The sequence below is a fragment of the Pseudochaenichthys georgianus genome, chromosome 17 (assembly GCF_902827115.2).
Source record: "Pseudochaenichthys georgianus chromosome 17, fPseGeo1.2, whole genome shotgun sequence".
Taxonomy (NCBI): Eukaryota; Metazoa; Chordata; class Actinopteri; order Perciformes; family Channichthyidae; genus Pseudochaenichthys; species Pseudochaenichthys georgianus.
In genome coordinates, this window is record NC_047519.1 from 3,473,378 (window position 1) to 3,617,556 (window position 144,179).

Sequence of the window (144,179 nt, forward strand, 5' to 3'; positions counted from 1 at the left end):
CTGCTTCAGGAAGCGCTTCAGATCGGTTGAACCGTTGAACCACAACGCATGGATGTATAATAAGAACCATATTACCCTTCCTGTACCCGGGCCCGGTGACACGATGGAATCAAGAGAGCTCAGACCCTCACTTATATAGAGGTCGGAACATGTCATAAGTATAAATAGATACAAGCATAAATAAATGTAGGAATAAAAACATCAATAAATACAGGAATAAATATGATTCAGTGTTTTCAGTGAGATTCAGCGTGTGTTCTGTGGCTCAGCTGGAAAGCAGTTGACTCATGACCGCAGGGTTCCTGGTTCAACGACTGAACAATACTTATTTTTTGTTGTTTATAAAAGCTACAGCTAAATGAGATAATGTAGTTAATAAATGTATTCTTTGATATGGTTTAGCTTTACTCAGCCCTACGTTTAAGAATATTATTAAGGAATACAAATCCCTCTTTGCAATGTTTACCAGCCTCCTTAGGCTTTTCAATCACAATCATTCAACTGGAATAAATACCATATTGTTAACATGAACATATGATTTAATGTTCGTTGTTTAGAGTTATTCTAAGGCTTTACTCATTGGGAACTCGGTATGAGATAGATAGAGCACACTGTTGAGATGTCCAATCTGCCTGTTTTACACACTTTGACCAACAGGGGAGTTTGTGTTCAAATGAAGCCCATGATGAAGCCTCATGAGATGAACCCTGTTGCGAACCAATTGGCTGGAAAGCTTCAAAGCTTCATAAGGCTTCATCTCGCCATCACTAGTTACTAGTTACTAGTTACCTATTCCCATTCAGTAACGCCGTTATAGTTACTGTGATTTAAATGGGTGCGTTACATTATGTGATCCAACTGAACCGAATCTCCCTGCGGATGTAACTTACAGGCGAATACAGTGATGTCCTCTCACAGTACCATGGAAAAGTGAAAGTGACCAGAGAGCAAGGAGGCCATTGGCCCCCCCACTTTACAGCCCTGCCCCACATTTTCGCAGCGGCAGATGCCGCGGAACACTGTACACATCCCGTTTCAATAATTCCCCTCTACTCTAAAGTCGCATCTAAAACGCGATCTGAACTAGCTGTGTATATTTTGTTATTTTTTGATTGTTATATTCTCTTTAGCTACAGGCCTTTTTGAAGCTTGTAAAGGGAAGATGCAGCTCTCACTCGCCACTCTGCTCTTCCACAGCGCCGCTTCCCCTCCCTCAACCTTGAACCTTAGTGGTGTTTATTTTTCACGGAGTTCAGTTGCTAAGCGATCACACAACGTCACATCCGGTATTTCCACAACAACACAAATGGATTAACATCGTCCCTCCGCTGACATTATGAATGTAAGCGTATAGTAATCATAGATAACACGGCACGGTCCGTTACAGTTTGTTTTCATCTGTTTCCAAATAAACTAAGTCTTGGCTTTCAGAATATTAAACTTGTTTCGGCAAATTCAGATGATAAATACAACTTTGAAGCTTGTGACGGCATAATTACAAGCGGAGAACGGAGTAACTTGACGTCACAGCAGGCATAACAACAGCCGGTGTTTCTCCTGAGGGTTTTCCCCGGGAAACAAACGCAAAAATACACAAACACACACGTATACACACACACACACTCGCGAGCTTCCCCCCAGACCAGTAATCCAAACGAAAATATCTTCCCTCCGCTACTACTACATTTGCTCCGCTAATAATCAATCAGATCGATCCAGAGAAGAGGAAACTTTAAAGGCCTTTTCCTCAAAATGATGACTCGGTGACAGTCATTATATAATGTGACATATTTTGCTTAATATTTGGAGTACAAAAACAATCCTGATATCATTAGAAAGCTGTGAATCTCCTGTTTCCAGCAGTGTATACAACTCAAAATGTGTCTTCGGGTCAATGCGACTGACTTCGATGGAGCAGCAGGTCACTTTGCATTGGGTAAAATAAAGCAGGCAGACATAACAGGAAGAATATGTACATTGTAATCCAATCAAATAGGACATTGTCACACCATTCAAATGTATCCATGTACATTACAACCAATAAAAAAGCTTGGATGTTTTTATTTGTTACGTTGTTTACGTTATTTGTTACGTTGTTCTGTGTGTGTCAGCCGTTAACCTATAGATAAACTTGCAAACATGTCAGAAGAACCGGCGCATAAGAAAACAAAATACTGTCAAAATAAACTGAAATTGAACAACTTGAATGTCACATCCGTGACATCCGCAACTCCGGAGCCTGGTCCTTCAACCATAGAACCAGCGCAGATGAACCCAAAAGCAGCAGCTCTGCGACCGCTGAGACTGTCAAAACCGCCGGCATCGTTGAACCGAAACAGGCTGGTTCCGACTCGGGCCGGCGCCACGAGGGGGCAGTTGTTTTCTTTGCCCCCTCACTTTGAGCATCATTCATCCATCAAAAAGTACAATAAATGTCACAATTATTAAATAACTTTGAATAATTATTTTCCCCAATACACGTTACTATGTGTGGATCAGATACGTGGGCAGGCAGTCAAGCAACGTGTAAAAAAGCCTCAACCCCAAGTGAGCTTGTAGTCTTAATGTTAGCGTGTGTGCTTAGCTGTAAACACAGTCGGATGGGTGACCAAAACGTCCCCGTTTTCCGGGCAGGGTCCCCGTTTTCGGTGGCTGGTATAAACTCCCGAAAATGTTCCCGTTTTTTAACGTGCGTTAAAAATAGAGCAAGGTGAAATCAAATGTTATATGTCAGTAAAAACATAGTAACAGTGTTGTGCCTGTTTGTAGCGTTATCTTATTACTTCTTCTTCTTCTTCTTCTTCTTCTTATTTTTTCTTTAATGGCGAATTGCTTCCACTTGGAGCATATATCGCCACCTACTGTTGATTTATTAAATGTTTATATTAAATCCTTGCCCACACCAGTGTTTTTGAGGAACTTGAAGATCAGCTTGTTTACTTCATTTCTTGATTTCCTTTCGTATATTGACTTGAAATCCATGTCCTTGATGTTATGTTGTTCCAGTGCAGTTTTCAGAATGAGTCTTTGTCTGTTATAATCCGGGCAGCTAAAAAATACATGATGTCATTTTTCTCCCCAATTTTCGGCGCCCCCGATGGGTTGATGGGCCCTTAGCATTCACCTATACTGCCTATGCCAAGGGCCGGCCGTGGTGAAAACAATATGACATCAACAAAAAATAAGACAGACAACTACACAGATAGCACCACACATGATGGTCACTTGTTATTACTTAGGGCTGCCTGTATGGATCAGGTTTTTGCCAAAGCGAGCCCTTTTACTAGAATAATAATATGTTATGTATTATATCAACCGTATTGGTACAATGAGCGACATCTAGTGACGGATTTTGGAACATTGATTTGATTTTTCTCATGGCAGTTGGACTCTAGAGACAAACCAGGGGACTTTATTTTTATTTTTAATCTGTGTCTGTCCATTTGGTGTAGTATTTGATCCAATATTACATTTGGTTTATATATTAGTCACTTTCTTATGAAATGCCAGGTTTTAGGCCTTGGTTTGAACATTCAATCCTGAAAATAAAAAATCAACCATATTAATGTTTCTTTAATCCTGACTAGAGGTAAGTAAATCTGTATAGGAAGACGGGTTAAGGGATAGAGGAGAAAAGGTTATGGTATAATTACAGAGCCTGTCAATTTATAAATTGAGGATATCAATGTTAGTCTGTTAACCAAAGTGCAGCCATCTATCTATCAACTATCTACTATCTGTTATTAAAGATCAGAGGAAAAGAACAGAACGAGAGGGGTAAATCCGGAATAAAAATAAAGAAGCAAAGAGATTGTAGAGCAGTGAGAAGGAAAAAAAGCTTGGTGTGTTAATTCATTACATTGCCAGTATTTTTTGTGAAAAAAAAAAAATCGCCCCCTCTGATTTTTTAACTGCCCCTCAGTAATTTCATCCTGGAGCCAGGCCTGTTCCGACTGCATGGAGGTTTGTTGTCGGGACATTGTGACGGGCAAATAAAAGCTTATTTGGGCAAAGAGAAAGGTACTTCAATGCAGAATGGTACAAAAACAGAGTGGTTAATTATTTGCAAAACCACTAAACGAGCCTTCTGTGAAATATGCAGATGTGCTGCTGTCAAACGGTTTGTAACTTTCTCCAAATGTGGAAATGACAGCTTTGTAAATACCGAGTTAATAACTGGACATTTTCACAGAGCTTACTTCAGCCAAACACCAGTCAACATTCAGCTTGTCAAACAAGAGCATCGCAGGAAAAAAGAAGAGATGGAATGAGCAACTGCGCTGTGGGCTGGACCTGTATAGTTTCATTTACAGGAAAGGAGTGAGCAGAGGGTCGAGTTGTCCATTCTTGTTCTGTTTTCTCTGACTATCTTCCTCCTTAACACCCTCTCAGACTTTCATTTGCTCGCGCTACTAAAGAGACACGTTACCATGGAAACCAAACAATGGTGTAGCTGTAGTCCGAGTGGAAACAGTAACATTTGGTGTGTTATGTTAGAATGAAACAAATCAGATTTAGTCAGAAATCGGGAGAAATGCGGGATAAATATGACCCCGGGAGGAAAACGGGAGTCTCCCGCGAAAATCGGGAGAGTTGGCAGTCACATACACACACACTTTTTGCCCCCCCCCCACTTCTGAAATGAATCCGGGGCCTCTGCCAGAGAGGAGTGATGATTGGTTAACGCGAGTGAACATTTCAGGGTAAGCCAATCAGAGACAGAGTTGGGCGGGTCTTGCCTTATGGGGAAAATACACAGACACACAAACACTTGCTAACACACACACACACGGGCCCCGTCTCAGGTCGACTATTTTCATTTCCTCGCTCCTCGGTCCCATGGCTCTTATTTCTGCCGGAGGATCGAGGAGCGATAATGGAGGAACGATAACCGAGGAACCACCAGACCAGCGCCGCTGCCGCCGCACCAGACCATCCTCCGATGAAATCCTCAGACACTCGCCCCGCCCCCTTACTGTGTATCGCTCACTGATTGAACATGCAGCCATGCACTGATCTGATGCTTCTTGACATGAGAGCAGTTTCCCAGCGGAGTGAAGAAAATACATGAACCTCACGGGAGTCACTCCTCAGTTTATACCGTGTTTTGTTTCAATTAATGTATCATTTAGTTACAAATATGTGATATATCTGAACAACAAAGTGGTCAAAAATCATTTTATTCATTTATTGGAAACATTTTCATGATCGCTTTTTTGTTTTACATTTTCATTTAGGCCTATTGTCATTTCCATTCAGTCAGTCATTAAGTGCTATTTAAAATGTTAATGTGCTACATATCCACACATTCAAACAAAGTGTTCAATCCAATGAATGTTAATCTAACTGGGTTTTGATAGATAAGATATCTCTTTTTCTTCTCTCAATTATTTTATTTCTATTGTGCACTCAATCAATATTAATCAAACTAGTGTTCGTTTATACATTTTAAGAATGGCGTTTATCTTTTTTGAGAATGAGTATTTGATTTGATTTATTGGGGTCTACAACAGATGATACAAATGTTTGTCTCAGTAAATGTGTAGGAGAGGCGGAGATGTTTGTGAAAACAACGGGGACAGAGCTGCTGTCAGACGAACAGCTGTTCGGCGTCATCACAAACGGACGTCGCTTCACGTGACGCTCTGGAGGAAAGGACGTCCCATTGCTCTTAAAACTCATTTCCCTGCTGTCACCATAGATATATATAAACACTAGATGGCTCACACGCGCTGCTGGCCAATGGAGACCGACGTTGCCACTTGGCCGCCATCTCGCTACAGGCAGTGCTCTCATTCATAACATTATGGTTTACTATTTAAATAACCATATGTTATGTGTTTGTGCCCTGATCAGGCGCTCCTAGTGTGATGTGTCATGTCTAGCTGTAGTTTCCTGTTATGGTTTTGTAGTCCTTATCGTTTCTCCTCCAGGTGTACCCATTTGTAATTAACCCAGGTGTGTCTTGTCTCGTCATTACCTCATGTATAAGGATTCTGCTTTCCCCTTTGTCTGTGGCTGATCCTGTCTGTGCAGTACGTGTTCGTGTCTGTCATTACTTTATATTTCCTTTGTCCAACCATGGTGGTAATTATTAATTAAATTCTTCTTTTGACTACTTCGGCTACCGTCTCCTTTATTATGTTGCCTTGACTCGACATTGAGCCTGCTAACAGTCAATGGTAACGTAATACCATAGATTGCTCAATTTTCAACCGATTTTCAAACGGTTTGGTTTTTTATAAACATCAAAGATGTAGTTATGATACTGCATACTTATAATCATGGACTTTCATATGAAAATAACATTAATCAGATAAAGCAATAGCTATACACACACACAAGGTATTTATATTAAATATTTGCCGGTGTATATATTTCCATTTATTTTATTATATTGTCAATATTTAAAATAAATTATAAATAAATTATAAAATTAAAATACATTTATATTTTATATATAAAAATCGGTCTCATGTTACCACTCTGTAAACCAAGAGTTGTTAATTGAGCAATGCCTTAGCTTGAAGAACAGGGACACAACTAATGACAATAGCATATGTTGGTATATTATTTAGATATTCACACCTTTATCAGAAGAACCAAACCAACATAAAATGTGCTCACAGACAGGCCAGTTCTGTCTAATTTATCACAATTATTTTTGACATGAGATCTTCATATCATCCTAGTTTTGTATTTAGTTTCTAGATTTGTAAACAAATCCAGAACCTTTGAAATATGTTATTGAAAAAAGACCAAGAATAATATAAACTGTACCATATGTCCTTCTGTAGTCCATTTGTGGTTTGTCTTGACTCGCTGATATATCACAAAATCCACTGTTTAAATTGTTCCCTATATTGCCCCTATGCCCCTGTAAGGTGTCCTTGGGTGTTATGAAAGGCAGCCCCCCAACATAAATGTATTATTATTATTAAGAAGAACAACTTGGTGTGGTGTGGAGGGGATGTAGGAAGCAGGAGCAGGTGGGGAGAGATGGGGCTTCAAGGTTATTTGTTTTAAATGTGTCTTGCACACAATAAAATAAAATACAGTATACCACAAAACCAATAAGACACACCGTGATACATGGCACACTAACAATCAATCATCGTCCAGCCTCAGCTTTGGTATTATTTCACAACCATGTTATGGGTTTATTAGACTGAGCAAACATAAACATATGTGGTGATCCCACGGGTTCTTGTTTGCAGACAGCGGCGATTGGAGCATCCGTAGGCTGCACAAAAGTCCGGCATAGTCAGGTACTTCTGTAAACACAAAGCCAGCAAATTCCTGTATCATAATGCAAGATGTTTTTAACAAGCCAAACCACTTGGAAGAAATCATGTGTAACTTAAGTTATGTTGAAAAGAAAGAGCAGTTCTGCCTCTCCCACTGGTGTAAAGTTGCTGGGTGAACTTTGTAATACTAGGTCTCACTCACTGCCTCTTGTTATTAGCCAGCTAATAAATACAACCACATACACAAAGAAAAGCTGCAATTTCAACATGTCCAAGCATCCTGTATCATAGCCATGCTAATAATGTTTATAATAAACCAAACCGTTTGTAAATCAGTCAAGATTTCAGCGAGTATTTTTGTGCAGATCACTCACCTTACAACAGCTACCATAACGCGAATCAGAGTAACTGTTGACTGTAGCAAGATGGCGGCCAGTCAGCTACGCTGGAAAATCTCCCATGAGCCATCTCGTGTTTATATATATCTATGGCTGTCACTACCCGATCCGTCACCCTACCCGATCGGTACTGCGCATGTGCGAGATGGTCCGCCATATTGGATAACTCCGGACGGCAACACCAGATGGACACTTGACACAGTGGCTTTTAGCAAAGCTCAAAAAGAAAACTCGAGAGAGATGAGTTATTGTTATTACAACGTGACTTCACTATTATTTAACAACTCTTTGTATTGGGTTCTTTTATTTGGGGTTAAGTACATTGTCAGAATAAGTGAGGAATGAATTTAACTTCTGTTAGACAGCCATATGCCATACATTTTTGCATACATTCACAGTAAATATTTATTCAGTATGATAGCTGTCTAACAGAAGTTAAATCTATTTCTCACTTATTCTAACAATGTACTTAACCCCAAATAAAAGAACCCAATAAAAAGAGTTGTTAAATAATAGTGAAGTCACGTTGTAATAACAATAACTCATCTCTCTCGGTTTTTCTTTTTGAGCTTTGCTAAAAGCCACTGTGTCAAGTGTCCATCTTGGGTTGCCGTCCGGACTTCCGGACCATCTTGCACATGCGCAGTACCAATCGGGTAGGGTGACGGATCGGGTAGTGACACCTGCTTCTCGTGGTTTCCTTGCGTCCCTCCATGCTTCCCTGGTGGGAGGGACTAGAAGCAGGGAAACGACGCAAGTGAGGGAAGCAAGGATTTCATTTAACCGACCTGAGACGGGGCCATGGCAACGCCCACCACCACACGCAATGGCAGATGCAAGTATCAGCGAGAGCAGCAGCGCATAACAACAATATAACCACTATTTTCAATTTGTGGGGATAAAGGACGCAAAAAATATTAGTTTTTTTATATCGTCAACAGCCAGGCGAACAGAGATGAGAACTGTACTTAAGTACAGTACTTGAGTAAATGTATAGGCTACTTCCTGTGTCACATGCGGAGAAACTAAACGAGCTTGTGAGTGAGTGGGTAGTGGGTGGAGCTGTGGGCAGCGTGCAAGCAGGCGACACTTTTTTCATGAATCATAAACTCTAAATATAATTTTATTTCACTTATTTTACACCTTTGAAAAAAAAAACATGCCCAAAATGGAATTTATGTGGTCATCATATCAGTATTTTAGAGAGCTCTCCCCAAATTTCACAAACCATGTTCCCAGGGGAGCTCATGTCACCACTAGGGGAGCTATAGCTCCCCCTGCTCCCCTCCAGTTCGCACCCTGCTGGCGGGTCAAAGAGCCTATACTGCCCAAACCAGTAATTCAAATCTTTTAAAACATCTGCAAAAACAACATGCTGGGACAAAGCTAGTAACTAGGACCGGCACAGACCCAGACTCATCCAACGCCACTCCACCTCCACCTAAGCAACAGTGGCTGGATTTTAACCAAGGGACTGCTATGGAAAAGTCGATAAAGCCATTGCACGGAATGTTATAGAACACATGCAGGCTATTGCTACAGTGGAGTCACCCGCTTTCAGGGCACACGGCATATGGGACGGAAAACTTTTTCCAACTACCTGGAGTAGATTGCATATAATCCATGACAAATTGATCAACAGACTGTATTATTCTCCAATGCAATAACAGTACTGAAATGAAGGCTATAAGGGCATTAATGGGAGCCCTTTTTTTAAGTAACTAAAAAGTTACTTTTCACAGTAACGCATTACTATTTGGTGTAAGTAATCAGTAAAGTAACTGAGTTACTTTTGAAATGAAGTAACTAGTAATGGTAACTAGTTAGTGGTTTTCAGTAACTAGCACAACACTGCACATAAGTGAAGACACCTCAAGAGAACACTCAGAGCGAGGGGACATGCACGTCCCTCTGAGCTGAGTTATTGACAGATTCGAATTTCGCGGATCAATAACTCATGAACATAACGTTGTAAAAATACAAACAACATGACTTTACAATCATAGACAACGAGCTACAGAGTCGTTTTTATCAGAACAGTTCTATACGCGCCGTCATCTTCTCTATCTGCTCTGTACAATTCAAACGGGATCGAAAGATAATCTTTCTCTCTCCATTGACTTCAATACATCATTTTTTAGAAATAAGGTCCCATGGAGGTCCACCGGAAGGGGAGGGACTTCGCAACTCTATAGAAATATGAACAGGAATGTAGTTAATTTATAAACATAATGAGAAGTCCTAAATATATAAACTTATATTTACAGAAATGTGGTAGCTGAAAGTAGGCTGAATGATACTTTACGAATTGACAAAAACATGAATAGAAAAATATTTATGTTTTAAAATCTAATATCATGTTAAATAGCCTCTTGGAGGTGTATAAAAAAACGTACAGGAAGTCGGCCATTTTGAATTTCGCCCTCCATACTTCAGAGATCTTCTAGGGATTTCATCCGATCGACTCCAAATTCGGCGGGTAGCGTCTCGAGGCATGGGGGATGAAAATGTATCAAAATCGTAATTTTTCACTGCACGGTGTAGTCGTTATGCGGCGCCCATTTTCACGTTCGCTCGATGCTAGGCAATCCCTCGCCATGGAACACGATGATGTCATAACTCCAACTGACATACTCAGAAAGCCGCCAAACGTCACATGGTGGTTAACACTGCGGCCCTGAACAGCTCTACGCCAAATCTGAAGTCTCATCATATGCCGTTTCCATGGAAACGCAGACCTCGCCATAAAACATGATGTGGTCGTAACTCTTACGGCCCGTCCACACACAGGCATGAAAAAAATCTTGAAAAATCTTGATGTCAGAGAATATTTTAATCCGATCTTTTTGTGTCTAGAGATTCTCAGCTTTTCTGAGATACTGTTATTACAAAGACATGCTCCTGCCTGTAACTTGAGGAGGACACAGGTCAAGAGGTCCTCTGCCTTCCTGTGGGGGAGAAGGTTGGCCCATGTGAGTTGGTAATACAATCGGGTCTTTGTTCCAATGTCTGGTAATGATTAAGGTAAGGCGGGCCTTTTAGGTCCCGCCCTTTTAGATATACAGATCTATGCTTCACTTTATGTCTTCAGAGTTTGCTTGGTTGCCTCACATGAAAGTGTGATATACTCTGTGATCTCTCCGGCCGTAATAACACTGTTATTTACTCTCAATAAATAACAGTGTTTGACTAAAGCCTCTCCAGCTTCCATCCTTTCCTGAGTTTTGGCTCTGCATTTCTACATAAAAGTTTCCATCACACTGGGCGTGTCTGAAGCTTGGCGATTTCACACGCCCAAGGCGACCAACAACCAATCAGGAATCTCCAAACCAAACCAAATCCCTTTATCACTGTCAATTGCATACAAGGTTTTACATGTCACACTTTATATAATGAACATTTATGAGATTAATGTCTATGGTGCTATTTTATGCTACATTCCATGCTGGCTAAATATACCGTCTATGCTTGCTAGCTGTCCATGTATTATATGTTATACTATATGTTATATATTATGCTTATACTTATTATATTATATATTATATTATTATATATTATTATATTAATATATATATTATATGTTATGCTACATTACTAGCTGTCCATTCAATGTTAAAACGAAGTAAACTGGATATAAACTCCCCAAACAGGTGAAAACCTACCAGTTTCACCAACTGTCTCTGCCACCTCCCTCCATGCCTGGTTCCTCCGGTTTAGGTCCCGGTAGGTGAACAGAGAAAAGGACCGGGATATTTCCTACAGCGATGATTAATTTATCCTCCATTTTATGACATATGGAAAAGACCTGCGGTATCTGCATCTGCATGCTCACGATGCTTGCAAAGCCATGCTCCGCTCCCCACAATGCAGTTCGGCGAAGATTAAAAATCTAGATTTTGTTCATGCCTGTGTGTGGACGGGCCGTTAGGAAAATTGTCCAAATGGTACCAGACTTCAGATGATGGCTAATGGTCTGGCCCTCAACATGTCTATATGACAATTGTGATATTCGTTAAAACGCTGTTGCCATGACAACACATTAATCGCCATGAAACACGATAACGCTGTCACTCCTATATGAAAATTGTCAAAAAGTGCTCAAACTTCACTTTTGTGCTAACGGTCCAGCCCTGAAGACATCTGCATGTCAGTTTTGAGATGTTGTCATATGTTGTTGCCATGGCAACACAATGCTCGCCATGAAACGCGGTTTTCTCATAACTCCAGTGAACACGCTCAAAACGGTCCAACACTTCACATGTTTGATAACGATGCAGCCCTCATGACATCGAAGCTTATTATGGGGTATCATCATATAGCGTTGCCATGGCGACAGATCACTTGTCATTAAACAAGATTTTTATGTTACTGCTGTAACTCCTGTAGACATTGTCTGATCGGCCCTAAACTTCCCACGTTTGCCAACGGGCGAGTCCTCGAGACACCTAGGTGACGTGTCGACGTGCGGACAACAGCCAACCTGCGTGGATCATCGAAGACCCGCTCATCGCTGCTCACAGTTTTAATTTAATTAAATTAAAATTAGTTTTTGTCCTGTCCTTTTGTTGTCCTGTTCCTTCCTGTTTTATTTTTGAAAAGTAATCCTCCCTCTCATTTCAGGTCGCTGTGCCCCCTGCCCCTGGCCCCGTCTCAGGTCGGTTAAATGAAATCCTTGCTTCCCTCACTTGCGTCGTTTCCCTGTGTTTTGTCCCTCCCTCCAGGGAAGCATGGAGGGACGCAAGGAAACCACGAGAAACAGGGAAATTAGTTTTAAGAGCAATGGGACGTCCTTTCCTCCGGAGCGTCACGTGAAGCGACGTCCATTTGTGATGACGCCGCACAGCTATTCGTCTGACAGCAGCTCTGTCCCCGTCATTTTCACAAACACCCCCGCCACACATTTACTGACACAAACATTTGTATCATCTGTTGTAGACCCCAATAAATAAAATAAAATACTCATTCTCAAAAAAGATAAACGCCATTCTTAAAATGTATAAACGAACAATAGTTTGATTAATATTGATTAGAGTGCACAATAGAAATAAAATAATTGAGAGAAGAAAAATAGATATATTATCTATCAAAACCCAGTTAGATTAACATTCATTGGACTGCACACTTTGTGTGTTTGTTTGGATATGTAGCAAATTAACATTTTAATAGCACTTAATGACTGACTGAATGGAAATGACAATAAATGAAAATGTAAAACGAAAAAAGCGATCATGAAAATGTTTCCAATAAATGAATAAAATGATTTTTGACCACTTTGTTGTTCAGATATATCACATATTTGTAACTAAATGATACATTAATTGAAACAAAACACAGTTTAAACTGAGGAGTGACTCTCGTGAGTTTCATTTATTTTCTTCACTCCGCTGGGAAACTGCATCTGTCAAGAAGCATGAGATCAGTGCATGCACTGCATCATCCAATCAGTGAGCGATACACAGTAAGGGGGCGTGGTGAGTATCTGAGGATTTCATCGGAGGATGGACTGGTGGTTCCTCGATTATCGCTACTCCAGTGGTGAGCCGTGACTTTTATACCTAGGCCCTCTGACCCCCCTTCCCTCGAGAAAAAAAAGAAGAGTTACGTCACAGCGTATACTTCAGCGGAATATCAAAACTACGGCCTGGGGTGCAAAACGCATCAATGACAGCGACCCTCTACCACACAAAACAACACCATTTATATAAACACCTATCATGACAGGGCTCCCACAGCCAAGTAACAATTACAAATGAATTAAGTCGGCACGGCGGCCCACATTGAAAATGACTTAGGCCTACCTTTGATGATAAATCACTGAAACACAAAGTCCATCCTCCTGTCCTTTTGGATGAAGCACTTGCGGGCCATTCAGCTGATCCTTTGCCACTCCAGTTTATCATTGTAACTCAATCTTGAAAATGACTCGGTTAATAATTTCGCAACGATGTCATCACTATCACTGAAGTGAGCCATCATGAACGAACTTATGCTAATCATAAATCTATCAATCATAAATCTATCGATCATAAATCTATCGTTTAGATTTATGATTCGAAAATAATAAAAGTAGGGTAGACATGTGGATATTATCCGGCTGAACAAAACGTGCATTTATCTAACAGGTTCGTTTTCCACAGACCTTATTTCGAGCTATTTTCCAAAATCCTATGGAGAAATCCCGTTGCTTTCTGTGGAGGGAATCCGAGCGCAGCTTACTTCCGGGTTTTAGGACGCGTCACTGCACCACTTGCATAGACCTCACAGCGGGCGGAACTTGTCATAAAGTCCGCGAAAATAAAGCCCGCCCATTTAGAGGGAAGATATGATTGGTCAATTGTACTGTCATTTGACATTACTCTCTCGTTGAGTTACTATAGAGAGGCGAAGTCCCTCCCTTTCCGGGAGCCTCCATGGGACCCCGGAAGCGTAAAATTATACATTGAAGTCAATGGAGAGAGAAAGGTTATCTTTTGATCCCGTTTGAATGGTGCCACGAATGACACATATGATGTTTGTCAATTTAAAAGAATATTTTTCAAGTCAAAAAAATTTAAATGTGTCGTAAAACTGTGAAGTTACACTTTTTTTTGTGAAACCGCTGAGTGAACTACAGGTCTCTGGTCTCGCACAATACGCGTCACCATCACAAAGACGGCCGTCACGTTAGCAAATTTCACTTGTTTCTTTCAGAATGAGAATAAAAGTATAAAACGAGGTGAACATCACTACAAGTCTGGACACGTTGAGAGCTGTACATACACGAAAGGGGAGTTAGTCGGTTCTGTAAGAGCAGCGGGACCGGCTTTACAAGATGTTGGTGAGTAATATGAGTGCAATGTGTAACGTTAATGTCAGCTAGCTAACATTAGCTAACAAGGTACACTAACGTGTTTTGTTTCAGGAACTAGTTTTCTCCTTAAGAACTTCGTGGTCTCTGTGTATGCTGTGGATAACATTAGTGTTCACAAGAACAAGGTAAACTCCCGTGTTTTGTTTTAGTTGCTCTTCAGATTGCAGGCATGAGAATCACTCACCTTTCGGCGAAATTCGCCGTTTTGAATCCAAAATAGGTCGTTTGTGTGATTCATGTAGATCTGCAATAAAAATATTTTTGGGGTATGGGGGGGGTCTGGGACCCGGAGTAATCTGCGGCCGCGAGCTGTTATGTGCCATCATGACACGCATGGTGTTCTTTTTTTATATATTATAATGCAGCGCGAGCTGTGTGCTCGAGTCTTCCTGCCTGTCGGCTCTGCTGCTCCGCCATGATGGTCTAGCTTCAGCAGCCAAATTAGCTACGGGTGCGTTCGTTAATATTAACTGTGTGGTCCGGAGTCACTGTGGTACAGACTGGACCGCTGGTGAACAGATGTTAGAACGGGCCGTTCAGGTGTTCAGAGCAGAGCTCCCTGTCGGAGCGCAGAGCGTGATGTGCACTGAAAAGTTTTTCTGTCGCAGTATTATCGTTGAGCTAGCTAGCTAGCATACATTGTCACTATCTGCTAACGTTAGCTTTAGCCTTCGTTTTCTAATAGTTTTATTTTCATAGGCGATAAACGGAGGTGGTATAAGTATAGATCTTGTACTTGAGTAAAAGTAGAAGCTCTCATATATTGTACTAGAGTAAAAGTAGAAGTACTCAGATCTTGTCCTTGATTAAAAGCAGAAATACTCAGATATTGTACTTGAGTAAAAGTAGAAGTACTCAGATCTTGTACTTTATTAAAAGCAGAAATACTCAGATCTTGTACTTGAGTAAAAGTAGAAGTACTCAGGTCTTGTATTTGAGTAAAAGTAGAAGTACCAGAGTGTAGGAATACTCTGTTAGTAAAAGTAATGCATTCCAAATGTTCCTCAAGTAAAAGTAGAAAAGTATTCTCATCAAAATATAGTGAAAGTAGTGACAGTAAAAGTAGTCGTTGTGCAGATTGGTCCATTTCAGAATAATATGATATGTTTTATAATGATTGATCATGAAAGTGTTCTCAAAGCTGGTAAAGGTGCAGCTAGTTTGAATGGCTTTGTATACTGCAGGGTAGCTGGTGGATTTACTCCAGGTGGAACTAAAGTCTGATTCAACACTTGATTAGATTTCACATCATTCATCCAGATATGTGAAGTAACTAAAGGTATTAAATACATGTAGTGGAGTAAAAGTACACCATTTACCTATGAACTGTAGAGGAGAAGAAGAAGAAAGTAGCAAAACATTGAAATACTTAAATAAAGTACAAGTATCTCAAAATTGTACCCAAGTATAGTACTTGAGTTTATGAATTTAGTTACTTAACACCAGATGCCATAAAGTTAGAAAGACTCATCCTTGCACAGAGGCATGACAATAGATTTTCAAAATGCTCAACAGTGCTGCCAAAATTATAAACTGACTGCTACACAATTAAAATAAATGCTTTTATATATTTCTATTAGTTGTGACTCTTTACCATTTCTGTTATTATTACCTGCTGCTTTAGTTGTTTTGACTGCTAAAATCCTCTGTTATTCCTCATTTTAAAGCCGATATTCCGTGGGGTCGGGGGGCTCGGGTCCTTGTCACCTTTTTCATACCTGATGAGTTTGCATCCCTGATAATACTTAGTAAGGAGGTCATAATATGTTTTACTCATGGCTGAAGTGAAGTTTCTCCAGCTCTCCCCAGGTTGGCAAAAAAATGCATCTCAAAATGCATCAGATTGATGCTTTAAAATATGGAATATTCCAAATGTTCTTCCGGGGGAGCATGCCCCCGGACCCCCCTAGAGGGATAATATCCTTCTCACCTTTTTCACCCCTGACCCGTTTTCATGCCTGAGATTGAAGCGGCCAGTTTTATATCGACTATACTGAATGTGTGATCTCCTTTTACATCTCGTTGTGTCATTTGAGTTTATTTGCTGTGTGTAGATTCAAGGGTTTTGGTTATCTTGTCAATTTGTTTGGTTATCCAGGCACAGCTGTGTGTGACTCCCTCTGGTACACCGGTATGTGTTTTCCTAATGTAGAGAGCATTGATTAATTAATTTACACACTGAGTCTAGATCCTGACCAAATACTTTTTTATTGTTGATCTAATGTTTTTCAAAAATGTATTCATACACATTTAGAAAAATACAATGTACAATCACAACCAGTACAACACAAATTACAAAAAATACAGAAAAAACAAACAATAACAGCAATCAGACAAGAGGACAAAACTATGGAAAAATAACCCCTCCCACCCCCAGATCCGGACCATCCTTGTATTATTGCTCATTCAAGCTATATCCATGCTAACAAACATGGTACTTACTTTATTTGTACAGATCTGCATGGGAGACCATGGCGCGATGCAGAGCGCTGTCTGTGATTGTGCACGGGGGATGTACAAATGCAGCCACGCTGCAGCATTGGCAATATGTGCCATGTGGCAGATCAGCTCCACAGATGTTGAGTGCCAGTGGAGGAAGGTGTCTCAACTTTACCAACAGTGAGAGGAGACATACTGGCCAGAGACATCGCCACTCAGGATGTAGACTGGTTCAGGTCTGCACTGAGGGGGGCACAGTGTGGCATGGCATGGCTTTTGTCACCTGAGCCTCAACATCAGACCATTGTCAGACCATTGTCACCGTGCCGGAGCTGGTGAAGGGGCATGGGGGTCGGGGGCTTGATTTATTCTTTATGAAAATGACTGTTGGAGAAATGAATCCAAATGAAACGTTGGACTGAACTACAACTACGCCTAATCTCTACGGACTGTTTTTCAGTGGGATGGCAAGTTCCTATCTTTAAACATTTAATAGTTTTTTCTCAGAACAGATTTCATTTTCTGAAGTTAATTTAACTTAACCATGTAAGGTCATTATTAAAAAGGTACAATCAATTTGTTTAGGGTTGACTAAAATAATGATAAACATTTCATTTGGATAATTTACTGAAACTCAATAATGCTCTACTCACCTGTTCCTTTTTATAAAGTGAAACAGTTGAAACGATAGATTTTAGTAAACTTAAAAACAACCTTCTCCAAAAGCTATCAAGGAATATACCGAATACTTATTTTAGAACTTTATTACATATTATTTGTATATAGTTTGAATGATCCATAATTGACAATTGTGTTTACACTGACCTGTTATTCATATATTAATCAGTATTGGGTCCACTCCTATTCATCATTTACCTCCTCCCACTAGGCACAATCCTCCGTCACCATGGCATCCACTTTCACTGCTATGCTGACGACACGCAAGTCTATATCTCAACCAAACCCAACACCGCCCTCCCGCCCACCTCCCTCACCACCTGCCTCCAGGATATCAGGAGCTGGATGAGCAGTAACTTCCTGAAGCTAAATGGTAGTAAAACTGAGGCCCTGCTCATCGGCTCAAAAAACACCCTCTCCAAAATCCTAACCACCCCACCCCCAAGCATCATGATCGACGGCTTCCCTGTATCCTTCACCAGCCAAGTCAAAAGCCTTGGCGTAATCCTGGACAGCACCCTTTCGTTTGCACACCACATAAAAAACATCACCCAGACTGCCTTCTTCCATATCCGCAACATTTCCAGACTCCGCCCATCCTTTTCACAATCCAGCACCGAAATCCTGGTTAAGGCATTTGTCACATCCCGGATTGACCACTGTAATGCTATCCTCTCTGGCCTACCCACAAAACTACTCAACAGACTCCAAATCATTCAAAACTCGGCTGCCCGGATCATTACCTGTACCAAATCATCTGACCACATCACCCCCATCCTCATCCAACTTCACTGGCTCCCTGTTCAGCACCGGATTGACTACAAAAACCTTCTGCTTACATACAAAGCCCTCAACAACCTCACCCCCACCTATCTCTCAAACCTCCTCCAGTAATACACCCCCTCCCTGCACTCATCCTCAGCCGGACTCCTGATTGTCCCACCTCCCGCCTTAGCACCATGGGAGCCAGGGCTTTTAGCTGCACCGCACCCAGGCTCTGGAACTCTCTGCCTCCACACATCAAACAGTCTGACTCCATCACAACATTCAAATCCCACCTGTTTAAACTGGCCTACTCACTCTAAAACACATTCAACCTGCTATCACAGATCCCCCTCTCACTCCGTCACTCCACACTCTTGTCTTGCCTGTTTTATGCTTTTATGCTGCTGTATTGCCTTGTCGGTTCGATTAAATTGTGTTCCGTTTTTGTTTTAGCTGTTCTAACACTTTTAAATGCACTGTAAGGCGACCTTGGGTGTCCTGAAAGGGGCCTCGAAATCAAATGTATTATTATTATTATATATTAATGTCTTTGTAACTTCTTTAAACCACTACCTCACTCATTTCTTTCATTCATCACGGTTCAGTAAACTAAGTGACACATGAACCAGTTTAATCATTATAATAACGTAGGATTGCAACTCTTTGAAACTGTAGGTGGCTCTTAAAAGAGCCGTTTGGGTGTGCTGGTCTCAGGTCAGTTTAAGCCCTCTCTCCGCGGATGCGGCGGGCCAGCTGGATGTCCTTGGGCATGATGGTGACTCTCTTTGCTTGGTTCATCTTACTGGGGGGCAGCTACATGGATGTCGGTGCAGTCCACAGTCATTGTGCAGTTGAAGCACAACTTCATGTCATACAATACATTGACTTTATTTGTAATTGTGTAAAAAAATATGAGCATTGATTAGCAAGCAGGACCTGCAGGAACAGAGCATGGTGATGGATGGAGCTGGGAAGAGAGAAGAATAAAGAAAACAGTTCAACTTTATTATCGGATATTAAAAATTCAATTTCAAAACAAGTTGCCGCTCCTACAGTTTTCTAGTGTGTAAAGATGATTTCACATGACCTATGCACAATATCACACTCAATACATGTGTGTCTCTGGGGGGTGCATTGTGCCTTTGAAGTATATAAATAATATACCATAACCAAATACTATTACGTACAGCGGAAATCAGGTTGCCAGAGCAGGTCAGTGTGCATGTTTCTCAACGTCTCAGCAGTTACAGGTGAGGGAAAGGAAATAAAAGAGTAACAACACTTTAAAGTAACAACACTTTGAATAATTATCTCTTCTAATAATTTTCTCTCAGTAATCACTCAACTACTGTCTTTCCAACAAACAGATTGACTCACCCTTACTCACAATGAAACACGTCCAGAAGAATCTGTCATGCAAAGCTCCCTGCCTGCCTTCGACTCTCCCTGACTGCTTCCTTAGCACCCGGTGGATGGCGCAGTAGGCTACTCTTGAAATGTTTCACGAAATACTTACCATCATGACTACTCTTACTTCATGTAATAAAATAATAACTTCATGGTAAGGCTACTAAAAATGACAAGGCTAAGTAATGTAATGCTAACTAACGTGCTCGCTACTCGTCGCTACTAGCTAGGTAGCTAACTTGACTATGTTCCATCATGCACAACATGTATATTACCTGATATGTCTGATCCAACGACTCCTGGTCCTTTCATCAGACGGGAATCGATAGAACGAGCAAGTGGTATGATCACTTATGTGATTACAACCTGGTACAAAGCACACATCCATCTTGTAAAAGTGAATTTATTTTTAGAAATCTCTTATTTATTGGAGGGAATAAATCAGTTATGAAATCTTCTTCTTCGCTTTAATTACGAGTCGCAACCACTTGGAGAATTATCGCCTGTGACATCCCTTACGCGACCCAGAATGGGATTTGGGATTTGTAGTCGCGTATTTTTCATAGTCTTATACAGTGGTTCCCAAACTTTTTGTGCCCAAGGCACACCAAAGGACAAGTAAAAATCTCAAAGCACACCTATTGTGCAAAATAGCCCTTATAACACGTGTTATCACTCATATCATGTAAAATATCTGTATTATGTGCATAATTATTTACTAATGCCAAATAAAATGTGACAAAGACAACTATATTACTCATGAAATATTTATTAACGAAATATTTCAGAAATTAATTTGAAACGTTATCAAATTAGGCTTCATCAAAGCAGCAACACACTCATTTAAACCAGACAGGTCACAACATTAAACATGAGACAAAGGAAATTCAGCACAGAGAACTGTCAATGCAAGGAAGCTGCACGGTCCATGGTCCTGAACTACAAATTATAAATGTAACATTTCAGCAGAGATGGGGTCGTTACTAAAAAAAAAGTAATATATTACATATTACTTTAAAAAAAAGTAATATATTACACTACCCTCGTTACTCTCTACATAAAGTAACTCGTTACTTTACTCGTTACTTTACTCGCAGGGCCGGCCCGCCCCTCCCTGCAGGCAGATCACGCAGACTGCTAAAGTTTCAAATGTTCTCTTTAGTTCAGTTTCCATCATAAGACTGATCCAGATCCTGAATGTTTTCCTATCTGACCATGGCTGTCCTCTGTCTCCTGCTATCTGTATATTTTGCGCAGTCTATCTCTGCTCACGCTATTGCGTCGGCGTGTTCTCCTGCGTGTTGGCCATGTGTTGCACTGGAACCAGACACCGCAAAGACTTCAGCCGAGCACGTACAATAACTCTCCTTACCAGCAGGCGGCGGGAGTGTGTATTCGTCATTCAAAACAGGCAACAACCGGAAGACAGAGAAGAAGAACAGACTGTGATATAAACAAACAACAAATAGCGTGTGCGGTAGCTCCACCTTAGCATGTGTTCTTTGCAGGTGCTTGTTGAGGTTTGACGTGGTGTTTACAGCAGTGGATAACAGCTTCTGGCCTGCACACAGTTTGCACCTCACCGTCACATTCCTGTCTATTCTTCGGATGAACTCAAAGTAACGGGCATACCTCCACCCCTCGAGAGTTATCGCTGACTCAGCCATGTGTATGCAGCACTGCACGTGGAGGCGCAAGTCGCGCAGATTACGTACATATAAACCTACAAAGTACTGATATAGTAAATTAAAAAATAATTATTTTTGTGTAGTTGTATATTGCAATAATAACGTATGGTTGTCACAAAATCCCACGGCACACCCGGACTTGCCTCACGGCACACCAGTGTGCCGCGGCACACCGTTTGGGAACCACTGGTCTTATATGTCAACAGTTTTACGACAATGTGACTTTTTTGACATGGAACGTTTCTAGCAGAGAGTGAGAGCATTTGAGCAGGGATGCTAGTAGTGATGGCGCGATGAAGCCTTATGAAGCTTTGAAGCTTTCCAGCCAATTGGTTCGCAAAAGGGTTCATCTCATGAGGCTTCATCATGGGCTTCATTTGAACACAAACCCCCCTGTTGGTCAAAGTGTGTAAAACAGGCAGATTGGACATCTCAACAGTGTGCTCTGTCTCATACCGAGTTCCCAATGAGTAAAGCCTTAGAATAACTCTAAACAACAAACATAAAATCCTATTTTCATGTTAACAATATTGTATTTATTCCAGTTGAATGCTTGTGATTGAAAAGCCTAAGGAGGCTGGTAAACATTGCAAAGAGGGATTTGTATTCCTTAATAATATTCATAAACGTAACCATGTTGTTGCCGGAGAAAGGCTAAACCATATAAAAGAATACATTTATTAACTACATTATCTCATTTAGCTGTAGCTTTTATAAACAACAACAAATACGTATTGGGCAGTCATTGAACCAGGGACCCTGCGGTCATGAGTCAACTGCTTTCCAGCTGAGCCACAGCACACACATTAAATCTTCCTGAAAACATTGACACATATGTATTCCTGTATTTATTCATTTATTTGTTTATGTTTTTATTCCTACATTTATTTATGCTTGCATCCATTTATAGGCTACTTATTGACATGTTCCAACCTATGTAAGTGAAGGTCTATCTTGATTCCATCGTGTCACCGGGCCCGGGACAGGAAGGATAATGTGATTCTTATTATACATCCATGGGTATTATGAGTGTTGTGGTTCAACGGTTCAACCGATCTGAATCGCTTCCTGAAGCAGTCACGTGGTATCGACAGGCAGCGAGGCTTCGTTTGTCATCGATGACGTCACTGGCCCAAAACGATACAAGCCTCGATACAGGCTTCACAAAAAGCTTCGGGGATTACTCGACACACGCTCCGAGGCCTCGGCGCAATACGTAACATCACTAGATGCTAGTACTTACGTGTGTACGATGTCTCAACGACTAACAAAGTCAGGCTTTCAAGAAAGAAAAGAAAGGAGAGAAAGACAAGAGAGAGGGGACTAAAGGCATGTCACCCAATCCCTGGCGGTGCCCCATGTCACCCAGTTTTTCAAAAGAAAAGGTGGGTGTGGTCTATGAGTGGTGGAAATGAGTCTGTTAGCTAAGCGTAGTCCATTGTAAATAATAATTGTAATGTTTTGCTGACATTAAAAGTGGGGTAGGTACGTTTGAGAAACCGGCTCGAGATACACATTTTGTTATATTCCATGGAATGCTCTTAACATCCCTATAGCAATGAATATCTGAAGTGCTTTGACAAAAAATCCATAACAAAATCTAATCTGTGGAAGCCGTGGCGCTGTAAAAAGCACGACCAATCATTTTAGCCGGCCCGGCTAAAATAACTGGATGGCCTACCTGCCTGTCAGCCTTCCATCTGTGCACAAACTTATCTCGTGCCCTCATTGGTCATGTGTGCGTCCGTGTGTGTTGGAGGAGGGGCTCTGTAAGGAAGTGGCAGCTTTGTTCTTGTTGTGTATTTTCAAATTCAAAAATTTCAAAATGACCTACCCCACCTTTAAGTACTGTTAATATCTTCACAGAAAATTCAAAGGTTTTTCATTTCACTCCTCTTTTAGCTGACATTTAATAAATGCAGGTACATTTTTAGCAGCTATTCATACTAAATCAGTAAATCAACAGATCCATCTTTAGGCTCAGCAGCCCTGTCCCCCATAAATGTTCCATTCAAAAATGTTATTAAAAAGGCATGTACACCATAAAAGATGACTATTGAGGTCTATTGTCAGGAATGTTAGTGTTATATCAAATAGTGAATTCTACTGCAGTAGAATGTTGCAGTAGAATTTGCAGTCTGCACAGTGTTATATTTTCACCACTCAGTGTCAGTAAATATTGTGCAGTTAGTATTGGACTACAATCTTGTAGATGCAAGCCTGTACAGGTAGAGATATTTAAAGCATAAATGAGTCGGTTGGGTTCTGGAGGTGTGGTTACAGCATTGTGCTTGGTTGGCGTGGCCTGGGCCTGGTGGTGGGGCCCAATGTGATATATTTTCATGGGGCCCAAAATCCCTGGCGGTGCCCCTGTGTCCGGTGAGTATGCTGGCCATGCAAGAACTGGGATGTTTTCAGCCTCCAGGAATTGTGTACAGATCCTTGCAACATGGGGCCGTGCATTATCATGCTGCAACATGAGGTGATGGTCGTGGATGAATGGCACAACAATGGGCCTCAGGATCTCGTCACGGTATCTCTGTGCATTCACAATGCCATCAATAAAATGCACCTGTGTTCTTCGTCCATAACATACGCCTGCCCATACCATAACCCCACCACCCAACCCTGTCTCCTAAAAATTACGTTCCCACAGAACTAAACTGCATTCTCAATTACGTTTAGCTAGAAACGTATTTACTCCCACGTTACGTTTGTTATGAACGTATCTCAAATACGTGTATTTTCTACATATCTTCTAGAAACATGTTTTCTCCCAGGTTACGTTCCTTATGAACGTATCTGAAATACGTTTATTTTCTACATATCTTTGCCATTTATTGTCTTGCTTATAATGATGATAATAGTCATTTATAAATATCATTTTAGAGCACACCTTTGAAATCGACAATCGGGCTCGATATATGGTTAAATTAAAATCAGAAGGCGAGGCTGTAATTTCGCCAGCTGTTACTCTCATGTGCAAGGCAGAACATAATAGTTTTAACATGCCAAAAAGCTGCTGTGTCATTCATTGCACCTCAAACATTAAAACAAATCCAGAGTTACGTGTTTCTGTACTTCCTCTAAGAAGAAAGGACAGTAACAGAAGAGCTCTGTGGCTTCAGGCTTGATCGCCGTTCAAATGACAGCGTTGGTTTCCCCAAAAGTGGGCGGGGCTGTAAAGTGAAGTAGATTTACTCTCATCTATTATTCAAAACCATTCTATTTATTCTAACGTATTACATGCCAGTGTTTTATCTTTTTATTTATTTGTTTTTATTTTAAATCGTATAATGTCGGACTTTTTTTGTCGTCTTTGAGGAAAATAAATGGGGTTTAGAGATTCAAAATACTGAAATCTGTATTTTTTAAAATCTCTTCCTTCTAATTTGTTATTCTTTTCTAAATAACACACTGTTATTTACTCAACAATAGCACACAATTATCCTTGTTTTTATTTATTCGTTTAATTCTATAATCTTGGGCATTTTAGCATGCTTTTTAGCCGTAAATAAAGTCACCAGAAACAGACGGGACATTTCGAGATTTAGGATGGCCCAAGACACTACACTACCCATAATCCCCAGCTATCGTTTGGGACTACAGTCCCGTTGACAAACCCCGTGATGTTGCGCCAAGGTTACGCCGAGCGTCAAGCTCTTTGAAATGGAACGAAACCACGGCAGACTATTCAAAACTGGACTCGAACGCCCCACCAGAACTACACATGCTGGCTATTGTGTTTCGCAACATGTTCTCTATGGCACGTCTCTACTAGGAATTGTAGTTTTAAAAGACGTTTTTCCCAAATGTAGAAGTTGACAGTATTAAACTGTGTACAGCCCTGGAGGTTTAGGCGATAGGAAACACATTGGTGTGTACACATTTAAAACATGTAATTACTAAATGGGTGAAAATCGCTTGTATCCATAATGGGCAGCATTAATATATACCCACACGACAGCTCATTGTCACTTTGTAATTCTACTCCACTACAATTCAGAGGTTAACCTGGTATTTTTACTCCACTACATTTAGTTTAGTTACTTTGCAGATTCTGATTAATGATGTGGAATATAAACAACCCTTAAAGCAGACTTTAGTTACACCTGAATACAATTCAGGGAAGGTGATTGTCAAGTGCCAACAATCAGGAGAGATATTTGATAGTTGGTGCTTGAGAAGACTAAACATTTATCTGCAGATCTTTATAAAGTATATTCATTACTCGTTATTCTCTACTAATAGTTAATTAAAAACTGTATAATGGCTATTTTGCATATCCCTTTCAAGATTTCAAGGTTTTCTAAGGTGTATTGATCTTATACACAACTTGGGTCGCAGGTTCCTCAACAGACATCTATCAATATGTGTGTACTGTATACCTCCACCATTAAACTGTCATAATCTGCACATTTCTTATTCTATCTACATACATAAGAGTATAATTAATGTGTATAATATCATTTAACATCATTTAACATGTTTCAACATAGTTAACATTGCAGGAAAGCAATATTTTAGACGTTAAGTACTTTGTCAGGCTTAATATTCATCTGTAGATAGATACCCCCAGAGCTTTTTTCTTGTTTAAAAGAAGACCTTAACCTAAAGTATTTTTTAATGTGTTAATAAAGGTTAATTCGTTTTTCTGTTTTGCACATCCTCCTATTAATATCTTTGTACATCCAGCACTAAACTGTTTTATTGTAGAGATCACTTAGTATCTTCTTGACTTTTTATATTCTATATTTCTATCATTGACCTTCTACTTTCCCCCTATGAAAGTATGTACTCTTAATATTGTTTTGATCAAATAAGATTATTCAACAAAAATAATTCAATAACATGCTTTAACCACTAGGCGGTGCACACAAGGTACACACAGCATACTAATAATAACTTTGTATTATTAGTGTAGACACTTATGTATAACATCTGAAGATGTGTAGTTTTATTCATGTTTTTACATAATTGTACAGGATATTGCTATACTATTTCTCTTGTTTTACTTCTACACATTAATATCTGATTTGTAAAACATCACAGACAGAAAGGCATAGGCTATCCGTCATTTAATAGTAAGCTATTGAAATTGTGATTCCATAGATGTGTCTCCCATCACCCAAATCCCCTGACTATTCTCTCAACTCAGTATTTAGATTCTTATATTCAAAGAAAATCAGTAATATCTTTAAAAACTACAAGTCCTTTTCGATCAGCTGTGCACCGTTATGGTGTAAATATAACCTATATACCAATTGGATCAAATATAAAAGTCAGCCGAATTACTATTGATACTGCAAGGAGACGTATTTTGTGAAAAGAAATTGAAGATGTTGTTTAATTGTTGATATATTTATGATCCACGTCAAGTATTCAGTTTTGGCAGCAGTTCTCCTGTTTGTCTCTCTCTATAAATAAAGAATTACGGCAGATGTGTAATATGTAATGCAGCCGAACCGTGTATTACAATGCCGTTATGTGATGACTTCCAAAGAGAAAAGCAAGCACACTCTGAATTAGGTATTATTTTATTTTTCGTTGTCGGATATCATATCTCCATATCATATCAACACCATATCCCAGCGTGCATTGCGGCTAAAACATCCAATCAACAAGCTTCAAGCTGAGGATCTTGGGTAATCAGTTTAGTGGGTTTGTGGTGTGTATCGCTCAAAATGTCCCGTCTGTTTCCGGTGACTTTATTTACGGCTAAAAAGCCCAAGATTATAGAATTAAATGAATAAATAAAAACAAGGATAATTGTGTGTTATTGTTGAGTAAATAACAGTGTGTTATTTAGAAAAGAATAATAAATTAGAAGGAAAAGATTTTAAAAAATACAGATTTCAGTATTTTGAGGCTCTGAGCCCCATTTCTTTTCCTCACAGACGGAAAAAAAGTCCGACATTATACGATTTAAAATAAAAACAAATAAATGAAAGATAAAACACTGGCATGTAATTTACGTTAGAATAAATAGAATGGTTTTGAATAATAGATGAGAGTAAATCTACTTCACTTTACAGCCCCGCCCACTTTTGGGGAAACCAGCGCTGTCATTTGAACGGCGATCAAGCCTGAAGCCACAGAGATCTTCTGTTACTGTCCTTTCTTCTTAGAGGAAGTACAGAAACACGTAACTCTGGATTTGTTTTAATGTTTGAGGTGCAATAAACGACACAGCAGCTTTTTGGCATGTTAAAACTATTATGTTCTGCCTCGCACATGAGAGTAACAGCTGGCGAAATTACAGCCTCGCCTACTGATTTTAATTTAACCATATATCGAGCCCGATTGTCGATTTCAAAGGTGTGCTCTAAAATGATATTTATAAATAACTAATTATCATTATTATAAGCAAGACAATAAATGGCAAATATATGTAGAAAATAAACGTATTTAAGTTACATTCATAACTAACGTAACGTGGAAGAAAATATGCTTCTAGAAGATATGTAGAAAATAAACGTATTTGAGATACGTTCATAACTAACGTAACGTGGGAGAAAATACGTTTCTAGCTAAACGTATTTTGAGAATGCAGTTTAGTTCTGTGGGAACGTAATTTTTAGGAGACAGGGTTGCACCACCACCATGGGCCACTCGATTCACAACATTGACATCAGAAAACCGCTCACCCACACGACGCCACACACGCTGTCTGCCATCTGCTCTGAACAGTGAAATCCGGGATTCATCCGTGAAGAGAACACCTCTCCAACTTGTCAGGTGGAGACCCCGATGAGGACGACGAGCATGCAGATGAGCTTCCCTGAGACGGTTTCTGACAGTTTGTGCAGAAATTCTTTGGTTATGCAAACCGATTGTTGCAGCAGCTGTCCGAGTGGCTGGTCTCAGACGATCTTGGAGGTGAACATGCTGGATGTGGAGGTCCTGGGCTGGTGTGGTTACACGTGGTCTGCGGTTGTGAGGCCGGTTGGATGTACTGCCAAATTCTTTGAAACGCCTTTGGAGACGGCTCATGGTAGAGAAATGAACATTCAATTCACGGGCAACAGCTCTGGTGCACATTCCTGCTGTCAGCATGCCAATTGCACGCTCCCTCAAAACTTGCGACATCTGTGGCATTGTGCTGTGTGATAAAACTGAACATTTCAGAGTGGCCTTTTATTGTGGCAATAATCATGCTGTCTAATCAGCATCTTGATATGCCACACCTGTGAGGTGGGATGGATTATCTCAGCAAAGGAGAAGTGCTCACTATCACAGATTTTTTTCAGATTTGTGAACAATATTTGAGAGAAAAGGTTATTTTGTGTATATAGAAAATGTTTTCGATATTTGAGTTCATCTCATGAAAAATGGGAGCAAAAACAAAAGTGTTGCATTTATATTTTTGTTCAGTGTATCTTGTCTTGCCTAACTGCCAACATTACTAATACACACTAGCACTTTCATCTAAACATACAGTAAAGGAAGGAGCATTAGCAATATTACTTTCGGTGGTGGCAAAGGCAATATTAGTATTAGCAGTTTATACATTTACTTTTCACACACGCACACACACACACACACACACACACACACACACACACACACACACACACACACACACACACACACACACACACACCAACATCAGATCAACACAACAGCTCTTGTTCTGTGTCAAAGCTTATGTTCATTGTTCTGTTTACTGGTGGTCTTCTTTATGTGTCCTGTTTATGTTCTGTCCAACTGGATTTGATTTAGTTAAAAACAGTGTTATTGTTATACCATTTATATGTTTTTCCTTTCATATTTATGCAAAAACAAGCATTTCTCAATACCACTATTCATAAATAGGCTTCTGTTTGTTAAAGTGTCAAAATATCATGTGGTGCGACCAAATATTTATTTAACTGCAATACATTTGAAGAAATATATCTTCTTTCTCTTGATGAAATATGAATCACTGATATATATGCTATAATAATATGTCTTAAGTGAATGGTATTTATTTAAACATATTTCTCAGATTTATGAGATTTAAAGGAAACATTTGAAATTTTAGATCACTTCAACAAAATAGAAATGCACATTTACTTACCTTTTTAACACTAAGATTACTGGCAACTTAATGTTAAAGATATGTTAAAAATATTAAGATGCAGTTTATTTGTATTGAAAATAATGAGCTGAAACATCAATATGGAAAAAACATTAGAAAATGTAAACGCTTTAACATAAATGTATGTGTCCACATCATTCTTTATGTCGGGAAACTCTCAATACATACTAATTTTCTATATTTTCAAATTGGCCTGAGCAAAGATTGAAATCTTCCGAGGAATGCCAGAACGTCAGGAAGGGAGAGCTGCCTTATATTATGGGTTGTTGTGTTTATATAAGACAGATTTTAAACTGTAGGGACCTTCAGGGCACCGCGGCACCTTGCTCTGTGTGAACACCTCTGCTCGCTAGATAAGGCTTATCTGTCTATGTGTTGTAATGCAGCTCTCTGCAAACACTGGAGATGTGTAATCCAGCACAGTAAGAGCAGCAGGAGAGAATGGGAGACACAGAGGAGAGGAGCGACAGAGACACGGAGCAAAGTCCGGAAAGGTCAGTATATGTTCATGAAAAGAGGATACTATCAAATATCTTCTTGAATGCTACGTGTGATTTCATAGGAAGGCGTGTGATCAGTTGTTGTTGTTGTGTTGCTGCAGGACGATGCCGTACCACCAAGCTCTGCCAGCAGAACCACAGAGCAAGCTTTACCTGGGCTGTCTGAACAAACCTCAGCTGATCCTGATCTCTGTGGCTGCTGGACTCGTCCCCCTGATCACAATCATTACTGTCACAGCTGTGCTCGCCACAAAAGTCAGGTACAAACAGCAGTGTGGCCAGGATTCATAAGAGCTGATACTGCCATTTAGTCCGAAAAACATGTCTGAGTCACAAAAGCCCCGACGTGTTGCTTATCAACGTGTACAAGCATTAGACACAATCATTCCTAATGTAGTCATGGAGTCGTGAGAGTAATAATGTGCTGTGTGTCTGACCAACCCAGTCTCACGGCATTTCGTGTTCACCAACACGATTTTTAATCTATTGATTCGTGTTCACCAACACGATTTGCCCCTTTTTTTCGTGTTGCACAGCACGATTTTAAAAGCAATGTATTTCTACTGGTAATGTGTTTCGTGCCTGCAGGCTGAAGCACGTCTTTTTCTCCGGTCGGGTCGAGGAAGACTGGAAGCTGTGTGGTTCATAAAAACATGTTCTTACTCAATATCAAGCCACAGTTATTGCTTTTATTTTAAATCGTATAATTTCGGACTTTTGTTGCCGTCTGTGAGGAAAATAAATGGGGCTCAGAGCCTCAGGATACTGAAATCTGTATTTTTAAATATTTTTTTCCTTCTAATTTGTTATTCTTTTCAAAATAACACACTGTTATTTACTCACCAATAACACACAATTATCCTTGCTTTTATTTATTGGTTTAATTCCATAATCTCGGGCTTTTTTGGTGTCCGTCAGGAACTGAATTTCAAAATAAAAATAACCGGAAACAGACGTAGGCATTTCGAGCGATTACCCAAGATCCTCAGCTATGGTTTTAAGCTCGCTGATTGGATGTGTTAGCCGCAATTCATGCTGGGATTTGGTGTTTATATTATATATGAAATCCAGAAAACATTTTAAAAGAATAAAATAATACTTAATTCCGAGTGCTCTTGCTTTTCTCTTTGAAAGTCATCACATAACGGCATTGTAATACACGGTTCGGCTGCATTACATATTACAGATCTGCCGTAGTTCTTTATGTATAGAGCCCTGATGAGAAGACCTTTGGAAAAACTGGAAGAAATGCCGCCGAAACTGAATACTTGACGTGAATCATAAATATATCAACAATTAAACAACATCTTCAATTTCTCTTCACACAATACGTCTCCTTGCAGTATCAACACTAATTCGGCTGACTTTTACATTTGATCTAATTCATAGATAGGTTATATTTACACCATAACGGTGCACAGCTGATAGAAAAGGACTGTAGTTTTCAAAGATATTACTCATTTTCTTTGAATGTAAGAATGTAAATACTGAGTCTGAAATAGTATAGCAATATGCTGTAAAATGATGTGAAAGCATGCATAAAACTATACATCTTCAGATGTTGTACATACACACTAATAATACAAAGTTATTATGGCTGTGTGCACCTTGTGTGCACCTCCTAGTGGTTAAAGCACGTTATTGAATTATTGTTTTTATGTGTTATATTTGATTACAACAATATTAAGAGTACATACTTTCATAGGGGGAAAGTATAAATATAGAAATATAGAATAGAAAAATCAAGAAGATACTATAAGTGATCTCTACAATAAAACAGTTTAGTGCAGGATGTACACAGATATTAATAGGAGGAGGTGCAAAACAGAAAAACGAATTAACCTTTATTTAAACATTAAATAACAGATTAAGGTCTTTGGGGTAACTAAAGTCTGATTTAAGGGTTGTTTATATTTCACATAATTAATTAGAATCTGCAAAGTAACTCAAATAAATGCAGTGGAGTAAAAATACCAGGTTAACCTCTGAATTGTCGTGGAGTAGAATTACAAAGTATCAATGAGCTGTCATGTGGGTATATATTAATGCTGCGCATTATGGACACAAGCGATTTTCACCCATTTATTAATTATATGTTTTACATTTGATAACACCAATGTGTTTAATACTGGCAACTTCTAATTGTGGGAAAAACGAAAACATTCAGTAGAGACGTCCCATAGAACATTTTGCGAAACACAATAGCCAGCATGTGTAGTTCTAGAGGGGTGTTCGATTCCCGTTTTGGATAGTCTGGCGTGGTTTCGTTCCATTTCACACAGCTGTTTGACGCTCTGCGTAACCTTACGGGGACTGTAGTCCTAAACGATAGCTGGGGATTATGGGTAGTGTAGTGTCTTCGGCCATCCTAAACTCAGAAATGTTGACAATCGCAATGATGCTCGAAATGTCCCTTATAGGCCTACGTCTATTTCCGGTTATTTTTATTTTGAAATTCAGTTCCTGACGGACGTCAAAAAAGCCCGAGATTATGGAATTAAACCAATAAATAAAAGCAAGGATAATTGTGTGTTATTGGTGAGTAAATAACAGTGTGTTATTTTGAAAAGAATAACAAATTAGAAGGAAAAAAAGATTTAAAAATACAGATTTCAGTATCCTGAGGCTCTGAGCCCCATTTATTTTCCTCACAGACGGCAACAAAAGTCCGAAATTATACGATTTAAAATAAAAGCAATAATTGAGTAAGTACTTGATATTGAGTAAGAACATGTTTTTATGAACCACACAGCTTCCGGTCTCCCACGACCCGACCGGAGAAAAAGACGTGCTGCAGGCAGTAGAAATACATTGCTTTTAAAATCGTGCTGTGCAACACGAAAAAAAGGGGCAAATCGTGTTGGTGAACACGAATCAATAGATTAAAAATCGTGTTGGTGAACACGAAATGCCGTGAGACTGGGTTGGTCTGACCCAGTCCTGGTTGTTTGTAAGAAGAGGCTCCATAATATTCCTAATCATCTCACACTTCCTTCAGTACTGATCACATCTTATTTAAATACGTATAGTGAAGTAATGTGTTGTGTGTACTTACAATCACTTATGAGACATGTAATTGTTTCCTTACTGTGGCAGCATAATGCATTCCATTGAGAATATACATATTATTGTTTTTCTGAAATAACAGAATATTTATTTAATAATTCTTATTGTAATTGTTTTATTAGGAAAGATTAAATATTGTCCGTGGTTTTACTGAATGTATATGCCGCAAAGCCCCAAGAGGACTTGTCATTTACTCTATAATGATTTGGTAACTTTCAATGACAAGCAGCTATAAAACAAGATAAAAACACAACATTAACATAGAAGCAAACAAACAGAATAATACATTTTGTGAGAGATAACAAATACTTAAAAGATTTAAGTTTAAGTAAAGATTTAGTGGATAGTCTATAAAGTGTCTAATAATCTTGTCAATTCAGAAAAACATTGTTTTCTCAAGTGAATGCATCACCCTTCCTTAGCTTGAAGGTTTCTCTCACTAACTGTGGAAACAACTGCTGGGAAATGCAACGGTCTATTGTAGCAGTATTAGAATGAGACTGAATGATGACAGCAGAGAGGGGCCAGAATGACTTTATAATGCCATAACGCTTTATTTGATTACGACGGTCAAAGTTCTTTTGATATACAGGCTGTGAACATTAATGACACAATGCACCAAACTTATATGTATAGCCTTATTTATATTAGATTGATATACCAGGAATCAGATTCATTTATTCACATATAAAATTTTACAGCAAATGGACAGTGTAGACAAAAGTTAAAAAGTAACATTAAATGGAGAGGCATTTAATACAGAAACGTTAATACAGAAAATAAAATAAGTACACATCCACGGAACAAAAATAAAAAATGAAGGGAACATATGAGGTAACAACAAGTGATAACATTAATAGTATGTAATAATTAAAAAAGTGTTTATAACGCACAGTCATCTCTACAACAGCAGTGTAATCGAGTGGCAGCCTACTGGCCAACATATATAACGCAGAGGTGGCAGCAAGTTATATCAAAACATAAATAAATTGAGGTGAGGGTCTGACAAAAGATGCTATTGGCTGGTAATCAGAAATGTCGTATAACTTGACCCCTGCTTGGAGCTCAAGGCCAGGACATCTTGGCCTCTGATCTGCAGTTCGGAAGTCATTTTTAATTCAATTGGATGAAATTTGACAAAGGGACAAAAGTAAGAACTGAAGTGCTCTCTGGATAGACAAAGATCAATTACTTAAGACCCTCCCCCACTCACCTAAAACAACATTAAGCAAAAAGAAGGAATACATAACCCCCTTTTATCCTCTTTGTATAAATGATGTTAAGTTTAAGGGCCTGTGTTTGTCTTTATATCCAATCAGATTCCTCTTCTGCTCTTCCCTTGTTTTCTACTGGTGGAGACATGCTGGACTTCCTGGTTCAGTCAGGTGATATCAGCTCACCTGACGGCTTGATGGCTACCTGGTACCACAGAGCTAACAGCAAGGAGGAAATGAACAAAGCCCTCACAAGTAAACTCACACACTCAGTTTTTTCAGTGCATACAGTACCATACACTGGCCCGTCCACACGGCGGCGTGCGTTGAAGCTTCAACGCTTCTGCCCGATCACTTTGAATGGGGTGACGTCACACTTTGCCGAACTGCATTGTGGTCGCGTTGCTCGCTTCAAAAGTTGAGCAATGTTCAACTTTTGAAGCTTCGACAGAAGCGTCAGCCAATCAAATCACATGCCAGTACAAGCTCTAGCCAATCAAACCGCGTGCTTGTGTGTCAGGGACGGGAGATTCATGTGATTGGTTGTTGGTCGAGTTTCAGACACGCCCGCCAGCAAGCTTCAACGCACGCTGCCTTGTGGCCGCTGCGTTAGCCTACAGGACAAGATATGTATTACATTTGTAATCAATTAGTATTGGCTAATCCTGATTGTGCCAGGCAGCAAATGTGACTACCTTGACAGGTGGTTACCAAGGTGATGTATGGTTTGGGTGTGAGTTGGACCGAACACATTGGCCAAAAGAATCCTAGAACCCATGGACTATTGTTTGAAAACAATAAAGCTTTTTATTAGTTCAAAATTAGCTTGTCCATTATTGAAATGTTATCTCTTGTCTCTACACCATTTATGCATTTCAATTTGCTAATCCGTTTCTTATCATTGAAACCCCAACATATTGGCCCTTGCCCCCTGAGGCTAAATCAACTTCAGACAGATAGCCAACGGAAGACTGTTACATAGCAACATAATGCTCAATTTAACACATGATTTGCCTACACTGTCCCCTCCTCTCGTCCTATCAGGTGATGCTATGATCCTGGAGGCTGACATCACTCTGGAGGGTTATGGAACAGCCAATGAGAATCCAATCCCCATCATGGCCCACCCTCCTGACATCTATAGCGACAACACTCTGGACCAATGGATGTATGCAGTGCTGGCCTCTAAAAAAGGTACTCAGAACACATGGGCCTTTACAGTATGTGTCCATCCCACAGGTGTTAATGCTCTGTGTCCCTGCAGGCATGAAGTTGGATTTTAAGACTCTGAGATCAGTGGGTTTGTCATTGGACCTGCTCAGTCAAAAGTCAAAGAACAGTAGCAGAGGAATCAACCGGCCCGTATGGGTGAATGCAGACATCCTCCTGGGTCCCAACGCACCAGCCTTCCTGCCTATAGTCAATGGAACCAGGTGAACAAGCTGATTTGATGTTGTCTGTCCGTCAGTCTTTGCTGTTCAGGGGCCTCATTTATAACGCCGTGCGTAGGATTCACGTGGGAAGGTTGCTTACGTAGTAGAAATCCAAAAAATAGGTACAGAAATTTTCCGAAATTTTTCGATTCACCAAACATTGCGCACCGGCGAGGAAAGTTTTGCGGGCTTCACGTAACGCCCAGATTTGCCTATAAATAGTCAAAGAAACGCCCATTCATTCATTCTGACTGACTGCATGAAGAAGATCGCAGGAAATGACGACGGAACAGCTAAAAAAGACGTTTCAACCTGTGTCAGATTTTGGTTATTTTGGGGAGGTGGAGATAAATCATATTGTTTGGTGGATGCCGTTTGAACCAGAGTAGCAGCATGGAGGTCGGATCGTCACCAAAATAAATAAATAAGTGGTCCGAAAAAGGTTCATGACAAAAACAATACACACAGCCTTCCTCAGGCAGTGTGTTTGTACCGGGGACAGGAGACCCCCCTTGATGAGAGACTTTAAGAAATGATCGGGGAATCCCTCCGGAGTGGAGTCATGACGACTGAATCTGAATTATGTTTTCGTATTTGGTGGTTTGTGTTCCAGCTGTCGATCAGCTGTGCGCAGCGTCTCCACTGCAGCAACCCTATATCCACCAGTTAAAGGAAATACAACTAATGTGTTGTGTTATATTAGCTGTACAATTTACCACATATGGTGTTCTTAGTTTCCATACCTCCTGTGTTTTATGAGCGACTTATCAAGTCTTAGCAAACGGCATAAAACATGATTAAACATGGTAGTATATAAAACCATGCTCGTACAACCTATAGAAATGCAAAACCGCATCATTTATGAGAAAACATTTCATAACATTAACACAACATATTCGAGGTGGTTTTCAATAACATATCCGTATTTATTTATTTCTCCAAGTTATGTTTTTGTGTGCCCTAAGGAGTCTCAAACAGGCGTTTGTTTAATCATTTTAAGATTGGCTTTAATCAATGTTTGAAAATGAATTCTTCATATATGATAAATGAGAGGTAACATTTTATTTATGGTATTATTTCCACCTATTTCTCTCCATTCTTCCTTCTGCCAACGGTATCGCAGTTTCTCGTCTCTCCCGTTGTTGTGCTTAGTGCGTACGCATGGGTTAGAGTTTGCGTGGAGGACCGCACGTTTTCCCGTCAAGTTAGTAGGCTTGTTTGAGACACATTGCGGCTCGCCTCGAAAGTAGACGAGAGTAGCCGATCGCAGCCGGGGGAGGTGTCAAAAAGCTCGTCTGAAGTCGGACAGCTCGGACTCGGAGTCGGCTTGACTGGCTGGGTTTGCAATGGCGGAAATTCCATTTTACCCACTGTAGACAAAGGTGATCTCCATTGCTTTATATAGGTTTGTTAATTCAGTCATGATGATGAACCACACCAGTGACTGCTTTCCATAATTAGAAATGCTCCTCCCTCTTAATGTTTGCAAAACTGATAGGTGGACAGGCTACAAATGATCAGTCCCTTCAGATCCGCACACATGAAGCAGCTTTATGAGCATGAATTGAACAGACCTGCTGCTGTGTTAATTCTTTAGCTGCCACTTTAAGCTTTATGATGTGTACAACATGGATGTAATTTGATTTAATCTTGCCATTTTAAATGATGTATTCAATAAATAAGGTTAAACCAAATCATTACATTAGATTTTATTTTAATGATTTGGTTTAACTTAAAGAGAAACTTTATTGTTATTGCACATATTACAGGTACTGAGACAACGAAATGCAGTTTAGCTTCTAACCAGGTGCAACAAGCAGTGAAGTGGAAAGTAATGTACACAATCTACAGAATAACATATAGAATGAATTGAATGATGAATAAACAGTGGGGTATGAATACACTAGATATCAGCCTGTGAGCAGTATGAACAGTGTGTATGAATATGCTAAGATATATAAAGTATGAAAACGGTAAGCAGTATAGTATAAAATATATAGATATTAATTTCATGATGATAAACATTGTGGAACAATGATGAAAAATGGGAATGGATGTGGCGACGTAAAACTGACACAAAACAACAACAAACTTTTGCCAGCCAATTGGAGAGTTTCATCAGCAGCACGTGGTAAAAACCACCAATGAGCGCTCAGCTCGAGATACCAGCGAGCCGTTTCCCATCAAGCATTTCGCTTCCGCAGCTCGTGGAGAGCAACTGCGCCGCCTCGCCTCGCTCTCAAGGCTGCGGGCGTCTTTGTCCCGCGAGATTTCAAAGTCTCATGTGGGCGAGACTCCAGAGCAAGTCGGACAAAATGACTAACCATCATGCAACACACTAGCAAGACGTTGATCGCAACTGCGCAGGTCTGCGCAGGTCTTGCTTGTCTCAAACAAGCCTAGTATTTTATAAATCGCAAACATTGCGTAGAAACTGGCGTACGCCATTTTTTGAGCAACATTAATGGCAAACATTTTATAAAACTGGGGTAAACAACCTATATTTAGCATCATTGGGCAAATTGTGACGAAAGCAGAATATTGTTATTCAAGTGATCTGAGAGTAAATCAGAGCTCTGCACCTCCCGTTGGCTCGGTTTCAGGCTTTATCCTCTAATTTCAACAATCTTTAGGCTACATTCTGTACTTTGTAATAATGGTGATATTGTCAGGGTTTAGCAAGAATTTGGACCCGGGTGCAGTTAAAAAATGAGATGGCAAAAAAGCTGATAACAATAAAAACAACGCCAGACATAGGACACTAGAAGAAGAAGATTCAACTTATTGTCATCAGGGGAGAGTGGGGTAAGTTGAGCCATTGTTTAGTTATGCTGTCCTCTAAGCAAGGAGAAATGACATATAGTAAAAATGAAAACACACATATAATTCAGGAGGTCTCCTATCAATGGCAATGATAATAATTAATATTTGATAAAGGGCAGATAAAATATTACTTCTTAAAAAAAAAAAGTGGCTCAACTTGCCCCAGTGTAGGGGTAAGTTGATCCAGGTAAGGGGGTAAATTGAACCACGGTTCAAACCTGGGCATACCTGTTCAAACCTGGGCATACCTACAACAAATCTTAAAGGTAACTATAAACAATAAATAACAAACCAAATGCAAGCTTAGTTTTTCAAATATTTTTAACATAAATCTCGATTGATTTTTTTTTAACATGTTAAAAGGAAAAGTAATCATACAAATGGTGATACAATTTCATACATCTTACCAATCAAACACAGGGTGCATTCAACTTTAAATGTAGCCTACAATGAGCTCTTATTATCAACTTGGCCTATTTTCATTCATTTCTCCATTGAAAAACTGGCTCAACTTACCCCAAGGCCCGTGGTTCACTTTACCCCACAGCCACCATTTTAGAAAAAAATAGCCTAGCATTAAAATTCAGAGTCATCTTTAGCTTAAAGGTGGGGTAGGTAAGTTTCAGAAACCGGCTCGAGATACACTTTTTGTTATATTCCATGGAATGCTCTTAACATCCCGATAGCAATGAATATCTGAAGTGCTTTGACAAAAGATCCATTAAAAAATGTCATCTGTGGAAGCCGTAGGCCTAGTACTGTAAAAAGTACAACTTGGATTGCCGCCCTGTCCGTCAGCCTTCTATCTCGTGCACGCACAAATGTATCTCGTGCCGTCATTGGGCGTGCATTGCAGCAGTACTTCAATAGAGGCTTCTCAATTCTTAAATGTCCCCTCCTCGACTCCCCTCCTCGAGACTTAGTCCCGCCCACAGGAGATGCGAGCGGAGGACCGAGGAGGGGAACCGAGGAGAGAGGAGGGGAAGCAGCAGACGTTTAAAGAAATGAGAACTCCTCTCCTCTGAGCGGTCATATTAAAGCGACGTCCGTTCATTATTACGTGGCAACAGCTGCATCAGCTGTCGAGTGTTTTGTCATATGTTATAATCTCTGTTAGATCAGCTGAACATTGTTCCCCCACATATTTACTTTGAATTCATTGAGAGTGCGGTATAATGAGACAATAACAGGCTACAGATGCGGACACACACACACAAATATATTTATATAAATATATGCAATTTAAAGTATGAGAGCACTCTCATAATAACACAATCAGAGACTGGATATATCCCCCCCTCTCTCTGGTCGCTGAAATGGGGAATTGAAATTACGGGCCAAAAGTTGTATTTGCAAGTATTCAAAGTAAGCAGAGGACACCAAACCAACTGAGACCTGTCTGTCCGCCGCATCTGCGCACTGTACAACACACACCTACACACTGTACAACACGCACCGACACTGTACCATACACACCTACAGCTCCTAACGCATAATCAGGCTACAGCCTTTGTGTATTTTATTATGTGAAGCACTAAATGGTTTTAGAAAAATATGGACTCTTTGTTTGTAGATATCTACTAAACTAAAGCAAATAAAGAGAGTAGGTCTGTTATACTGAGTGATATATATTTTACATACTGCTCTGCTTTCTGCACGGGCCTCACAGCTGTTCTCACTGTAAACATCGCGTTGCGATGAGAGCAGTTTCTAAAATAATATCCAGGGGATGCATGCAGAGCTGTCATTGGCTGAGATCAGTCCGGCCGTGGGTCACGCCTCCACCGTTCCCGGAAATGCATCTGCGGAGGAGCCGTGGAGGAACCATCAGTGTATCCTCGGTTATAGCTCCTCCAGAGAGCCTCCTCGACGCTCGATCCTCGGTGTGCATTTAGAGAAATGAGACGTCCTTCAAAATGGCGCGCTGAAATTCATTTCCGGGTCACTACCGGAGGACCGAGGAGTCGAGGAGTTGAGGAGGGGAAATTTGAGTATTGAGAAGCCTCTAATGCAGGGCTGCCCAACCAGTCGATCGCGATCGACCGGTCGATCGCGGGGAGATTCCCAGTCGATCGCGAGATGTGTCTAAAAATAGAACAACAATATTCTGTTTTATCGTTAATGTCCTATAACATAATCTTCCTGTGCCAGAATAATGCACTTGAACGCATCAACGCTTTGTGATTGGCCGGCGTGACCCCATGTGTCGGGGTGTGGCTTTATGGCAGAAGCAAAAAAGCCCAAAATATATAATTTTCACTCCTAGTGGGAGGATGATTATTTTTGTATCTATTCCAATTCAAAGTTCATCTGTCTCATCTGCAATGCGAGCGTGGCTTTATCGAAGAAGGGTAATTTAGGAGCGGCATTTCAAAACAGTGCACAAACGCTACGAGACGGAATTCCCTCCTAATTCTGCCCTACGCTCCCAAAAGGGGAGGGACCTGAAAGGACAGCTAAATGCACAGCAGTCCATTTTCACCAGGCCCAACAACAAGAGCAAGGCTGCTACCATAGCATCTTAACGTGTCAGTCACGTTCTTGCGAAACACATGAAGCCTTTCAAAGATGGCGAAGTTGTGAAAGAAGCTTTCCTGGAGGCTGCTGATGCGCTTTTTGGGGACAGTAAAAATAACAGTAGCATTTCAACAGGTTTTTGATATAATAAAAACTCAAGTTAGATACCGTTATTAATCAGCTGTAAGTTTTAGTTTGTTTGAACTTATTCATTATAATTATTGTACAAAATGGTATAAGAATGCAAACTTAAATTGATTATAGTCTGTTATCAATTCAGGTTAAGAAACTAGTGTTGCTAGCATCCTATTTTAAAGGCATTTCTTTTTATACTCTACTAAAATGCAACAAAAAAAGGGTTTGATTCTATTAATTTTATCTTTTTTATTGCACTTTGGCAGCAGATTCCTGAGTATCTTCAGATCTCAGTTGTCTTATTAGTAAGCCTAATTTATACTTTTGTAGCAACACTATTTGTATATAATGGTAAAGGAAGGGTTCCGTGTCTTTTCTTTTTTTCCTGTGTCATATGTGGCAGCACTGTTCAATGTTTCTTGAAAACATTACCCACTGTAGTGACGTGTGAATAAACTCCAACTCTGTATCAACAACACTGGTGTGTAACTTCAGTTAAATACTTGTATGTGTGTAGATTAGAAAGAGGTAAGATAAAGGATCTGCAGTATTTTATGAAGTATTCATCGTACAAAGGTCAGTTTTATACAAGTAGAAGTGTGTATTTACCTGGTAGGCTGTCAGTAATGGCTACACCTCTCTATTTGGACTGGTAGATCTCGGCAGATTGGCAACTTTAAAAGTAGCTCTCGGTTCAAAAAAGGTTGGGCACCCCTGCTCTAATGACTCGCCAGCAACAGGCGGCCACTTTCACCAGTCTGCTGACGTTATGTGCGCGTTCATGTGTGTTGGAGGAGGTGCTCTGTAAGGAAGTCTGAAGGAAGGGGCGGATTCTTTTCGGCTGCGTACTTTTAAATTTGAGTGCACTTGAGCCGGTTTCTGAAACTTACCTACCCCACCTTTAATGATTCACATGGTTTAATACGCTGCCAACACATCAACATATACAATATATGTGTTTAAACCTGGATGCTTTTGTTTTTACTAGGGCTGTCAAACGATTACAATTTTTAATCAGATTAATCACAGCTTAAAAATTAATTAATCATACATCATTTATTTATGTATATTGTTGTGGGAATGGAAAGATAAATGAAAGAAGGCGGATATATCCATTTAACATACAGTATCTATGTTTATTATAAAAAATGTCTGCGTGTCAAAATGAAAGACAACCCACACACACACCTATCAATCATCAAACCGTGGGGTCTTAATTCATTACGTGTTGATTTCTATCAACGGGGGAGTACTTCAGGAAAGTCGACAGAGGGGGGGGGGCGGCGGCGGCTAGTGGAGTACTTCGTGACCACAGAGTGTGAACGTTGTGATCAGCTGTTTTAGCGCAGTTCTCCAGTGAAGGGGGGACTGGAGTCTCCCTCCGCAGCCGGTTGGCGTAGTTTTGGCACAAATCCGTTGTACAGACCGACGTTAACAGCAGCCCTGTCTGTGCACACGGAGACCGACTCTGTCGTCCGGTGATCTAACCGCCTTCTGGAAAAGCTTCACAAGTACGTCGGTACGCAAATGCGCTTTGTGACACAAGTGACGGTACGCATTTCAGATTAGGCACATACCCTGCGTACCAGTTATGTGCACCCCTGTACTACAGCAAAAGTATTCTCCGTCGGGACTTCCTGCAGCAACACCACGCCGTTATCAAAGATGTTCTATTGAGAAGACGATCAATCTTACTAACTGCTGTCTGTGCAATTTACTCCGCGCGAGTTGGCAGACTTTATTTTGCTTACTTTAACATCATTTTTCATGGTGGGGCTAAGCCATTTCTTGGTATGGGTGTAGCCTACCCCAGCCATACCCTGGCGCTGCCACTAGTGGCACATATGGGGCGGGCCATTCTGCACATGCGTTAAATGCGTTAAATATTTTAACGCAATTAATTCAAAAAATTAATTACCACCGTTAACGCGATAATTTTTACAGCACTAGTTTTTACATGACAGCCGATATAGCTGACATCTAGAAAATGTACTTTGACAAGCAAAAAACGTTTTTTTGTAAAGATGTTTACTTACCAGACCACAATGAGCATCTCTCTTTCACAGGCAATGAGAAATGGGTGGAGCTTGCATAATTTCTGGTCACTTGATTACAACTATAAGGCGTTGCCTGGTTACAGGGGGTGGTTCAATTTACCCACTGGCTCAACTGATCCCCTTCTCCCCTACGGTTTCTCTGCATTTGACCCATCCTAGTGTTAGGAGCTGTGGGCTGCCATTGTGTACGGCGCCCAGGGAGCGGTGCCTTGCTCTTCGGTGGCACTTGGTCCTTCCGGGACTTGAACTGGTGACCTTCCAGTTGCCAAGCCAAGTCCCTATGGACTTTGCCACCACCACCATAGGAAAGACAACACTAAATACACACAAGACTAATCACAAGACAAGACACAGCTGGGGAGGCGTGAGACACAGAGGCAGCAGGTGGACACAGTAGCCTCATCCCAATACCCCTCCTCGACTCCTCTCTTCCCCTCCTCCGGGACTTGACCCGGAAATCGATCAAGACACGCCAGACTATGCGGAAGTGTTTTCACTACTCGCGTATCAGGGTTTCCGCTAGGATTTTTTCTCGACGGTCAAATGTCCGGGCAGATTTTATTTTACCGGACAAATTTGAAACTTACCGGTCATATTTCAATAATAATAATAATAGTTGTGTAGCAGAGTTTCCGTTAGCAGGTAATTACCGGACTATGAGAAGATATGCTGATGTTTAAAACTCAGTTCATGGGGCTCATTTTGATATTGCTTCAGTTTATAATCGTAACAGATCGAAAAAAATTCAGATACATTTTTCAATAAATGATTCCACAAACAACAAACAACATAATTATTACATTCAAATAAACTACTTGTAGTAGATAACGTACATTATTCAGAAGTTTACATCAACTTTGAATAATAACACGGGAGAAACGGAGCCTCTCTTTTCCCCTCTCCCTCCCTCTCTCTCCTGACAGCAGTCAGTTTCTTAAGCAGCTCCTGCAGCGCGCTAAACAGAGGGCGGGGCTTCAGGTGATTCTGCAGAGCTGCGTGTCTCGGTCAGACTCAGCAGCTGATCTGATCTCTCTCTCGCGTCCGGTTACACTTCACTCGCGTTTATGTCCATATCGATCAGATCCAGCTCTCCTGATCGGCCTTTATAGAGAGCACCGATCAAACTATTAAGAGTGAATATCGGCAGATAATGACCGGCGGCCGATCAATCGGAGCCTCCCTAATTATTACCAGACATTTTGACCGTCAGGTTTTGAATTTACCGGTTTTTTATAAATTTTACCAGCTAAAAACCGGTAATTACCGGCTAATTACCTGTCGCGTATAAAAGCCCCGCCCCCACCTTCACAGCTGGTCCATTTCAACAGAGGAAAACCAACAACTGGAAGATGAGTGGAAAAGCGTCACATACATGTATAAGTGCTCACAGCTCCGTAGGAATTATTATGTGCAATTCATTTCTAAAAGGCTTTCACATTACTATAATTATATTTTTATTTAAATGTAGGCTACATTTTACACCAAAACGGAACACAAAAGCAGGACCAACCATCATACATTGAATTCCTTGACTAACAAGAGAAAGATTCATTCATTTAAATAAATATTTAACAACAAATGGGCCGGTTCTAAGGGGTTATTCAGTTAAGCCCGATGAGAGGGGATACAGCTGTGCACATGTCATCATTAACAGACGTCGTTTAAGAGTGACTTTTGAGTGAACGAGGACGTCCCAATTAATACCTGAGGCTAGTGAGACAATCAAACAGGAGGGAAAACATAGGAAGTAAGACAGGACAAGATACAAGGAGAAAATATATGTCAAAATAAAAAAGGAAACTATAAACACAAAAACTAATATCTTGACAGATATATAAAGTTTTTGATTGATCGAATATGCTATATGCTAGGTTATTTATTAAAAGGTTATTAAATAAAGTAATTTTTCTCCTCTCCTTCCATCATTCTTTTCCAGTTTTCTGCAGTTGGTTCAGGAAAAGTTTCCTAATGTGACGTTGTCTCCTGGATGGAAGGTAGGCCTATTACATGTTCTCAGCCTACAGTAAAAATCATTGTTTATGACTTCATAGGCTTTTGAGAGGAGCCATTGATGGCAATCAGCTGGTCAGGTGGACCGTGGATTGGTCAGTTGGTCCAGATAATAAGTAGAGCTATGGTTTAGCACTGTGGTCATGTAAGGCTGTAGTGCATCGACGCTTCAAACACTGCTGTGCTCATCAGCATGCTAACAGGCTAACAATGACGATGCTAACATGCTGATGGTTAAAAGCAGGTAGGCTATCATTTATACAATTATCAATTACCTAAAATGTCATAATCCCAGTGGTACGAGAGAACAATTCAGGAGATGATAAATCAATATGACTCCACAATTCCATCAATTGATTTTTTTCAACGTTATGTACTGGTGCCCCTGGCAGGCAGCTGATGCTTTTTGTTTCTGATGCCCCTGCCCCTCAGACAGCCAAAGTCATTTTACTCATAGTAAGAAGCTGATAAAATAAATGTTTTAAGAAATGTATGGTGCGATGTAGTTAAGTCTTTCCGTTCGGGCCACCCGCGGGCCAAGCGACATTATTTCACCCACCTGTGTAAAGAAGCAAAGGATAGCATGGCTGCCACTCTGTTTGTCAGAAAGCAATATAACAGCTGTTACATCTTCATGGGACGGCAAGCTCTACTTTAGACCCACAGTTGGGTTTTAGTCAGAATGATTGTGATTCGCTAACATTGCATTGTTTCCGACAGGTATTCTATGGACCTCCACTTTTTGTTAAGACCTACACCGAGGCCATGGTGAAGGACATGTACGATATGATCAAAGATGTTCCCCAGAAGGTAAGCTTTAAAAGGCCTGCATCACGTCAGTGGGAGAAAATATACGCCTATATTATTGAGTACCCAACTCTAGTGTGGAGAGGACATTTGTATTAGACCCATGAGATTCATTTATACAGCAAAAGAAAAAACAGTGTCTGCCGGTTACTCGTTATCGTACATGCCTTACAGACCTTCTCTACAATGCATTTCCGGTAATCAGGTAGGCTATAGGTTATTGTTATTGTTAGGGAAATAACTGTCCTAGACTCCTAGATATGACGTACATGACCAACCCTGACGTCTGTTTATCTCCTTTAAGGACATAGGCTGCTTCAGCCATAATGTTATTGTCAGGGTTGGGTTGTAACGGAATACATGTAACGGCGTTACGTAATCAGAATACAAAAATCAAGTAACTGTATTCAGCTCGCGTTACATTAGAATAACGAGTAATCTGATTACAGTTACTTTCGTAAACCTGAAGTGAATACATTTTGGATTACTTATTGTAATTATTGGTGGAAAGATTTCCTCACAACATTTAATATTCATTACTAAAGGTACCGTACAGCCGAATCATCACAGCGCACAAAACCTATTGCCGCCGCAGATGGACCAACAAAGCGTTTGGAAAAAAATCGCAGGTTCGCTCGCTCAGTGAAACAATAACAACGAAACATGGAGGAACAAACCCTCCCGCTGCCTCCTGGTGCTGCAGAGATTTTATGAAGTGAAGGAGGTTTTCCTTCTATAAAACAGCTGCGGGCAGCAAATACTGTGAGTGTCACGGATATGAATACATAGATCAAGGCAGACTGGTGCACACACTCTCCTCTCCTGTTTTGCCAATCCGGTGCTTAAACTATAGCTCTACACCCCTGGCCGAAATGTCCTTAAAATGAAGTCCGAGTTCGACATTTTAATTAATGTCCTGCCAACACTGGCAGGACAGAAGGCGACACGCCCTTTCTAAGCCCTGTCCCTCACTCCTCACATCCCAAGCTGCATCCCCAAAAAGTTTATTATGTTGTTACATCGTTTCAGATGTGATGTTTCAGTTGTGCTCTTGATAAGCCATTAAAACAGTAAAAACACGTTCAGTTTCCTTTTGCTTTTTGTGTCTCCTGTTCACCAAAACATACCCAGGAAAAAGAAAGTAATCCAAAAGTAATCTAAAAGTAATCTGATTACGTTGCGACGCTCATCGGCGGCCCAACATTTATCGACGGCCGAAATCTGCTTGGTGTGTTAAGGCCCTGACACACCAAGCAGTCACCAGAGAACTCGCAGACGCCGACTGTTGCGTCGCCGTGTTCTCAGCCGAGCACGTACGAACTGCGCATGCATGAGTGGCAATAACTCTCCTTACCAGCAGGCGGCGGTAGTGTGTATTCGTCATTCAAAAGAGGCAACCGGAAGACAGAGAAGAAGAACAGACTGTGTGATATAAACAAAAAACAAATAGCGTGTGCGTTCCCTTTTCACTCTCGTCCATCGAAAACATGTTTCGTGCGGTACTGGAGCTATCAGCCATTGGATTGTTGCTTGTGGAAGACATTCTCAAGCAACAGTCTCTCAAGAGGCGGAAGCGATCAGAGTGATTTATTGGCCGACTGCTTGTGGCCGACGCATGGCCATGAAAGGCCAAATAAGGCGTGTCACGGCCGACGGTGCGGGACACACCAAATTGAGTTTGAGCAACAGGGCACGCTTCGTCGTCCGACAAACGAAAACGGCCGATTTCGGCCTGGTGTGCCTTAAGGCTCCTGACACACCAAGACGCGAGGCTAACCCTAACTCAATGTTGGTTCCTTAATCCTATCAATGTTTTCTAACAACTCTATTATGTGGTAGCTAATAAGTCCATGTGAGTTTTAAAATGTACAGTAAAATAATGTGTGTCTTCAGGTGACCTTCCCTGTCCATGCTCTATTGTGTCGCGGCGGCTGGCAGCACATCAGCTGGCTCCTCAGCCAGTCGTCACGGTAACACAGACACCTTCCATCTGTATTATGGCAATGAGGGGAAATCAACCATTTATTAATAAGAATTACTCACTGCTCAGTCTGTCAGTGCAGGCATCGACGTGATAAACACATCATAATCACACAGAATCGTTCACAGTTTGCATTTGCACTATGTACTTGTTTATAACAATCAGTCAGTTCATAACATATTTTAAAGGTTGTGCTGACCACACAGAAAAGATCATCAGCAACCATAACACTTTAAATATCAGTAATGTGACTGTGATTTTGTTCATATTTTCTTGTTCAGTTACAATGGTAACCCACTTGATGACACAGTGTGTTCTGGTGTGTCCAGGTTCAGTCTGACGCTGTGGCAGGGCTCCATCCACCCAAACATCAGTGACCTGCTGTTCATCCGGGAGAACAGCCACCCTGCCAGAGTCTACTACGACATCTATGAACCAACTCTGTCTGCATTCAGACAGGCAGCAAGTAAGAAGGAGCTGTGAGACACCAACAAGTGGTCGTGTTACTAGGAACAGGAGCCTAGGGACCAAGAATGAAACATTGTGTGTGTGTGTGTGTGTGTGTGTGTGTGTGTGTGTGTGTGTGTGTGTGCGTGCGTGCGTGCGTGCGTGCGTGTGTGTGTGTGTGTGTGTGCGTGCGTGCGTGCGTGCGTGCGTGCGTGCGTGCGTGCGTGCGTGCGTGCGTGGTGTGTGGTGTGTGTGTGTGTGTGTGTGTGTGTGTGTGTGTGTGTGTGTGTGTGTGTGTGTGTGTGTGTGTGTGTGTGTGTGTGTGTGTGTGTGTGTGTGTGTGTGTGTGTGACTCTAAGTAACTCTAACTGACATGTCTGCTCATACTACTGAACCTATAGCACTGGAATATCTAACCGTGAAAGCTACCCATTCAAAAGTATGTTGTATTAATTACTCTTTATTAATTTCCTGGAGGTCTTTTTCAGTGTTGGCTTAACTTGAATATTAAGACCTAAAATTAACCAATTGGACCAGTATACAGTTTATCTTTTTATTCACATTTAAAAAAAAAAAATTGCTATTACATACATCAATCATACATTATTTCCGCTTTGTGTGTCAGAAGTGAAAAACTATTTTCTTTAGAAATCACTTTCAGTTCACTTATTGAGATATGACGTGTGGTTCCAGGCCAGCAGGGACTTCTTAGGAGATTCTATCCAGGAGGAGACCTGATGGACTTCCTGTATCCAAATCACAACTGTGACTTCCTGTCCACGGCCCCACGGCGCAGCAGCCTGGACGTCCGCTGGGTTAGAGTCACTGACCGGACCTCCCTGCTGGAGACACTTTCAGGTCGATACAAACATGGTGTTTCCACATTAACACATTCACTTTCATCCTTTTCTGTTTTCACTGGTTGATGCACTGACAGTCAGCTGTCTGGCTTTCAACAAAGCATTTTCTCTGCCATCAGTAACTGTGAACAAACTATAGTTGGTGGTGTGGTTCACTGAACAGCTCAGGTGGAGTTCACATGTAACCACTGGATCCGTAAGCCATTTGACATTTTATTCAAGTCTAGATGATGGACGGTGAATTGTAGATGGCAAAATGTGGATGATTTGTTTCTATACAAAATAATCTAAGCAATGCACACAAGTCTTATATAACACCAACACAATAATGATTCTACATAACGCTGTCAAATGTACTTACATCATTAATGCATTCACAATATTACATGACATGTGACTTGTTAGACGCTTTTATCCAAAGCGACTTACATACTCAACACTGTGGGCAATCCCCACAGGAGCACTTTGGGGTGAAGTGTCCCAGGGACACAACGACATGCTGACTGCAGTGGGGTTTGAACCTGTTCGCACTAGTTCACTGCGCTACACGCCTATTAAACTGCACCCCCCTTCACAATATGGGATAAATCAATAGGAATCTATCGTCACAAATAAGAGACAATCACATCAATTGTTTAAAGTACATACAAGTGTAAAGTCCATGTGGTTTCCTTTGTTGCGCCTGCAGTCTCTGAAAGAAGGGGCACAGGCTGAAGAAAACCTTTTATACACTTCATAGGGCAGTGGTCTATCTTGATTGGCAGTCTGGTAATGCAGGTAAACAGAACACTTGTGAGCACTGCTCAATACAAAAGTTCCCATTAAAGAAATCCCACTACCATCTTATGACATCTTCTGAAGTGGTTTTAAACTCCAGAACCAATCAATACATGTTCCAAGTTTGACTTTGGAGGAAATGAGATTAGTTGAGCTACATGTATGATGTGGAAGAAAGAGAGGCAGAATTGTATTTATCCCTTAAAGGTGGGGTAGGTAATTCACTTCAGAAACACTTTTTGTTATATTCCATGGAATGCTCTTAACGTCCCGATAGCAATGAATAAATTAAATGCTTTGACAATAAATATATACAAATATTTCATCTGTGGAAGTCGTGGCGCTGTAAAAAGCTAGACCGGGCAGAAAACCGGACGGCCTACCTGCCTGTCAGCCTTCCATCTGTGCACACACTTATCTCGTGCCCTCATTGGTCATGTGCGCGTTCGTGTGTGTTGGAGGAGGGGCTCTGTAAGGAACTCTGAAGGAAGGGGCAGATTTGACCCGGTTGTGTACTTTCAAATTCCAGCGCACTCGAGCTGGTTTCTCCATTCTTACCTACCCTACCTTCAATCAGTTATTGTCATATTTCTCTCTTGAGCGGCTGTAACAACATAACATCCCCAGTGAGGGGTCAAACAAGTTTGAATCAGACCCATTTGATCGTATCTAATAATCTGATCATGGTGTGAGAAGTAGGGATTTCAAATATCAGATTCCTTTAAATAAATAAAACACAATTTGTTGTATTACATCTTCATGGTATAATTGTGTCATGTGATTTACACTATCGAGGTTAGTTATTCTAGTTGTAAAGTTTGAACTGACTTCACGTGTTTTCAGTGCGTGGATGAACATGTTAACACGTGGACACAGATGGTGTTTTGAATCAGAGAACTGAATCTAACCCTGTTCATATTTACTGTCCTGTTTATACCATGTGTGTGTTTCAGGTGGTGATGGGGGTATGTTGGTGGTTCAGGTGGTCTCTGACAGTAATCGACCCGGAGTCCCTCTGGTGGAAGGTTCTGGAAAGATCTCAGAAGCCCTGACACTGGAGGTATATTTATATATTTAAAGAAATTCTTAGTTGTGCGGAAATTAGTCCCAAGCTCCAGTAATTAGTTAGCATGTTACCACTTTGAGTTCCCTCATTTCAAAGTGGTTAACAGAAGTTGATATTTTTACATTGTGTTGTATCGGTATATACTAAATACCATCTGGTGATGCCTGAAGCTTCTAGTGTTTGCTAACAAGTGGCTTAATGAGACTGCTCAAAGTTGGCCGCCTTTAGTACATTTGATTTTTAGAGAACACCACTTTGTGCTCCTTTCTACAGTATAAATTGCAAATAAAGAAAAACATGATTGTTTTGGTAATGTCTAATTGCTTGTATCCACCTTGTGTTTCTGAATCTCCCTAGGCGAGGAATGGGCCATACAAGTAGTGGAATGATGAACTTTAAATCTAATGTGTGTGCTTGTGTGTTTGCAGGACCTCCTGGAGCTGCTGGGCCAGAGAGCTGAGGCACCCTGGGGTGTTTACCTGCGAATCCACTCTCAGCAGCTTCTGGAAGCTTCTCTCACACGGCTGCACTCGGCCTACAGCCAGGAGAAGCTGTACAGGCCTGTGTGGGTCAGCAGGGAGGGTCCACTCAGCCCAGATCACAACCAGGTATTCGGCGTCTTGACTTCAGTTGGTATTGATTTATTACATAAGAGTTCTTTTCATTTCATGCTTATATATTTTTTGTTTACATATTTTTTATTCTCTATTGTTTAGAAAAAAGCACTTTGAGCTGCTTTTTGCGAAACTGAAATTGAAACACTATAGAAACGTTGAACATATATAAAGATCATAAGAAAAGGCCAATATATTAAAACGTATGTGTCAGGGGAAGGAAGGGTCCTTAATGTATCGTACTGTAGTTAAAGCAACTACTACATATTTGGCGTCCCTGTGGAAGAAAGTGGTAGTGTTATCCTTGAATTAAGACTGCATTTCCCATGAGCACCACTGTCTAGTCTAGTGTCATTAAGATCTTGATCTGCCTAACTTTTTTTATTTTTTAAACTCCTATATTATAATATATTTGAACAATGGAGGTGTGTGGCTCAGTGGATAGGGCCTTGGTCTGGGGATCAGTTTCACAGGTGCAAACCCCACTGCAGTCAGCATGTCGTTGTGTCCCTGGGCAAGACACTTCACCCCAAATTGCTCCTGTATTGTCCACAGTATTGAGTATGTAAGTCGCTTTGGATAAAAGCGTCTGACATGTAATATATTATAGGGCCATATGTATACAAAACATGTCTCTGAAGTGTTTTTCTCAAAATACCAAACAGATCACCCATTGTAGCATGCCTCATACCCCTCTATTTCAGCCCTGTTACTAAAGTGCTGATTCTGGGTCTGGCACTTTAAATGTAACCGAGCTGCTGCTGGCCACGTCCCTTTGGAGCATCCGCATTAGTGATGGGAATTATGGCTCTTTGAAGGGAGCCGGATCTTATGGCTCCGTTCCTTTCAAAGAGCCATTCAAAAGAGCTGCTTTTTTTAGAGGGGGCGGGGTTACTAGGTTTATCTGCGAAATAATTACCAGGATAATGGCAATTAGGTCTGGCAATGCAGGACTGCATTGCCAGACCTAATGTCAATAATCTGCATTGTAAACATGAAACAAGGTGGCGCCATAACCATGTCATTCATGTCAGTGAATGTACTACTTTGAATTGACCCTCTGTATGTGTTAGGTAAATAAAGTTGCCTTGCCTTGAATGAAATTCACGCAACTCTTAATATTAGATACTGTGTTTTTAAGTGGCGATGGAGATTATTTGTTGACCCTGCTTTAAAGGATATTTTGCCTTTACAAATGGTGCGCTTTATCACTGCCTGGGTTTTGGTTGAATTGCATCCAAATGCCGCTGCGTTTTCGCGTTTGGCTCATTTTCCAATCCGAAAAACACGTCGTCTGTCTGTCCTGTACCACTTGTTATGACTTCTCTCTCTCTCGTATTCCGTTAGGTCCCACCCCACCTCACTGCTCGTGCTGAAACCTACCAATCAGAGTAGGGGCGGGTCTTCACAGAATACGTGTGGGGAACAAAATCAAGCTTTTTAAAAGGCGAGTGGATTTTGGCAGGCAGTGAGTGCGGACCAACGATTGAATGATAACAAGAACGGCTCTCACCAAGTACGACTCGGTTCCCCTCGTTCGTACCAAAGAGCCGTTCAAAAGAATCGGCTCGTTCGCGACCGACACATCACTAATCCGCATGCAAGCAGTGAGCTCTGTGAAGAGAAGGCTGTCTACCAGCAACATGTTGCCGTGATTAAACTCCATATCATGTTCCAAACCACATCAAGCATTATTTCTGAAACCGTTTGGAGCTCAAACACTTTTTCTCTCGCTAATTTACCACAAGGTGAGGACCTTTTATATCCGGCTTTTTTACACATATTCTCTCCAGTACAGCTTTAGCCCTGAGTGTTAGCGATGCTTGCTAACGTAAACATAGACCATATTACTTCCAAAACACCTCACGCATTTCTGATATGACGTCAAGTCTGCAGCAAATCTGGATCAGCTCCGTTGTACCCCCGTTTTTAGAGATGTGGGTTCGGAGGAAAAGAGAGAGGGTTTTGTTTTCTGACACTTTGTGAGTCTCCTGCACCAGGGACACATATTTATGTATAAAAGACATCGAAAAGTGCATTTTGCATAATAGGTGACTTTTAAATAACGCTCCTCTGTTTCTGCCCAGAGCTTCTCTTTTTAGGGGCATTTATTGATTTCAGGTGCAAAACCGCTCACAGGTGACCAAGAGTTGGTAGCTGCTGCTGTTGCTATAGATACTATCCTCCACAGGTGGCCGCTACGCCCGCGGTTGAAATTCCCTATAGTTACCCAAAGCGTTATCTAGCTTTGTAACAGCTTCTTGTTAATGGTCTGATTAGCTGATTAACGTGACAAAGGAGTTAGTATTACATTGAGACTGTTATGAAACAGTCTCAATGTAATACTAACTCCTTTGTGGATATGAATCCAGTAAAAAAACTCCATGCAGGAACATCATGCTGTTGTTCAAGTGTTGTAATCATGTTTGTGTTCCACAAAATTCACAACACTCAGGTTCATCTTTGGTAACGAGGTCCTTTGTCTTCCAGGTGTTGGTGTCCACAGTCGAGAGGCTGTTCCCGTATGTCACGCTGGTCCTGAAGCAGCAGAACCTGCCTGCTGTGTCTCAGAGGGTGGCTCTGCATGTGAACACAGCGTCACTGCAAACAGGGCTTAGAGCTTTCAGTCTCACGCTCCTACGTCTGATGGACATGACGGAGAGATACGACCTTATAGTGGAGGACGACACCCGGGCTTTAGAGGGCTTAAAAGAATTGATGAGTCGGCATACACGGAGAGCAAAAACACATCCGTATCTGACATCTGATCAATCCCAACTGAGGAGGGATATGACCGACCCACCATTTTAGCACTTAAAGAGGTATTTCTGGTATATATATTGATTTCATGTGAATAGACATGAATGTATCTATCATTACATATTGGTATTTAAAAACCACAATGATCTATTGATGATCACATGTTATCAGCTGATACTCCTACTGACTTTAAAAGATATATTTGAGATTTGATGCCAGGTGTTGAGTGATATGAAGAAGTGCATTCACAACAATTACATGACCATCACGCAGGATGAACCCTAAAAGGAGTGATCATTTTTGTCTTTTAGTGAAATTACCTGATTTCTTTTGGATGGATTACCATGACATTTTGGTCCGACTTTCATGACATTTCTACAAACTGATTTTGCACATGGGACAAGATTTCACTATTGGAAAGGTTCTGGTCTCAGACACTTTACTTAAGTAAAAGTACAAATACTATGCAGGGCTAGACATTATAAATGGCCCGCTGGCCCGGAAGCACTGTTATGGCGCATTTCCACTGCAGGGCCTCGCGGGGCCTCGCAGGGCCTCGCACGGCTTAGTACGGTATAGTTAGGCCTTGATAGGCCAGGCTCACTTTTTGCTGCGTTTCCATTACGGCCCGTTTCAAAGCTTCGCCCATTCACTTGAATGGGGTGACGTAGAAGATTTTGAATCTTCGCCGAACTGCATTGTGGGGAGCGGAGCATGGCTTTGCAAGCATCGTGAGCATCAAAAGTTGAGCAATGTTCAACTTTTGATGCTCCCGAAGCTGGCATCAGCCAATCAAATCCCGTTTATGCAAATCCCGCCAGTACAAGCGCTAGCCAATCAAACCGCGTGCAAGCTGGGAGAGCCAGACCGCAGTTCATTTCCTCATTTTCCAAACGAGAAATTACGGTAGCAAATCACCCGGTTCTTTACGACCAGAACTATTTACCGGGATACAAACCGGAGGAACCAGGCATGGAGGGAGGTGGCAGAGACAGTGGGTGAAACTGGTAGGTTTTCACCTGTTTGGGGAGTTACTTCGTTTTAACATTGCTATTGCTTTGTATGTCGGGGGCGGGAGATTCATGTGATTGGTTGTTGGTCACGTTGCTCGCAAAAATCGCCAAGCTTCAGACACGCCCAGCATCAAAAAAAATGTCATGCCTGTGTGTGGACGGGCCGTTACAGTTTAGTAGCTGGGGCAGTAACTATAGTAACGCAGTGTGGGCTGAGCCGTGACGTCATCTTCAATGCGAACCACATAACCAGCCGTTAGCTGTTAGCCCTCAGAGCTCACAGCTCCTCATATCTGTTCAGAAACTAGACAAAAGTTAAACAAGTACAAACCACAGACTGCCTGTGTCATGGCGAATACAGTCACTGGTTTATTTATGTCTGTAGGCCGTTGTTGTGAGTGTGGACAGTCGGAGCATATGCAACGTTAGCTTAGCCAAGCTCCATTCAGAAAACACGCATTATAAAAGGTGTTTCGCCTGCCGTCTGTCTGCAGACTTGTCAAAGTATGAATTCATGGTTTTTACTAACCGGTATCAGTATGTTGTTACTTCGGCATCATTTTGAAACGTGTATTACAATTAAATCACGGTAAAATATGTTCATTTTGTTGTAGTTGTAGCTCCCTTGCTAGCGATTCTCTCACTAGTTTAGCATACTCAGCCAGGTTGTTGGCCCGGAAAGAACCTGGATTTTGGAGAGCCAGAAAAACTGTGAAACAGTACCCGTTAGCCGGTACTACCTCTAGTGGAAACGCAACCAAAAACGGGCCGGGTTTGGCACGGTTTTTCCACGCGCTGCAGTGGAATTGAGCCATTAATGTCTACCCCTGCTATGGTCATAAAATGTTCGACTAAATGTAAAAGTCCTGATTTCAAAATGTTACTTAAAGTCATGCAGAAAAAACTACATAACACACAAGGGGACGGGTAATAACCGGAAAAGCGTGACATGGGACCTTTAAGTAAAAGTACAAAAGTAGTACAATCAAAATGTAAACAAAGTTAGTACTCGTTATGCAGAGTATATGTCAAAGTATATTTGTTATTATGTTTTTAATTGTATTCTGTTTTCATACTTGTGAGAGCAATTTAGTGGTGTAGTTTGTCAAAATGGACCAAATTTAGATACTTAAAATACTGTGTAGAATAGTAGTACAGTACTACATTATAACATATATGCTGTGTCATATATTTGTATATGTACAAAGTATCTACTAATTTAATAGGAATGTCGTGTAGTAAAAAGTACAATATTCACCTCTGAAATGTAGTGGAGTAGAAGTAAAAAGTAAAACATGTCAAAAAAGTTCTTAAAGGTCCCATGTCATGCTTTTCCGGTTATCACCCGTCCCCTTGTGTTATGAAGGTTGTTCTGCATGTAAACGGTCTGCAGAGTCACAAACCCTCAAAGTACACCCTGTAGCGAGTAACACTCTAACACAGAGAAGACCTGTCTATGCTGCCCCAGAACGCTTCCTTGGAGATTTCTCTTTCTCTTCCTGGGTACAGTGACATGACCATACCCAATGGTCCACACACACACACGAAACTGTGACACGCTGAGGGTGTTAGTGGAGCCTCGCAGCGGAGGCGCAACGTCCCCCCAACACGGCACCCAGACCCCACGCAGCATTCTCATCTGTTTGTCATTACTGGTGTCATTTTCTGGTTGCTAACAAACGCCATGGTAACACATAATCACTGATGTTCCGCTGTAACGGTGGTGGACTCATCAGAACAGAGTGGGCGAGCTGACCAATCAGAGCACACTGGGCTCATAGGGGGGGGGCGTGTAGGACAGAGAGTGAATACACAGACTATACAGAGATGCTGTGAGAAACCAATGTGAGTTTGGAACATTGAACAATGTGAATCTATTCTAGTCGACCTCAACAATGGAATTATGATCAGTAGAAAAGGCCATGACATGGGACCTTTAAGTACAGTACTTAATAATAATAATGCATTTTATTTATGGGCGCCTTTCAAAACTCTCAAGGACACCTTACAGAGCATAATTAAAGAAGAGCACACAGTAATACAAGACTTAAAAAATTAAAAACAACAATCAGTTTAGCAGAGATTAAGAAATGGAATATGCCAGTTTAAAAAGGTGTGTTTTCAGGCTGGATTTGAAGGTTGGGAGTGAGTCCATATTGCGGATGTCTTGTGGGAGAGAGTTCCAGAGACGGGGGGCAGAGTGGCTGAAGGCTCGTGACCCCATGGTGATCAGGCGGGCAGAAGGTACAATGAGTTGAGTAAACGTACTTAGTTACTGTCCATCATTGGTTCAGGGTTAGCCTGTTGTTTGTTTAATAATAATAATAATAATAATTCCTTACATTTATTATAGCGCTTTTCCAGATGCTCAAAGCGCTTCACAAATACACATTACACATATCATACGCGAATGGTTATGACTTTCTTCTCTCTCCACTCCAAATCCAGTCCCGTTTCTCAAGTTGACTGTCAACAACAGGCAGCACACAGAGGAGGAAGTCGTGGAAACCGGCTGGCAACACTGGAGCCCCAGAACTGCAGCCCCTTCACCTCAGAGTCTTTCGGAGTCAGATTGACAGCCGAAGAGTTCACACATGTTCATGAGGATGTGATTACTTTGATGACTTCCTGCCTTTTCCTTAAACATCATCATAACACTTTGACTTTTGACCAAATACCTGCTAAACGAATTGTGATTCCATTGAAGCTTTGATGGTTGGATACCTGTTGCTAATCAGTGCACACATGTCTGTGTTTACGTTCAAATGGATGAGTTTGGCTTCAGTTCAGTCTCACAGGGCCATGCTACTTCAAAGACTAAGGTGATGTTACCATCATACTGACTCCAAGACTAAGCAGTATTGTTACGTTCCCTCTTTGCTAGGGGTAAGGAAGGGAAACGACACGACCAGTTAGTAATTGGTATTGGTTACCGGTGGTTTTATTTGTAACGGCAAACTGAGCAAAACGTTGCACACAAACAGCTTGGCCCAACAACGGGTCAAGCTGTCACTAGTTCACAAAAGGGTCTCCAAAAGAGAGTAGCCCAGTACTATACAAAGAAAGAAAATACCTCACTTCTAAAGTGGAAACAAACAATAACAAAACGGGACTGTGAGCAAACACAGCTGGTGCGGGTCTACAGGTGCTAATCACCTGGCTCTACGCACTATACACACAGGAATGCTGATCTACAGGTGCTAATCACCTGGGTCTAAGCTGTTTCACAAGGTAACTATCCTAAGTGCGGTTCTACAGGAGCTAAGCAACCTGGATCTACGCAACACACACACCCTACACTAAACACAGAATACCACGACACACTGCTAACCAGTGTGCTCGCACAGAACCCTACATAATACACACTGCTAGTCAGTCTACAGAAGCACAGGAGGAAGGCTTTGTCACAATGAGAGGGTTGAGGCGTCTGTCACACAATACAGAGCCTCCAGAGTGTTGTCCGTGCTCAGCCTTTATACTCCTCCCCAGCAGGTGTGCGCCGGCTGTGCGCTGCGATTGGACGCCGTCAATCCAATCCCCATCTTCAGAGGCGGACCAGGAGATGGGCAGCCAATGATGTTGGCGCAACCACACAGCTCATTTACATGAACACACACACAGCTGAAAACACTCACAGGCAGATCAATGAGCAGACAAACAGCATCCGTAACAAGTATAATGCAGTGTTGTAATTATATGTTGTGTTTATTTTACAGTTTAATTATGAGTGGAAGGGCACAGTTAAAATCATTTTATTAAAATGTCTATAAAAAATAAAACATCAATTTATTATAAAGAAGACAGAAGTACTCATGCTCATTGCAGTCAGAACGTGTTGATATTTCTCTCACCATTAACTGCTACATTTAGTGTTTCTTTAAAAAAATTACCCGCATCTCATAAAAAGCGTGCAGTTGGTTAGTTTTACAAAAATATAAACCGTAGATTGACAAACAAAACATATTTGGATCTGACAATAGCTAGACACAGACTCCAATGTTTCCATCGTGTGAAGGCACAATCATTAATATTGAATGAGTCTTTATTTTGAAATCAGGTCTATGTTTTATATCAGAGTCTGGTTGAATATTAGAGCATTATTTTTTCTCGGCTCACTTTTTTGTGATATTTAGATTGAATCTAAATATCACCTTTTGATCACTGTGACCACTTAATGCCATGTTAATAGTACCATGCATCTTAACCTCACCCAACACTGTACACGTGATGTGAACTGGCCTGGAAATAACCCTGACTCTACAGCTTGGTGCTGTGGGGGGGCGCTGACAGACCGTCTGCAGCAGCATCCCAGGTGGGACTGTCTGTGTTTCTGGTCTGGTCTGGGCCAGTTGGCTCCTCAGAGGCCGACTGCAGTCTGTTTTTGGCGAGGTACTGGCTGCAGGAAGAGAAGGTGTGGTAGAATGTGGAGGAGAGGCCGGCGATGTCCGTGGAGATGTAGGGAATAACCTCTGGAGACGCCTGGTTATAGTAACTGACCTGGAGAAAGATACACATACATGGTTAGGTGTTCCGTTATATCTACACTGAACACAAATATAAAGGCAACTCTTTTGTTTTTGCTCCCATTTTTCATGAGCTGAAATCTATGTACACAAAGGGCCTCTTTCTCTCAAATATTGTTTACATATTTTACTAAATCTGTGTTAATGAGCACTCTTCCTTTGCCGAGATAATCCATCCACCTCACAGGTGTGGCATATCAAGATGCTGATCAGACAGCAGGATTATTGCATTATCCAGGTGTGCAATAATGTGACCAATTTGCCACCCTAGGCGAGATTTTAGATAGCGCTCGGGTTCTGCTGAAGCAACCTAGCCTGAACACCTTTATTCTTAAACTTCATGTTGGCACCGTTGTCATACGACTGTCCTCTGCAGTCCTCAAAGGGGATGTTAAGTTCCTCCAGCCTTTTGAGAATGAGCAATGTCAAACTTTCCCCTGTTGACTGCTCTGCCACAAGAAAGCCCAGGAAATGTTCTTTAACCTGTGGTTTGTCTTCTAGCGATACTATCGGGTGGCGCAGTGGTCTGTGCGTTTGATCATCAGATCAAGGGGGCGTTGGGGAACTCCAGTTCGAAACCCGCTACCGCCCCACTGCGTCAGGCCGTTGTGTCCTTGGGCAAGACACTTCACCCGAATTTGCTACTGTGGGTATTGTCCACAGTAGATGACCATTACATGTATGTATGATCTGTATGTGTAATGTGTATTTGTAAAGCGCTTTGAGAGTCATTGATAAAGCGCTATAATAAATATAAGGAATATTATTATTAATAACAGAGAGTTGTTCTTTATGACTCAAAATGATTGAGAAATACTTACACGTTTTTATCTCTTCCACAATTGTGTCCAGTATTTTAGAGCTGATTGAGTCAATCAGTTCATTTAGAATTATTTTGCCCATATAATGTGTGTGACTGCCAGCTCCACTTTCCACTCTACCAACATGCTGCTTCCTGACTGAATCGAATGTGGCCATAAGCTCCAAGGGTGAACTATATACCGTGTCATGGCTATAACCGCGGTATGCGTATGCGCGGTATTCACACCGCAGGGACGTGCGGTTTTATTTATTTAAAAAAAAAAAATGCTAACGCACTTTAGCACAGAATTCAAAATAAAGATACCCTTATTACTTATCGAAACTGCACATACAATATATCCGATTAAAGCTGAGACTCCACAGATTATTTAAGTATAGTATCTAAGCGATCCGATCTCGCGACAGGGGAAGCAAACACAGACATCACAACACGTACCTTTTACGGAGCTTTTACGGGAGATCGTCTCACCGTAACTGTCAATGTGATCAAAAGACGTGTTCAATGGCATTAAAACAAGAAAGAAAAAACGCCTTTGAATCGGTTGATCTATAGGTTGATAATGTATCTGTGGCTTTGAAGCAATTGTTTATAATCCATAATTCCATTTTTATGTAAAAATCGGAGCACAACAGTTAGCTGCTAATGGTAGCCACCAGAGTGGCTGCAGCTTCCGGTTTTGGCTACGCGTCACTCTCACTCCTTATTTGGTAATGTGTGTGTGTTAGACTGCGCTGGACTGCCGTATAGCCAAGACCGGAAGCAGCAGCCACTCTGGTGGCTACCATTAGCAGCTAACTTTTGCTCTGCGATATTTACATAAAAATGGAATTATGGATTATAAATTAAATCATTTTTTATACAGAGTTTTTTTCTTTCTCGTTTTAATGCCATTGAACACGTCTTTTGATCAGATTGACAGCTACGGTGAGACATCTCCCCGAGAAGCTACGTAAAGGTACGTGTTGTGATGTCTGTGTTTGCTTCCCCTGTCCGAGTTCAGATCACTCAGTGATGATACTATATACCTAAATAATCTGTGGAACCTCAGCTTTAATCGGATATCTTGTAAGTGCAGCTACGATATGTAATAATAAGGGTACTTTTATCTTGAGTTCTGTGCCAAAGGCCGTTAGCATTTGTCGCTCAGGGGTCATTTAGATGCTTCTTATGAGACTTGTGTTTTGTTTTGGTAAAAATGGTTTGTATCGTCAGTTAGCTGAGATTATTTCCGTTAATCTGGTATAACACATTAATAGGTTCTTAAATATTACGATCCCCTGAGACACTGTCGTGAAAAAAAAAGAGTAAAGTACCCGCCGGGACTTTGGGGTTTAACAGGTTAAAAAAACGCAATATATACCGCAGGGGTGGGGGGGGGGGGGGAAATCGCGATGTCAGTTTTTTTCAATACCGTGCAGCCCTAATAAGCTCCACTTCTTTTTAAAAAGTTGCCATTCTCTGGTTGGTTTAATGTGTCTGTGGACCCCCTCAGAGCCAGGTTTCTCTCTGCTAAGGACTGAATTATTGCCACGAATCGGGTGAGAACGTCGCGCCACCTATTTCTCTCAGCCTGAGCAAGGGCCATCTCTTGCATATCTATTGTAAGCCCCCTGGCAAGACGGACGTCTTACTCCTTCCATGTTGCCATGTTTGTGTTGTGCTCCTTGCTTTCTTCATGTACCTTGAGCAAGTGACTTGCATTTGTCCAGTCCTTTAGTCCTTCCCTATTGAGTTTGTAACTTCTCTGTGAAAACATTTTGCCGCAGAAGCAGTGCAAGCTATCATTCTTTTTTGAATACATCAACCAGCTTCTTTTGATTTTTTTCTCCGTTGATTAAGACTGTTAAAATAGTCCTGCTGACACCTTCTCCCGTCTTTTTGTTTGGGAAAGGTAAACCTATGTTTCACTTGATATGGTCCACTCTGAACAAACTCTGTCCTGTCATTATCTGTAAGAACAGATGGTCGGCAGGGTCTATTGGTGAAGCCTTTATCCCTGATGCTGTATCACTTGGCTCTGCTGAGGTGGAGGGGACAGGAGCGCTTGATGCTGTATCACTGGGCTCTACTGAGGTGGAGGGGAGAGGAGCGCTTGATGCTGTATCACTGGGCTCTGCTGAGGTGGAGGGGACAGGAGCTCTTGATGCTGTATCACTGGGCTCTGCTGAGGTGGAGGGGACAGGAGCGCTTGATGCTGTATCACTGGGCTCTGCTGAGGTGGAGGGGACAGGAGCGCTTGATGCTGTATAACTTGGCTCTGCTGAGGTGGAGGGGACAGGAGCGCTTGATGCTGTATCACTGGGCTCTGCTGAGGTGGAGGGGACAGGAGCGCTTGATGCTGTATCACTGGGCTCTGCTGAGGTGGAGGGGACAGGAGCGCTTGATGCTGTATCACTGGGCTCTGCTGAGGTGGAAGGGACAGGAGCGCTTGATGCTGTATCACTGGGCTCTGCTGAGGTGGAGGGGACAGGAGCGCTTGATGCTGTATAACTTGGCTCTGCTGAGGTGGAGGGGACAGGAGCGCTTGATGCTGTATAACAGGGGTACTCAAATACAAATCTTAAAGGTCCGAAATAAATGTTTCAATAAGACAAAGGTCCGTTTATTACGGTCATTCAAACTTTTAAACAACTGCAACAAGATTCTTAACACGAGGTTGCAAAAACAAAAATAATCTGTATGCAGCAGTTTTCATTGTTATTGTGTCTGTGCTTGATCCCTCAGCGTCGCAGTGTAAGAGCTGCAGAGTTATGAATAAAGGCAGCTGCACTCTTTTTCGTTCAGCATTCCCATTATTGCTTTATAAATGTCTTGCCCCCTCGTGTGTCCACTGAGGTTCCTCAGGCCCAACACATCTTCAACAAACTCCCCCTTTGCCTCATCATAACAACTCACAAACACCAGCAACTGAGCATTGTCAGTGGTGTCAGTGGACTCATCCACAGCTAAGGAAATGCACTGTGCATTTTTTATTCCATCACAAAGCTGATTAATCAAATCACCAGCCAGTATTTATGTTCTTCTGGTTGCTGTGGAATCTGAGAGGGGGATTTGCTTGATTTGACCTGTTATTTCCTCTTTGTGTTTGCCTTCAACATGGTCTCCATCACTTCAGTCATGCATTCTTTATACTTCAGTTATTATCCAGTGGAAAGCCCTTACCTACTGGCCTAGTTCAATCAAAGTGGTTACTTTTTCTTGGCTGGGCAGTGTAATTTTACACACCGTCTTATTTGACTTTCTCAGGACTTAAAACAGTTTTTTGGGGCAGACCACCTCAAAGAAAAAATATATTTACACACGTAAGGTCATCATCTTAATAGTTTTGTATGCTCATCCGTGAGCAGAGCATCAAGTTAATAATAATAATAATATATTGGATTTATATAGCGCTTTTATAGTACCCAAAGACGCTTGACGTGTATTGCAGCTGAATGCGGCGATTACCATTTTGTTCAGCAAAACGCCTCACAAACGTATTAAGATCAACAGCTTTAGTGCGTTTTGATTCAATGCTGAGTGCAGCCACACTGACAGTCTCTTCTCTGTCAGTGTGGACCGCAAATACCTCATTCCTTCAGTGCTTGGGTCCGAATGCTTCTCGTTTTGCGCCGTCCCGTTCAAATGAAATCGCCGCCAATCATATGTCCACGCTCGCGCCAGGACCGGGGGAGGGGTTACATGACGTCCATCTTGTGCTGCATTCACTTGCACTCGGACATTAGAGACTTTCTCTCATAAATGTCCGATGAGCGCTGTTTGCAGTCTATGGACATAGCGGATAATTTTGACTCGTTGCGTTGTGGCGATGTCTCGCAGATAACACAGATAATACATATGAAAAGTATAATTCGCTCAGAGTCCAGCGACAGTTGTGGTTCGGTCCGGATCCGGACCGGAGTCCGTACTTTGAGGATGCCTGCTGTATAACTTGGCTCTGCTGAGGTGGAGGGGACAGGAGCACTTGATGCTGTATCACTGGGCTCTGCTGAGGTGGAAGGGACAGGAGCGCTTGATGCTGTATCACTGGGCTCTGCTGAGGTGGAGGGGACAGGAGCGCTTGATGCTGTATCACTGGGCTCTGCTGAGGTGGAGGGGACAGGAGCGCTTGATGCTGTATCACTGGGCTCTGCTGTGGTGGTTGCATTCTCCAGCCACCTTCCTTGTGTGTGTGTTTTCCCTTTCCCTGTCTGTGTGGGCGTGGTGCCTGTCACTCCTGGCTCCCGGCTCAAATCTCCACCAGCTGCAAACAGTTGAGCACTCTCCTCTGCGACACACCTGATTCCCATCAGCCATTATGGATGGTATATCAGCGGAGGCTCCACAACCTGTCAGCGCCAGATCGTTGTTAAACCCCAGTGGTAAAGCTCTTAGCCTTCTCAGCCTTCTTAAAGTATAGTGACTATTTTCGCTACACCTGAATATATTCTTACCTGTTCTTCTTGTGCTCCAGGATTACTCTTCAATGGATTACGCTCCAGTGGATACTCTCCAGACGGATTATCTCCTTCAAATAAAACCTTTGTAACACACTGCCGTGTCCTGCGTTTGGGTTCTCTCAGATAACCGTAACAGAACGATCTGGCCAGTATGGACCCAGCGGACACCGGCTACCAGGCCAAAACTACGGACGAACTCTGCCAAGCCCTGGCCAGTCAAGGCGCTCTCGTGGGGCATCATGATACAGTTCTCCGTGAGGCATTGGAGACTCTCCGGAACCTCTCCGTTAATGTGCAAAGAATCGGCACGCAGGTAGAACTGCTCACTTCACAGGCTTTTCCTCCGCAGCACGCTGCACAGCCGACAGCCCCTCCCCCCCCTCCTGCCGCACTCCTCCATCAGCTACGAGAGGCTGTCATTCCCACACCTGAACGATACGCTGGAGATTTGGGTAATTGTAGAGCCTTTTTGTTCCAGTGTACGTTAGTTTTTGAGCAGCAGCCTAGTACTTATCACACAGATGGGGCTAGGGTAGCATATGTAATGAGCCTGTTGAGGGGGAGGGCTTTAGATTGGGCTACAGCTGTTAGGGAGAGCCAGCCACACATTTGCTGGTCATATGATACTTTCATTTCCGAAATGAGAAAAGTTTTTGATCACCCGGTACGGGGGAGGGATGCTGCTAGGCGCCTTCTTTCTCTCCGGCAGGGCTCCCGTAGTGTAGCCGAATTTTCAGTGGAGTTTAGAACAGTGGCTTCCGACTCACGCTGGAATAACGAGTCACTACAGGATGCTTTTCTTCAGGGGCTGAATGAAGCAATTAAAGACGAGCTAGCGGCTAGGGATGATCCAGGTAGCTTGGATAATTTAATTGCCACAGCCATTAAGATTGACAATCGCCTCAGAGAGACGTAGGGATAGGACTAGCCGTCACTCCAATCCCAGCGACTTCTCACTTGATCCCCAAATTGGAACTGCCACTACCCCTATTCCCCGATCTTTCCCGACTCCTTACTCAGCCTCATCCCATGGAGATGAGCCCATGCAAGTGGGAAGGGCCCGCCTCTCACCATCTGAGCGTGCTAGAAGGATCCATGCTGGGGAATGTGTTTATTGCAGCCAAACCAGTCATCTCGTTTCCTCCTGTCCTAGTCTGCCAAAAGGTCAGGCTCGTCAGTAGCTGTGGGGATTCTGGCGAGCCCTTCCTCCTCTCTCAACCCCCGACCCAGAACGCAGCTAGAAGCCATGCTTTGCTGCAACCAACAGTCCCTACCCCTGCTCGCCTTAGTGGACTCGGGGGCGGATGAGAATTTTTTGGACATTGACATTGCAGCTCAGGCAGGAATTTCCTGCGAAGTGTTAGATTCACCTCTTAGTGCTAATGCTCTAAATGGAAAATTCCTGGCCCAAGTCACTCACCGCATCAAGCCAGTAAACCTCATTCTGTCTGGAAACCATTGTGAGTTTATTCAGTTTCACCTAATTTCCTCACCCCAGGCCCCCATAGTGTTGGGCCATCCCTGGTTAAGAACTCACAACCCCCAGATTGATTGGGTAACTGGCAAGATCATTAGTTGGAGTTCTTTTTGCTTATCCTCATGCCTGAAGTCTGCCCTACCGCCAGCAGAGGCCCCTCTCCACCACTCAAGATCGAGCCGTCTGACCTGTCATCTGTTCCCACTGAATATCATAACCTAGGAGAGGTGTTCAGTAAACAGCGAGCTCTTTCTCTTCCTCCTCATCGACCCTACGACTGTCCCATTGACCTCCTTCCTGGGGCCCCTCTGCCTTCCTCACGTCTGTTCAACCTATCTCGCCCTGAGAGAAAATCCATGGAAAATTACATCCATGGCTGCTGGTGTCATTCGGCCATCCTCCTCCCTGGTCGGTGCTGGGTTTTTCTTCGTCTCCAAGAAGGACCGCTCACTGCGCCCCTGCATTGATTACAGGGGTCTCAATGCCATTACTGTAAAAAACAAATACCCACTACCCCTCATTAACTCCGCCTTTGAACCCCTCCAGGAAGCCACCATTTTTTCCAAACTGGACCTCCGCAATGCCTACCACCTCGTCAGAATCCGAGAAGGGGACGAGTGGAAGACGGCCTTTAACACACCACTCGGTCACTTCGAGTATCTGGTGATGCCTTTTGGACTGACGAATGCCCCTGCAGTCTTTCAGTCAATGGTGAACGATGTGCTCCGTGACCTCCTCAACCGGTCAGTCTTTGTCTACCTGGATGACATCCTCATATTCTCTCGTAACAAGGAGGAGCACATTATCCATGTCAGGCAGGTGCTGCAGAGACTCCTGGAGAACAGACTCTTTGTAAAGGCGCAGAAATGCGAATTCCATGTCAACACAGTCTCATTCCTGGGCTACATCCTTGAGGAAAGAAATCTTAGGTCCGACCCTGAGAAGATCCAAGCGGTGGTGGGGTGGCCCAAACCAACCTCAGTCAAACTGCTTCAACAGTTTCTTGGTTTCGCCAATTTCTATCGGCGCTTCATCAGGGACTACAGCAGAGTGGCGGGTCCTTTAACCAGACTCACTTCCCCCACAACTGGCTTTTCCTGGACCCCAGAGTGCGATGCAGCCTTTTCAGAACTAAAGAGACTCTTCACTACTGCCCCTGTGCTCATCCACCCTGATTCCTCTCGCCAGTTCGTTGTGGAGGTCGATGCCTCCAACACCGGGGTAGGAGCAGTTCTTTCCCAGCGCTCGGAACGAGACCAAAAATTGCATCCTTGTGCATTTTTCTCTCGCCGCCTCACCCCAGCTGAGAAGAACTATGACGTGGGTAACAGAGAGCTGCTGGCTGTCAAACTTGCCCTAGAGGAGTGGAGGCACTGGCTGGAGGGAGCTGAACTCCCTTTTATTGTATGGACGGACCACAAGAACCTGGCGTACATCCAATCTGCCAAGCGCCTTAACTCCCGTCAGGCTCGATGGGCCCTGTATTTCGGCCGCTTCTCATTCACCCTCACCTACCGTCCAGGGTCACGGAACCTCAAGCCTGATGCCCTCTCTCGCCAGTTCGCTTCCGATGGACCAGCTGCCAGTCCAGACACTATCCTGCCTGCCTCCTGCGTGGTGGGGGCTGTTACCTTGGAGATTGAGTCAGTGGTCAGGGAGGCCCAGCGAGCGCAGCCTAGCCCAGGTAACTGCCCAGCTAATTGTCTTTTTGTGCCTACCCCTGTTCGCTCCAAGGCCCTGCAGTGGGCACACACACCTCTCGTTTCTCATGTCATCCTGGTGTCCATCGCACACTGTTCATTCTCAAACAACGCTTCTGGTGGCCTTCCATGGCTCAAGACACCAGGGCCTTTGTTGCTGCCTGTACAGTGTGTGCCCGCGCCAAGTCCTCCCACCAGCCTCCCGCTGGCCTGCTTCGCCCACTGCCAGTACCTAGTCGCCCTTGGTCGCATGTGGCATTGGATTTTGTTCCTGGACTTCCACTTTCACAAGGAAATACTATCATCCTAACTATTGTGGACAGATTCTCAAAGATGGTACACTTTGTGGCTCTTTCCAAACTTCCCACTGCCCGAGAGACTGCAGATCTTCTGGTCAACCATGTAGTTCGACTTCATGGGACCCCCACCGACATCGTCTTTGACCGGGGCCCCCAGTTCATTTCCCACGTTTGGAAGGCCTTCTGTCAGGCTCTGGGAGCATCGGTGAGCCTGTCATCTGGCTATCATCCTCAGATGAACGGGCAAACAGAACGGGCCAACCAGGATCTGGGGTCGGTCCTTCGTTGTGTGGCTTTCAAGAACCCTTCGTCATGGGTCCCACATCTGCCATGGATCGAGTATGCCCACAACTCCCTGCCAAGTGCAGCCACAGGTATTTCACCTTTTCATTGTGCCATGGGTTTCCAACCACCTCTGTTTCCAGCCCAGGAAGAGGAAGTTGCTGTTCCCTCCGTTCAGGCCCACCTTCGTCGCTGTTGTAAGGTGTGGAGGGACACCCGAGCAGCCCTGCTCCGCTCCGCTGCCCGCAACCGCCTCATCGCAGACCGCCACAGGACCCAGGCCCCCAACTACTTACCAGGTCAGAGTGTTTGGCTTTCGTCCAAAGATCTCCCACTCAAGACAGAGTCAAAGAAACTTACCCCACGGTATGTCGGCCCCTTCATCATCGACTCCATTATTAATCCATCTGCAGTCAAACTCAAACTTCCCTCACACATGAAGGTTCATCCAACATTTCATGTATCTCTGTTGAAACCTGTTGCCAGCAGTCCTTTGTCTCCTCCAGTGAGTGTTCCCCCACCCCCCCCAACCTACACCGCCAGGCGATTGTTGGACGTTCGTCGCCGTGGAAGGGGATTCCAATATCTGGTGGATTGGGAGGGCTATGGTCTAGAGGAGAGGTGTTGGGTTCCCCGGCGAGACATCGTGGGCGCATCTCTGATACGGGACTTCCACCAGGATAACCCTGGAAGACCTGGTAGACCTGGTAGACCGCCTGGAGACGTCCCTTAAGGGGGGGGGTACTGTGGTGGTTGCATTCTCCAGCCACCTCCCTGGTGTGTGTTTTCCCTTTCCCTGTCTGTGTGGGCGTGGTGCCTGTCACTCCTGGCTCCCGGCTCAAATCTCCACCAGCTGCAAACAGTTGAGCACTCTCCTCTGCGACACACCTGATTCCCATCAGCCATTACGGATGGTATATCAGCGGAGGCTCCACAACCTGTCAGCGCCAGATCGTTGTTAAACCCCAGTGGTAAAGCTCTTAGCCTTCTCAGCCTTCTTAAAGTATAGTGACTATTTTCGCTACACCTGAATATATTCTTACCTGTTCTTCTTGTGCTCCAGGATTACGCTTCAGTGGATTACGTTCCAGTGGATTAAAATTTTGGAGGATACTCTTCAGTGGATTACGCTCCAGTGGATACTCTCCAGACGGATTATCTCCTTCAAATAAAACCTTTGTAACACACTGCCGTGTCCTGCGTTTGGGTTCTCTCAGATAACCGTAACATCTGCTGAGGTGGAGGGGACAGGATCGCTTGATGCTATATCACTGGGCTCTGCTGAGGTGGAGGGGACAGGAGCGCTTGATGCTGTATCACTGGGCTCTGCTGAGGCGGAAGGGACAGGAGCGCTTGATGCTGTATCACTGGGCTCTGCTGAGGTGGAAGGGACAGGAGCGCTTGATGCTGTATCACTGGGCTCTGCTGAGGTGGAGGGGACAGGAGCGCTTGATGCTGTATCACTGGGCTCTGCTGAGGTGGAGGGGACAGGAGCGCTTGATGCTGTATCACTGGGCTCTGCTGAGGTGGAGGGGACAGGAGCGCTTGATGCTGTATCACTGGGCTCTGCTGAGGTGGAAGGGACAGGAGCGCTTGATGCTGCAGGGCTGGGCTCTGCTGAGGTGGAGGGGACAGGAGCGCTTGATGCTGTATCACTGGGCTCTGCTGAGGTGGAAGGGACAGGAGTGCTTGATGCTGCAGGGCTGGGCTCTGCTGAGGTGGAGGGGACAGGAGCGCTTGATGCTGTAGGGCTGGGATCTGCTGAGGTGGAGGGGACAGGAGCGCTTGATGCTGTATAACTGGGCTCTGCTGAGGTGGAAGGGACAGGAGCGCTTGATGCTGCATCTGGAGAGAGAAAAGAAGTATATGTGACCATCAAGAGATGCATTATATTTGCTAGACCTAAGACATATTATAGAAATCAGAAAACAGGAGCAGCTCACAAAATCATTAGAATATCATGGAATATATTGCCTCCATGTAGAATTGATGCATTTATCTCTGCAAAAGGAGCCCCGACCAAGTATTGAGTACATATTTGAATAAACTTTTCAGAAGATCGAAATATCTGTATTAGAAATCCTTATCTAATATTATACTAGATACAGGATTATTGATTTTCATGATCTGTAAACTGTAAGAATCACAATTAAAACAAAAAAGGTTTGAAATATTTCACTTCATGCATAATGAATCTAGAATATATGATTTATTAAATTAAAGAAAAACAGTTCTATGATAGTTATCATTTTAGATGCACCTGCAGATTCTGCGACTTACCAGATGGCACAGAAGCAGCTACATACATTGTAATATAGCATATTAAAGATAAAGGCTAAGGTATGCAGTATTTACAGTAGTGACAAGCATTTTAACACTGATGTAAACGTTACACTATTGATTATTGAACATACTTTAGACAGCATATACGGTAAGGCAATACAATTAAAGGCCTACAACTATAAATTATTGAGGGGATGTAAAAGGAATAGCATTTTAATGACTATCATTATTACTACTAGCCTATTACTACAAGCAGGGCAAACATTGGCTCACCTCAACAGATATAGTAGATGATATATAGCAGGTGATGTAACTCTTTCCAAATGTCCCTGAATGTAAGGTGGGAGTAACGGTAATAATTGACATTAACTCTAAATGTAACTATTGATTAGCAAACAAACGACCTTGCTATCGTGTAAGCTAGCAAGTTAAAACTGTTCCATCAACGGTAACTACAATCCATTTTTTTACTTTGTTTAATCATCATCACATTAACGTTACTGTACCTTTGTCTTTCTCCCGTTTGTCCTCCTCCTCTTTTCTTTTCTTTCTTCCAGATAACTTTGTTCTTTTCGACATGCTAATTACCGTCTTTGTTTTCTTCTCCCGAGTCACAGCAGGTCAAAGGTGGCGGGTCAAGTGTCAGTCAGTGACACTTGACCCGCCCCCCTCGCTCCTTGAGGATATAAACAGCCTGCGGGGCTGGGGCAGTTCAACTTACCTGATTTAGGGTTAAGTTAAGTTGATTTAGGTGGGGCGCCATAGTGTTTGGGCGCTGTACGCGATATAGGCGTAGTTCTGTTAATCACAATAAAAAAAAAAAAATGGAATAATAAAAAAAAAATCCCCCAATTGTCGGTGCCCCCCTGGCTTGATGCGCCCTTAGCATTCGCCTATACTGCCTATGCCAAGGGCCGACCCTGGGTGTGCCTCAGGCTGCTCACAGTAAAAGGCCACTGGATGGATTAACTCAGCAAAGGAGAAATGCTCAGATTTAGACACATTTGTGAACAATATTTGAGAGAAAGAGGCCTTTTGTGTAAGAAAAAGTCTTAGATAGAAAATTGGAAGCCAAACATTTTATATTTCTATCAGTTTAGTTACCCATGATTAACCATATTAAACCAGTATTTGTCTCACCAGGGACATGTTGTCTTTAATCTCCAGGATGGTAAAGCCAGCACACAGAACCTCTCCTCTGTTATACCCTTCAGTGGGGGGGTGAGTGGGCAGGGACACTGAGCGCAGTGCGATGACGTATGGGTCTCTGAGGGGGGAAACACAAGAAACTGTTGGAGTGATCTTAGCCAGGACCTCCTTCTTAACACTTAACTGTTTAGGCTCCTTGTTTCTCTTTGGTTGACCTAGGTGAAGGAAGATGAACCACCTGCACTATTCTTTGTTGAAACCCTTTTTCGCATACCTCTCCTTACAGGTGTCCATGGTCGCGTTCCCTGCAATACTTTGACCTAAACTTGTCAATTTTCCTATCGTTACTTCTTACCCCAATAACAGAGAATGTTGTTACCGTACGTCCACACAGCAGCTTCAGAAGAATCTTCCACCGCTTCCTACGCTTCTCTGCCCATTGACTTTGAATGGGGATGACGTCACTTTGCCTCGCTTTTCGCCGAACTGCATTGTGGGTGAGCGAAGCGAAGATTTCCAGGATGTCCAGGATCTCCAGGATTCAAAAGTTGAGCAATGTTCAACTTTTGAAGCTGAGCTGGAAGCGTCAGCCAATCAAACACGTTTATGCAAATCTGACAGTAGAAGTGCGAGCCAATCAAACCGCGTGTAAGCAGGGAGAACCATTTCCTCATATTCCAAACGAGAAATTACGGTAGCAAATCACCCGGTTCTTTACGACCAGAACTATTAACGGGATACAAACCGGAGGAGCCAGGCATGGAGGGAGGTGGCAGAGACAGTGGGTGAAACTGGTAGGGTTTCGCCTGTTTGGGGAGTTTATATATATATATATATTGCTCGCATAAAATCCCCGGGGTTTTTTGCTTTGTATGTCGGGGGCGGGAGATTCATGTGATTGGTTGTTGGTCGCATTGCTCGCAAAAAATCCCCAAGCTGTCAGACACGCCCAGCTCCAAGGTTTTCAAGATTTTTGAAAAGCTGCTGTGTGGACGTACCGTTAAGCTGAACCTTTTCGTTTAACCTTGACATTCTTAATTCCGGTTTGTGAAGCCTTGTTTTTTTAACCTAGTGCACACACAATATGCTCTTAACATTAAATACCATAATGATCCTATTCTGATTACTTTATTACTACATTATATAACAATATATTTCGTGCAACATATCCTACAACAACAAAGTGACAGTAAATTCTGAAAGATAAGGGGTATGTGACCTTTGACCTGTCATTTAGCCATTCAGTGTACTGACCCGCTGCCACACGGCTTCCTCTTGGAAGCCAACAAGATGAAGTCTTGAATCCCTTCTCCTGGTTGGGCTGAAGTCGGGGAACCCACCCCCCCCTGACACACTGAGGGGGTCACCACTCGATACAGGAAGTCATCATCATCCACCCGGTATATCAGCTCACAATTCCTGATGTAGGGAAGGACAGAGAGGGGGATGGGAAATAATAATGACTATATTGTTAAAGTCATTGTAATAACATTTTCTATGTATTCATTATTTTGCCAAGAGTTACATTTCAAGATGAATATCATGTCTCTACGATAAACTTGAAGCTTTAGCAGAGCATAGCATAATGACTGGAGTTGGGTGCAAACAGCTAGCCTGACTTTATACCAGGGTACAAAACTAACCCTGTGATGGCCACAGCCATACAGGGTCTGCTTGGTCCCTGACACAGCCCCTGAAAAAGTTCAATGATTACCAATCCATGCAAAAAGGGTTTTTGTATGCCACACAGCATAAAAAACAAAAATAATTAAGATTAATTTAAAGTAAAATGTTGTTTTGTTTGAGAGTATAACCTTGACCTGGTCCCTGAACCTTTTTAAAGATGACATCTATTGCTCATTTTCAGGTTCATATTAGTATGTAGTGTATCTACTTTAAAGAGTCCTCTCCTGCTGATGTTCAGGTGTATATCAGTATGTAGTGTCTCTACTTTAAAGAGTCCTCTCCTGCTGATGTTCAGGTGTATATCAGTATGTAGTGTGTGTCTCTACTTTAAAGAGTCCTCTCCTGCTGATGTTCAGGTGTATATCAGTATGTAGTGTCTCTACTTTAAAAAGTCCTCTCCTGCTGATGTTGAGGTGTATATCAGTATGTAGTGTCTCTACTTTAAAGAGTCCTCTCCTGCTGATGTTCAGGTGTATATCAGTATGTAGTGTCTCTACTTTAAAGAGTCCTCTCCTGCTGATGTTCAGGTGTATATCAGTATGTAGTGTCTCTACTTTAAAGAGTCCTCTCCTGCTCATGTTCAGGTGTATATCAGTATGTAGTGTCTCTACTTTAAAGAGTCCTCTCCTGCTGATGTTCAGGTGTATGTCAGTATGTAGTGTCTCTACTTTAAAGAGTCCTCTCCTGCTGATGTGCAGGTGTATATCAGTATGTAGTGTGTGTCTCTACTTTAAAGAGTCCTCTCCTGCTGATGTTGAGGTGTATATCAGTATGTAGTGTCTCTACTTTAAAGAGTCCTCTCCTGCTCATGTTCAGGTGTATATCAGTATGTAGTGTCTCTACTTTAAAGAGTCCTCTCCTGCTGATGTTCAGGTGTATATCAGTATGTAGTGTCTCTACTTTAAAGAGTCCTCTCCTGCTGATGTTCAGGTGTATATCAGTATGTAGTGTCACTACTTTAAAGAGTCCTCTCCTGCTGATGTTCAGGTGTATATCAGTATGTAGTGTCTCTACTTTAAAGAGTCCTCTCCTGCTGATGTTCAGGTGTATATCAGTATGTGTCTCTACTTTAAAGAGTCCTCTCCTGCTGATGTTCAGGTGTATATCAGTATGTATTGTCTGATGTTCATGTGTATATCAGTATGTACTGTAGTGTCTCTACTTTAAAGAGTCCTCTCCTGCTGATGTTCAGGTGTATATCAGTATGTAGTGTCTCTTCTTTAAAGAGTCCTCTCCTGCTGATGTTCAGGTGTATATCAGTAGTATGTGTCTCTACTTTAAAGAGTCCTCTCCTGCTGAGAGGTGTATATCAGTATGTGTCTCTACTTTAAAGAGTCCTCTCCTGCTGATGTTCAGGTGTATATCAGTATGTATTGTCTCTACTTTAAAGAGTCCTCTCCTGCTGATGTTCAGGTGTATATCAGTATGTAGTGTCTCTACTTTAAAGAGTCGTCTCCTGCTGATGTTCAGGTGTATATCAGTATGTACTGTAGTGTCTCTACTTTAAAGAGTCGTCTCCTGCTGATGTTCAGGTGTATATCAGTATGTACTGTAGTGTCTCTTCTTTAAAGAGTCCTCTCCTGCTGATGTTGAGGTGTATATCAGTATGTAGTGTCTCTACTTTAAAGAGTCCTCTCCTGCTGATGTTCAGGTGTATATCAGTATGTAGTGTCTCTACTTTAAAGAGTCCTCTCCTGCTGATGTTCAGGTGTATATCAGTATGTAGTGTCTCTACTTTAAAGAGTCCTCTCCTGCTGATGTTAAGGTGTATATCAGTATGTAGTATCTCTACTTTAAAGAGTCCTCTCCTGCTGATGTTCAGGTGTATATCAGTATGTAGTGTCTCTACTTTAAAGAGTCCTCTCCTGCTGATGTTCAGGTGTATATCAGTATGTACTGTAGTGTCTCTACTTTAAAGAGTCGTCTCCTGCTGATGTTCAGGTGTATATCAGTATGTACTGTAGTGTCTCTTCTTTAAAGAGTCCTCTCCTGCTGATGTTCAGGTGTATATCAGTAGTATGTGTCTCTACTTTAAAGAGTCCTCTCCTGCTGAGAGGTGTATATCAGTATGTGTCTCTACTTTAAAGAGTCCTCTCCTGCTGATGTTCAGGTGTATATCAGTATGTAGTGTCTCTACTTTAAAGAGTCCTCTCCTGCTGATGTTCAGGTGTATATCAGTATGTAGTGTCTCTACTTTAAAGAGTCTCTCCTGCTGATGTTCAGGTGTATATCAGTATGTAGTGTCTCTACTTTAAAGAGTCCTCTCCTGCTGATGTTCAGGTGTATATCAGTATGTAGTGTCTCTACTTTAAAGAGTCCTCTCCTGCTGATGCTCAGGTGTATATCACTATGTAGTGTCTCTACTTTAAAGAGTCCTCTCCTGCTGATGTTCAGGTGTATATCAGTATGTAGAGTCTCTACTTTAAAGAGTCCTCTCCTGCTGATGTGCAGGTGTATATCAGTATGTAGAGTCTCTACTTTAAAGAGTCCTCTCCTGCTGATGTTCAGGTGTATATCAGTATGTAGTGTCTCTACTTTAAAGAGTCCTCTCCTGCTGATGTTCAGGTGTATATCAGTATGTAGTGTCTCTACTGGGACATGTATCCATGCTTTAATGTTCAAAAAGCTCTTTATTTTTCTCATACATGCTGCAGCACCTCTTTTCACCCTCTGTCTGAAACCAGAGCCCATTCTGCTCTGATTGGTTAGCTGGCCGGCTCTGTTGTGATTGGTCAACCACTTAGAGATGTCCCGACCCTTAGCCTATATCACGTACAATGTGTTGGAGCCCTAGCCAGTCGAAGGTCAAATGTTACACAGTGATGTCACTATGTTACAGAAGTAAACAAAGGGGTCCAATGGAGGCGTTTCAGGCAGGGGGGGAGTGTATGGGAGAGAAACCCCCCCTGGAGGGAACACAGGCACACTACAGGGTGGAATAGGACCTTTTCAAAGTTAGTAAAGGAAAACACACCTCCTCCCTTAACATGTACAGATTACATTTGACTCTGCTTTATTATCTGGCAGGCGGCACCGCAGCCTCCGGACTAAAACCACCAGACTCAGGGACAGCTTCATCCCAGAGGCCATTAGACTGTTAAACACCTGAACTTTGAAACAACATCCATAACATTCATCTGGCTGCTACTTAGAAATGATGTATCTAATATATCATATTCCAATCACTTGTATATAGACTCTTATTGCACTATTGTTTCTGTTTTTCTGTGTTATTGTGCTGCACTGTTGATTTTATTATTGGACTGTCCACATGAAGTGTGACCTGTCTTTCTATTTGGAAACACTTATAGCTGCTTGCCAGAAATGAAAGTCCAGACTAATACAACAAACATGGCTCAATACATGTATGATGTTATGTCCATCCGTTCTGCACTGATTATACAATCAAACCAAGTACACTCTGAGGATTCCTCACATTAAATGTCTGAGGATCTTTTTGTGCAAAAAGCCATATGTACACTACTTATAAGCCCAGACCTTTATATAGATAGTGGTGCGGTGATGACAGATGATGTAGGCAGATCCAGAAGTTAGCATCACAAAGGCTCCCTCAACTAAAAGCAACGGGAATGTTCTATTACATTTTGGAATACTGCAGAACACTTTTTAGAAATGTGGAAGCTTGTGTGTGTGTGTGTGTGTGTGTGTGTGTGTGTGTGTGTGTGTGTGTGTGTGTGTGTGTGTGTGTGTGTGTGTGTGTGTGTGTGTGTGTGTGTGTGTGTGTGTGTGTGTGTGTGTGTGTGTGTGTGTGGTGTGTGTGTGTGTGTGTGTGTGTGTGTGTGTGTGTGTGTGTGTGTGTGTGTGTGTGTGCGTGCGTGCGTGTGTGCGTGCGTGTGTGCGTACTGATAATGTAGGTCCCAGCTGGGCCGGTCGCTCAGCTCTGCCAGCAGCCTGAAGGCTCTGTGAGCAGGCACATCCACCTCTGACTCCACCCTGAAACTCAGCATGGACTTGTGCTCCAGGGTGAACAGACGCACCTGGACACAGATCAACCTGTGGTCAGACAAACAGCTCCTCATTGGGCGACAGCAACAGATCATTCTCGTAAATGAAACGGAACAACTCGGGTACCTTGTCTTTCTCAGAGCTGAGGCGCCAGTTCTTTCTAGCAGCCAACATCTTCAGAGCGGAAACATTGTTATAGCTCAGATACACCTGGACACACACACACACACACACACACACACACACCACACACACACACACACACACACACACACCACACACACACCACACACACACACACACACACACACACACACACACACACACACACACACACACACACACACACACACACACACACACACACACACACACACACACACACACACACACACACACACACACACACACACACACACACACACACACACACACACACACACACATTTACAGAATGTTTTCCCTATCTTCCAACAGCTCTTAATAGTAATTGATATAGAACAGTACAGTATGATATTCAACCTGCAGGTCATTTCTCACAGTCAACATAACGTCTGTTCGTTAAGGCAGAATGCAGATGATGAAGTCCAGAAGTGTCCATTTTAATGTAGTATTTTAACATCCAATGAAACAATACAATTCCTAATGAAAGCATAACATATTATCTGAATAAATGTGCCTTGTGCTTGATCGGTAGACTGTCAGTCAAAAGCAAGGTACGTGAATGTAAACGCGCACATGCTTTTAACGTGTTCAGTAGGCCTAGTAATAAAAGGCTACATTTTATAAATGGAAAACGTGTGGCCCTTGGATCATGAATCATTAATACCGCTCTCTCAAAGCTCCAAGACCTTTGATCCTGATGTGCGTTGTTTTCAGCGTGTTCCGTCTCCTCTGAATGCAGACGAAGCAGCTGTTGCTAACACTGATCTCTATAGTACACCATGTGCATATGCTTCAGAGTATTCTAATTGATTTTGTATAATTTAAAGTGTGTATTCTTAGATACTCTTCTGAATATATGTATTTTCTATTGTGAATATGTATATATTTGTTTTTAATGTTTATTTAATTGAATTTGTATTCTATTTTAACAAATGTTGTAATCCTTGTACAATAACTGTCATGATCTATCTATGTATTTATCTAACAACCACGAAGAGGATACTGAATAGTACACGACAGCTGGACGGAAGATTTGAAAGGTCTTATTAACGGTCCATTTGATCTTATGAAAAACATCACACATGTGAAATGCATTCCCATTGAATTCAAATTGAAAGATTTTTGTCTTTAACAACTGAATTGTTTTTCATTATAAAAGAAATATTCTATGCCAGAATATATTCGACAGAGAAGTGTGCACTGACAGTGTTTGTTTAACCTCATGCTGCCCAGCCCTAGAAACACTCATCAGTCTTCACTGTGTGTAGGTGTACTTCATGAGCAGGCTTCACCATAGAAAGCTGTTTCAATAAAAGGCCGTCCGGCTTTGTGATTGGACAGTTGATTATTGTTCCCATTACTATCAATGATACATGTGGCTTATTGAAAGAACAAATCCTCATGATTACATTTAAATGTGGTATGTAACAATACTTAACAGCTCATTCAGTTATACAAACAACTAAACAACTTTATCATATGTCACATCACATGTATATCAGTTCACTTTATCTTGTTTGTATTTGTTTTTCTTACGGCACTTCTTGTCCATACAGCTACATGCATGCAAACTCCTTTGAAAGACGTGATCATGATCCGTCTGTTCTGGGTCCGAATATCTCTAAATGCAGGTTGAATGTTCAGAAGCTAGGGTTAGGGTTAGGCTAGCCCTAGCCCTCTTGGTCGCGTTCTGCTGACTCACGGTTATGTTGTGGGGGAATAAAACGTTCCCAGAGAAAGACCATGCTGGTGATCCAGCAGTGACGTTGTTGACCAGTTAGTGGAGGTCAATAAACAATAAGCCGTGCCGTCTCAAAGTACAGCCAGCAAGCTGGTGCTGCCTTCTGGCCCTCTCTCTGTCTGAGCACCCATTCATCTCCAGCTGTGCACATGTGTGTTGATCTGCATTGCACGTGTAACTGATCACAGCACATGTCTGTGTTGCTGATTCTCCAGGTGGTTCTGATCACTCACCTGGTTTCTGGGGTCCCAGGGCACAGACAGAGGGACCTCGCCCTGCTTCTGGGAAATGATGTACTTTCTGAAACAACAAGAAGGGAGAAATAAGAACAAGACATTTCTACACACACTGTCAGAGTACGTGCTCTTAACAGGAACACAAATATTTGACCTGTCCAGTCTGATCTTCTTCCTGGCTATGGCCTCCTGAAACCTCCTCTCCCCTTCCTGTGAGGGAAAGACACATTCTCTTTCATTCAACAGCTACATTCCTCTATCCATCTTCTCGTGGACATCCTCCTTTCACATTTAGGCTCACATGAGCCTATTGTTTTTTATGAAGAGGCTTCGTGTATTCTTTTAGACATATTATCGTCAAAAGGGGAACTTTACTTTAGAGGCTTCTATCCCTATTATGGGTCAAACTCAACATTTACTACGTTTCCAAAGACATCGTTCGATGACGATGGCATCATCAAGCTTTTGTCTTCTAAGTTGCTTCGTACTTGATTGTTTTTTGTAGTTATGATGTGCATTAAATGATCCCAAAATAGATAGATACGTCAAAATAAGTGCACAAAGTTAACCTTCTTGTCTGGACCTTGAATATTGTCCTGTGCTTACTGTTGCCCCAGAAGCAATTTATTTTGAGTTCAATTTCCTGTTTTATTTCTTAATGATTTAGACGATTCAAATGGGATGATGTTTTTTGTCATGTTATTAGTCAAACCTTATAATGCAGTTCACTCACCAGGGGTTCGGGTCGTATCCGTGGTAACGTACAGAGCTTCCTGTGGTCGTCGAGCACCTCGAAGGTCATGAAGGCAGAGTTAATGTGTCGGTTGGGCCCCGCCTCATGGTAGGCTTCTGCTCGCACCCCCACCTCCATGCTGCAGCACCAGAGACACACATCTTTAGAGTCTACATCTTAATTAATTAATTAATACATCTTTCTCTACATAAATCAGTCTAGATTCATCTCATCTGTATGTTGCAGTAGGATTGTGATACCTGTTTTTGAAGGCGTTGTTGACAATGGCCCTCAGGAGCAGCCTGTCTCCCACCTGAGAGGGTCCTCTGAAGGTGAACATGTCGATGGAGCGCAGAGTCGGGTGAGCCCGACACAGACGGCTGCACCACAGAGAGAGGGGAGGAGAAACCTATAACCCTGGTGCAATCATGTGTGTGTGTGTGTGTGTGTGTGTGTGTGTGTGTGTGTGTGTGTGTGTGTGTGTGTGTGTGTGTGTGTGTGTGTGTGTGTGTGTGTGTGTGTGTGTGTGTGTGTGTGTGTGTGTGTGTGTGTGTGTGTGTGTGTGTGTGTGTGTGTGTGTGTGTGTGTGTGTGTGTGTGTGTGTGTGTGTGTGTGTGTGTGTGTGTGTGTGTGTGTGTGTGTGTGTGTGTGTGTGTGTGTGTGTGTGTACCTGGCAGCAATTGTAGCTACATTCACCATCCAGGCCATGATCTGTCCTCCAAATGTATTCACCTGGTAGTTAGATAAACAGACATTTTGATTTGATTTATTTCAAACGTGTAAAACAATAATACAAAAAATTATAATAATAATTAAATGAAACAAGAGAATTATGATACTCTACAAACTTAAGCAGTATCAAATTGACTTACAAATGATATATAAACAAATGATCTACCTAATTACACATCCGAAAATGAAATGTTGATGCAGTCAACTTGTGCCTACAGACTATAATGGCAAAGCACTGAGGAAATATAGAGGAAGGGGCAATCCTTTGGACAACATTTAGTAGACACTTTTATCCAAAGTGTCTTACAATACTGCAAATAAAATGAAGATACAAACTCAGAACAATAAACCTGTGTTGTATTAGATTTGTGCGCAATTGCACCAAACCAAAATGTTATATTGAAGCTAAAAAGACAAAAACACATAACAAATGTCGGATTATAGTAGCATCAACAATAGTATACATTTCCAGAAAACAGACGGTAAAAGATGAGAGGCACACAGAAAGATACACAAACAAACAGACAGACAATAAATACAAAAATAACCTGATGGTTAGCATGGGGGGGTAGGACCAGCTCGACACTCTCCACTTTGGTCTTCTCTGCTGCCACCGCATGACCTACTGCAGTGTTGTCAGCTAACACACACACACACACACACACACACACACACACACACACACACACACACACACACACACACACACACACACACACACACACACACACACACACACACACACACACACACACACACACACACACACACACACACACACACACACACACACACACACACACACGTTAAATAAAATGCAATATTTAAAAGGATATGGTTTGTCTTATTATTTATTTGTTCCAAAGATCGTCAGTTTGCTGTGTTCATCATGATTCTTCCTACCTTCCCTCCTCTGTCTGTAGCACTGAACTCCTCCGCTAACAACGTAGCTCTTTAAAATCCGCCCTGATATCCATATCTGCAGCTGACCACTCTGTAGTGCGTTGTGTTGAGGAAGTGAGTATTTGTGGCAGCGGGCGGGGTGTGTCTAAACAGATTTGCATGCTTATTGCAAGCCCAGTGTTTCCAGAATGTGATCAAATCTAAATTATTTGAAACATATTTCCTCCCTTCTTCAGGGTTTTTAAATCCTGTTCTCTGTATTTAGTCTCGTATTCTCCTTCAAAGTCTAAACCCACTGCAGTATCTCTATCAGGGGAACAGCTACCCTTAATGTGTTCTTCTGTATGCTGTGGTGTTTTTCAAGCCTACCCTGCAGGACAGACCCGTGGGAGAGCAGATCTTTGATGATGTCATCGTGTAGCATCCTGACCCTGCGTCTCTCAGCCGCCACACTGTACTCCACCTGCTCCTTCTCAGTGTGAGGCACCACGGGCTTCAGGATCACCTGGGAGGAAATGATGGTGAGGGTGTCTGCTTAGTGTTTGGAAAGTCTTTCAAAGTTTAAAAAAATGACGTGAAAATCTGTGAATGAATTTTGCTTTTCAATAATGATTTTGAACAGTGTAGTCAGTGTTGTAGCAAATTTCCACTGACGACATCACACACAATCCTGAAAGCCAAGAGGGTCATTAAAAAGGAATTTAGTAAAGAGTGGTTCGGGAATGAGTCCTTTAACCCAGAAAGGAGTCAGCTTTTTACCACTTCTGTTGATATAAAGGTATGTGGTTAACACAATATATTTGTATGTGTTGTGTGTCAGTAAATACACCCCTGGTGAATTTCTGGAGCTTCTATGTGTCCTAAAAATGGCAGTTGGAAACAAGTGACTAAATGATAATACTTAACGTCATTAGACCCTTTAGCTTAGAGGTGGTGCTGCACAGCCATGAGGCCGTCGTTGACTTTGATTATAGGCTGACGGTATAGCCTTACCTTTTTCCCTGTGTTTGAGCGCTGGGTAACAAAGGTGGCGAAGGCGTGACAGACCCTCCAGTGCCGATCAGAGAACAGATCCTCACAGCTGACCTGCACGTCGACCTGGCAAGACACGGAAACAGAATAATTCTACTTCTACAGCTTAAATCAGTTACCTTTGAGCTAGACAAGACCTTTCAGTTCAAGTTTATATATAAATCCGAGCCGTCAGGGCCCTCTGAGAGCCTAAGATGCTCTACAAAATAATATTTAAAAACATAAAAAAAAATATTTTGTTGTTGATATATTTTTACAAAAATAACTTGATTTAATTGTATTTAAAATAACATTTCCAAAGAAATAAATCCTTCGAATCTGCCTATTCAGTTTCTGTTTGAATGTGAAGGGTTATTACATGCAAAGACCTGTGGCTGCAACCCGGAGCAAAGCAACAAACCATTGCGTAGCTAATAGTAGCGCTAGCTTTAGCTAACGTTAGCTAACGAAACGAACTGCCGAGTCAAATTGGAAAACACTGGTAATTAATTATTCTATAATTTGTAAAACTACGGTGTTAAAAACGACAATTTCAAAAATACAGATTCTAATGGTCAGATATAGATATACAGATACTAAAGAATAATACTAAAGATAGGCAGGTACTTGCTTTCAAGCAGAACACAGGGGAAAACAAATTTAGCGGGAGTGTTTACATAATAGACTGTATATATAAATGGACGTAGTGTCCGTGGCGTCAGCCATAGGATTCTGCAGAGTTGCCGTGAAGCCCTTAGTAGGCGGAATCGGCCACTAACGGCTCGACTGTGACGTCAGAGTCTAATCCCGCCTGCTCCAAATAAGGGCAAAGAGGCGGGACCTGCTGCCTCCGAACTGGAAGTAAACAGAGCTAGCTCAGGCTAAGAAGCTAAGCTAACATGAAATACATGCATACCAAGTAACTGCTAACAGTGTAGTTCCCCTATATAAACGTTACATTCATAATCAAATGAGACAATCTGCAAGAAAATTAGCTATGTTTTGTTATTCTTAATGCTTGTCATTCACACGTTGAGAAAAGACGGACTCCACCGCCCGGACCTAACGGAGCCGCAGTGGGCTAGCTCCGGGACGCTGGCTGGAGCTAGCCCCCTGCGGCTCCGTTAGCTCCGGCGGCCACCACTGGGATAATTGGGTCCCCTATTAACATTTGCTCCCGTTTAGCATTATGGGCGTCAAAGCCATAGACTATAAAAGTCTTACCCAAGGCTGAATCATAAAATAAAAATGTATATGTATGCATAAAGGGTTACGTCCTTAGCTGGTTAATAAGTAACAAGCTAAGCTACCAAGCACACAAACACCTGCGAACGGGGTTAACATGTATAATATTATCATTTTAGACTTCTTGTAAGTTCTGTTAGTACATTCAAGCGCACAGCACGACATTTTAATTGTCTGGTATGTGTTACAATATTCCCTAAAAGGCACAATCACCACGAACACGGCTAAAGCTAAAGGGTCAAGTACAGTACTATGACTAACTAACGTTGTAGCCTCTATGGTTGTAGCCTAGCAGAGTGGACAAGTTGCTGTTAGCTGACAGTGAGGCATATACGTGTCCATCAACGTGTCCACGACCTAATTAATGCAACAACTTTAAGACCTAATATAAATAAAATGGTCGTGTTAGAAAACAATTCAGTGGGGTCACTGCTGATGTATTTAATGTCGTAGAACAAAACGTGATTTATCTCTTAAATGTGTGCCAACCACAGACCTTATTTCGAGCTATTTTCCAAACCCCTATGGAGAAAATGCATTGCTTTTTGACGAAGGAACCGGAAGTGCTAAAAATGCTAACTTACTTCCGGGTTTTACGACGCGTCACTGCGGTTCTCTATAGAGAGGCAAAGTCCCGCCCATCTACTTCCGCCCCATGGGACCTTATTTCGGAAAAATTATGTATTGAAGTCAATGGAGAGAGAAAACGTATATTTCGATCCCGTTTGAATTGTGCCATGAATTACACACATGATGTTTGTCAATCTTAACAAATAATTTCCATGTAAAAAAAGTCACAGTTTGTCATAAAACTGTTGAAATATAAGACTATGAAAAATACGCAACTGAAAAGACTACAAAACCCAGAATCCCGGTCCCGCATGCTGGCTCTTACGGAACCGACTAACCCCCCTTGTGTGTATGTACAACTCTCAACATGCCCAGACTTGGAGTGATTTTCACCTCTTTTAATTAGTGCTGTCAAAATTATCGCGTTAACGGCGGTAATAAATTTTTTGAATTAATTGCGTTAAAATATTTAACGCATTTAACGCATGTGAAGAATGGCCCGCCCCATACGTGCCACCAGTGGCAGCGCCAGGGTATGGCTGGGGTAGTCTACACCCATACCAAGAAATGGCTTAGCCCCACCATGAAAAATGATGTTAAAGTAAGCAAAATAAAGTCTGCCAACTCGCGGAGTAAATTGCACAGACAGCAGTTAGTAAGATTGATTTCAGTAGCCACGGTTTTGAAAACTTTTGTCACGTAGTGATCGTCTTCTCAATAGAACATCTTTGATAACGGCGTGGTGTTGTTGCAGGAAGTCCCGACGGAGAATACTTTTGCTGTAGTTCAGGGCAGAGCCATATAATAGTAATAATATGGCTCTGGTACAGGGGTGCACATAACTGGTACGCAGGTTATGTGCGTAATCTGAAATGCGTACCGTCACTTGTGTCACAAAGCGCATTTGCGTACCGACGTATACTTGTGAAGCTTTTCCAAAAGGCGGTTAGATCACCGGACGACAGAGTCGGTCTCCGTGTGCACAGACAGGGCTGCTGTTAACGTCGATCTGTACAACGGAACTGTGCCAAAACTACGCCAACCGGCTGCGGAAGGAGACTCCCCCCTTCACTGGAGAACTGCGCTAAAACAGCTGATCACAACGTTCACACTCTGTGGTCACGAAGTACTCCACTAGCCCCCCCCCCCCCTCTGTCGACTTTCCTGAAGTACTCCCCCGTTGATAGAAATCAACACGTAATGAATTAAGACCCCACGGTTTGATGATTGATAGGTGTGTGGGTTGTCTTTCATTTTGACATGCAGAAAAATGTTATAATAAACATAGATACTGTATGTTAAATGGATATATCCGCCTTCTTTCATTTATCTTTCCATTACCACAACAATATACATAAATAAATGGCATATTTCGGACATAGTTCGAATGGTGATTAATCATGATTAATTAATTTTTAAGCTGTGATTAATCTGATTAAAAATTGTAATCGTTTGACAGCCCTACTTTTAATACTTTTCGCCTCATTCTGAAAGAAAGAAGTGAAATGTGCCAACGTGGCGGCCGTCTTGGTGTGTGGTGCGAGACGGGAGATTTACTTCATTGAGACGTTACACACAAAAAAACTGTTACTTCACAGTTTTAAGAACATTTTATTTTGTTGACTTGCAAAATTATGTTTTAAATTGACAACATGTGTAATTCGTGGCACAATTCAAACGGGATCGAAAGATAATCTTTCTCTCGCCATTGACTTCAATACATACTTTTTCCGAAATAAGTACAGTACAATTGACCAATCATATCTTCCCTCTAAATGGGTGGGTTTTATTATCGCGGACTTTGTTCCGCCCGCTGTGAAGCTTTTCTTGTTACCATAGCAACAACAACTTCCTGTCAACAGTGTGCTCTTTGAAGGGAGCCGGATATTATGGCTCCGTTCCTTTCAAAGAGCCGTTCAAAAGAGCCGTTTTCTTAGAGGGGGCGGGGTTACTAGGTTTATCTGCAAAATAATCACCAGGATAATGATTGACTGCATTGCCAGACCTAATGTCAATAATCTGCATTGTAAACATGAAACAAGGTGGCGCCATATCCATGTCAGAGCCATATAATAGAAGAGTTACGACATCTCCGTTCACTCCAATGGACCACTTTTTTACAGCAATGGCAGATCGTGGAGCCTCTCAATCGTTCCCCGGAAGTTAGCGCCAAGGCTGGCAGAGCTGTGGAGTTGCAGCATAATAGACCGTTCGTGACGGACTTTTAAAGGTAAGAAGAAATATAAAGATTTATATTGCGGATATTATCAGTACATCTGATTCAAATGAACATGTGTATTAAAGGATGTCAGTGGATTATCCCTAAATTAGTAGATTTAGGGAACGTTTACAGACAACAGATTAAGCTAGGATACCGAAGCAAGTTAGGAACACACGTTGAACAGCCTTTTAATTGTAAATTCCGTTCTCTTAATGTCATTTCGTCCAACATGTTGAATTAGAGAAGAGGGGCTTCTAAACGGGATTGTATGAGGGGGTGGAGGGAGTTAAATATTAGATAAATATAACTTTGGTGCGTGTAAGAGTGAGTGTTTTTAGCAGAGCCATATTGTGTCCTTGTGATTATGTAGATTATTACCGGTCTGTATAATGTTGCAGCTCAGCTGATTTTGGATTGATGGCAAAGGGAGAGGGACTTAAGTGAGAGTGAAAACACAAGGTAAGTTTAATACTACTGTTTTATATAAGTAAGCATACTAAACATGTATTCTATCACTGTATTATATAAGTCATCTTGTTAGTAACCTACTGTATGGCAGGTGGAGGGGCAGTGATGTTACAGGTGGAGGAGCAAAACTGCAAGACTGCAAACTCACAAGACAGAGAAATCAAAGTTTGTTCTCCAGAGAAGAGGTTGATTTCACTTCAATTTTTTATTTCATATTTTGTAAAGATGTGGAAATGGCACAAAAAAAAACTTGAGAGCTGTAACCAAGACAACTGTAACAACATGAGTAGAGAGCCACCAAGGTTTTTCAAGTCCCTCTCTTACATTTTTACCAGATGTGGGACAACGGGCATGAAATAAAGCTGCCTGTCTGGTGTTGCTGGATGTGGCACCGATGTTTTATTTTGGTCCACCCCAAAGGATTTCCACATGGCTCGGTTAGGGCTACCCATGTCGGTGGTGACATCAAGCACATGTAGCCCTATGGATGCTGCCCTCTGTATTATATCAATAATGATTGGCCTGTACTCTGCTCCATTGGTAGAATTGCCAGTGTAATGATATGCCACTACTTGCTTCCACCGTGTTGTGTTTCCAGCCAACATAAACACACAAGCATGTGTTGCCACCCCTGTGTGGCCTGGTAAAGTCACATCACCGTACAGTTTGCCTGTAATCATGTCTAACTCCACACTTGGTGTGATTGCCATTTCATCCAAGGTCAACACACACTCCCTTTCAAGGTCTGTCAATCAATCTGCCTTCAATTTTAGGAAATCAAAGACCTCTGTCAACACACCAGGCTCAAACTTAACACATTGCATCCTTCTTTGCAGTGTCCTTATTCCTGGAAGGGGAATCTTCAATTCCTGCAGAGTTTTGTAACCCGTTGGTCCGCACCCAAAGTGAATTGTTAAAGCCTTCTTAATTGTCTCATTGCTCCATTTCATCCCCTTTGTGGTGAGTCTGCCTAATGCCTTAAGTTGGTCTTTTGAAAACGTTTTCTTATATTTCTTGTCCCTAATTTTCATTATTGTCTTGAGAGCTGCATTTTCCTTCCTGATTTTTCTTAGTGCAGCCTTTGCTTTTTTGGTGATTCCTTCTTGGCTCTTTAATTTTCTCTTTAACTGTTTTAATAGATCTGTTTGACTGGCTGCTGGTTCCCTCATATGCTGACTGGCTGCTGGTTCCCTCGTATGCTGACTGGCTGCTGGTTCCCTTGTATGCTGACTGGCTGCTGGTTCCCTTGTATGCTGACTGGCTGCTGGTTCCCTCGTATGCTGACTGGCTGCTGGTTCCCTCGTATGCTGACTGGCTGCTGGTTCCCTCGTGTGCTGACTGGCTGCTGGTTCCCTCGTATGCTGACTGGCTGCTGGTTCCATTGTATGCTGACTGGCTGCTGGTTCCCTCGTATGCTGACTGGCTGCTGGTTCCCTCGTATGCTGACTGGCTGCTGGTTCCCTCGTATGCTGACTGGCTGCTGGCTGAGTGGGTGGTGTCCACCCTCCCTGTCTCTCCTCACTAGCCATGTCCTCTCTTTCTTCACCCTCACTTTCCTTTCTCTCAGTCTCCTCATCCCTTCTTCCCTCAATCTTTGAGACTAATGTAAGTAGAAGACATGGCACTGTAAATGTTCCAACATGTTAAATATTATACCACTTAAAAATAAGAAATATTACTTTTGTTACTAAGAGTTCATACTTATTATACCTGTGTCACCTTTCACACTATAGCTGTGATCATGAGCTATGGGCTTTGGAGATACAGGTCCCGGGGTGAATCGTGGTGCAGGGGCCCTTCTCTTTTTGACCACAGGGCGATACACGAAGATGGTGGGTATAGCCTCTGCTCTCAGTCTTGCCCTTTTTTGTCTTTACAAACTGGTCTGCATCAAAATGTGCCTGCGGAGTGACTTGAGGTTACTTCACACACAGAACAACTCAGTTTTGTCTGCCCACATACATATTCCATAGTGGTTGAATACACAGTATTAAGAAACACTTTATAATTACTGGACATGTTATACTCATTACATACTGTATATAAAATATGACCAAGAATGTGAGACAACTTTATAGAAATTCATATCACATCTGTTACTGATGCCATTTGTCATACTTTGTTAAACTCACAAATAATAAAGTTCCATAACTTCAGTTGGGAACAGAGACCACACCTTATCTCCCCAAGGCAATTTCCCATCCAATAGGTGTGCTATATAGGTGTGTATAACCCTTTCTCCTGTCTGTTACTCCCTCTTTCAGCACAAGAACCAGAGGGGGATTCAATGGAGCCTGAATACCTGCACTGAGACCCTCACCCTGCACCCTGAGTCTCAACTCTCAGTGTTTTTCAAGCCTTTCCCTGTTTTTTTGTATTAAACAAAACATTAAGCTTTCCCAATGGTGTGGTTTTCGTTTTGTGAAAAAGTGCAAATGCAGTGTTTGTATATAATTACATCACATATTTTTTTGCTGTTGGTCGTGAAATTGCTCCTGCTGACTTGAGCCAGCCATTTTTTCCTCCGCTCTGTGTCAGTGGGGAAGCCGTACATTCGTATTCCTTTCTCTGAGCGATTGGAGCATCCCCAGGCAGCACAGCAAACCATGGTGGCGACTAGGAGGCAGCACAGCAAACCAGGACAACACGGAGGGAAATGCACCGACAAACTGCATGATATGCTATTCAATGTTTATTGAATTCCATGTATTTGCAATGGATGTTCCTAAAACAACACATTTAACATCATCATCATGCTGCTGCTGCTGCTGCTGCTGCTAGTCCTTTGATAGTCACCTGTCGGTCTCCTGACTTTCTGAAAGCCATAAAGATGACATTAGTCATTTAGATAACTTGTGTCCTCAATTACCATGGGATTACTGAAACTACCATGAATTTAAGAAAATGGTAGAAATTAATCTAATCTGAATTTTAAAGCATTACTTTAGATCCCCTCCCTCTAAATATATCAATAAACATTAGAAAGTGATGCTCCTGACTACCATACAAGTTTAAGAAGATAATATTGGTTTTAAAGAATTCAAAGCTATAAATAAACAGCAACAGGCTCTTTAACCAAGGCACTGTTAACCTCACACTAATCCTAATATTATCACTTAATATTAGCAATTCTATTTTATTTTTTAAAACATATTGATGTAAATACATACACATATCGATTTGTTGTATAAATATTGCAAATCAAAACCTTTATTCACTAATAATTACCAAAAATCATAGTTCTATCTCCTGTTATCAATGCATTCACATTGCCCTCCATGAACTTCCGGGGAACGATCCTCGTCTACATGAACCACGTGACGATAACCGTTTTTGGACTTCCGTTGTCGTAACTCTTCTATTATATGGCTCTGATCCATGTCATTCATGTCAGTGAATGTACTACTTTGAATTGACCCTCTGTATGTGTTCAGTAAATAAAGTTGCCTTGCCTTGAATGAAATTCATGCAACTCTTAATATTAGATACTGTGTTTTTAAGTGGCGATGGAGATTATTTGTTGACTCTGCTTTAAAGGCTATTTTGCCTTTACAAATGGTGCGCTTTATCACTGCCTGGGTTTTGGTTGAAGTGCATCCAAATGCTGCTGCGTTTTCGCGTTTGGCTCATTTTCCATCCGAAAAACACGTCGTCTACCTGTCCTGTACCACTTGTTATGACTAGTGATGTGTCGGTCGCGAACGAGCCGATTCTTTTGAACGGCGGCTCTTTAGTATGAACGAGGGGAACCGAGTCGTACTTGGTGAGAGCCGTTCTTTTTATTGTTCAATCGTCACAGAGCTAATGACATTAGTTACCATCAGCTAGCTTTGGACTTTTACTGTCATTCTACAACATAGGGTTGCACAACTAACTGCTGTTTTAATATCCTGATGCTACACAGGAACATAGCACTGACAGCCTGAGTCAGGTGGAATGACAGTACATACTTCTGAATTGCTTGCCAAATGTCAGCCTCTCAACAGGCTGGGGTGGGTATTGTAGAGGACAGTAGTGATGTGTCGGTCGCGAACGAGCCAATTCTTTTGAACGGCTCTTTGGTACGAACGAGGGGAACCGAGTCGTACTTGGTGAGAGCCGTTCTTGTTATCATTCAATCGTTGGTCCGCACTCACTGCCTGCCAAAATCCACTCGACTTTTAAAAAGCTTGATTTTGTTCCCCACACGTATTCTGTGAAGACCCCCCCCTACTCTGATTGGTAGGTTTCAGCACGAGGAGTGAGATGGGGTGGATCTTAACGGAATACGCGAGAGAGACGAATAAAGGTATTCTGATTCTGTTTCTATACTACAATTGTTGTTCATGTTTGTTTACAAAGCGTGATGCGTTTTCTGACCTCCATGCTGGTGTTGAAGGCTCTGTTGACCTTCGCCTTGATGTTCACCACCTGACCCACACTGCACAGAGATAAAGGGGGAATGTATTTACAATATACACACAAACACACAAGCAATCTGAACACACACTTCCTGTTACCAGTGGTGGAATGTAACTGAGTACATTTACTCAAGTATTGTAACTTAGTTTAAATTAGAGGTACTTGTACTTTACTTGAGTGTTTCCTTCACCACTGAAAGGGAAATATTGTACCTTTTACAACATTACATCCATCTAACAGCTTTAATTATCTTACAAATTCAGATGTTTGCATGTAAACCTGTTTAATAATTGTGTTGAGTTTACATAATATTATATATTGATAGTTTATCAAATAGGAGTTTAAGTTATAAATTAAACTAGCCAATAGTTTACAAAATATTAGCTTTTTGAGAGAGTCAGACAAAATGTGTAATTATTATGTAAAAAATGATAAATATTAGTTTTGAGTGTTTTTGTAATTTATGTTAGATTGTTCTGCATTGGATACTCTTACATGTAATCCTTACAAACATTTTTTAATTCATTGCTTACTTTTATGAAATTGAATACTATACTTAATTCAGGACTTTTACTGGTAACCTAGTTTTCTTTACAGTGAGATTTTAGTACTTTTACTTAAGTAAAGCATCGTAATACTTCTTCCACCTCCGCCTGTTACCTGATGGTATGTTCAAAGTGGATGTCGTCCATGGATGCAGTGATGCAGGGACACCCAGCATGCCTTTCAGCTGCACATATCAAACACACACATGTGATCATGTTCTAAATGTCTAGTCAGTTCTTACGCAGACTGTGGACACAAAAAAAAGAAATAATTTCAACACAAACCACTTGACTAATATTTACTGAATCTATCTCTCTCAATTCAATTCAATTCAATTCAAAGGGGCTTTATTGGCATGAAAGTTAAATGAAACAATGATTAACAACATTAACATACATTTCAAATGTTTACATATTATTGAGATATATATATATATATACATACAGTGGGGCAAAAAAAGTATGTAGTCAGCCACCAATTGTGCAAGTTCTCCCACTTAAAAATATGAGAGTGGCCTGTAATGTTCATCCTAGGTATACCTCAAATATGAGACAAAATGAGAAGAAAAAAAAAAAATCCAGAAAATCACATTGTCTGATTTTTAAAGAATTTATTTGCAAATTATGGTGGAAAATAAGTATTTGGTCAATAACAAAAGTTCATCTCAATACTTTGTTATATTGTTATACCCTTTGTTGGCAATGACAGAGGTCAAACGTTTTCTGTAAGTCTTCACAAGGTTTTCACACACTGTTGCTGGTATTTTGGCCCATTCCTCCATGCAGATCTCCTCTAGAGCAGTGATGTGTTGGGGCTGTCGCTGGGCAACACAGACTTCCAACTCCCTCCAAAGATTTTCTATGGGGTTGAGATCTGGAGACTGGCTAGGCCACTCCAGGACCTTGAAATGCTTCTTACGAAGCCACTCCTTCGTTGCCCGGGCGGTGTGTTTGGGATCATTGTCATGCTGAAAGACCCAGCCACGTTTCATCTTCCTTGCAGATGGAAGGAGGTTGTCACTCAAAATCTCACGATACATGGCCCCATTCATTCTTTCCTTTACACGGATCAGTCGTCCTGGTCACTTTGCAGAAAAACAGCCCCAAAGCATGATGTTTCCACCCCCATGTTTCACAGTAGGTGTGGTGTTCTTTGGATGCAACTCAGCATTCTTTCTTCTCCAAACACGTCTAGTTGAGTTTTTACCAAAAAGTTCTATTTTGGTTTCATCTGACCATATGACATTCTCCCTATCCTCTTCTGGATCATCAAAATGCTCTCTAGCAAACTTCAGACGGGCCTGGACATGTACTGGCTTAAGCAGGGGGACACGTCTGGCACTGCAGGATTTGAGTCCCTGGCGGCGTAGTGTGTTACTGATCAAATCAAATCAACTCAAGTTTTATTTATATAGCACATTTATAAACGATTTTTGGTCGAGCCAAAGTGCTGTACATATAATAAAAGTAGCCTACAGTAGAGACACTTTACAGCAAATACAACAGCACAGATTGTTCAGAATATCAGTATGAGAAAAACGACACCCTCTGTCCTTAGACCCTCTGTCCTTAGACCCTCTGTCCTTAGACCCTCACATCGTACAAGGAAAATCTTCCAGAGAAACCCCACAGTTTAAAGGGAAAAATGGGAGAAACCTCAGGGAGAGCAACAGAGGAGGGATCCCTCTCCCAGGACGGACAGACGTGCAATAGATGCCGTGTGTAAATCGAAGAGATAATACATTTTACAGCATATAGACCGAATGTTAGGAAATGCATGTGTCTGTAATAAGAAGATGAATCCACGAGGATGATGGTAGCCTTTGTTACTCTGGTCCCAGCTCTCTGCAGGTCATTGACTAGGTACCCCGTGTGGTTCTGGGATTTTTGCTCACCGTTCTTGTGATCATTTTGACCCCACGGGGTGAGATCTTGCGTGGAGCCCCAGATCGAGGGAGATTATCAGTTTTCTTGTATGTCTTCCATTTTCTAATAATTGCTCCCAGTTGATTTCTTCACACCAAGCTGCTTACCTATTGCAGATTCAGTCTTCCCAGCCTGGTGCAGGTCTACAATTTTGTTTATGGTGTCCTTTGACAGCTCTTTGGTCTTGGCCATAGTGGAGTCTGGAGTGTGACTGTTTGAGGTTGTGGACAGGTGTCTTTTATACTGATAACGAGTTCAAACAGGTGCCATTAATACAGTTAACGAGTGGAGGACAGAGGAGGCTCTTAAAGAAGAAGTTACAGGTCTGTGAGAGCCAGACATCTTGTTTGTTTGTAGGTGACCAAATACTTATTTTCCCGAGGAATGTACCAATTAATTCATTAAAAATCCTACAATGTGATTTCCTGGATTCTTTCCCCCCATTCTGTCTCTCATAGTTGAAGTTGTTTGCCCCACTGTATATATACAGTGATACAATTACACTTCAACACACACGTGTGTGTGTGTTTCTTTGGGTGTGTGTGCATGTGTGTTTCTTTGGGTGTGTCAGTGGCGTAGCCACCATAGGGCCAGGGTGGGCCCAGGCCCACCCAGTTTACTCATTGGCCCACCCTGAGAAAGCTTCGGTGTCATTTTAAAAATCTAAAAATTATTTTTATTATTATTATAAAAAAATGTATTCACCCATTGAGAATATCCAAGAATTCAAAGTGAAATTCAAGTGAACAAATATCGAGTTTAATTCATGTTGTATGTGCTTTATCCTCTGAACCAAACTCATTTACGGTAAAAACTGATTGTTGGTTCCGGCGTGCGCCATAATAACGTGAGAGAGGCAGAGAGCTGCCTGCAAAATAAATGATGGCTCAAAGTTCACTAATGAACATTGTTTTTTTTTAAAAAGCCAGACTCCAAGAAATGCCCCCACTGCCCTCATCTAGCAGCGATCTCTACGATCATTTTCTGATAACGATGAAATAGCCCCGCCTCCCTCTCCCCACGTCTCCCTCGCCCCACCTCTCCTGCTGCTGGGCTGCCAGAAGAAAAACAATGTTAACGGAAACTCTGCCGCACGGTTCCCTCGTCCCTTGGAAGGTGTTTTTCATCTGCTGGTGGACAGTCTGGAGAGATATACACAGGGTTGGGTTGTAACGGAATACATGTAACGGCGTTACGTAATCAGAATACAAAAATCAAGTGTATTCAGCTGGCGTTACATTTGAAAAACGAGTAATCTGATTACAGTTACTTTCGTAAACCTGAAGTGAATACATTTTGGAATACTTATTGGAATTATTGGTGGAAAAGTTTCCTCACAAAATGTAATATTCATTACCGGCAGAACTGTGCACACTGCACAGCGCTGCAGCATGTCTGTGAGCGAGAGAGAGATGCAGCATGTCTGTAAGCGAGAGAGAGATGCAGCGTGTCTGTGAGGCCCCGCCCCCGCACGCAGATGAGAGAGAGAGATCTCTTTTAAAATATATCGAAAGTTAGAAACGGAGATGATTTGCAAGATAACGTTTATGTAGCATTTCTTTATTGTCGAAATGATGACATTTATAACGGGATAAATCAAAGAGAATGACCTGCTGCTGCTGAATGCATGGGGCAAGTGACTGGAAAAAGTTTTAAAAGTTATTACATCGTTTCAGATAATAATAATAAATAATAATGATGATTCATTCTATTTAGGGGCGCCTTTCAAAGCACCCAAGGACACCTTACAATTCATAACATATTCTAAGTAGGGCTGTCAGTCGATTAAAATATTTAATCGCGATTAATCGCATGATTGTCCATAGTTAATCGCACATTTTTGATCTGTTCTAAATGTACCTTAGAGGAATATTTTTCAAGTTTGTAATCAACATATGAGTGGACAAATATGCTTTATGCTAATGTTCATTATCATTTGAACAATGACAAATATATTCTCATGAATATTAAACACAACAACCTCTGAACATTACAAATATGCGCCTCAATTCAACCTGGAACCTCTCATACAATACAAATCGTGTGTGTGTGTGTGTGTGTGTGTGTGTGTGTGTGTGTGTGTGTGTGTGTGTGTGTGTGTGTGTGTGTGTGTGTGTGTGTGTGTGTGTGTGTGTGTGTGTGTGTGTGTGTGTGTGTGTGTGTGTGTGTGTGTGTGTGTGTGTGTGTGTGTGTGTGTGTGTGTGTGTGTGTGTGTGTGTGTGTGTGTGTGTGTGTGTGTGTGTGTGTGTGTGTGTGTGTGTGTGTGTGTGTGTGTGTGTGTGTGTGTGTGTGTGATGGATCATTGGAGCTATGTGCAACTCAAGGCATATGCTCGAACCGGAGCTGCAATCATGTTGCACTATCCGTGCTGAGTGTGAGGACTTCTCCTACAATGTCCCGCTGTCTGGCTTCCTGCATAAAGTCAAGTGCTCGGCGCAGTTGTGGCGAAATGTCGCTCCTCTGTTTTCATTTAAACAGCTCCTTATATCCGTTAGCGCAGCTAGCTAGCACCAGATGCTAACAACAACAATGCACGTAAGGTCTCTCTCTCGCTCGTTCGGGCCACACATACACACACCCTCCCGGTCCTCCCAATAGCCAGTCGGTGCCTGCCGGTGAGCGTGGAAGTGTGGTCTGCCACAAGCGGGCAGCAGGAGCACGGCTGTCAGCATCAGCTTGTAGATGGTATTTTAAACTCGATGCGCTCTGAAACTACGGGGCGGCAGAGGAAAAAAAAATACACATGCGTTAATCGCCTTCAAATAATTAGTGGCGTTAATTTTTGTTTGCATTAACGCGTTATTAACGCAATTAGAGCTCTTCTGGCTTTTTCTTTTAGTGCATTCACTGCCATGTATAAACTTCCTGATGCTGTTATGGTTATGGTATACTGGTATTTGTTCTCCTGATCTCTCACTCCCAGGCGCTCGCTCACTCACTCACTCACTCACTCACTCACTCACCAGAGAGGCAGGCGCTGGAGTCGATCCATTTGAGCAGCTGTCCCACACTCAGCTCCTGGCGGTGGTTGCTGTGACCGGGCATCACTATCTGACTCATTTTCACCTCTGTCGGGTTGACACTTCCTTCTTCCTCTTCCTCCTCCTCCTCATCATCTTCCTCCTCCTCCTCTTCTTCTTTCTCTTTCTCCGGATCACCTGACACTCTGGAACTCATCTTAAAGGCTGTGGAGGAGAAGAGTTTCTTAGGTTGAGATGGGTTTCAGAAACAGAATCAGAATTCCAAATATCTGTCCCGCAATGGGGAAGTGTACATTATAACAACAGCAAAAGTATGGTGCCGATAAAGTAAAGAGAATAGACTTACATATTTAAAAAAATTAAATAATAAATTACAAAGTAAAAAAAGAAAAGGAAGAAAAACACAATAAGTAAAAAACAAATAGCAGATAAGTACATCATGGTAAAAAGTGACTAAATAAAAGTTAGCTGGTACTGTTTGTGTTTACTGATTGAGCATACACTAAAAATCAAGTTTTCAAATGTAAGGTCATAAGAGTAGCACCAAAATCGTCAATACCAATATGTTATATCACTGCATCAATTGTTACACATTTTGATAACTCATGTCCTGTTTTTTTACAAACTCAGCATGAATCTAAAGCTGCCACAAAAGGATATTAAGAAATTAACATTGTGTTTTTAAAAGTCATCATGTTTGAATGTCATAGCACACAGCACTGTCTGTATATAATCTCTCATTGAATCTTTAGCTGCTAAATATGGCAAGGAATGTCCTACAAGTTTTAACCTTAACACATTTATTTGTAAATCTGAATATTTTACCAGCTGTTCTGACAATATGTCAGCCTGGACACATAATACAATGCAGCCCTGACAAAGACGTTAAAGAAAGCCTTCATCAGTCTGAGAGGGCAACATTTTCATGTCATCTTTATCATATTGTATATGTTGTCAGTTTGTATGGCTGCTACCCTGGCCAGACAGATGGGACCTTGGTGTAAAATGGATGTTTTGACATTCAGATGAAGTTGCCTCTCAAATCAGGTGAGCCAGCCACCTTAGTTAGCCTTTACAGTGCACGCTGTGCAGATATAAGGCCGGGTCCGGCTGCAGAGTATCTGCCCTTTGCTTGGGTGAGGGAAATAGTAAGAGCTTCCATAGGAATGGTAACCAAACATTTGGCATATTTTACTGTGTGTTGATAACTAACTTTACTGTGCAGTTGTATACAATATAGGAATAATTATAAGACTAAGTATCTACAGATACTTGAATAAGAAAGTATTGTGTGTCTCTGGCTGCTGTGACATGTCTCCATGCTTTAATGTTCAAAAAAGTGTGTGTAAGAGAAACTCCCTCTGTAGACCATTAACATGCACACAAATCTATAGAACACACTACAGGAAAAGGAAACATTATTAAAACAAAATCAGGGCCCAGTAGAGCTGACGTCACAGATGACCACAGATGGAAATTAGCTATTAGCTATAATCTGGCATATTGCATCTCTTCTCTTTGCTGAGATTAATGTTTTTGTATGCATGGTCCTTCTATAAATAAATAAATAATCCATCATGAGGGACAAATACCTAACTGCCAGCTCTGCGTCTGTAGAACAACTGTTTCCTGTCTGTCTGTAAGGGCGAGAGGGAAAACCACAGAGAAGCTCCTACAACTGACTTGTTCTTACTTGTTTGCTGAAAAGATTGCATAGTTTATTGTCTATCAGTACTGTGGGAAACATTATCTGAGTTAAGGTCAGTTCCCAACACTTTGACAGATGAATAGATCCACTGAGGTGTCATGACAGAACTTATGCAGTGATACAGCTAAATATTGTTAGATGTAGGATACTTTTGAAACCAATGAACTTACAGTAATTTACACAAAGTAGCATTCTCTAAACTTTGTATATCTGTGGAAATACCACACCACAATCTATACATTACATGTGACCGAAGCTTTAAAAGACAATGTCCTCAATCCATGACATATCAGGTCACATGAGTTGAGTGAATACATGAGGGTTGCACACTCATAGTCAACAATGTCGACATAAAGAGGTTTACAGCAACAGCTTCCTGTAAAATGATTCATTTAAAACGGAATGCTTCAACTAGTTTCTACTAGAACCCACAGAAAGCCTAAATATTTAGAGACTTTTTGTGTTGACATGTTACCAGAGGTGGAAGAAGTAAAGTAAGTAAGTAAAGTAAAAGTATAAGCATGAAAAAATACTTTAAGTACCAAAAGTAAAAGTATGCATCATGCAAATTGGCCAAATATTGTATTCATTTGCTTATATAATATATTATTGGTGCATTCGGGTGTTGCACTTGGTTAAAGTGGGATTAATTTAAATTACTGTATACACTGCTGGGTAGCTTAACCTATAATAATGTACAATAATGTGTATCAATTTATATTTAGGATTGATAAAAGGCAAAAGGTACATCATTTGCCTACAAGATGTATTGAAGTAAAAGTATAAAGTAGCATAATGTAAAAATACTCAAGTAAAGTACAAGTATCTCCGTTATGCATGTTACTGTAATGTGGCATCGATCACAAATGTGCCTTGTTCCGTAACGTCAGTCATCATGGCAGCAGCTCCTAGTTAGTGCTCCCGGTTAGTGTTGTTAATATATCCTTTCTGAAAAGTTTGCGCTTCTATCTTTATACACGCATTCTGTCTCCAACTGTTGATGTGACTAGACCACACACAACTACTGCTGTTATTTGCATGAATAACAGCAGCACCTGAGACCTGCTACTCTCATAACGACAAAGTAACGTGACTCCGCTCTGCAACAGCGAACTTCCAAACATAACACCGTTTAAGTTATCTGATAAGTAAAACTAGTGCTAGCTACTCGAGTGAATACGGATTAAAATGACATTCAAGCAGTTTGAATTTGACATAATAAACCCACTTCACAAGACTGTAAACAAATATGTTTTACTAACCTGCCAGCGAGCTGTGGAAGAATCAAGCTGAACGTTGACAACATGATGTCCGGCGATAAACAAGTGCTGTTCCGGTAATACCTTTCAAGATAAAATGACTTCACTAAACGACACATTTTCAAATGTAGTGTTTGATTGGTATACATGAAATACATGCTATTTGTAACCGTTTAATACCCAGAACTAGAGCTAGAGAACTAATATGCTTCGAGAAGAAGAAGCCATTTCAAAGTTAAATACTTATGATGTGGGTCCTGAGTTATCCAAACTTTATGCTGATGCTTAATGTAATTTAATTAACGTTATATCAGTGCTTTACTACAAATGAGAACACACCAACTAAAACATATACATTAACATGCATATCAGTAGGCTACTACAAAACAACAACAAAACACAGCGACGGACTTCCGGTAGTTTGGTGCGTACCAGGGCCCTTTCTCATTTCTCGAACTCCCCTCCTCGACCCCCTCCTCGACTCCTATCCTCGATACTTAGTCCCGCCCACAGGAGATGCGAGCGGAGGAGCCGAGGAGGGGAAGCAGCAGGCGGTTAGAGAAATGAGAACTCCTCTCCTCTGAGTGGTCATTTTAAAGAGACGTCCATTAATGATGACAGGAGGCACAGCAGCCCTCTGTCTGATGGACAGATGTGTTCATGATGACTTATATTTAAGCAATAGCTCACGACACTTCGCGTCGGGCCGAACCACGCCCCTTAGCTGTGATATAATGAGCCTATACCACGGCCTGAAGTGAGCTATTGCTTTTATAAAACTGTTACCAAGTGTGGCAATATGAAAAAAAAATACACTCTTGTTTAGAGTATGAGGTGAGGCCCCGATTAATTTATTCCGGTAAATTACTCTGACCTCACTAATTGACCCGACCGAAGTTACTGAGTCTATGTAAGTTTACTGCTTGGCTCAGATCCACCAAACGTCAGCAAGATCTCACCTCTATTAACTCCCCGAAGAACCAGGTTCAATTAACTGCTGTTTCAATTCAGACAACTCTTTTTAATCTGTTTAAGCGATCCCGAAGGATTTTGGTATCAGTAAATGGGGTGTGTTCCTACCTAAACATGTGTGTGTGGCAGGGTGCAATCTTACCTTTGAAGCAGGAGAGGAGAGCACAGGTGTCCTTTAAGTTGTCCCAGTCCAAAAGGTGGGATCAGTTTATTTGAAGAAAAATAGGTCCAAACTAATACAGGGTTTTTACCTTCTCTCTTTACAACATTATAATTATACTAAACAACACACAAAAATGATGCTGTGATCATGTCCAAATATGAAACTTTAATTCACAGTCTTACATGTATTACCAAAATGTTTCCCTTTACCTGCCCATTTCAGTTGTGACATTCTCTCATACAAAGACTGGTGATAATAAAAGCCCATTCAAAATCCCGCAATGATTCGGAGGGATTTCCTCACGTGGGCGGGTTTCACTAAACACTCAAAATCCCGCAATGATTCGGAGGGATTTCCTCACGTGGGCAGGTGTCACTAAACCATCAAAATCCCGCAATGATTCGGAGGGATTTCCTCACGTGGGCAGGTGTCACTAAACCATCAAAATCCCGCAATGATTCGGAGGGATTTCCTCACGTGGGCAGGTGTCACTAAACCATCAAAATCCCGCAATGATTCGGAGGGATTTCCTCACGTGGGCAGGTGTCACTAAACCATCAAAATCCCGCAATGATTCGGAGGGATTTCCTCACGTGGGCAGGTGTCACTAAACCATCAAAATCCCGCAATGATTCGGAGGGATTTCCTCACGTGGGCAGGTGTCACTAAACCATCAAAATCCCGCAATGATTCGGAGGGATTTCCTCACGTGGGCAGGTTTCACTAAACTCTCAAAAAACCTCTTCCATAAAATCATTCCATGCAGCATTCAAATCAATTCACTCAGCATTCAAAGCAATTCACTCAGCATTCAAAGCAATTCCCTCATTCAAAGCAATTCCCTCATCATTCCAACCAAGAAATGCAAGAGATATTCACCCAGTTTGAGAGAACCTTACCGAGAGCTATTAACCCAGCTCTGAAGCTCTCACTCTTACCCCGTAGCTTTATGCTCTGCAACCGGACAGAAATTTCTCAAAAACACCTCCTTTATGCCCATATTTGTAAAACTAGGCCTGACCTCTAATGTAAAGGGTTTTGCAAAATAATCTTAGGCTATGACATCACCATTTATTAAAGGCCTCAGTGTTTCTCCTTAGGGCAAGAACCCCCCCCCCCCCTTCCCTGTGTATTCCTGTGAGAAAATAAAAAGGAGAAGAAACTGCCCTCTTCCTTATCAGTGACCCCCATAAATCATAGACCTTACACACTCAATTTAAACAAACCACTTTGTTTTTTACTTCAAATATAGAAAACATAACAGATGAAACCTTTTTCATTCTGAGTTTATACAAGAATATGATTGTTATATTTGATTATAACTAACTTTCGTTTTAAGTTTTCAACCTGTTATGGAAATCACAACACCCACTTTTCAAAACGCAAAGTTATAAAAATAGCAACATATAAAATCGTAAAAGTATATTTGATTATAACTAACTTTCGTTTTAAGTATTCAACCTGTTATGGAAATCACAACACCCACTTTTCAAAACGCAAAGTTATAAAAATAGCAACATATAAAATCGTAAAAGTATATTTGATTATAACTAACTTTCGTTTTAAGTATTCAACCTGTTATGGAAATCACAACACTCTCTAATTTAAATAATTTTTATTAGTAAATAATGATGTTCAAAATAAAATAGTCCCTCTGTTGCCTTCTGCGCGAAACATAGTGCGAGGTGGTTGCTATGCAGTAACACTAACAGCTAGCGAACCAGCACATCCTCACTCCCAGGTCGGCCTATGTTGACGTTATGTCAAGTCCCCTGTGTCGGCTTTTTCCAACGCAAGGGGGGGGGCCTTAGCGTCCATTTTCAACGCAAGGGGGGGGGGGGGGGGGGCTTAGCGTCCATTTTCAGCTTTCCGGGATGTCCATATGCTTCTATGGACGCTCATGGAAGCACGGCATTCGTTTGTGTCAGCTGCCCTTAAAGGCAATGTGAGTGTCCATTCTCATCGGATAACGGAGAATTGTACACCCGGAAGTAAGTATTCCCCTTACTGTTAATTGATTTTACAGTGATATCTGCACTACTCATCGACTAAAAAACACCAGATTATCCTTGTTAATTACACAACATTGATTGGTTTAAATTGTGTGCAATGCTTTTGTATTTTTCCCCTTCGATTCGGAGAAACAAATATTTTTTCGGAGTAAAGGATGGCAGAAGACACTACACTACCCAGAATCCCCAGCTATCGTTTGGACTACACCATGTGCTCTTTTTGACGTCACGTGATCTTCAAATTTCTCGCGATTCGGAGAAACAAATATTTTTTCGGAGTAAAGGATGGCAGAAGACACTACACTACCCAGAATCCCCAGCTATCGTTTGGACTACACCATGTGCTCTTTTTGACATCACGTGATCTTCAAATTTCTCGCGAAAAATTTACATTGAATTCAATGGAGAGAGAAAACGTATCTTTTGATCCCGTTTGAATTGTGCCACGAACTACGCATATGATGTTTGTCAATCTTAAACAATAAGTTCCATGTCAAAAAAGTCACATTTTGTCGTAAAACTGTTGAAATATAAGACTATGAAAAATACGCGACTACAAAGACTACAAATCCCATTCTGGGTCGCGTAAGTGATGTCACAGGCGATAATGCTCCAAGTGGTTGCGACTCGTAATTAAAGCGAAGAAGAAGAAGAAGATCTCATAACTGATTTATTCCCTCCAATAAATAAGAGATTGCTAAAAATAAATTCACTTTTACAAGATGCATGTGTGCTTTGTACCAGGTTGTAATCACAAAAGTGATCATACCACTGGCTCGTTCTATCGATTCCCATCTGATGAAAGGACCAGGAGTCGCTGGATCAGACATATCAATCAATCAATCAATGTTTATTTATATAGCCCAATATCACAAATGTTACATTTGTCTCAGTGGTCTTCACAGTGTGTACAGAATATCAGTATGACAATACGACACCCTCTGTCCTTAGACCCTCACATCGTACAAGGAAAAACTTCCGAAGAAAACCCACAGTTTAAAGGGGAAAATGGGAGAAACCTCAGGGAGAGCAACAGAGGAGGGATCCCTCTCCCAGGACGGACAGACGTGCAATAGATGCCGTGTGTAAATTGAAAAGATAATACATTTGCAACATATTACCTATGATATCAGGTAATATCATAGGTAATATACATGTTGTGCATGGAACATAGTCAAGTTAGCTACCTAGCTAGTAGCGACGAGTAGCGAGCACGTTAGTTAGCATTACATTACTTAGCCATGTCATTTTTAGTAGCCTTACCATGAAGTTATTATTTTATTACATGAAGTAAACCAACATTTTAAACAGTAAGAGTAGTCATGATGGTAAGTATTTCGTGAAACATTTGAAGAGTAGCCTACTGCGCCATCCACCGGGTGCTAAGGAAGCAGTTCAGGGAGAGTCGAAGGCAGGCAGGGAGCTTTGCATGACATTCTTCTGGATGTGTTTCATTGTGATGATAGTAAGGGTGAGTCAATCTGTTTGTTGGAAAGACAGTAGTTGTGTGCGTTCTGAGAGAAAATTATTAGAAGAGATAATTATTCAAAGTGTTGTTACTTTAAAGTGTTGTTACTGACCTTTTTCTCTTTTATTTCCTTTCCCTCACCTGTAACTGCTGAGACCCTGAGGAACATGCACACTGGACTGACCTGGCAACCTGATTTCCACTGTACGTAATAGTATTTGGTTATGGTATATTATTTATATACATCAAAGGCACATTGCACCCCCCAGAGACACACATGTATTGAGTGTGATATTTTGCATAGGTCAAGGGAAATCATCTTTACACACTAGAAAACTGTAGGAGCGGCAACTTGTTTTGAAAATTTAATTTTTAATATCCGATAATGAAGTTGATCTGTTTTCTTTATTCTTCTCTCTTCCCAGCTCCATCCATCACCATGCTCTGTTCCTGCAGGTCCTGCTTGCTAATCAATGCGTTATTTTTTTACACAATTACAAATAAAGTCAATGACATGAAGTTGTGCTTCATTCTGAGTCAATAATAAATTAATTCTGCCTTCAACTGCAAAATGATTGTGGACTGCACCGGCATCCATGTAGCTGCCCCCCAGTAAGATGAACCAAGCAAAGTTGACATAGTCAACATACAGCTGTGCTCTTGAGTTGACATGAAGAATTTGTGAAATATTGGTAATTATTTGGAAAAAATGACTGACGATGCAGAAAACCTTTTTTATTTAGTAACAGTGGTCAGGTGAAGCATTTATCCCTACATATGTGTCACACTTAAAAGGCCAAACACACTGTTTGGCCTTAAGAGCTCTGTCTTACTTCCTCACTCTTGGTCCTCTTCTACCTGGAAATAAAGACAACTAAAACACATACATACAAGCTGAATGTTACAAGTGCTTCACAAGATAAATACAGTGCAGACTGTTTAAACTATGGGTAGGGGGGCTATTTGGCAGGTTTAAATGATTGTTATTAATGAATTATATAATTTTCTCATTGTAGATGAGCAGACAGGGAGATGAGAAAAGCAGAATATGCAGCTGCCATTTTACTCATGGAAAAGAGAAAGGGCCAACAGTATTTGAGTGGACCAAAGAGAAAGGGAGCTCAGCGGTTAATCAGTCCAGCGACCACAGCTACAGCAAAGGGCCAGAGTCTGCAGAAACTGACCCCAAATTCTCCAGCGTGCAGTGATGCTCCCAAAACACCCGACTCACTCACAAAGAGACCAGCGTCGATCACTGTCACCCGATAGGCCTGCACAAAAGCCTTCACCCCTTCGGCCTCATTTACAACTCGCTAAATTGTAACCCCCAAGTACCCTCTTCATGAGGGACGCGCATGGAGTGCGACCTTCTGTTAAAGGACACTGAATGTCCTGAATGTGGCACCACACACAGGACTTGAGTCTGAACACAGCAGACAACAGGAGTATTTACAACAGCATATACAAACATAAATACTGCATGTGGGTGCACACTCACATTCTCTGTTACATAAATCCCATGAATGTATGAGATTAAATTAGCTTCATTATATCTCAGTGATTAAGTGAATAATAAAGTTTATATCGGGTCACTATCAGCATGTCACTCATTATTTTCAGGGAGGGGGCGGGGCTTGGAGGAACGGAGAGGAGACGGTGATCGCGGAAGCTTTTTTCCTCCTGCCTTCACAAACTTTACACACGTAAATATCGTCTGAAAATTGCTAGAGGACATTCATACTCTGCAATCCAAGACTTAATTAAATCCACCAAAAACCTGACATGATTGTAACTTTTACAACTTTTGAAAAACATAAATCCCTGTCACACTCCATGTCGCTGCAGCTCAGAGACACATGGACCCTGTGTCTCTGAGCCGCAGCGACACGGAGTGATTCAGAGCGGGTCATTCTGCTGTTGGTTCTGGACTGGTGTTCTTGTGTTGGTGGATAAAGCAGACTGCTCCGTGTTGCTGTGCCGCTGTCACGTCTGTTCCCTGATCTCTGCGTCACTGACCGATTTGATATTAAAGTGACAGAAAAAACGTTATAGTAAAGCCGCGGCCGGGGAAATCAGGAAGCAATGTTACTACTCTATAACCGATTATCTTCCGTCACTGCATCGAGACCGAATCGTCCACGTCCGCATCGCAATGCATCGTAGAAACGATTATTTTCAACACCCCTAGCGCCCCTCAGTGCAGACCTGAACCAGTCTACATCCTCAGTGGAGATGTCTCTGGCCAGTGGGTTGTATGTCTCCTCTCGCTGTTGGTAAAGTTGAGACACCGGCTGGACTACTTTGGAAGTGCCAGGCTTCCTCCACTGGCACTCAACATCTGTGGAGCTGATCTACCACATGGCAAATATTGCCAATGCTGCAGCGTGGCTGCATTTGTACATCCCCCGTGCACAATCACAGACAGCGCTCTGCATCGCGCCATCGTCTCATGTAGATCTGTACAAATAAAGTAAGTACCATTTGTTAGCATGCTATAATAGATTGAATGAGCAATACAAGGATGGTCAGGATCTGGGGGTGGGAGGGTTTATTTTTCCATAGTTTTGTCTGATTGTTGTTATTGTTTGATTTTTCTGTATTACCTATGAGGTTGTTGTGTTTAATATTCATGAGAATATTTGTCATTGTTCAAATGATAATAAACATTTGCATAAAGCATATTTGTCCACTCATATGTTGATAAGAGTATTAAAAACGTGAAAAATATTCCTCTAAGGTACATTTAGAACAGATAAAAAATGTGCCATTAATTTCCGATTAATCGCGATTAACTATGGACAATCATGCGATTAATCGCGATTAAATATTTTAATCGACTGACAGCCCTAATTTTTTTAAATGTGTATGAATACATTTTTGAAAAACATTTGATCAACAATAAAAAAGGATTTGGTCAGGATCTAGACTCAGTGTGTAGTTTATTAATTAATCAACGCTCTCTACATTAGGAAAACACATACCAGTGTACCAGAGGGAGTCACACACAGCTGTGCCTGGATAACCAAACAAATTGACAAGATAACCAAAATCCTTGAATCTACACACAGCAAATAAACTCAAATGACACAACGAGATGTAAAAGGAGATCACACATACAGTATAGTCGATATAAAACTGGCCGCTTCAATCTGAAGAGCAACTAAAACAAAACACGGGAGTGTACCTTGTTCTTGTGAACACTAATGTTATCCACAGCATACACAGAGACCACGAAGTTCTTAAGGAGAAAACTAGTTGCTAAAACAAAACATGTTAGTGTACCTTGTTAGCTAATGTTAGCTAGCTGACATTAACGTTACACATTGCACTCATATTACTCACCGAAACCATATAAAGCCGGTCCCGCATGCTGGCTCTTAGAGAACCGAGTAACTCCCCTTTCATATATGTACAGCTCTCAACGTGCCCAGACTTGTAGTGATTTTCACCTCGTTTTATACTTTTATTCTCATTCTGAAAGAATGAGGTGAAATGTGCCAACGTGACGGCCATCTTTATGTTGGTGACGCGTATTGTGCGAGACCAGAGACCTGTAGTTCACTCAGCGGTTTCACACAAAAAAATGTGTAACTTCACAGTTTTACGACACATTTTTATTTTTTTGACTTGCAAAATGTTCTTTTAAATTGACAAACATCATATGTGTCATTCGTGGCACAATTCAAACGGGATCAAAAGATAACCTTTCTCTCTCCATTGACTTCAATGTATAATTTTCCGCTTCCGGGGTCCCATGGAGGCTCCCGGAAGGGGAGGGACTTTGCCTCTCTATACCTAGGCCCTCTGACCCCCCTTCCCTCGGAAAAAAAGAAGAGATATTACGTCATAGCGTATACTTCAGCGGAATATAAAAACAGAGGCCCGGGGTGCAAAACGCATCAATGACAGCGACCTACCTTTGATTATAAATCACTGAAACACAAAGTCCATCCTCCTGTCCTTTTGGATGAAGCACTTGCGGGTCATTCAGCTGATCCTTTGCTACTCCAGTTTATCATTGTAACTCAATCTTGAAAATGACTCGATTAATAATTTCGCAACGATGTCATCACTATTACTGAAGTGAGCCATCATGAACGAATTTATGCTATTGCTAATTATAAATATATCGATCATAAATCTATCGTTTAGATTTATGATTCGAAAATAATAAAAGTAGGGTAGACATGTGGATATTATCCGTCTGAACAAAACGTGCATTTATCTAACTGGTTCGTTTTCCACAGACCTTATTTCCAGCTTTTTTCCAAAATCCTCTGGAGAAATCCCATTGCTTTCTGTCGAGGGAATCCGAGCGCAGCTTACTTCCGGGTTTTAGGACGCGTCACTGCACCACTTGCATAGACCTCACAGCGGGCGGAACTTGTCATAAAGTCCGCGAAAATAAAGCCCGCCCATTTAGAGGGAAGATATGATTGGTCAATTGTACTGTCATTTCCACAGTAAACTTCTTCCGGTTCCTTCGTCAAAAACACAATGCAAATTTTCCATAGGATTTGGGAAAATAGCTCGAAATAAGGTCTGTGGTTGACACACATTTAAGAGAGGGAACACGTTTTGTTCAGCCGGATAATCTCCACATGTCTACCCTACTTTTATAATTTTTGAATCATAAATCTAGTCGCCAAAAGCTAAATGCTAACGTTATGCTATAAACGAACTACAAGCCAGTACAGCAGCAGGGTCGCACGACTTCAACATCACGCCAACTTAAGATCGTTTCAACTGACTTGCACTGAAACTGCACTTTGAACACTTTAAATATATTATTAACATTTTAAACTGTATACCCCGGTTATCTAGGCCTTTTTTGTTTTGTTTAATGTATACCACGTTTATCTAGGCCCTTTTAGTTTTGTTTTATGTATACATGTCACACTGTGGGAAACGATATTTCTGGATGTGTAACACATGTAGAATTTTTGACAATAAAGCTGACTTTGACTTTCGCGTGCTTGCATATTTTAACAAAGCTTTTCATTTTAGCCACACTGAATTTAACTAGAAGTCATGGCTGTGTCAATTACCAGTCTGATATCGTTTTACAAAGATGACAAGAAGAGTGTAGATAAAGGAGAGCACCACTACAAGTTAGGACACGTAAAACAGTGCAGCCTAGATGAAGGTGTGCTTACCGGTGTTGTCAGGGCTAGCATGAGGGACAAGGTTTATAGTGTCGGTGAGTAGTGATAGCAAGAGTACCGTTAACCTAGAGTTAATTTATTCACATTAATTCCCATCAACAAATCCATTTTATGTGTCACATGAAATCTTTATTAGGCAAGGCAAGTTTATTTATATAGCACTTTTCAACACAAGGCAATTCAAAGTGCTTTACAAAAAATGAAAGACATTAAGAAAATGGCATTTAAAATCAGTCATTAAAGGAATGGTCCACTCATTAGATAATTAATCAAAATTTCAGTATTTAGTGAAACGTTATGTTTAAACCATACCCTGAAGAAATCAGCGATATTCCCCGGTAAATAATGATTTTATAGCTCTTTTTCATCAAAACCTGTATATTCCGTCTGGCCGCTGCCATTTTTGCCATTTTCAGTAGTCACGTGATGGTCGTGACGTCATCCATGCGTTCACTTTGTCAACACATGGAAACATGGCGGAGTATTTGAGTTCGGACTCGTCAGCAGAGGAAGAAGTTTTGACCAATGTGAAGAGATTGGATGGGGGAATTCAGCCATACATATCAGTATGACAATACGACACCCTCTGTCCTTAGACCCTTCCGAAGAAAACCCACAGTTTAAAGGGAACATGGGAGAAACCTCAGGGAGAGCAGCAGAGGAGGGATCCCTCTCCCAGGACGGACAGACGTGCAATAGATGCCGTGTGTAAATTTAAAAGATAATACATTTGCAACATAGGTAGTCCAGATGTTTGGAAATGCATGTGTGTATAATAGGAAGATGATATAAGATACGATATGTATGCATGTAGTACCACCCTTGCTAGCGATTCCCTCTCTAGTTTAGCATACTCAGCTTCGTTGTCCCTGGCCATAGAATCACGATTTTTATGGGGCCGGAAAAACTGGGGGAAAATACACACTAGCCGGTACTACGCTATATGGAAAGGCCACCAAAAACTGTCCTGGCCTGGACGCTAAAGGACGTTAAAACGGGGCTAGCCGCTGCAATGGAAATGCGCTATAACATACCTTATTCTTACTCCGAGCACTACTTCTGCTCCTCCGTCGCTTCACACTTGCAGAGGGCGATTTCTCAACTGGCCGAACTGGTGTCCTGGTCGGTGATGACACCAGAAAGATCGATGGTACTTGTTAGGAGATTTGTGTGGACCACTTGTCCGCTTTCTTAAACCTCCTCGCGTTCCTAGAACATAGCCGTTATCTTACAGGAAGGAAACCCATAGCAAACAAGTAACCGTTTAACAATAATCCACTTTAATGGTAATATACAATGCAATACAATCAAGGTACAGTACAAATTAAATACAGTTTATCTGTGGGATCCCATAATTACCTGTGCCAGCGAGAGGGGAGAGAGAGAGAGAGCCTGCTGGGAGTCCTGTCTAAATACTTCGCTGACCAGAAGGAGGAGTTATCTGTGCCCCCCCTTCCAGACCAGTGATTGGCTGCCCAAATTAGTATCAACAGCTCACATCCCCAATCCCAGTGGCTCAACTTTCCTTATCACAGGGATCTGAGATGACTGTATGTTAACTCCACACCTTCCCCCTCTTCCTTTTGTCTTCACAAAACCAAATGTTCACAGGCCCCAACCACAGTTCACTCACCCAAATCATTTTCCCTTTTTAAGCATCTTGATAGTTCACTAACATGCATACATACAAATATTTCCTCACAATTCCCCCTTTTGGTCTACCCTTAAGAGACCAACTATTCCAAGACATTCACATTATAACCTGGGATTCAGACTATTTAAACATTCAGGAATGGCTCCACATATCAACTCCATATGACCGTGTAGAAATACCAAAATATGTAAATAACTCCATACATCAATTCCATTACTTAGTAATAACAAAGGTAATAAAAACCTTCCATCAGAATGATTGAGTACCGCTAATCGTAATAGAAAATCATCTCTCCTCAGTGTTTAGACAAATCATTTATCAATAGTACAAAAATAAACATACCAAAAATATAGAAGAAAACAGTAAAATAACATCTTTTATCATCTTTCATCATTTATCCTTCAGTCCCCCTTAATCATCAAATTACAAACTTTAAAAATAGCTTGCATCTCAAAGATTTGCTTCAAGACCCTTATAGTAAAAACACATTTAAAATTTTAGGATTATTAGAAATCCACCTGAGGTATAAAATCTGGATTGTAAAGGTCCAGTTGAAATTCACAGTTTAAAGTATAACCTTCACAGTGGTGATTGAATTAATCTGTAATCTGCAAAATTGCAGTGTCTTCAAGCTTTAACATTACTCCACGTACACTTCATTACGCTTTAGTCCAAAGTAAGGCACTTATCAATACATTTATTTTAGTCCAATACATAGTTCAAAAATCTGAAAAGAAGAATCAGACCTTTATTGCATAGTGTGAAAACCCGAAAAGATATATACATCTTCTACATTCTGAGTGTCAATTTTCATCAACTTGTCATTCATTTCGTGGGGGTCCCCATGGCGCCGATGCCGTGATTGAGCCCCACGGATCTGAAACCTGGGCGTCGTACATCAACACGGAGTCATTTACTGTGGAATATCCTACTAGTGTCTGGGGAGCCTGGAGGGCGGTTTTGGTCATCTTTCGTATGGCTAGTTTAACTACAGTTACCAAGCAGATTATCACAATTAACACAACTAGGATAAACATTGAAACGGTCACTGCAAATTTAACCAACCCCGCACCCCACGATCCAAAAGTTCCAGTTAAATCCCCAAGGGTAAACCCATGAGTTTCATGCAACTCTGTTATCCCCCTGGCGGTATCATGAGCCATGTCCATTATTTCAGGAGTAGCGTCAGAGATGAAAGAACAACACTCAGAACCAATCACCTTGCATGTGCCCCCCTGGGCGGCTAATAGAAGATCCAGTGCCATACGATTCTGTAATGCTACCGTCCTAACCTCCTGTAATTCTTTATGTTCGGCTAACATGGCGGTGTTAGATGCATTTAAGTGATTTTCCACTACTTTGGACAATGCTACAATTTCCTGCTGAGAAACATAAATACCGTACCATGGTAACAATAGACTAGCCATCCGCTGTCCTTTTGTAATTGACCTGCTGTTCCTATGTGGAGAGGGAAGTATAGCTGCAATCTCATCAGCCTTTACTTCACGGATTAAAGGGATTAGATAGGCCAGGTAACAGGTGCCATAGAAAATGTCATAAGGCATACAGCCATAGGCTCGGTCCCCACAAACTAAGTAAACTCTCTGTGGGAGGGGCGTTCTGGCTAACTGCACCGTTATTACAGTATTACAGTCGCTGTGTCCCACATCTGGAGAGGTAAGAGATCCTCTTTCATTTTGGAAACAGATGGACACATTCTTCCACTCATGTACCACCACTGGGGGCACATAGACAGAGCAGTCACGGGTAGGGGACTTACCTAAGGGTAATGGCTGTGAACAGTCATGTATTTTAACCACAACTGAGTCCACTGTTCTGGAGCCAAACCAGGGCACTACTGTTACCAAAGCCTCAACTAATAAAGATGGAGTGTGTGGTTGCAGTGTACATATTGGACTGGCAAAGTTAACCGAGCAATTAGTCTGGGCTAGAGCTAATTGGAATCTGTATTCAAAAGCTAGGTTAATATATTTCTTCACATATATTAGTCTCAGGACCGTCAACTGTTTGAAGCCCTCTGGCAGGTAATCTTTATTTACTGTCTCAACAATGAGCGAGATTAAACCCTTGTATTTTAGAGGTTTCTCAGAGTTTATTGGGTACGATGGAGTGTAACAATCCTCGGCATCATCTCCAATGCGGGATGATATATCGTTCCAGCTAACTAAACTGTAGTCAGTTTTTGAGAATGGGATTGGGCTAAACATGGGAGAATGTACGGATTCTGGCAGGTTTTGGCACAGCCAACAGTTACTAACATTACGTTCGTGTGCATAGTCTAACATTAAACTTATTGCCGAATTGGTCTTAGTTAGTTTAGGTGGAGCGATTAAAGCCTTCTTTGGAAAACGTGTTTCATGCTCTGGTTCAATAAATGCACATCCGGTGACCCCCGAATCGGGAGCTTTGTAATCTGGTTTTCTTGTCGTACACTGGGACTCGTATTTTAACTGTTCTGCCGTGGTACACCACAGTTCTGGGGGCATATTGGCAATGGTGTTGAGTATTATTCTTACCATCCGTGGCGAGACCCGGAACTCCTGATACTGTGTCCTTGGATACGCTTTCCACACCGTTGAAAGCGTACAATGACATCAAAACGCATTTTAATGGCCAAATGAACCTTAAAATAGGCATTTTCACCGAGAATAACACGAAGGTCGGCCAGCGTTGTTAAAAAACACAGGGTACTTAATAACACAGTTTGGTGAGTCACATATTGCCGTTGGGCAGTTAAAAGAAATGTTCTGTGGCTCGTGAGCAGAGAGAGGGGCATTCCTCCTTCTTCTCACTCTGTGTCTCTCTCTTTGTCTTTCTCTCATCGTACTGTATGTTCGTGTGGTGCTTGGAAACAACCTGTCTTTGTCGCTAGGCACTGATTGGCCCGTTGGTGTGATTTTGCCCTCAGGGTCTGGGCTCTTGGATAAGAGCACCTTACTTTCTCCCCCCGAGGGGCGAGAGCCCTCGCCACCTGTCGTTGGAATGGCCCCAGCTTCATCAAGCAGGGCTACCTTGGACAGGTACAGCAGGCCCAGGATGAGGGGGATGATGACAGCTTTCACACGCCAGCCTCCGGTCGAGAAGACAGACGCCATCTGGAAGCGTTGATCCACCCCGCTCTGCCTCGTTCCCTCAGTGCCGTTCCTCCTCTGGGTCGGTGATAGGAGTGTTGTCATCTGGGTCGGTGATAGGAGTGTTGTCATCTGGGTCGGTGATAGGAGTGTTGTCATCTGGGTCGGTGATAGGAGTGTTGTCATCTGGGTCCTCCTCTGCGCCGACCACGTCCGTGATGAGGTCGTCTAGGGTCCTTCCCGGAGGTTTCCCCACGGCGCACTGATTCCAGTGGTACCAGATGTCTCCTTTCCCTTCCAAGCGGACAGCGTGAGATGTCCTCTGCATCACCCGATGGGGTCCAGAGAACCTGGGTCTCAGCCACTTGGGTCTGATCGCTTTCAGCCAGACGAACTCCGCAGTGTTCGCTTCGTGTTTCTCGGGTCCCCCTTTTGCCTCTGCAACCTGGGTGGAAAAATCTACCACTAATCCCTTAAGTTGCTGGAAGTATGGTTTCGAACTTAGAACCTCTATTTCCTATCCTACACTTAGGGCCCCTGGGCCTGGGAACTGGTGACCATGAGTGAGCTCAAATGGAGAGAAACCTGTCCCCTTGTTAATGGAGCTCCTGACTGACATAAGAGCTAGAGGCAATGCGTCTAACCATTTCATGCCTGTCTCCTCGCATGCTTTGGTGAGTTTTTGTTTTAAGTTCTGGTTCATCCTTTCCACTTTTCCCTGAGACTGTGGATGATAAACTGCTCCAAAACTGTGTCTTAGTCCTAAGGACTGTTCTACTGCGCGTAGGTCATGGTTCTTGAAATGGCTGCCATTGTCTGACCTCACTTTCCTAGGAAATCCATGTAATGGAATGTAATGCGTGACTAGGAATTTGATCACTGAGTCTGCATCCTCTCTCCTGCAAGGGATAGCTTCTGGCCAACCTGTGTATGCATCTACTACAACTAACAAATATCTGAATCCTCTTACTTTGTCAATCATGTCAGTGTAGTCAATGATGATTTCTTCTCCTGCCATCTTAGGTAAAGGAAACTTTCCCTGGTGTGGTTTCACTGTGGCTCTGATGTTATGGGTTAAACAAATTACACACTCTTCTAGGTGATTAGCTATCATGTCAGGTAGGTAAGGGTGCCACCAGTGAGTCAGGTGTCTGCTCATCTGAGTTTTACCACAATGCGTTGGGCCGTGTGCTTCTTTAAGCATTGATCTTATCCACTCTGGGGGTATCACTGGTCTCCCATCTGGGGAGTACCATATCCCATCTTTGTTGGTAGCCCCCCTGTTTGACCATAGTTCTTTGTCTTGAGGAGACCCCGCTTCTTGAGCTTCTTTAAGCGTCTCGTCTGTTATTGCGGGCAGCAAGTCAGCAGATTTTAAGACAAGCATTTGATACCATGGTGTATACCCTGCCTTGTCTTTAGCTGCTTTGTCTGCTGCATTGTTACCCCAAGCCAAGTAGTTATTTTCTGTGTTGTGACCTCTACATTTAAGTAAAGCTAACTTGTTAGGTAACATTACTGCTTCTGCAAGCCTTTTGATCTCTTTCTCATGTTTGATGGGGGTATTTGTGGACGTTACAAATCCTGCTCTCATCCACTGGCGCATTTCCACATGTATGACACCATGAACATATGCTGAGTCAGTATAGATGTTTACGTCTTTTCCTTTTGATAGCTCTAATGCTGCAATGACTCCCATTACTTCTGCCAACTGTGCTGAGACTTTCCCTGTTACTTTTCCTGCTGCTCTTTCCTCAAACTGTCCCTCCGCTGTCTGAGCCACCACTGCATAGGCTGCCTGGAGCCCGTCGGTGGGGTGTCTGAAACAACAGCCATCTGTGAACAGGTTTTCTGCATGTGGCATAGGCTCATCTCTGAGATCTATTCTTAGCTTCACATCCTGGATGATTCTCTCCTCACACCTATGGGGTTCTCCGCTGCCTATGGTGTCTGCGCTGTTAACTCCGTCATGTGTGTAGGTGATGTGTGCTTGTGTCAGAGTTTTCTCCAGCCTGGTCTGTCTTGTGGAAGTCATTGTGAATGCACTTGAGTTCACAAAAGAGACAATGCTGTGTGTTGTCAGTACTGTCAAAGGATGGCTCATCACAATGTGTGAAATCTTGTTTAAGATACGTGCTGTACCTGCCGCATGTCTCATGCAGGGAGGTTCTCTGTTTTCCACTCTGTCTAGTGTAACACTGACATACATCAATATTGTCCTACAACCCCCCTTTTTCTGAAAAAGAATCCCATTTACTGTGTTTTCATTTTCAGAAACATCAAGAAAGAATGGTAATGCATAAGATGCAGAGGCGAGAGCCGTGACTTGGGACATGGACTGTTTGAGAGAAATGAACGCAGCTTCTGCAGCTTGTGTCCAGTTCAGTGTGGCAGTGAGATTGCGCATGCCTTTCTCATTGATCAGTGTTCTGAGTCCAGCTGTTCTTGGGTTATACTCTGGGATGTAGTGTCTGCTGTAGCCCGTGAGACCCAAAAAAGACAACATGTCTTTTACTGTTTTGGGTTTCGGGTGGTTCAAAATGTGTTCCTGATGCGCTGCCGACATGCCCGTGCCTGCTGGGGAAATCACTCTGCCCAAAAATGTCACCTCTTTACGGGCGCATTGTAGCTTTTTCTTGGAGACTTTGAACCCTGATGCGTGGAGCCGCACCAGTAGGTTTCTGGTGGCCTCCAAACAAGAGGCTGCAGAAGGTGCTGCGATGAGAAGGTCGTCTACATACTGTATCAATACTACCCCCACTGGCAATGTAACGCCCTCTAGCTGTTCCCTGAGTACTTTGTTAAATATCCCCGGAGACAAACTGAAGCCCTGTGGCAGTCTTGTGTATTGTAGTTTCTCCCCACCTATTGTAAAAGCAAAAATAGGTCTCATACTCTCTGCCAGAGGTATGCAGAAGAAAGCGTTGGCTAGGTCAATACAGGTGAACCATGTATGTTCAGGTGAGATATTACAGATAGCCGTGTAGGGGTTAGGAACGGGTATCAGAGCTGTAGTTGTAATAGCATTAACGGTTCTCAAATCATGAGCCATTCTGTACTCCCCGCTAGATTTTGATACAGGAAGTATGGGAGTATTCCAAACGCTTTGTGAGGGTTCTAACACCCCTGCTCTCTTCAGTCCCTCCACTGCCTTGTCAACACCCCCTTTTGCCTGTGGTTTGATCGGGTATTGTGACCGGTTCACAGGCACAGAGCTGCTCACCTCAAATGTTACTGGTGTGGCTTTTAAGCAGAAACCTACATCATGAGAGTGCGACGCCCACAGGTCAGACGGGAGATCACGCAACATGTCAACTGTATATGCATGGTCAGTTTTCTCCCTACCATGATGTCTATCTACTTCGTGTCTCTCCATGTGGATGCATTCTTGTGTGCAGATTTTAAGACGATAAGCTCTGTGTGTGGGAGAGTATGTCAGTGCCGCGATCTGCGTAGGTTCCCAATCTTCGACTTCTAGCAGCGTCTTTACCATGGGACCAAGTTCTTTAGCTACATAACCCTTCCTGATAGCCAATGAAATGTGTGGTGTGGACTCAGCAGACAAACGGTACCAATACAGCTGTTCATCAGAGAGCTCAACCGACGCAGCCACCCCCGCCTGTCCCACAAATAGATTTGTCGTGGTAACATCCCAAACGGCCATAGACACCTCATTATCATACTCATATTCATAATTTTGGTCGTCTCTTCTATCATAGTTTAGCGTCAGGTGGGGGGGGTCTGGAGGGGGGCCATAAGGCCTGAGGAGGTTAATCCATGGCTTCCATTGTTGAAAAATGGAGTATAGTCCAGGTGTGTTGTCCCGAGGTCGGTCCAACCGTCCCCAGAATATAGTGGCATGTTGAGTTGCTTCTGCCTCAGTGGACTGGGCCAACATCATCTGAGAACCCGATTTTATGGTAGATACCGAACAGTTGATTGTCGTGCCATTTGGGAATGATATTATCAGTCCATCCGGGGAACAGAGGATGGAAGCATTCACTTTGATCAGAATATCCCTCCCCATGAGGTTAGCCGGGCTTTTAGGTGCAAGAATATACTGGTGCAAGAATGTCTGTCCTGCTATCTTGGTGGATAACAGCGTGGAAAGCGGTATTTTTTCTACTTTTCCCGAAAACCCTATGACTGAAACTGTTGTAGATGAAAGGGACGCCTTGAAGGCGGGAGAATTGATGGTGGAGTATCTCGCTCCTGAATCAACCAGGAATGGTAGCTTTGAGTCTTTAACAGTCATAGTAATGTATGGATCCGCCAGGCCCGTACATCCAGAGTTCCCTGGGCGTCGTCATTGTTCGTAGAGCTGCCCCTCATACAGGACAAACTGGCCATAGGGGGCGGCCATAGCATTAGGAGCAATGTGACCCTGGTTTGGTTGTTGCGGCCATGGGACAGCCTCCTGAGGTGTCTGGACATATGGTTTCTCTGATCCATTCCCCTTTCCGTACCCTCTCTGTCCCCCTTTGGCCCGCTTGTTTCCTGGTGAGTCTTTATTTGGGCACTGCTTGTACCAGTGATCTGGCTGTCCGCAAATGAAACACACCTTCTGATAGACCAATCTAGGAGCCATTCCAAAACCACCCTGACCTCCGAACCCGCCTCTGGACCCACCCCTCTGTTGCCAAGAACCATTATCATAGCCAAATTGGGGCTGACTATAAGGCGGACCCTGGTTGGAAAAGCCCCCTTGTGGGTTTTGTTGCCCCTGTGGCTGCACGGCCGGCGCTTCTGGGTGAACAATTAACTGTTTGGCATTCTTTTTGTCATTCTGAACTGTTTTCCGGGCTATATCCAGCTGCGTTCGCAGTAACTGCACCCTCAAGTCCTCTTCCTCAGTTCTACTTTCTGCATGTTGTTTGTTAATTTTACACATATGATGGGCTAAATGACGTTCCCACGTCTGTGTGTTTAACTGATCTATCTCTGGATTGTCCTCCATCAGACTTTTAATTTCTTTCGGTACCGCTGCAAGCACTGCCCTACGAAACATTTGTATATGTTGGTCATTACTATCTGGACTGCAGTCAGTTGCCACTGTGTATTGTTGGCGTGACCTGAGCAACATGGTTGCCGCAGCCTCTCCAGGTGCAAATGTAAATGACAGCGCCCCGTACCCCCCCCCTGTCTGTGGGAAATGCTCTCTCATTGCTTTGCCCAGCAGGCTGTGAACATTGTTAAAGGAAATAGGCACGTCATCTTTCATTGTTGATGTTCCTGATCTATCCTCAACTCTTTCCACCTCATAATAGGAAGTCTGTTGTGCCAGTATTCTCCTGAAATCTCCCAGACAGATAGTCTGTCCTACAGCCATGTCTGCAAACCTTCGCATCCAATGTCTCCCTCCCTCAGTAGGCAACGGCATTTTATCGATCAGCGCATGTATGTCCCCTAGTGTGAAAGGATGATAAGCCGTTTTCCCGCTTTGCACGGCCACTAAAGGCGCTTGTAATACTGGAGCAATAAAAGCATGTTCGGTGGGGTCTTCTGGGGTGTGTTGAGACCTCAATCTGTTACGGGGCATTGAAAGGACCTGACCTACTCCCAGTCGTTCACTGATTGTTCCTGTCAGAGATATCAGCTTAACTTTGCATCTCGCCCCCCTGCTGTCTTCCTCCCTTTCATGTCCTGTTTGTTCCTGCTGAAAGGTGTCCTGACAGCTGTCTTTATGACCCTGGCCTCCTGCTCCATTGTAAAACCCCTCAGTTTTATGACCTGCTGTTTCCCTATCTCTTTTATGGCCAGCTGACCTTCCCCCACTTCTGTGGTCTGCTGTCTCTTCCTCACTTTCATGTCCCGACGCCCCCCCCCCCAGCGCCTGGGTAATAAGACGTCGATGTTTGGCGTGATCTGTTCTGAAAAGGATCACCTTTCTCCCCCTCCTCAACGCGCCTGAGTACTCCTGTGTGCTGGTCTCTCCTTTCCCTAATTTCCTCTCTATCTTCTCCCGAACCCTCATATACGCTTCGTTCCTGTCCCCTGACTTCCTCCTTACGTCTATCTTGAATCTGTTGTTCATAGCACCGTTTTTCTCGTATTTCCCTCTCATCTAGGAGGTCAGTTACGTATTTTATTTCTCCCTGTGTAGCGCCTGAGTGGCTCTTTGTAAGATCTGTTAGAAGGGAAGTCAATTGTTCTGAGGTGAGCTCCCTATCAGGTTGACTGTCCCCTCTCGGGGGAACCACCCCCTGTCCTGTGTTAAAACTAGGCCTCCGCGTGGTGTGTGCGCTGTGTAGTCCGTCTAACGGGGAGGAAACTTGTGTTTCTGTAACATGTACTCTTTTCTTTGGAGTAGGGACGCCCCTTAACGGACTCAACGCTACCGTGCCCACCATCCTATAATTCCCCCCGCTTATGGCAGTCTCCTCTCCTTCCGTGTCCGATACATCTGTTACTGTCATTTGCAATTTATTTGCGCTTTCGTCGGGTAGAGAATAAGGGGGAGGGGGCTGTGTAATCAGAGTACCTAAATTCAGGTAAAGGAGAGAGGAGCGGGTGGGAATTGCTGGGTTTTGTATGGGCCCCGTTTGAGATTTGTGTTCTGAGTTAGAGACACCCTTATTTTGCATTGTTGTATAATATTCGACCCGTTCCGCTATATAGGCAAAAATGTCACCATCTGTAGGCACCTTCGTGTCTTTATCTTCATGTGTTTCTATGGGGCTTTGGATTGCCATTGCACCCGGGAGATTTTCGTCTGTGACGGGAGGAACATAAATCCCAATCATTGCCAGGGCAGCATTGTGACAAATCCTCCTCAATCTATCTAGTTCTTGTATTTGTTTGTTCCATTTGCTACGGGCAAACCATCTGGGCTTCTGTTCGTTTAGGTGTGCAAGTTGCTTTACAATCTGTCTTTCATATAGATTCAATGCTGTGCCCAAATTACCGACGGTGTCATCTTCCTCCACTCTATTCTCTGTTATCATCTTATCGTGTAGGAAACGGAGATCATTACAAGCCTTTTCCTTAGCTCCCTGTTTGACTCCACTCAAAATCAATCTCTTAATCTGTTCCCATTGCTCCCTGTAACTCCCTGGAATTTCAGAATTGTCTATACTTTTCTGATGTTCCATTTTGACTTCGTTTTTTTATCTGACTTAATTAAATATGTGTTCACTTGTATTAATATACTAGGCTATTGTCGTCGCTACTATTAACGTGGTTCCCTTCTTCAATACCGAGCAGCAATGTACTTTGGTGAACTTGTAAGGGTGTTACCCCCTTTCAGCCACTAGATGGCAGCAGCCGACCACAAATGAGCTTCACTCTTCTGAGTGCTTTGGTCGCAGAAGTATTTCAGGTAAAAAAAAATCACACAGATTTATTCCCCGTACATTTTGTCCGGCTTTGTAATGTGGTGTTTATTTCAACAGGCAGACCAAAACCACGGACGGTGCTTCAACACGCATAAGGAATGTGACTGCCCCATGGAGCTTAAACGCCCAGGTTTCAGCGAGCCCTTTACCACACGTTTGCTTTTCAAATCAATGTTTACAGACAAGGGGAAACGAGAGCCGATCTCGTCACAATGTCGGTGACGTTAGCGTTCTCTCCCCAGGAATTAACAGAATAGCAGTCCAACTGACACTTTCGCTTATTTGGTCTCAGACTGCTATTTTACCCCCAGTTATAAACGGCGAATCGATCTTAAATATCGACCATCCAGGTTCCGTCGTCTGGGACTTACACCCAAAACTCACGAACTGCACCGCTCCTACGTCACTTCAGGACTAAAATACCTGAGATCCACGCAAACTGCCTTTATTTATCGTCACGCAGGACTCTCTATACCTTGCGATCAACGTTCACGTGTTATATATAACTTTCCTAACATGGTACAATATGCATCGTATATTCCATTTAAACCTTTTGTTTTTAAAAAATCAAAAAAACACCGTAAAACGCCTACAGACAATTCTAATGTTTTAGATATAGCCAATCACAGACATTTGATTTTCATAACAGGTGTCCGTGGTACCTTTCGTGTTGTCGTTGCAGGGCCCTGCCGATTGTCTGAGGTGTTTGAAAGCGTTTGTTCCCGACCCAGTCTGGCCGTCAGAATCCTTCCACAGCCCTGTCTACTTGGAAACGTCGGAGATCACCATTTGTTAGGAGATTTGTGTGGACCACTTGTCCGCTTTCTTAAACCTCCTCGCGTTCCTAGAACATAGCCGTTATCTTACAGGAAGGAAACCCATAGCAAACAAGTAACCGTTTAACAATAATCCACTTTAATGGTAATATACAATGCAATACAATCAAGGTACAGTACAAATTAAATACAGTTTATCTGTGGGATCCCATAATTACCTGTGCCAGCGAGAGGGGAGAGAGAGAGAGAGCCTGCTGGGAGTCCTGTCTAAATACTTCGCTGACCAGAAGGAGGAGTTATCTGTGCCCCCCCTTCCAGACCAGTGATTGGCTGCCCAAATTAGTATCAACAGCTCACATCCCCAATCCCAGTGGCTCAACTTTCCTTATCACAGGGATCTGAGATGACTGTATGTTAACTCCACACCTTCCCCCTCTTCCTTTTGTCTTCACAAAACCAAATGTTCACAGGCCCCAACCACAGTTCACTCACCCAAATCATTTTCCCTTTTTAAGCATCTTGATAGTTCACTAACATGCATACATACAAATATTTCCTCACATACTGCATCTCCATTAAGTAATGGTTGTTCCATAAATCCCATGTTATGTTTTATCATACTCTCAGAGTAGTCGTCCGGAAATTTGAAATGTTCGCTGCATACATGAGCCTGTGAATCTTTCGGTTCGGGCCGGCCACATTTCGCTAGCCACTGCCTCCGAATGTACTTCTTACGCTTACCTTTTGGCAACAGATGGAACCGAGCATTCCGTGGATTGTTCTTATCAGAATTGTGGCAATATTTCGCGATACAGTGAGGCATATTTGAAGAGAGAAACTACAGTAAATAACATGGAGATCAACGTGTCTTCGAAAACCAAACGCATGGTTTACGTCACGTCCGGAAAATGGCGGCGCCCACAGTGTTGATGTTATTTCGGTATATAATCAGTTTAAAATCACTGATAATGTCATCGGATTAAAAAAAAAAAAAAAAAGACTGGCAGAGACTGGTCTGTTTTATCGGATGATAATTATTTAAAAATGAGTGTCATGAGCATACCATTCCTTTAAAAAGAAAAGCTAATAAAATAAACATTAAAAGAAAAAATACATGGATAAAAGTTACAGTGCAGTTTAAGATATGAATAGTTCAATTAAAAGCAGCGACAAAAAGAAAAGTCTTCAGCCTGGATTTAAAAGTAGTAAGAGTTGCAGCGGACCTGCAGGTTTCTGGGAGTTTGTTCCAGATATTTGGAGCATAATAACTGAACTTCTCCATGTTTAGTTCTGACTCTGGGGACAGAAAGCTGACCAGTCCCTGAAGACCTGAGAGATCTGGATGGTTCATCATTTAGCAGGCGGTCAGAAATGTATTTTGGGCCTAAACCATTCAGTGCTTTATAAACCAGCAGCAGTATTTTGAAATCTATTCTTTGACACACAGGAAGCCAGTGTAAAGACTTCAGAACAGGAGTGATGTGATCCACTTTCTTAGTGTCAGTGAGGACTCGAGCAGCGGCGTTCTGAATCAGCTGCAGCTTTATAATAGATTTTTTAGTGAGACCTGTGAAGACACCATTACAGTAGTCGAGTCTACTGAAGATAAAAGCATGGACAAGTGTTTCCAAATCCTGCTGTGACATTAGTCTTTTAATCCTAGATATGTTCTTTAGGTGATAGTAGGCTGATTTAGTAACTGTTTTAATGTGACTGTTGAAGCTCAGGTCAGAGTCCATGACTACACCTAGATTTCTGGCTTTATCTGTTGTTTTGAACATTGCAGGCTGAAGCTCAGCGCTAACTTTTATACGTTCTGCCTTGGCTGCAAAAACCATTACCTCAGTTTTATCTTTGTTTAATTGGAGAAAGTTCTGACAGTCATTGATTTGTTCAATGCACTTACTCAGTGTTTGAATTGGAGCATCGTCTCCTGGTGAAATGGTTACGTAAATGTGTGTGTCATCTGCATAGCTATTAGGGCTGTGCAATTAATCGTATGTTAATCGGGATTACGATTATGGCTTGCAACGATTATAAAAACAGCATAATTGACAAAATACGATTATTTTGCTGGGTGCGCTTTCGCCCCTCCCTAAAAGCCCACTCGGCCACGTGGGAGTGACATGTGTTGTGAGTGTTCAGCGCGAGCGAATATGTCAGAACAAGAGCAGCAACTCGTTAAGAAGAAAACTATTTCCACTATTTGCAAGTACTTTGTCATTACATTTCACATCGCTAAAGATATGTGCCCAGTTAGCACTGTTAGCAACCAGGGCTTCAAGCAACTTGTCAACACGTTGGACAAGCGTTACGCGATGCCGTCTCGGTATTATTTCAGCAGGTCTGCGCTGCCTGCACTATATGACAAATGCCGTGGGGAAGTTGAGAGAGATGTGGCGTCAGCTGACTACTTTGCTACCACAGCAGACCTATGGTCTAGCCCAGGGGTGCCCAACCAGTCGATCGCGAGATGTGTCTAAAAATAGAACAACAATATTCTGTTTTATCGTTAATGTCCTGTAACATAATCTTCCTGTGCCAGAATAATGCACATTAACGCATCAAAGCTTTGTGATTGGCCGGCGTCACCCCATGTGTCGGGGCGTGGCTGAGGGTCTTCAGTACAGGTGGCAATATTAGGCTTGTTTGAGACAAGCAAGACCTGCGCAGACCTGCGCAGTTGCGATCAACGTCTTGCTAGTGCGTTGCATGATGGTTAGTCATTTTGTCCGACTTGCTCTGGAGGCTCGCCCACATGAGACTTTGAAATCTCGCGGGACAAAGACGCCCGCAGCCTTGAGAGCGAGGCGAGGCGAGTTGGCGCAGTTGCTCTCCACGAGCTGCGGAAGCGAAATGCTTGATGGGAAACGGCTCGCTGGTATCTCGAGCTGAGCGCTCATTGGTGGTTTTTACCACGTGCTGCTGATGAAACTCTCCAATTGGCTGGCAAAAGTTTGTTGTTGTTTTGTGTCAGTTTTACGTCGCCACATCCATTCCCATTTTTCATCATTGTTCCACAATGTTTATCATCTTGAAATTAATATCTATATATTTTATACTATTCATACACACTGTTCATACTGCTCACAGGCTGATATCTGTATTCATACCCCACTGTTCATACTGCTCACAGGCTGATATCTAGTGTATTCATACCCCACTGTTCATACTGCTCACAGGCTGATATCTAGTGTATTCATTCATACCCCACTGTTTATTCATCATTCAATTCATTCTATATGTTATTCTGTAGATTGTGTACATTACTTTCCACTTCACTGCTTGTTGCACCTGGTTAGAAGCTAAACTGCATTTCGTTGTCTCAGTACCTGTAATCTGTGCAATAACAATAAAGTTGAATCTAATCTTGAGCAGGAACAAATGTATTTACTTAGTACATATCTGACATTAACAGGGCTCTCAAGTCTCACGCATTTGGTGTGAGACACACGCATTCCACTCCATTCACACGCTCACACGCCACACCTTGTATTTCTCACGCAGAGATTTCTTTCCAGGGTACCGCCCACCAAGTTGCGCCGCAATTTTGTAAACAAACTAGTACAGAATCACTGTAGCCACGCATCAACCAATCAAAAGAATGTAAGCTATCGAACAGCCAATTAGAAAATAACATGGCTGTATCCGGGTAGGATTTAGACATTCTGCCCTATACTTTATAGACAGTAGTGCTGTAGCGTCGACTTCAAAATATCGTCGACGACATATTTCCGCGTCGACGCGTCGTTACACACACGTGGGAGTGTAAACAAAGCAACAAGCAGTTCGCAATCGCACTTCAAACACAATGGAGACTGAAACGGCTACCACCTGCTCCTCACAGGATTGTGCACGAAGCCCAAACGAAAACATCTCGCCCTAGGTCTTCAAAAGCATGGGAATATTTTAAAGTTAGTCCAAAACGCAAAGATATTGTCATTTGCAGTCTTTGCCAAATGGAGTTGGCATATCACACACGCACAACGGCTACGTTGGAACATTTAAAGCGGTAGCTAGCTGTGGTGGCTACCATTAGCAGCTAGCATTTGCTCTCCGATTTTTACATAAAAATGGAATTATGGATTATAAATTCAATATTTTTTTTATACATAGACGTTAAAAACCTATGGATTAACCGATTCAGCCGCGTTATTTCTCATTTTAATGCCATTGAACACGTCTTTTGATCAGATTGACAGCTACGGTGGTGAAACGATCTCCCTAGAAGCTCTGTAAAGGTACGTGTTGTGATGACTGTATTTGCTTCCCCTGTCGCGAGTCCGGATCACTCAGTGATGATACTATATACCTACATAATCTGTGGAGTCTCAGCTTTAATCGGATATTTTATATATGCAGCTACGATGAGTAATAAGGGTACTTTTATCTTGAGTTCTGTGCCAATGTCCGTTAGCATTTTTCGCTAAGGGGTCATTTAGATGCTTCTTATGAGACTTGTGTTTTGTTTTGGTAAACATGCTTTGTATCGTCAGTTAGCTGAGATTATTTCCGTTAATCTGGTATAACACATTAATAGTTTGTTAAATATTAAGATCCCCTGAGACACAGTATCGTGGAAAAAAATGTTTTACATTACTTTTTTTACATTACGTTTTTTATGAATTGAACAACAGAAAAATAATCGTTAGATTAGTCGACTAATCGATCAAATAATCGCCCGATTAATCGTTTTCGAAATAATCGTTTCCCCCCCAGCACTAATAGACAGGTAAGGGTTTCAACATTTTCCAGGATTTCAATACTTTGATTGAATACATTAATCAGTTCTTTACACATGGTGCTCTTTTTAGATTTCAGGAACTACTACCTTTCCATGGGCCGGAGGAACAGGACAAGGTGTGTGAGGAGTTCCTGGAATATCAGCTGATGGATATCCCCATGCCCCAAGATCCCACCACCTTTAATGTTGAGGAGTTTTGGGGGAGTATGTCCTCAATCAAGTGCAAGGAAAGAAATATTTGGCACCACATGACATACACATAATCAATTGAAATCAAAAGCAAAGCATTTGAGTAATAGAGTCTCTTGGTTCCTTTTTTTTTTTAAAGGTGACCGGTTTGAGCCAGTTTGGGAGGCTCACTAAAATAGCTCAACTTGTTCTAGTGCTCCCTCACTCTAATGCCGACGCGGAGAGGGTTGCCACCAACACCTACAACAAAACACACACACACACACACACACACACACACACACACACACACACACACACACACACACACACACACACACACGTCCCTTCACTAAGAATGAAATAATTTCATTTGTATGAATTTATGTGTCATTTATCAGATAAGACCACCGTCCCCACCCAAAGCCCCGCCGCTGCCAAAATCTCACTCTGAACTCTGTTCAAAACTTGAGAGCCCTGCATTAACGATTAAACACATGTGTGCATTCTTTATAAATGCAAACCGAGTCAAGCCGACTCCGGAGGTGGCGGTATGCACCTTCAAGCTGTTTGCAATCCGCCAAAAAACCGAGAGAAGAAGAAAAAGATGAAGAAGCCGACTCCGAGCTGTCCGACTTCAGGCGAGCTTTTTGAGACCTCCCCCGGCTGCGATCGGCTATTCTCGTCTACTTTCGAGGCGAGCCGCAACGCGTCTCAAACAAGCCTATTGTCACCTGCCTGCGCTCATCTCTGAAACCAGACTATGTAAACAGGCTGGTGTTTCTTGCAAAAAATCTTTAAGAGATGACATGAGCAGCCTTACCAGCATTTGCCATGGTGGCCTAAACATTTTTATTTGGTCTTAAATTGTAGTTCAACATTTATTTCCTGTTACTTCTGGACCATGACGGTTGGCCAGCCTTCAACGTTTAACTGAGTGGAATAATGAATATGTTTTACCAAAATGTTGGCTATATGTTAAGGAGTTTTCAGTAGGTTGTGACAGTGCACTGCATCATATTTGATTTAATTTATTTTGGTCTAATTTATTTTTATTTATCATATTAATAATATATGTTTAGTATGGTTTTGGAAGTGCGCTCCAACATATGTGTTGATCTTGTTTATTGGTAAAATATTATTTGTTTTAAAGTTCAATAAATGGTCAATGAATAATCGTCAAAATAATCGTGATATCAATTATTGACCCAAATAATCGTGATTATGATTTTTGCCATAATCGCACAGCCCTAATAGCTATGGTAACTTATTTTGTTGTTCTTCATTATCTGAGCCAGTGGTAGCATGTAGATGTTAAAGAGAAGAGGCCCCAAGATTACAAATATTACACACCAGAAAACACAGAAATATCCATGAAATAAACATACAGTAGGCTATAAACAATTAAAGGGATAATTGGGAAGGCATTACAAATGTAAATATATTTTAAATAATAAAACAATCCCACCACCACAGGTATCTACAGGAGAAGAGGGAATTCTCTCCACAAAATGTGAATGCCCACGCGGAGAATGGAAATGCAGTCATGCGGCTGCATTAGCCATCTTTGCCATCCACAGTTTCAGCTGCACTGACGTGACACCCCCTGTCAGTGGAAGAAGCCAAAGGCAGCTAAACGTACGCATTCAGTGGAGGAGCTATTTCCTCCAACCAATAACTAATTCAACCCGCTGACAAGAGAGCCCACCTCCGAAGATCGTGACTGGCTGAGGGACAGACTCGGGGGCAGGTTCTCAGGAATGTCTTGGCTTCTCTCCCCCGAGCCAGAAGAGGAACACTACAGCTTGGAAACACTTACTGTTCCTGAAATTCTCAAATCTGTTGGGCATCAGGGACCTGAGGCAACTGTGGCAAGCATGGCATTGTCTGAGGAGCAACAGAGGGCAATTCAGGTGGCTACCACTGGTCAGCGAACCAACCCAAACTGGCATTTGTTCAGGAAAGGAAGGTTGACTGCCAGCAACTTTGGAGCTGTCCTGAGGTCAAAGCGTGTGACTGCTTCCCTTATTGCCAGGGTGCTAGGGCAACAGCAGGCCCTTGATGGTGTTTTGTCTGTACAGTGGGGGACTATGAATGAACATGAGGGCGTCAGGGCATTCACCACTACAATCCATGAGTCAGGTTTGTGGCTCTCCCAATCAGGATTGTTGGGGGCATCTCCAGATGGTCTGGTAGGGTCTTCTGCTGTGCTGGAGGTAAAGTGTCCCTACGGAGCCAGGGAAATGACAATTAGTGAAGCATTGCAAATCAAGGGCTTCTGTGTCAGTAAGGAGGGAGAAACATTCAGCCTGCGTGAGGAACATCCTTACTGGCACCAAGTGCAAGGTCAGCTTCACCTCACTGCAAGAAAGAAGAAGAAATAAAAAAATTGTGAATAGTTTTTAATTTACATTTACTCGCCTTTGCAATGTTGTGGTTGTTAGAGTGTTAGGCTTCCTGTCAGCTTGTCTGTTGGGAAGATATACAATATTAGTTTCATGGAAGTCACACCATCACATATAAGAGCACTAAGACATACAGTACATAAGCTAAAACAAAACATCTAAAGATATAACCTTGCACTTTGTCTCGTGTACATTTTCACATTTTTATAGATGAAAATTGAACTAAATAAATAAATGGTACATTAATCCATATTGAAAATAGGTGTCAGCTGCTACACTAATTATAATAGTTATATTTCTTAATTAAGATAAGATATTACTGTATTGATCCCAATTTGGGAAATGTTTGTGTTGCAGCAACATAACAAGAAAAACAAAATACAAGTTATTATATATACAAAAAGTATGTGAGGGATGGAATATTAAATTGAATATAAATGTAAAATGTACATGTGATGTTACGTCCAAGAGAAGCTATGGAGCAGAGAGTTCTCTGCCAGGCAGAGGTGATTTGTTATTAGTTCAATATGTCAAACTGATTTCCCTGACTACAATCTTTAGTTACATGGTGAAACGTTATGCTGCTTGTACTAATTAGACTTATCATATAAGCGACACAGGTTTTAATAGGATGTATTCATTATCTTTACTTATGTTGCGGTCTTTTCAGCAGTGCCATCTCTATAACGGCGATACAGTCACTACCCATCATTTACATTTCACCGTGACATGGACAAAAATGTAACATCAGCTTACCTCATGGCACGAATCCAGACTCTCCTTTGGAAAACATTGGCCGGGAAACGATAGAACGAGCACGTTTCATGCGAAGACCTGTGGCTGCAACCCGGAGCAAAGCAACAAACCATTGCGTAGCTAACTAGTAGCGCTAGCTTTAGCTAACGTTAGCTAACGTTAGCTAACAAAACGAACTGCCGAGTAAAATTGGAAAACACCGGTAATTAATTATTCTATAATTTGTAAAACTACGGTGTTACAAATGACAATTTCAAAAATACATATTCTAATGGTCAGATATAGATATACAGATACTAAAGATACTACAGATAGGCTACTAAAGATAGGCAGGTACTTGCTTTCAAGCAGAACACAGGGGAAAACAAACTTAGTGGGAGTGTTTACGTGTTAGGCGTAATGACGTACAACGGTCTCGACAATTTCTGTAGTCCTATTCAGCCACTCGGTAACAACCATCGTTTTTCAGACACGTAAACTCTTCAAAAATCACCAGTGGGGTCACTGCTGATATATTTAATGTCGTAGAACAAAACGTGATTTATCTCTTAAATTTGTGTTAACCACAGACCTTATTTCGAGCTATTTTCCAAAACCCTATGGAGAAAATGCATTGCTTTTTGACGAAGGAACTGGAAGTGCTAAAAATGCTAACTTACTTCCGGGTTTTACGACGCGTCACTGTGGTTCTCTATGGAGAGGCGAAGTCACGCCCATCTACTTCCGGCCCATGGGACCCCGGAAGCGAAAAATTTACATTGAATTCAATGGAGAGAGAAAACGTATCTTTTGATCCCGTTTGAATTGTGCCACAAACTACACATATGATGTTTGTCAATCTTAAACAATAAGTTCCATGTCATAAAAGTCACATTTTGTCGTAAAACTGTTGAAATATAAGACTATGAAAAATACGCGACTACAAAGACTACAAATCCCAAATCCCATTCTGGGTCGCGTAAGGGATGTCACAGGCGATAATTCTCCAAGTGGTTGCGACTCGTAATTAAAGCGAAGAAGAAGAAGAAGAAGAAGAAGAAGAAGAAGAAGAAGAAGAAGAAGAAGAAGAAGAAGAAGAAGAAGAAGAAGAAGAAGAAGAAGATCTCATAACTGATTTATTCCCTCCAATAAATAAGAGATTGCTAAAAATAAATTCACTTTTACAAGATGCATGTGTGCTTTGTACCAGGTTGTAATCACATAAGTGATCATACCACTTGCTCATTCTATCGATTCCCGTCTGATGAAAGGACCAGGAGTCGTTGGATCAGACATATCAGGTAATATCATAGGTAATATACATGTTGTGCATGATGGAACATATATAGTCAAGTTAGCTACCTAGCTAGTAGCGACGAGTAGCGAGCACGTTAGTTAGCATTACATTACTTAGCCTTGTCACTTTTAGTAGCCTTACCATGAAGTTATTATTTTATTACATGAAGTAAACTAAAGCAAACAGATATTGTTCTAAACTGTATTAAAGTAAACAGGTATTATCTTGAACTGTATTGAAGTGAACATGTATTATTTGGGACTGTTTTAAAGTAATCCTATATATATAAACCTTCTTACATACACTTTCCCAGACACTAGTGTTAATTTCGTCAGCTATTTTTTAATTTAGTCTTAGTCCTGTGTTAAATTTTCTTTTTGGTTTTAGTCATATTTAGTCACCTTCATCCTGTTTTTATTTAGTCAAGTTTTAGTCGACTAAAAGTCTGAGCATTTTAGTCTTATTTTAGTCGACTACAACAGTAAATATTTTAGCCAAGATTTAGTCGACTAAAAGTCTGAGCATTTTAGTCTTATTTTAGTCAAAGAAAACTAATTATTTTAGTCTACTTTTTGTCAATGAAAACGGTCGAGTCTTTTTTAGTCATCAGATTATATAGAACATTTCAGTCAAACTAGTCTAGCCAAAACCAATAATTTGTCATTTTAGTATATAAATAAATAAGATTATCTTGTCCTTATTTGATGAAAAACACAGGTTGTATGATTTAAGAATGCAGCTTTGCAGAGAGTATCTGGTCAGGTTTGTGGTGTTTTTACCTGTGTTTTGGCCACATTGCTTCCCTTCTGATGAAACAATGCATTCGCTTTTTTTCTCCACCTCATTGTGGCGAAAATGGGCCCAAATATCACATCGTTTCTTTCTCCCAAGCAGTGGTGGCTTTAGACTTTTTCGTTGTCAGTCATTTTGACGGACAGGATCGTAACATTTCTGTCATAATCCATTATTACCCGTCGAGTGCACAATTTATCACTCACTCGCGCTGACGGGGGGTATTCGGTTAACGCGAGTGCGACCACTGCTCCTAAGCCCTGTTGTTGCCATTTTATTTTCTGTTAAATAAGGTTAGTTAGACCATGAGTTAGACCCGAGTCTCCCTGACAGTTCATATTGTGCCGCTGCCCGGTGTAATTCAAATGTACCGCCGCGCGCAGCACAGAAACAGCTGTTGCTCTGCCGCAGCACCGGAAATGGAACTGCTGGGAGAAAAACTGACTATCAGAGATGTAACGTTATCTTTGATAATATTTCGTCTCCTCATTTTTCGTCAACGAAAGTAAAGAGAGATTTTGTCATAGTTTTTATTTAGTAAACTACATTTTCGTCTCGTCACTTTTCGTCAACGATATTGCATGATGATTTCGTTACAGTTATTGTTTACTGCCGTCGGTGCCGTCTCGTCATCGTCTCGTTTTCGTCATGGAAAAAAAGGTCGTTGACGAACATATTTCGTCATAGTTTTAGTCAACGAAATTAACACTACCAGACACCCTGACACACAAACACAATACACTCCCTGGCCAAGATATCAACACACACACACACTTTCCCAGACACCCTGACACACACAATACACTCCCTGACCAAGATATCAACACACACACACACACACACACACACACACACACACACACACACACACACACACACACACACACACACTTCATCTTACCAAACACACACACATGTCCTTTTCAAGGTTCTTTTTGGGGCCAATATAATCTCAAGTACTGATATATCTGTGTACAATGTTTGATACTAATATATCTGTGTACAATGTTTGATTGTTTGAGAAAGAATAGTTTGTGTGAAACCTTCCCTGGGAAATTAAAGGAGTAGAATCCAGTGGAAGATAAGCAGTGACTCTCCGCCCCAAAAATGTCCGTATATACTGTTGTTTATTCATGCACGGTGCCCCCTGTTCTGGCTGGTCCCGATACCTGTATCGCACGGCAGTGGAGCGGGGAGCCCGGAGTGCTCTGTTACAGGGCACTCTGTATTTTCGTATTGTGTCTTTTTACCATTAAAATCAGATTATTGTTATAACTTTTATGCCGGTGTTTTGAACTCCTTCTCTTATTAATCTGACCAGGCTCATCTAACGGACGGCGCTGAGCAGAGCTTTAAGCCACCACTACTGTGTCTGCTCCTACAAAACCAACATTTTAAACAGTAAGAGTAGTCATGATGGTAAGTATTTCGTGAAACATTTGAAGAGTAGCCTACTGCGCCATCCACCGGGTGCTAAGGAAGCAGTCAGGGAGAGTCGAAGGCAGGCAGGGAGCTTTGCATGACATTCTTCTGGACGTGTTTCATTGTGATGACAGTAAGGGTGAGTCAATCTGTTTGTTGGAAAGACAGTAGTTGAGTGATTACTGAGAGAAAATTATTAGAAGAGATAATTATTCAAAGTGTTGTTACTTTAAAGTGTTGTCACTGACCTTTTTCTCTTTTATTTCCTTTCCCTCACCTGTAACTGCTGAGACCCTGAGGAACATGCACACTGACCTGCCCTGGCAACCTGATTTCCACTGTACGTAATAGTATTTGGTTATGGTATATTATTTATATACATCAAAGGCACAATGCACCCCCCAGAGACACACATGTATTGAGTGTGATAATTTGCATAGGTCAAGTGAAATCATCTTTACACACTAGAAAACTGTAGGAGCGGCAACTTGTTTTGAAATTGAATTTTTAATATCCGATAATAAAGTTGATCTGTTTTCTTTATTCTTCTCTCTTCCCAGCTCCATCCATCACCGTTCTCTGTTCCTGCTTGCTAATCAATGCTTTATTTTTTTACACAATTACAAATAAAGTCAATGTATTGTATGACATGAAGTTGTGCTTCATTCGGAGTCAATAATAAATTCATTCTGCCTTCAACTGCACAATGACTGTGGACTGCACCGACATCCATGTAGCTGCCCCCCAGTAAGATGAACCAAGCAAAGAGGGTCACCATCATGCACAAGGACAGCCAGCTGGCCCGCCGCATCCGCGAGAGAGGGCTTAGACTGTTATGGAATTATGTAATATGTAATTGTAATATGTAATTATGGATCATTCAAACTATATACAAATAATATGTAATAAAGTTCTAAAATGAGTATTCGGTATATTCCTTGATAGCTTTTGGAGAAGGTTGTTTTTAAGTTTACTAAAATCTATCGTTTCAACTGTTTCACTTTATAAAAAGGAACAGGTGAGTAGAGCATTATTGAGTTTCTTATTCTGTCAGTAAATTATCCAAATGAAATGTTTATCATTATTTTAGTCAACCCTAAACAAATTGATTGTACCTTTTTAATAATGACCTGATCTGTTAAGTTAAATTAACTTCAGAAAATCAAATCTGTTCTGAGAAAAAACTAATAAATGTTTAAAGATAGGAACTTGCCATCCCACTGAAGAACAGTCCGTAGAGATTTAAAGGCGTAGTTGTAGTTCAGTCCAACGTTTCATTTGGATTCATTTCTCCAAAAGTCAACTATTTTCATAAAGAATATATATATATTTTTCAAAGTCACCTTTATTGTCAATCTTACTCAGTTTGTGTTCATAGACAGAGAGATCAAAAATACTTTTAAATCAAATAAAATTATACAATTTACAGATATGTATACAAATATATATATATATATATATATATCCTATATACACCATCATGTATAATGATGGTGGACACTTCACCTCCAGCAGGGCAGATGGCTGCACAAGTCCATCGGGGGATGCTCCCAAAACACCGACTCACTCACAAAGAGACCAGACTCGAACACTGTCACCTGATAGGCCTGCACAAAAGCCTTCACCCCTTCGGCCTCGTTTACAACCCCCCAGTTGACAGCCATGACTTCGTCCAAGTTGTACCCCCCGAGCACCCTCTTCATGAGGGACGCGCATGGAGTGGATGAAAGTCCCGACCGCAGCACAGCACCAAACTTGCTGGCTGTCAACCTGCCCCGCCTGTGTAACTGCCACTGAGGATTTGTCCGCTGTCCTCCGGTGGCTGTCTGGATGGCAGCTTGCTGGTCTCTGCTCAGTCGCATTGAGGCAAGCATTGCCTCAAGCCCCCGACCCCCATGCCCCTTCACCAGCTCCGGCACGGTGACAATGGCCTGATGTTGAGGCCGCGGCATGGCATGACAAAAGCCATGCCATGCCACACTGTGCGCCCCTCAGTGCAGACCTGAACCAGTCTACATCCTGAGTGGCGATGTCTCTGGCCAGTGGGTTTTATGTCTCCTCTCACTGTTGGTAAAGTTGAGACACCGGCTGGACTACTTTGGAAGTGCCAGGCTTCCTTCACTGGCACTCAACATCTGTGGAGCTGATCTGCCACATGGCACATATTGCCAATGCTGCAGCGTGGCTGCATTTGTACATCCCCCGTGCACAATCACAGACAGCGCTCTGCATCGCGCCATCGTCTCCCATGCAGATCTGTACAAATAAAGTAAGTACCATGTTTGTTAGCATGCTATAATAGATTGAATGAGCAATAATACAAGGATGGTCCGGATCTGGGGGTGGGAGGGGTTATTTTTCCATAGTTTTGTCCTCTTGTCTGATTGTTGTTATTGTTTGTTTTTTCTGTATTTTTTGTAATTTGTGTTGTACTGGTTGTGATTGTACATTGTATTTTTCTAAATGTGTATGAATACATTTTTGAAAAACATTTGATCAACAATAAAAAAGGATTTGGTCAGGACTCAGTATGTAGTTTATTAATTAATCAATGCTCTCTACATTAGGAAAACACATACCAGTGTACCAGAGGGAGTCACACACAGCTGTGCCTAGATAACCAAACAAATTGACAAGATAACCAAAACCCTTGAATCTACACACAGCAAATAAACTCAAATGACACAACGAGATGTAAAAGGAGATCACACATACAGTATAGTCGATATACAACTGGCCGCACGTTAGTGTACCTTGTTAGCTAATGTTAGCTAGCTGACATTAACGTTACACATTGCACTCATATTACTCACCAACATCTTGTAAAGCCGGTCCCGCATGCTGGCTCTTACAGAACCAACCTGATCTCACCAGAATGTGTGACTCCACCACGACTCCTTAACACCGCATTGCGTGGTGGAGTCACGAACTTTGTTACAATTACGTGTCTGCACCACGCAAACAACCCCAATGTAAAGAGAATGAGTCTCATTTGTCGTGGTGCACACACGCATTTCTACCACATCCTGCAGTGAGCTTTTATTCTATAAAACGTTTTTAAAATCTGCTTTATAGCTAGTGTTAATTTTGTTGACTAAAACTATGACGAAATATGTTCGTCAACGACCTTTTTTTCCATGACGAAAACGAGACGATGACGAGACGGCACCGACGGCAGTAACTGTAACGAAATCATCATGCAATATCGTTGACGAAAAGTGACGAGACGAAAATGTAGTTTACTAAATAAAAACTATAACAAAATCTCTCTTTACTTTCGTTGACGAAAAATGAGGAGACGAAATATTATCAAAGATAACGTTACATCTCTGATAGTCAGTTTTTCTCCCAGCAGTTCCATTTCCGGTGCTGCCGCAGAGCAGCAGCTGTTTCTGTGCTGCGCGCGGCGGTACATTTGAATTACACCGGGCAGCGGCACAATATGAACAGTCCGGAAGACTCAGGTCTAACTAACTCATGGTCTAACTAACCTTATTTAACAGAAAATAAAATGGCAACAACAGGGTTTAGGAGCAGTGGTCGCGTTAACCGAATACCCCCCCGTCAGCGTGAGTGAGTGATACATTGTGCACTCGACGGGTAATAATGGATTATGACGGAAATGTTACAATCCTGTCCGTCAAAATGACTGACAACGAAAAAGTCTAAAGCCACCACTGCTTGGGAGAAAGAAACGATGTGATATTTGGGCCCATTTTCGCTACAATGAGGCGGAGAAAAAAAGCGAATGCATTGTTTCATCAGAAGGGAAGCAATGTGGCCATAACACAGCTGGTAAAAACACCACAAACCTGACCAGATACTCTCTGCAAAGCTGCATTCTTAATCATTCAACCTGTGTTTTTCATCAAATAAGGACAAGATAATCTTATTTATTTATATACTAAAATGACAAATTATTGGTTTTGGCTAGACTAGTTTGACTGAAATGTTCTATATAATCTGATGACTAAAAAAGACTCAACCGTTTTCATTGACAAAAAGTAGACTAAAATAATTAGTTTTCTTTGACTAAAATAAGACTAAAATGCTCAGACTTTTAGTCGACTAAATCTTGACTAAAATGTTTACTGTTTTAGTCGACTAAAATAAGACTAAAATGCTCAGACTTTTAGTCGACTAAAACTTGACTAAATAAAAACAGGATGAAGGTGACTAAATATGACTAAAACTAAAAAGGAAATTTAACACAGGACTAAGACTAAAACTAAATTAAAAAATAGCTGACGAAATTAACACTATTTATAGCTTGTAGTAACTCACGGGAGGCTTCTTTTATTTTATTTGTATTCATAATAATTTTTATTTTTCGTCAGAATGTATTATGGTGCATTAGTTACGAATTTTTGTTCTCAAAAAACAGTGCATTGTGTGTAATACAACTGTGATTTTTATTACATTAGTTTGTTTTTAAGGAAGGCCAGAGCTTCAGCTGTGTCAAATAGATTGTTCCCTTTAGTTAACGTTTTTTAAAAGAACATTATATTCCGATTTGATCATGTCCCCTTTATTGTATTACGGAGAGCAATGTGAGCATCCATTCCCATTGGATAATGCAGAATTTTACACCCGGAAGTAAGTATACTCTTTACTGTCGATTGATTTTACAGTGATATCTGCACTACTCATCAACTCAAAAACACCAGATTATCCTTGTTGATTACACAACATTGGTTGGTTTAAATTGTGCACAATGCTTTTGTAATTTTCCCCTTCGATTCGGAGAAACAAACATTTGTTCAGTTTAGGATGGCTGAAGACACTACACTACCCAGAATCCTCAGCTATTGTTCTGCGTTGCCTCTAGCTCTGTGATTGGTTGACTGCATTCCATATGAAAAAAACGTTTCGTAAAAGATAAATCATACTTTATTCAGCAGTGCTTGCTTTACTCTTTGAAAGTCTTCACATGAATGCATTGTAATAAATGGTTTGGCTGCATTAAATATTACACATATGTCGTAGTTCTGTATTTGTATTTATCTACAGAGATCGGGCTCAGAATAGACCGGAAACTATTCTTTTACCGTTCTGTTTTAATTTCACAATAAAGTTAGTAGTAATAATTTGTTTTGATATTATTGTTTTTTATTAACTACTAGACCGCTGGATCATGTTAAGACCATCTTTTCTGTGTTGCTGTGGGTTTTTTCCATCGCTTTTGTGTTACAAATATCAAAACAATAACTAAATATATCCGTCGTAAACTAAACCAGAAACAGCAGTATATTTTATTTTGTTAACACGGTAAACTTGACAGCTTTTTAACCCAAACCACCTACTGGTTAAAGCACGTTATTACACGTTTAGAGTAATATTGAAATCTTGAAAAGGGATGTCCAAAATAGCAATTATATACAGTTTTTAATTTGTAAAGAATAACGAGTAATATATATACTTTATAGGGATCTGCAGATACATATTTAGTCTTCTCAAGCACCAACAATCATTACATTACATTACATTGCATTTAGCTGACACTTTTATCCAAAGCGACTTACAATAAGTGCGTTCGACCAACAAAAACAACCTTGAAGAAAACAGAATCATAAAGTACATCAGGTTTCAGAGCCAAAACATTTCAAGTGCTACTCAACTGGCTTTAGATAAGCCAGTCCTCCAATCAAATATCTCTCCTGATTGTTGGCACTTGACAATCACCTTCCCTGAATTTTACTCAGGTGTAACTAAAGTCTGCTTTAAGGGTAGTGGTTATACAAATGCCACTTTCATCATATTAGTATGCATGGAATGTGACAGGTCGCCCCGCCCCTTTTTTGACATTTTGACCGGAAGTCCCGCCCTTGTTGACTGGAAGTCCCGCCCCCTTTGGCCGGAAGGCCGTCCATTTCGACCGGAAGTCCCGCCCCTTTCGACCGGATGTCCCGCCCCCACTTCCGGCGGATGTCCCGCCCCCGCTTCCGGTTTACAAAATAAAATGAAAATTAAAAAAATTAAAATGCCGTTGTTTCAACCAATTAGTATGCATAGGATATATGTCCCGCCTCCTAACCACTTCCTGGGCCCCTAATCCTGTATACAGTATTGAATGTAACTTACAAATACTTGCAAATAACATGAAATTAATCAAAGTAAAGCATCTAAAAAAAACATATATTTAAAAAAAGTCAGCCTCTCTGTTTTTGCGAACATTCTGAGACAAGTCAGGACATGAAGGGAGAGAGTATATGGTGGCCGAGGGGAGGAACACACACACACACACACACACACACACACACACACACACACACACTTTTCCCCGCCCCTCACCCCTCTCCCGTTAGAGGTTTTCTAAATAAAAGCCATCGTCTTTTTGGTCAATCTTCAATATTTTTCAAGTCGAGAGAAAATGGCCAAGAGACGTCTTGATATGAGTTTAATCAGCGAGACACCGGTGACAACTTACAGCCATCCGTTGGGTGCTCCAATCAAGAAACGAATGCAGTTTGTATGCCGGGTTCAGACAAGACGGGGATGAGGAACGACATATTACTCTAACTCTACCTGAAGACACGGGGGTGATAAAAAGAGAAGAAAAGGATGCCACGTCCATTGATAAAATAAAACACGAGGTACTTCAAAACCTCCCTACGCGTTACCGTAAGAATGCCGATTACGTTATGAGCAAATTAACCACGAGTACAGATGGATGGACACCGGCGGGGGAATTTGTAGAAAAGGGTACAGCTGTAAAAGGTTCACACATGTTAGATTTATTTAAACATTTGTCCTACGCGTATAAAACAAATGTCCGGGAGCCTAAAGGCTGGCGGGTTTTTTTAAATAGTCTGAATGAGCTCAACATTCCTTTATCAGCTTTTCAAAACCTGCACGCTCGTGAACAATATCGCATAATCAGAGAGGGCGAACTAAACGGAGAGAATATTCCCCTAAAAAGAAGAAGAAGAAGAGGAAATAATAAATCTTCTCCTACGACCCCTCACTGGGAGATGGCAGGAATCTCGGACCCCGCAGAGGAGGAAGAACCTCAGAGTGCCCCTCTTAAGAAGAAGAAAAGAATAAGGAAAGATAGAATATGAAGTCCTAGCTGGTTACATTTTACCTCCTAAAGTTGTATTATATTTTTTGTATTCCTAATAAAAAAAACAGAGCCACCAGAATTAATTTTGTCTCCAGACCTTTTTTATTTTCTACATTTTGTAACAATCTTTAAACATTTGTAGAGTCACTGAGTTTTAAAAGCAACAAGTCCTCCAACTCATACGACCAAATGGGTCGATTGTTTAAGCACCAGATTACGACCCATAGCCACGTTTTAAAGTGTAGCACCTCTAGTGGTCGTGTAAGAAACAACATGCTCCCGTTTATTTACAAATAACCCTCTCTGGAAAATCCTAAATTGTAGGATAGTTTGGCCATTAAAACGCTTTATGATTAGATTTCTAGCGAGAAGTATATATTGTACTTTTAGAATCCACGTCCAGTCGATATGTAGGATCTATAGTTTGATAGATATTACGAAGATGATTTGAGATTTCGTCAGGAGAACGTGTATATGCGGCAAGCTTCCATGTAAAGTTACGGGTTGAAAACAGTATTTCCGGTCTCGCCGTTTTCATAATAAAACCAATGATCAAATGATTTAACAGTGATATCTGCACTACTCATCCACTAAAAAAACATCAGTTTATCCTAGTTAATTATACGACATTAATTGGTTTAAATTGTGTACAATGCTTTTGTGTTTTTCCCATAGGTTTTTCTCTTTCGATTCTGAGAGACACATTTATTTTTTCAGAGGTTTTGATAGGCTAAAATCACGCCGCAATGCACGTCGGAATATGGTGTTTATGTGATATGAAATCGGAAAACATTAAAAATAATAATAATAATACTTTATTCCGAGTGTTCTTGCTTTTCTCTTTGAAGGTCATCACATAACGGCATTGTAATACACGGTTCGGCTGCATTACATATTACATACCTGCCCTAGATATGTATTTATAGAGCCCTGATCAGAAGACCTTTTGACAAACTGGAAGAGATGCCGCCAAAACTGAATACGTGACGTGAACCATAAATATATCAACAATTAAACAACATCTTCCATTTCTTTTCACACAATACGTCTCCTTGCAGTATCAACACTAATTCGGCTGACTTTTATATTTGATCCAATTAGTAGATAGTCTGTATTTACACCATAACGGTGCACAGCTTTTTAAAGATATTACTGATTTTCTGAACTACCTTTCCAACTCCTCATGCAGTTGACTGTTACAGGTCTATACAGGTTCATGGTACAATGCATAAGCTTCACATCGAGAGACTGAAACTGTATTTTCCTTTACCGTTCTGTTTTAAACTCACAATAAAGTGAATAATCATATTATGTACGATATTATTATGTTTTATTAACTAGACCACTGGTCTAAACCGCACCTCCTAGTGGTTAAAGCACGTTATTGAATGTAGTTGTTGAATAAGTTATATTTATTTAGTTATTGATGAAAACATTTAAATATTAAGAGTAGCCTACATACAAAATAGGGGTCAATGATAGAAATATAGAATGGAAAATATCTAGAAGATACTGTAGTGATCTCTACAGTAAAACCGTTTAGTGCAGGACATCCAAAGATATTAACAGGAGGATGTGCAAAACAGACAAACTGATAAGGCTGAATTTTACTCAGGTGTAACTAAAGTCTGATTTAAGGGTTGTTTATATTTCACATCATTAATCAGAATCTGCAAAGTAACAAAAATAAATGTAGTAGAGTAAAAATACCAGGTTAACCTCTGAATTGTAGTGGAGTAGAACAAAGTAGTACATGCTGCTGTAACAAAAACATTTCCCAACTTGGGATCGATAAAGTATATCTTATCTTATC

General features: G+C 41.8%; 3 protein-coding genes across 5 annotated transcripts in view; 2 read left to right on the forward strand and 1 right to left on the reverse strand.

Annotated features, from left to right (window-relative positions):
* The window catches only part of atg10 (ATG10 autophagy related 10 homolog (S. cerevisiae)), a 17,322-nt gene extending 15,263 nt beyond the window's left edge, over nt 1-2,059 (forward strand). Inside the window, exon 8 of the mRNA XM_071206318.1 lies at nt 1-2,059. This exon is cut by the window's left edge and continues 1,606 nt beyond it. The gene's annotated coding sequence lies outside the window, so the exon portion shown is untranslated.
* A 32,380-nt stretch (nt 2,060-34,439) lies between these two features.
* On the forward strand, nt 34,440-54,850 carry LOC117462845 (protein FAM151A-like). Its single transcript, XM_034105193.2, has 11 exons — nt 34,440-34,587; nt 35,377-35,526; nt 35,597-35,765; nt 45,234-45,291; nt 46,028-46,117; nt 48,008-48,084; nt 48,425-48,561; nt 49,236-49,400; nt 51,133-51,239; nt 51,674-51,853; nt 54,350-54,850. The coding sequence occupies exons 1-11, from the start codon at nt 34,479-34,481 to the stop codon at nt 54,668-54,670; spliced, it is 1,563 nt and encodes a 520-aa protein (XP_033961084.1). The 5' UTR covers nt 34,440-34,478; the 3' UTR covers nt 54,671-54,850.
* A 3,694-nt stretch (nt 54,851-58,544) lies between these two features.
* On the reverse strand, nt 58,545-101,161 carry LOC117462844 (acyl-coenzyme A thioesterase 11-like). Of its 3 annotated transcripts, none has more exons than XM_034105191.2 (17): nt 101,108-101,161; nt 98,120-98,341; nt 93,346-93,415; nt 92,644-92,704; nt 83,763-83,867; nt 83,139-83,274; nt 82,415-82,491; nt 81,805-81,866; nt 81,395-81,514; nt 81,135-81,273; nt 80,556-80,611; nt 80,399-80,465; nt 78,386-78,469; nt 78,158-78,291; nt 73,862-74,026; nt 72,599-72,725; nt 58,545-60,129 (listed from the first exon to the last, which is right to left on the reverse strand). In XM_034105191.2, exons 2-17 carry the CDS (start codon nt 98,331-98,333, stop codon nt 59,890-59,892), a joined length of 1,857 nt encoding a protein of 618 aa, XP_033961082.1. In that variant the 5' UTR covers nt 98,334-98,341; nt 101,108-101,161; the 3' UTR covers nt 58,545-59,889. The 3 variants fall into 3 exon arrangements, with proteins under 3 accessions (XP_033961082.1, XP_033961083.1, XP_033961081.1); XM_034105192.2 differs by having other exon boundaries at nt 78,386-78,433; nt 82,415-82,506; XM_034105190.2 differs by having other exon boundaries at nt 82,415-82,506.
* Between the last annotated feature and the right edge of the window lie 43,018 nt (nt 101,162-144,179).

Bases quoted from the DNA above. Each gene is read 5' to 3' on its own strand.
- LOC117462845 (XM_034105193.2), top strand. From the start codon at position 34,479: ATGCTGGACTTCCTGGTTCAGTCAGGTGATATCAGCTCACCTGACGGC. The intron at 35,766-45,233 runs GTGAACAAGCTG...ATTCTTTTCCAG, and splicing joins CCTATAGTCAATGGAACCAG to TTTTCTGCAGTTGGTTCAGG. The intron at 49,401-51,132 runs GTCGATACAAAC...TGTGTGTTTCAG, and splicing joins CCTGCTGGAGACACTTTCAG to GTGGTGATGGGGGTATGTTG.
- LOC117462844 (XM_034105190.2), bottom strand. From the start codon at position 98,333: ATGAGTTCCAGAGTGTCAGGTGATCCGGAGAAAGAGAAAGAAGAAGAG. The intron at 93,416-98,119 runs GTGAGTGAGTGA...TGATATGTGCAG, and splicing joins CTCCAGCGCCTGCCTCTCTG to CTGAAAGGCATGCTGGGTGT. The intron at 80,612-81,134 runs GTGAGTGAACTG...TTTCCCTCACAG, and splicing joins GGATACGACCCGAACCCCTG to GAAGGGGAGAGGAGGTTTCA.